The sequence below is a fragment of the Fundulus heteroclitus genome, chromosome 11, assembly GCF_011125445.2.
Source record: "Fundulus heteroclitus isolate FHET01 chromosome 11, MU-UCD_Fhet_4.1, whole genome shotgun sequence".
Lineage (NCBI taxonomy): Eukaryota > Metazoa > Chordata > Actinopteri > Cyprinodontiformes > Fundulidae > Fundulus > Fundulus heteroclitus.
The window spans coordinates 35,790,581-35,896,523 of NC_046371.1; the positions used below are offsets into that span (position 1 = coordinate 35,790,581).

Below are 105,943 nucleotides of genomic sequence, written 5' to 3' on the forward strand. Positions count from 1 at the left end.
AGTGATTTCTGAGGAAGGCCAAAGAGGAGAGAGTTGCAGTAATCCAGTCGGGAGATGACAAGGCTGTGCACAAGTATGGAGCAGTGTGTGTGGTAAGGGAGGGACGGAGGCGGTTGATGTTTCTTAAGTGGAAGTAGGCAAACTGGGTAATTTTATTGATATGGGATTGGAAAGATAGGGTGCTATCGAGGATGACACCCAGACTCTTAACCTGGGGGGAGGGGGAGATGGAGGAACTGTCAATAATAAGTGGGAAACTGTTGGTTTTGGAAAGAGATGATTTAGTGCCAATGAGGAGAACCTCAGTTTTACTACTGTTTAATTAAAGGAAGTTTTTGGTGAACCAGGCTTTTATTTCAGAGATGCAATCTGTGAGGAAGGTGGGTGGAAGAGATGAAGATGGTTGCGTGGTGAGGTAGAGCTGGGTGTCATCGGCATAGCAGTGGAAGTGGATGTTAAATCTGCGGAAGATATTGCCAAGGGGAAGGAGGTAGATGATGAAGAGGAGGGGCCCCAGGACAGAGCCCTGGGGCACACCTGAGGTGACAGGGGAGGAGGTGGATTTGAGGGTCTTCAGCTGAATGAACTGAGTGCGGCCATAGAAGTAGGAAATAAACCAGTCCAACGGAGTGTTAGTGATGCCAATGGAAGAAAGCCTTCTGAGGAGGGTGGTGTGACAGATGGTGTCAAAGGCTGCACTCAGGTCGAGGAGGAAGAGCATGGTGAGTAGTCCAGAATCAGATGCCAGGTCATTGGTGATTTTGATGAGTGCTGTTTCAGTGCTATGGAGTGGCCGGAAACCAGACTGGAACTCTTCACACAGGCTATTGGCAGATAGGTGAGAATGGAGCTGGGAGGCAACTGTTTTTTCGAGAATTTTGGAAATGAAGGGTAAATTGGAGATAGGACGGAGGTTGTTGAAGTTGATGGGGTCAGCACCAGGTTTTTTTTACAATCGGGGTGATGGCAGCATTTTGGGAGGTGTAGGGACAGTTCCAGTGGTGTGGGAGGTGCGGATGATAGCAGAAATGAGGGGGACCAGAGAGGGGAAACAGGTTTTGACAAGTTGTGCTGGGAAGGGGTCCAATTGACAGGTGGATGGTTTGGATTTCTGGATGAGCTCTGTGATTTCTGAGACAGTGGGAAAATGGAAGGAGGAGAATCGGTGTGCAGGTGGGGGGAGATCTGCTGAGGTGCTGAGATGAGGCGTTGATCCAAGTTTCAGGTGAATGTTCTTGATTTTTCCTGTGAAATATGACATGGTGGTGTCATTGCAGAAGGAAGTTGTGTAAAGGTGCGGGGGGAAAGAGTCCTGGGGTTTGGTAGTATTGTTGAGTATAGAGAAAAGTGACTTAGAGCTATGTTGATTGGCAGTGATTAAGCTGGAGTAGTTCTGTGATTTAGTGCTGGCAATGGAGTCCTTATAGTGAATGATGTGGTTATTGTACATTTCTTTGTGTATAGTGAGCGGTTTTTCCAGTAAATCTACAGTACTGCCAATTAACTGCTCTATACAGAACCCCCTAGATTTACAACTGCAATCAGGGAGTATTAAATATTTGGGTATAACTATGTCGTCTAAATTAACAGATTCACTAAAACTTAACCACATCCCTCTTTTAAAAAAGATAGAAGAGGATCTTGAAAGATGGAAATTGCTCCCAGTTTCACTTATGGGTAGGGTTGCTCCAATTAAAATTATGGTTTTACCCAGAATTAATTACTTATTCTCAATCCCCAATAAACCACCATTCAACTGGCTTAAATCTCTCGACTCCTCCATTTCTACATTTCTTTGGAAAGATAAACCCCCTCGTATTAGCTTATATACACTACAGAAGACCTACCTAACTTCCATCACTACTACTTAGCAAATAGGCTACCATACATCTTTAAATGGATAAAACATAATCCTTTAGATGAGCCCTGGCTAGACACAGAACAGAAAATATGTAATAATATCATTATTTAGATTTGCCGTTTATTGGCGCAAATAGAAAATGGCATACATGCTTTAAAAATATTAACACCAGCTCCTCTCTGACATCATGGTGGGAGTTTCTTAAAATGACAGAGTCATCTTGATAGACTAAATATATTATATGGTATTAATAAAAATCAATTCTTAGAATATCAACAAATTAAATCTAATATATATATATATATATATATATATATATATATATATATATATATATATATATATATTATAGATTTAATTAGTTGATATTCTGAGAATATATTCTAAGATTTTAAAAAACAAATAAATAAATACATAAATAAATTGGGGCTACCCACTGCGCAGTGGGTACCCTCTGTACACCAGTACAGAGGGCGCTGCGGTCTTTTTCATAATTTTTGTGTCTAATATGATAACATAAGAAATACCTTATTTTCCTACAATGGGGAAATTTGGGTGTGACAGTGGCAAAGACACAGAGTTACACATATAATTAATAGAAAAGAAAAGAGAAAGTAATCTTATCCAAAGTAAGTTCTAGAGTAAAAAAAAAGTTAAATAAATAGCAACGTAAATTTTGCACAGTTCTTGGCAATATGGCATACTTAATATTCAAGTTAAGGAGTTAAAAAACACAAAAGTCCAGCCTATTTACAGAACAAAATGAGATAATATGCTTGATAGTACAGCAGCATTTCAAAGTAGTAAGGCATGTGCAAGCATACCTTAGCATCGGACAGACTATGTAAATGATTTCTGATCAGATCAGAACCCGTGCAACCATAAGCATGTTGTAAACAGTTAGTGAGTCAGTGGTGGGCAGCAGAGATTATAAAGTCTAATAATAATTGATACAAGGGCGCTCTTGTAGTTTTATCTAAGGGTATTACATAATTAGAATCCCAAATATGATCATAAGTTCACCTGCCAGCATTCTTTTGTCTTCCTGTCACTCCCCTTCACCAGTCACCATCCAATCGGCTTCAGTTTACTCCCAAGCACTTCCCTGTTCCCGATTAGCTCCACCCATGTCAGTAATTAGTTTCACTCTATTCACCTGATCACCCCCTTACTTATACCTGCCTCTGCCCCCTGCAATCTGCCACATCATTGTTTGTTTCTGCCATGTCCATGGGTGAGTTTTGCCAGCATTCCCTGTACTGTGTTTTTCCTCCCTTATCAAATTGCCTGCTTTTTTGCCTTGGACTGTTTTTTACCACAAGCTTTGTTTTTGTCCTGCCCTTCATTTTTGCCTGCCTGTCTTGGTTTCTGCTCACATCTGTTTTTGGAAAAATAAACCTTCTTTAACCTAACCTCTGCTTGTCTGGTTGAATACTGGGTCCTCCTGTCTCTGGTTCGTGACACATAACCCATTTAGATTAATCAGAGGAGCTGGTATTGTAACATATGCACACCATGCATCTCAGATTTGGGCATAACAGTTCAGGTGATCAACTTTATTATTATTCAAGGTGTCTTTTAGATAAAGAAAATGTTTTGGTTTCAAATAGTAATAATTGTATCAAGAATAAAGAAGCTTTATTGTCATTATGTCTTACCATAGTAAAATTTTGAAGAGAAGACACTGGCTCAGAATGCACTTAAATACACATAACACGCAGAAACAAAAACACATAATGTTTCCATTTTTATTTCTTTAACTGTTGATTGAACTGGCTAAATATGTATAAATAAAAATACAATATAAGTTTTTGTCATTAAATCATTTTCATTGATATTACTTAATATATGCAAACAGTGAAAAGGTGAAGGAAACACATTTTTCTTTATTATTGCACACATAATTCTTCAAATTTGGAAAATGTGGCTGTGCTCGGTGGGGCTGTGGTTAGCGCGCATGACCTATGTAAGGAGGCCTTAGTCCTCGACACGGCTGACCCAGGTTCGACCCCAACCTGTGGTCCTTTTCCGCCTGTCTCTCCCCCTCTCTCATGCCCCCTATTCTGTCAGCCCACTGTACGGAAAGCCACTAGTGTCGTAAAAACCTCAACAACAACAAAAAATTTGGAAAACAAACATTTTATTTAACTAATCAAAAGCAAACAACAAAAAAGCAATTGAAATGTATAAACAATACAAATAATCTATACATTACAATAAAATATAAAGTTAGAATAATTTAATAAAATAATAAATTTTTAGCATAAAAACATGTTAAAATAATATAAAATCATATACTTTATTTACATAAAACTGTGTGACAATACTATGGTACAAATAGGATGCGTTTTAAATTATGGATGGAATTCTGATTGATTTGAACCTTCATTGTTATGGGTTTCTTTAAAAGCTCATCTAATAGTTGTTGCAGGGTAGGAAGTAATTGTTTCTCAGCACACGCAACATTCGTCCGGTCCTTGAGCTGAACTCATACATGTAGGGGCCGCTGTAGAGGTAAGTGAATCCTGTGGAGCATAGATATTAAATGTTAGTGCTACAACTTAAATTGGATTGGACAGAATGACTGCAGGTATTTAGTTGTTAGAAATATATGTTTAAATGCTAGTTACCTCTGTACTGTAAAGCTGCTGTCACCCTGCTGGTCATTCCAAAGAAGGTCTCATCCACTTGCTTGGGGAATCCTGTATCCATTGTCTTCTTGGTCTCATCATAGCTGAAAAGAAGGACATTTTTAAAAATGTGTGTTTCTTTTCAAATAGCCAAGAAACTATTAGCTTGGGTACAAAGGAGGAGAAGAGACTTCAGATGATTAAAACAAACTTTGGTCTCTATGCTGGACTGTACTTCAAATTCACACAATTCCTTTAAGGTTTTACTTGAACACACCTGTAGTAACTCCTGCCAACAAAAAAGAGAGTCTTGCTGGTCTCTGGATCATAGAGGGCGGCATCAACTTTCTTGATGTCCTTGGGCAAACCAAAGCTGGAAATTGATTTGGGATAGTCCTGAACAAGATCATAGCCGCTGAAAGCCCAAACTCTACGGCCTGTCAAAAAGTTAAAAGTAGTTATTCAGGTGAAACTATTTGGGCAACGCGTGAAAATGTAAGCAATTAACAACAGAAATTAAATACCTTTAAAGAGATAGACTCTGTCTGACTGTTGACTCTCATAAGCAGCATCAACACTAGCAGGGGCTTCAGGCCAGAAGTTTGCTATCAAAGTTTGCTGAGGTGTATAACTCTGAGGGAAGTTACGCCACAAGAAGCTGAGAAGAGACACAAAGAGAAACTTTGAGCAGATCTGGGAGCAGCTTTCATCCAAATAACCTCTTTTAATTTTTTTTTAGCTTTGAGTTAATAAAGCTTCTACCATACCTGTTCTTAAAGAATAGCATTTCTCCTCGTAGTGTGGCTACAGCATCCAAGACCAGAGAGAAATCACAGGCATCAGGAGTGGGTGGGGCAGTTGGTCCAGGAGGAACTTGTTTGTTTGGACCTAAAAAATAGATGGTGTATTACAGCCGAGTCACAGGAATCAATGACAGAGAGGTTCTTCAAAGATTTCAGTCTAGTGCTAGCTTGCTCTAAAAGACATTTCTTGGTACCAACCATAAAGTGACTGGATGCCTCTGACATCATCCTGCGGCAGAATGAACGTGTCTGGGTCTTGGTACGAGTACATAGGGTACATTAGAGCGCCAGGATCTTTGGAGTGGGACAATCCCAAAGAGTGGCCGAACTCATGGGCTGCAACCATAAAGAGGACGTAGCCTAAAGCAGGAAAAGGTAGATGAGTTACACCTCTTCCAGGTTCAATGAGGTCATAGTCAGTGCTGACAAAGTAGTGGCTGACTGAAGAACAAACATACCTGCCGTGGAGCGGAAGGTGAAGGTCTCGTCATCGTCAAAGTGAGCGTCACCTCCGATTCCGGGAGAAGGAGCAAAGGCGTGTGCAAGAGTGCCATCAGGGCCGTCAAAGGGGTAAAAATCACCATGCGCTGTTTGAAAGAGTATCATTCGTGTAAATCTAAGCAATCAAATAAAAACCTTTTTCAATAACACTCAGCACAAAAACGTTTTCTACTCACCCCTGCGGCCAAAGGAGATCATGATGTCTGCTGTGCCACTGTAAGTTCTTGTGAATGTGAGGGGAGTAACTTTGGCCCAAACCCCAAGAGCTTTCTCGATGGAATCATCCACCTCTGAAGTCGACATGTCAGGTGTGTAGTTCTCTATCCTGTAGAGAAATGATGAAAAGCCTGACCTTTAACCACACACAATGCCTGTAGCAGTAAACATCCCTAAACAGCTGCTCTCATGAGATCACTCACCTGTATGTGAGGTCGTTTTTCTCCCATTTCAGATTGTTTCCAAAAGTGGTGAATTGAGCGACGTCTACGTCTGGAACACCACAGCGCGGCTTCTTCATCATGGTCAAGGTATCTGCATCCAGGGTCCCCGTGATCTTAAGGCCAAAGAACTTTTGCATCTCCATCAGCTTCTTAGCCACTGAGCTGAAGCCCCTTCTGAGTGTTGGGCCACTCTCCTCTGTCAGGTTAAAAAAATTCTTCAGGTAGTGCTGGTGAAGAGAAAGAGAGTTATTTTTCTCACATGAACAACCTTAACCAGAAAGAGAGGCTTCTGTTCCGCTCTCCATTTGTTAGTGAAAGCATAACATACAGAATTAAAAGAGAAACTAAGTTTCCTTCTGTACATTCAACATGCATCTGTGTGGACACATGCCAGATCAAACCAAGTGCACATACCTCTGCAAACTGTTGATCCTGATCTGTAGGCTGCAGCACCGGCATGCAGAACGCTGCAGCCGAAAGGCTCAGGAGAAAACTCAGCGTGAATGTCTTCATGTCTCCTTCTCGATCTCAACTTGTGTCTCCCACCTGGAGGGAGCAGTTATATAGAGCCTGAACAGGGTGTGTTGAGCAATAACACAATTGACTGAGTGACTCGTGCTCCTTTTATGGGTAAGAGAGGAAGCTTCTTACTGATGGTTCCGGGGACACAAAATTTCCCCAAAACAAGATGCTGTAATCATGAGATACGTGTTGTAGTGTTATGTGGGAAGAGTCTTCCTGCTTCATAAAAAGCAACAGCTATAATATTTAGAACTGTTTTAGTGGTTCTTTTTTAAACAGGCTTTAAATGTATTTTATTTATATAGGACATTTAAAGACAACTGGAATGTTGACCAAACAGCTATACAGAGGTACAATAAACAACAGCCAGTTAAAAGTACAAAAAAAAAAAAAAAAAGCCCGCCTCCAAAAGTTGGAAACTGTCCAACGTGTAGAGGCAGATTACTCCACAATTTAGCGGCTACAATCTTTTAACGCTCAGTCATGTCTATGAGTCTGCATGGACCTTGGTGCAAGCAAAAGCAAGAGATAGCTCTAAGAGAGCTAGTATACTAAAGCATGATCAAATCATATTTATTTAGATTAAGTGGTATTTTGACATTAGAAAGAAAGACTAATGTGTACAAGAAAAAACATGTAAAAGACTTTAGCTCTTATGGCAGAAATGTTTAAATGAAAAAATGTGGATTGCAAGAAATGACCACCAGGTTTTATTATACTGAACCCCATGATCAGTGGGTGAATGGTCAGAGGGATTAGTCCTCACAAGTCCTTGATTTCTAGCCCATATCTTTATGGGTCTTTTCCGGATCCATCAAATACTCCCATGACCCCCTCAGCATTTGTTTATGCGTCATTTATTTCTTTAGCATAGAACCCTTCAATGACCATCCCTATTCAACAGTACAATAAAATTGCGTAAAATAAAATCAGTGCAATAAAATACTGTCTGCTTTCGTTTCTTTCTGACCGTGCTTCTCAGTAACCTTTCCTTTGTCTGTGTTATTTGTGTGCCCCCTGAATCTCTGGTTTCAGCTTGTCATTGTGTCTTTTCTCTTCATCTCAAAGATTTTTTTTTTTCTTTAAGAGGAGACATTTTTTTCCAGGACAGGCAAAGACTGAATGGTCATTTTCCTTGTAACCAAAACACACCTTAGTCACATAGGTAATATTGTCAAGATAATCCACTCAGACATTAAACAAACGATTGTGGTCTTTATGCTTTTAACTCAGACTCACAACAAGCTGTCTCCTGTGATTAACAATGTGGGAGAGATTTACAGCTTTCTGATCGGGGAAATATATGTTATTCATGCCGTGACAGAATCCTCACCAGTAATTAGTCACTGATAAACAGATGTATTTTTGCTGCTGTGACTGTTTTAGGTGGCGTACTCAGAGAAGAAACTGACAATAGTTGTGTTTTCAATGACCAACAAATTGCGCAAATTGTAATTGCGAAAATAAAATTGATTAATCGAAACACTGCAAGTGCAAAAATGTATTTTATCAAAATTAGCAGAATATAAACAACAATTTGAACACATTTGTAATGGAAACGCAACTATTGTCACATCTTTCTCTGCAATTTAGAATTAACCATGTTGGGTGCCTTCTCAAATCCTTTTTCTATGTGTCCCTTCTGGCAGTGTAGCATTAAGAATTGCTTTCTTAATGCCAAAGAGAGCCCACCAGATTTTACTTTCACAAGTGGAGCATTACTCCTTTCGCTATGGTGCTCTGCTTCAATTATATATGTATAAATCTTAATTAGATTATATTGTGGGACCATTTCATGTTCCATGGACACGGAAAGGGAAAGGTAGAAGACAAAAAGAAGAGATGAAATGCTAAAAGGGAGAAAAGGTAAAAACAATAGAGGAATGGAAAAGGAGATAACAAGATATCTACAAAGTCTGCTTCTACACCTGCAAAGAGAGATAAAAAAAGAAAAGCAAAACGATAAAGTATTACAGGTACAAACAACCAATGTCTTGATAACATTACTGAAAAATACACAGTACTATTTAATACGAGATGTATAAAGTTACAGCTAAGCTAATAGGGGTTTTCTGTCTAAAGGTGAGTCGGTAAGCACCTGAAGGTAATAAGTGCAATATTTACAAGTACAAACCCGATATTTAACCAACACAGTTACATTTTTTAAAAAAGGTTTATTGAAATGAGTAGTGGATGATGAGGCATGCAAGCAGGACCAGACGCTGGTTGTGACAGGCCAGACCAGTGAAGAAGTCAGGAGCTGATGAGAACAGGCAACGTTGACTGAGGAATCACCACAACGAGCAGAGCGAGTGGCTGGAACTCACAGGAAAACAGGCAACTTTAGACAGAAGAGTCCAGAGAGTCTTCTGTTGAAAGAGTGGCAGAGCACACAGGAACTGGTAGAGGCAGAGCACATCACAAAGGAGAAGATGAGCTCAGATTAGATGAGATCTTCTGGCAGGGATGAGTTGGCTGAGGCAGGTATATGTAGACAGGCGAGCCGAGTTCACTAATTAGTAGCAACAGGTGGAGCTGATCCAGAGCAGAGTGGTGGCTGGTCGGAGACTGAGGTAATTGGATGATGGCTTGGAGGTGAAGGCTGATAAAGAAAACTCCAGAAAAGTCAAAACCAAAACAAACAAAAACCAAAATCTTGACAGATAAGAATAAAATAAGACCTTTTTCCTGCATCTGGTAGATTCTGTTAGGTAGTTGTGAAATTATTTTGGTGTTATATTCTGTTAGATTACTTCCCATGTTTCCTCCTTCTTCTGCCCCCATTAATTACTCTCCTTTCGGAGCCATCTGCCCTCATTGATCTCAGCTACTTCCACCTCTTCCAACAAAGTTCCTTGTGTGTGTATTTTAAATATGTTTTTGTCCTCATCATCAGTCACATTGTCTTCGTTCAGTGAAAAGCCGCCAGCAGAGGGCAGTGTCAGTCTGCCAATAAAACCAGAGGCACTCTTGAATGTAACTGACAGACTCGCACTGTCTGTGAGCAGCAGGTGACGACAATGGCCCAGTACCAAGTTCCACCCACTGCTGGTTCTTCTGTTCTCATTTTGGATTCTCCCTCCGGCTACATGCCTACATTTTCAGTTCCTGTACTTCCCCAGTAACTTTAGATTTACCATTAACCTCCCTCATAACAGCACTGTGTGTCTGGGTCCTTCCACCACCACAAACGTGACACATTCAGTGGAATAATTATTTCTAAAAGTGACAGATGTGGATTTTGCTTAATCCAGTCTGTTAATAACCACATATAAATCCCTCTTACTCTATGCATATCTTAATGTGTTGCAAAGATGAAATAGAAAATTTTAGTTTACAAGCAAAGATGTGCTGACAACCAGATCCTACCGACTTCTTGCAACATAACTTTATTTGGTGGACCATTTTCTGTTCTTCTGTGCCCTTATATCAGCACCTACACATACACACTGTTCCAGGCATCTGCATTTGTTTTCCAATCTTTTCTCAATCTAAATAGCCACCAAAGTCTTTTCTTAGATAAAAGCAGTATGTTCATGGGGACAGAACAATTAATGTCACAGAGAAATGGGGTTAACCAACAAAAGGAAAGACAGGTTTTGATAATTGACTGATCAGTTTACCATGATAAGGATAGAAACTGGAATAAAGCGTAAGGGTGTCACATTTTCTTGGTTTGGCTAACAGAACAGTAAAACATGCTCATGCAACATTATTTATTGTTGGCTAAACAGACATTAGTTAACTGAAATTTAGAGTAATCAAATCAATTCTCAGTCCTGCTATGTCTCTATCCTAAACCTATAGCCATTTAACTTCTTTGCTAAATCTTGCTAGCAAAACAGGCAGAGTGGCAGCTCAGCTCTTCAGTCAGAAATATTGGCTCTTCCAGTAGACGTGACAGTCTAAAAAAACTACAGGATATATTTGCCAAGCTTGATCTGTCTTTAAACTCTGTTTCTTTGGCTGGATTTGGTAAACTTTCTGGGTTTCAGAAAGTTTACCAACTTTCAAAATATTCAGCATTCCACAAGGAAAGTTTTGCATTCTTCAGCTGCATAGAGCAGTAAACACTGAATTGAAGGATTTTTCAGTAATATAGGGTGTAAAAGGTGTGTTTTGAATTTAAATAACTGTAACAAGGCAAATAAAGAGGGATACTGACATATGCTGTCATGTTTTTGTGATGGAGTAACACAAACTTAAAGAATTAAACCCTGAGGACAAAAGGCTCAAGTTTTTAAACAGCATACAAAACAAATGCAGATTAGTTGTATAAGTAAGGAAAACATAAATGGAGGAAAGTAATTTTGTGTCCTGTGACACAAAATTCTCGACAGGCTTTAACAGCAAGCTTGGAGACTTGCATTTGTCTTAAATGATCAGAATAAGCATTTGAAAAAAGCATTTTCATTGGGGGAGGATGAGCTAAAGCTGGTCTGTGTTCAACTACTGTGTAACTTTTAACTATTTATCTCCAATCTTGGGTATGTGTGCATGTAGTGTTTGTGTGTAGAGGTGGTGAGTCTAAATAATACATTAGAAAAGTGGCCCACCAAATTAGGTAAAGAGTAGGATTTAAGTCAACATGTTATATGCATAGATTAGATTATAGATGTCTAGTCCTAAAAGTTAAAAACCTCTATAAAATTGTCCCTGTTCTTGTTGGCATCCTTTGGTTTTCTAAGGGAAGTACAGTTTGGACTCAGCGGTAGGACAATATTTGTATTTTATGTTGCACTAAGTGGATAGGATCTGGTTCTAAGCAAATCTTTGGTTGTAAACAAAAATATGTTATTACACCTAGGGAAACATTTCAGGATAAGTGTAGAATAAGAGGCCTTTCTGTGTGGTTATTAACAGGTTGGATTAAGCAAAATTAATTTGTCACTTTTTTAAAATAATTATTTTACTAAATTTGACATGTTTGTGGTGGTGGAAGGACCCAGACTCAGATGCAGTGTTGTGATGACGAAGTTTAATTATAAAAATAACCTGAAAATGTAGGCACTGAGAAACAGCAGAGCAGGAGGGAGAATCCAAAGTGAGAGCAGACGAACCAGCAGTGGGGGGAAGGAAACACCTTTGCATTGGCTCTTTGTTAACCACGTTTAAAATTTTCCCAATCACATCTTTATTGTTGCAAGTGTGGTGGATATTAATTGTTATCAAGAAGGAAAGTATACTACTCCTAGTAGTATTTATACAGAGGTAGGGTGGAGAGATGAGGTTGAAAACAGGTGAAAGTAATCAAGTGAACTTAAGAGCAGCTAAGATCAATGAGGGTAGATGGCTGGAGAAGAAGAGTAATTAACAGGCAGAACAGGGAGGAAACGCATTAGAGAAATCTAACAGAATGTAATAGTTCAGAAGCTGGTGTTTTGCCAGAAACCTGTTTGATTATGAGTATTATTATTAATTATAATTTGCTATTATAATTTTAATAATAGATCATTCAAACTCAAATGATAGCTTTAACAAATGTAATTCAAATGGTTGTGATCCAAGGGCTACAAGCCTGCAATGACTAACACTAACAATGCATTTATTAATTAGCTGTTATTAACTTATTTATGCTGGAAAAGGGTGATTTGATCAGTGTTGACCGATCAGACTTATCCAGCAAACGCTGATAACACAAATTATAACTGCAATTGGAGTTTAACCCTTGCTTTGTTATCACAAACCAATGAAAATGTCTCAGTTGATTTCAGTTGTTAACTCAAAAAGAGGTAATTCTGTACTCTTAGAAAACCATTAAACCTCTGGACCAGAATAAACACAACAATTACTATTCCACGCGTTGTTATTTATTAAACCAAAACAGTTCCCTGTTAAAGTAATTATTCTAATTCAATAAAGCTAGGAAACACTACTCACTACTAAAAATAAAAATGCAAAAGAAAATAAATGGAAATAAACAAGTCAAAATGGATTAAAATAAGAGGTAGCAATTCTTAATTCAACTCCCAGTTGTTTAAACATAACATTCAAGACGTCGGCACTTGACGCAGCAGTATTGAAAGACAAAATAGCTTTGAGAAACTAAATGGACACTTCTGTATTTCACAACAGAAGCAATTATGAGTATTTTGTGTGAGGAGGAGGTCCTAATGACATATTTAGGGCACACGCCTAGTGGAGGGCTCTCTTTGGGAGAAAGCGGGGTCCTTGATGATCACTGGGAGATAAGCGGCTCTCAGTCTCTCTGATCGAAGTGAATTCAAAGTACTTCTAAAGTCGACCTCCTGCATAGGCAAGCAGGCAAGTTTAATTCGGAAGTTCTCAGTCCAGCGAGAAATCGAAACACGTGCCACGTGGGGAATCCCAATGGGAGAGAAACAGCTGCATGTCTCCCCAGTTGGCGTGATGCCAATGAAGAAGAATGATTTGAGTACGCCAGGCGCCTTTATATCGTATCACAGCAACGTTATCTCGTTGCTAGGGCCGGTGGTTTCATTGACCGTGTTGCATGGTGGGAGTCGGTGGCCATTTTGACCATATTGCATGCTGGGAACTGAAGTCTGTCATGTCATAAAATGGCATAACACTGGAGACCCGATAAATCAGCCAACAACAGGAATGTTTTAAGAAGGTTTATTAAGATACTGGTGTAACTGGAACAGGAACTCACTGAAGTGTGCTCAGGAGCCACTGTAAGGAGCAGAAAACAGTTAGGGGCCGAGACACACTCAGTGTGATGTAACGTACACTGAATAAAAGCCACTAACCTTTTCAGAAGCCGGGAGGTTGCATTGGTTCTGGTCTGGTTACCCACTTCTGACCGGATGAGTGCGAGGCAGAAACAGAAGGGAAATCCATATTCCTGGCTTGGGTCATACATGATAGGGCAGATAGGTTGAGGTTTCCAAAGTGGCAGAGGCAGGAGGAGAATCCAGAATTAAGACTTGAGTCACACACAATAAGGCTCACGTCAGGCGGAGGTATACAAAAGGGCAGAGACAGATAGGCTTGTCTCTGCCCGGTTCAGGTTGTCGGTGTCCAGATAAAGAAGCTAACAGGAGATTCCGACAGGGGCAAGGCAAACTCCACAAAGCCAAAAACTGGTCAATGACAGGCAGGCAAACAAGCGCCGCTGTTACACGTTATGAGAGACAAGAATATAAAGTGGTTATCCCAGGTGCAGCAACTCCGCTTACAACTGTGGACAATTGGGACGTTGGAAAAACCACTTCCAATAGGAGCCTGATGCAACTGACAGGTGGGGGATTGGACCCTGGATCCAGAGGCCAACCTCGTTGGGAAGGGACCTGCCAAGGGGCGTGAGGCTTCACACACACACACACACACACACACACACACACACACACACACACACACACACACACACACACACACACACACACACACACACACACACACACACACACCGCTACACCTGTGTTTGAATGCTGAGATGGTTCCTGCTTCTACTGATCCACATAGTTTGCTCACAGAGGCCATCACACACTTAAAATGTGCCACAGCTGTTTCATCAGACACATGTCTCCACACAGAGACCCCTGCCTTTAAAAAATGCTAATGTTTGTTATAATGGTGATGGGCGAAGAAATTTCTTTTGATGTTGACTCGGGTGTAACTGACTCTGTTTTGCCTGCTAAAGGTATCAAGGAGCAGCACAAGCTCAGTGGTTGTTATGTTCATTCTGTCTCAGCTTCAGGTGAAACGGTTAAGGAAAGTTTTTCTGTTCCTTTAAATTGTTCCACTCCGCAGTGAGTGCAGCTGAAGCATTCTTTTTTGGTGTCTCCTTTGTGTCCTTTAAATCTTATGGGTAGAGATTTGATGTGCAGATTCAACATAACTATCACTTCAACCTCTGAAGGACTGACGGTTCACACTCAGGACTCTGACTATGACTTTACTGCAGTACATTGTGGTTCCAGATCAATCTTTATACAGATGCTTCTGGCTGGTTCTGTGCCTCAACATTTTGTCTCATTAGCAGTAAATACTGTGAAACCTGACAGTGACGTAATGACTCAGATGACTTACATTGCATTTCCCTTGTGTCTGATGGACCTGACTCTGACTTCCGGAACCGTTCTCATTTAATGATGATTTTTTAATCTGTGCAGAATCAGATCAATGCAGAACAGACACCTTAAAATTGCTTAAACATCTCTATGAAAAAGGCCACAAGGTCTCAAAATCTAAAATGCAGTTTGTGCAGGAGGAAGTCACATTGTTGGGCCTTGTTCTCTCACATAAAAGCAGAAAGTTGCCACTTCAGCGGATTGAAGCAGTTCTCAAAATCCCCAAACCAATCACAAAGAAACTAATGATGTCATTTCTGGGTGTGACAGGTTACTGCAGGGCTAATATTCCAAAATACTCCAAGCTTGAATCTCTGTTGGCTGCTTTAATTAACAGATGGGGACTGGCAGCTGCTGATAAAATTACACGGACTCGTGAGGCAGAATTAGTTTTCTCTGCTCTGATACCTGGCTTATTATCCCAGTAAACCCGATGCAGTGGCAGCTGGTTTACCTGGTTGTTTGTGTGCTATGGCTGCAGCTGAGAAATAGCAGTGTTAGTGTCACATGACATTGTTGACAACAACTTTGTGTTTCACATTCTGTTTCTATCATTCTCCTCGAACAAAGAGCAAGGTGGCTTAAATAGTCTTCAATCTTATTGGACATGCCTAATATCACAGTAAAACGACACGCTACTTTAAACCCAGCCACATTCTGCCTACAGAGGAGGATGGGGATAGTCATGACTGCACAGCTGTCTTAAATGTTGTTTGTACCCCTCGTCCTGACAAGGCACACCTTTGTCTAACGCTGATCTCATCTTGTATGTTGACGGCTCCTCCTCCCGTTCTGTTGCAGGTTTGAATCGAATCGGGTTTGCTGTGTGTTCTGACTCAGGTGTTTTGCGCTCAGGTCCTTTATCACACCACTACTTACAACAGTTGCTGATCCAGCAATCCAGCAGGAGGAAAAAAGATGGTGCTACTCGGACTTGTCTACCTGGTAGCCAAATGTCAACAGTAGAAGAAGAAAAAGGCGGAAGTGTCGATGCTCACTGTTAAACATGAGGCTCACTAGAACGAAACGCGCTGCCTTGGCAATTCTACGAGTTGCTCCTCCGTAGTTTGACTCCATGTCACACGTACCGCTGTCATGCTTATCTCCACTCCTATGTTTTCGTTGGAGAAGACGAAGAAAAATTTCCTTGTTTACGCATGCGCAGTGAGGGGGGTTGGGGGAAATCGGCTCGTAGACGGTGGTAACTCTGCTTCAACAGCAGGACATGCTCACGATCGCTCACGATCACCCACAAGGGCCTACTGAATTTCAAACATGTTTGATTTTCATCCGACCGTACGATTCCTTATCGGGAGGTGATCGTGAGAGGCGAATCACCCCTCGTTACCCCCTGTATACTACACAACACAGGACGCGCGATCAAGCTGAAACCCGGCCCAGTCCAAAAAAATTCTCGCACGACTGAAGAATCGGCCCGAAAAGGGCAAAAACTCGTACAGTGTACACCCGGCTTTAGGGATTGGTAAGGAGAATGACTGATACCACTATGCTGAAGATCAATACTGATGCAGACTTGCTTTCTGTTTATGCTGACCATGATCTGGAGAGGTATGATGTTTCTGCATTAAAAGATGGTGACAGTACTGATGAGGATGGATTTTACATTACAAGGGTGCTATAATGATGTAATAACTCTTAACCGATGGGGAATTATTACTGATGTTCAGCGTTCTAGAATTTTAAATGAAGTAAGATGTATGCTTTAACATTTTATCATTATTTCAGTTTTTTGCTTTGCCTATTGTGTACACAATTTCCTACACTGACTGTTATAGACTCAAGGTGTTTTGAAATTTTTCTTTATTGTGTTTTTTTTTTCATAATCAGAAGAAAGGATTGTTGATGAAAATGTAATTGATGTATGTAACTCTGATCATATCTTGTCCCACTTCGTGTCATGATTTGTCTTGGATGAACCCAGACACAGCTCCCACACACAGAGCAGGTTTTGAGAGTTTATTGCAAATAGTGGATAATGGATGACAAGACCCAGAGTCAGTTACCAGACGGAGTTGTAGGGTGCAGAAGCTGGCTGACAGGAACGGAGCGGGGAGAAATCCAGAGGAACCGGGGTGCTGCAGAACCAGGACAGTAGAGCAGAGGAGAACGGAGATGAAAGAGCAGAATCCAGCAGCACAGTAAACAGGTATTTAACAAAACAGACGAGGAGCAAGACGTGATAGACGAGGACTGGAATTGACAGGCTTGATGGTAGTGATGACTGAGGACAGGAGCGAACTGACTTGACAGGCATGGTGTTGGATTGACTGAAGACGAGCCGGCGACGACGAACAGACAAAGGGGAGCCTGGCAGGTGGTGTGAATCCTGACTAATTAGTGTCCAACAGGTGTAACTAGTTGCTGAAGGAGTGGAGGGTGAGCTGAGTGACAGGAGGAGGAATCAAAAAACAACAGAGAAAAGGCCAGACAAAGACCAAACCATGACACTTCCTATGTTAACCTAGAATGTAATAAAAGTGTAGTGTGCCCTTTTCCTCTCGCTCTGCGTTCCTGACTGCGTTGGGACAGAGACATTCAAACACTCTATGCCTTTGTATAAATTTGCAAAGACAAAGATGCATCTTTCCTTAATTAATGAGTAGTGTGTTTTCCTTCTTGAAAACAATTAATATCCACCACAAAATTTTAAATATGCTTAACACAGAGCCAATGGAAAACAAATGTAATGCTAAAATGTCCTTGAATTTAGATTTAGTATACCCTGCATAAATTCAGAATTAAAAAAATATCTAAATCATTGTTATATTATTGTATTTTACGTTGTTTAACCTGGCAAAATCCCATTGCGTTTAAAAAATGTGTTGTCATCAGAATATAGCCAATGCATTAAATTGTCAATTAGTAATTTAAAAAATTATGTATGGGTTTGAATTAATTTTTACAAGAAATCATCACAATTACAAAAATTTGACAGCCCTTGCAATGTTTTTTTTTTTTTTTTTTTTTTTGCTTCCCGAAAGAATCCATTCCACTTGATTTATAGGTGAATGCTTTTGGTCCCCAACTACCCCTGCCCTGCATGTTTTAGATGTGTCTTTTTTGCAGCACACCTGTTATACATGATTGTATGGCCTCCTCAGCAGCCATTCTGCAGACGCCTCTTAATCACCCATTCATTTAAGTCAGGTGTGTGTCCGCAAGGAGACACCTAAAACATGCAGGATAGGGGTACTTGAGGACCAAGGTTGGGAACTAATGGCTTGTACGTCTAAAAGTCCACTCTGTGTTTTCCTAGTTACCAGAAACACCTCACGCTGCTTTCTCCAAGCATAAATAAACTGGCAGATGGAAACTACACAAGGTAATGTCAGTCACACTGACATCTCACTATGTCTAGCGTTTGCTTTTTTTTTTTTTCTTCCAAGGCCTTAAACTGAACCCTGGGTCATGTTAATTGACTGCTTAACTAAACAAATACACATTAAGGAGGAATCTACTTAACATTAATTTACTTGTATAGATGACATGTTTGCAACCCCTGATCCCTCTCGAGACACAATATACATCAGAATATTCCCAACAAAGAAGCAAAAATACGTGAAAGTTTCCCAACAGGACAGCTGTTCTTCTCCAATGTCTGTGCAGTTGGCTTTAGGTTGTCACACATCCCGTAAAATATGGAATCGTCCTTCATTTGGTTAATGTTGGGTCCGTTTTGAAGCAATACAGGATTTGTTCCATATTTTGATAAATGTCAGATGAACATGTCTGTCACACACATATCAAAGTTTAGTCTAATATGAACAAAAAACACAGTAAATAAGGCCAGCAATATTATCGCGGCAGTATTTAAGCAGGATCAGTTCACCTACTCTGTTTTCACAGTTGCCCAGAGATGAGCACACACCTATTTGTCTCACTCCTTTCAGTTACAACCCGAAGCGAAAACCCTCGCAATGTAATGACTGAAGACGGTGAACCAGATATTCAGCCGGACACAGAGTTGCGTTTCTTTAAAAAGGTTTATTGTAAAGGATGAATAGTGGAGGGTACGGGAGACAAGCAGAACCAGAGATGAACAGATGAGTTATAGCAGATGGTGTAGACAGGCAGGGATGAGCAGGAGACCAGAGGATGCAGGTAGTGAGAGACCAGAACAGGCGATGTAGACCAGGGAACCACCAGAACGAGCAGAGCAAGCAGCTGGAACTCACGGGGAAACAGGCAGAACTGCAGCACGCAGACACAGGCAACTTTTAACTAAAGAGTCCAGCTGGCTGAGCACACAGGATCTGGTAGGGGCAGAGTACATCACACTGGACAAGAAGAGAAGTGATGAGAAGAGAAGAGACATTGTGGCTGGGATGAGTTGGCTGAGGCAGGTATCTATGGACAGGGAAACAGGTGAGCAGAGTTGGAAGTAATTACTGGCAGCAGGTGGAGCCCATGTGGGCTAATTGGCCGGAGGCTGAGCTGATAGGATAGTGGCTGATAGCTTAGAGGTGAAAGGCAAAATAAATAAAAACCCAAATCATGACACACAAAAATACAGATGGGTGTGAGAAGAGCTAAATCACTGACTGAAGAGCGTCAGTCAGGACAAAATTGGCATTTTAGCAGTCTATGAGCTCATTGGGTTCAGCTGAGATGCTATGTGGGGTTATAGCAGTTGTGAAGTGATCAGCTGTGACCTAGATATGGAGTCATGGCTTTTCTGAGTTTTGTTTGCTTTATGATTCAACTGCTTATAGTTTTAATAGTGTTTGTAGTGGTTTGTACGACCATTTAGCCAATATTCAGACATTTTTGTGGGTATGTCTGCTTTTTACTATAGAGACTTTACAGTAATTAAAAGAGATTATTTAAAAAAAAGTGAAATTCCTCTTCTTGCACTGAGGGTTGGTGCTATCCTAGTAGTTCGGTTGAACTGTACAGATGATTAAACTTCAGACGTGTGTCGGGGTAGTGGTGGAAGTTTTCAGAATGAAATATTTTGCAAAACTGAATGCTCTACTAAGTGCAGTTAAAACAATAACTTTGACAGAACAGTAAAGTCACCGTGAGCCGCACGCGATGGAGAGAAAAGCCGCATGCGGCTGGTCAACTGCACTTTAGCTACTCCTCCTCTACCTGATGTGTCACCCAAATTTCTAATGCTTCTGACGCCACTGATCTGTACCATCAGCTAATTGACAGGTAAATTAAAGCGCACACTGGCAGATTAAAGATAAGCAATTATAGTACAATTATTGTATGACCAAATCAAAGATGGATAATTTCCATAAAACATATTAACACTTGTACTATCAATGTTATCTGGTTTACTGTTTCACCAAACAGCGAAGTGGTATCTAAATTATATATATTTTCTATAGGAGGGTTGAAAGTATGGGGGGCCTACACTGACAGAATTAAAAATTAAAGTGGAAATATGTAAATTGCCCAATAAATAAACTAATACAAATATTCCAATTATTTTAAAAAGATTAGCAATAAATGAATGTAATATTATGATCCAACACATTTACTTCATCACATGCTTTATGATTTGATTGACCTTAATATAATTTTTTCTTCTATTAGTTTCCAACATATTGATTTATGTACTTTTCAATCACCAAGAGCAACTTTGTAGTAATGCTTTTATTGGGCCATTTATGTTTCTCCTTTTATTTTTAACTTTTTCAGTTTCAATCATCCACAGAATTGTCCCTAACTTTTTTGCACTAATCAACAAAATTATGGTTATCTTTCTCATTTGTAAAATTTCACACTTAATTATAACCATGTGGCAGCTGTTTTAAACATGTGTTCCAGGTGAAGAAATGTAAAGAAAGGTGAAGAAAGTAGTTGGTATCAAAAATATTGTGTATATATAGGAAATACACAAAAAGTACGTTTTTCATGATGTCATTTTATTTTTTCATACTTCTTGATTTATGCATACAGAGAAAAAGCCATGGAAATTGGACACACATTCAGGCAACAAACAATCTTAACATTTGATTTAATTAATCAAAAGTAAACAACAACAAAAATCTGAAATATATAGACAGTCCAAATAAGATATATAGATTACAAAGAAATTAATAATAAAACAATTTATAAATAACAATATGGCATGAAACAAATACCACATTAAAATTATATAAAAACATACGTTATGGAAGGGTCCATTATTTAGCTGAAACTGTATGACAATACAATGGCATAAATAGGTTCTAACATTATAAATTATGGATGGAATTCTGATTGATTTGAACCTTCATTGTTATAGGTTTCTTAAAAAGCTCATCTAATAGTTGTTGCAGGGTAGGAAGTAATTGTTTCTCAGCACACGCAACATTCGTCCGGTCCTTGAGCTGAACTCATACATGTAGGGGCCGCTGTAGAGGTAAGTGAATCCTGTGGAGCATAGATATTAAATGTTAGTGCTACAACTCGAAATGGATTGGACAGAATGACTGCAGGTATTTAGTTGTTAGAAATATATGTTTAAATGCTAGTTACCTCTGTACTGTAAAGCTGCTGTCACCCTGCTGGTCATTCCAAAGAAGGTCTCATCCACTTGCTTGGGGAATCCTGTATCCATTGTCTTCTTGGTCTCATCATAGCTGAAAGGAAGGACATTTTTAAAAATGTGTGTTTCTTTTCAAATAGCCAAGAAACTATTAGCTTGGGTACAAAGGAGGAGAAGAGACTCCAGATGATTAAAACAAACTTTGGTCTCTATGCTGGACTGTACTTCAAATTCACACAATTCCTTTAAGGTTTTACTTGAACACACCTGTAGTAACTCCTGCCAACAAAAAAGAGAGTCTTGCTGGTCTCTGGATCATAGAGGGCGGCATCAACTTTCTTGATGTCCTTGGGCAAACCAAAGCTGGAAATTGATTTGGGATAGTCCTGAACAAGATCATAGCCCCTGAAAGCCCAAACTGTACGATCTGTCAAAAAGTTAAAAGTAGTTATTCGGGTGAAACTATTTGGGCAACGCGTGAAAATGTAAGCAATTAACAACAGAAATGAAATACCTTTAAAGAGATAGACTCTGTCTGACTGTTGACTCTCATAAGCAGCATCAACACTAGCAGGGGCTTCAGGCCAGAAGTTTGCTATCAAAGTTTGCTGAGGTGTATAACTCTGAGGGAAGTTACGCCACAAGAAGCTGAGAAGAGACACAAAGAGAAACTTTGAGCAGATCTGGGAGCAGCTTTGATCCAAAGAACCTCTTTTAACTTGTTTTCACCTTTGAGTTAATAAAGCTTCTACCATACCTGCTCTTAAAGAATAGCATTTCTCCTCGTAGTGTGGCTACAGCATCCAAGACCAGAGAGGAATCACAGGCATCAGGAGTGGGTGGGGCAGTTGGTCCAGGAGGAATTTGTTTGTTTGGACCTAAAAAATAGATGGTGTATTACAGCCGAGTCACAGGAATCAATGACAGAGAGGTTCTTCAAATATTTCAGTCTAGTGCTAGCTTGCTCTAAAAGACATTTCTTGGTACCAACCATAAAGTGACTAGATGCCTCTGACATCATCCTGCGGCAGAATGAACGTGTCTGGGTCTTGGTACGAGTACATAGGGTACATTAGAGCGCCAGGATCTTTAGAGTGGGACAATCCCAAAGAGTGGCCGAACTCATGGGCTGCAACCATAAAGAGGACGTAGCCTAAAGCAGGAAAAGGTAGATGAGTTACACCTCTTCCAGGTTCAATGAGGTTATAGTCAGTGCTGACAAAGTAGTGGCTGACTGAAGAACAAACAAACCTGCCGTGGAGCGGAAGGTGAAGGTCTCGTCATCGTCAAAGTGAGCGTCACCTCCGATTCCGGGAGAAGGAGCAAAGGCGTGTGCAAGAGTGCCATCAGGGCCGTCAAAGGGGTAAAAATCACCATGCGCTGTTTGAAAGAGCATCATTCGTGTAAATCTAAGCAATCAAATAAAAACCTTTTTCAATAACAGCATAAAAACGTTTTCTGCTCACCCCTGCGGCCAAAGGAGATCATGATGTCTGCTGTGCCACTGTAAATTCTTGTGAATGTGAGGGGAGTAACTTTGGCCCAAACCCCAAGAGCTTTCTCGATGGAATCATCCACCTCTGCAGTCGACATGTCAGGTGTGTAGTTCTCAATCCTGTAGACAAATGATGAAAAGCCTGACCTTTAACCACACACAATGCTTGTAGCAGTAAACATCCCTAAACAGCTGCTCTCCTGAGATCACTCACCTGTATGTGAGGTCGTTTTTCTCCCATTTCAGATTGTTTCCAAAAGTGGTGAATTGAGCGACGTCTACGTCTGGAACACCACAGCGCGGCTTCTTCATCATGGTCAAGGTATCTGCATCCAGGGTCCCCGTGATCTTAAGGCCAAAGAACTTTTGCATCTCCATCAGCTTCTTAGCCACTGAGCTGAAGCCCCTTCTGAGTGTTGGGCCACTCTCCTCTGTCAGGTTAAAAAAATTCTTCAGGTAGTGCTGGTGAAGAGAAAGAGAGTTATTTTTTTCACTTGAACAACCTTAACCAGAAAGAGAGGCTTCTGTTCTGCTGTCCATGTGTTAGTGAAAGCATAACATACAGAATTAAAAGAGAAACTAAGTTTCCTTCTGTACATTGAGCATGCATCTGTGTGGACACATGCCAGATCAAACCAAGTGCACATACCTCTGCAAACTGTTGATCCTGATCTGTAGGCTGCAGCACCGGCATGCAGAACGCTGCAGCCGAAAGGCTCAGGAGAAAACTCAGCGTGAATGTCTTCATGTCTCCTTCTCGATCTCAACTTGTGTCTCCCACCTGGAGGGAGCAGTTATATAGAGCCTGAACAGGGTGTGTTGAGCAATAACACAATTGACTGAGTGACTCGTGCTCCTTTTATGGGTAAGAGAGGAAGCTTCTTACTGATGGTTCCGCGGACACAAAATTTCCCCAAAACAAGATGCTGTAATCATGAGATACGTGTTGTAGTGTTATGTGGGAAGAGTCTTCCTGCTTCATAAACAGCTATAATATTTAAAGCCTTTAAAAAAAAGAACCACTAACAAAACAGTTCTGAATTTATTTTATTTATGTAGGACATTTGAAGACAACTGTGGACCAAACGGCTATACAGAGGTACAATAAGCAACAGCAAGTTAAAAATAAACAATTAAAAGAAGACCCCCCACCCACCCTTCATATCTCTTGCTGGATTAAAAGCCAGTGAGTACAGATGAGTTTTTAAATTAGACCTTAAAACATTTGACAGTTGCAACCCTTTTGATGTGTAAGGACAGTTTATTCCACAATTTAGGGGCTGCAACCTTAAACCCGTGAGCCTTTTATAGGAGAGAAAGCTTTGCTTCAAATTGTTCTTCTGACACAAAATTTCCCCATAACAAGAACCTTTAATTATGATAAGTGGTTTGTATTGTTTCCCTGTACCACTGGAAGATTTTTCCAGGATTCCAAATAGAAACATCCATCCATCCATTTTCTGACCCGCTTAATCCCTCATGGGGTCGCGGGGGTTGCTGGCGCCTATCTCCAGCATTGCCTATCTCCTTGGTGGAAGAGCAGCAAATTTATTTCAAGTTGGCTGCATATGATGGATCTTGTCACCCTATCAGCCTGCCCAGCCACCCCACACAGAAAGACCATTATAGTTGCTTATGCCTGGTATCACTTGGTATTCTTTGTGGTTCAAAAAGGGCAATTCCAGTGGCATTCATCCCACACGGGTATTAGCTCTTGAATGCTGTGGTGAAATCCCTTCGATGTATGTTTTAAAGGAGAATTACTTTACTCTACTGTTTTTTTCCTCCTTGGATTATGGAGTTTTGTGAGTCAGTGGATGTTTTTATTGTTTAATCTCCCAAGACCTGAAATAACCTGAGCCTAGCGTGTTCATTCAGTATGAATGGAAAGTTACATTTAGTCAACACTTGCACAACACTGGAGGCTGAAAGCAATGATTCTGATGAGTCTCAGATAAATTGATCAACATTGATTGCAGATACTCAAGTGTAATAAACATTTGATATTAGGCTTCTCTATATTAAAGATAATGATCACAATATCACGGTTGTAGAGTCTAAATGTAGTTCTCTTTTTAATTTCTAGTATTGCTCACCTTCTGTACAATTGTTGCAAAATTAAATAAAACACAAAGGATAACAATGAGATAAAACTCAAACCACACATATATAATGTGTAAACCGCTTTGACAGACAGTACAAATCCCCCGTCTTACAACACTATTGCAGAATCAGGTAAGCCTTTTAAACCACTTCCCTTCTTTAGTTCCCTGAATTATGCACATTGTGGTTGCTGCTGGAGAGATCCAGTTTCATGTGAATATAGATGCTCAGTACTGTCATCATCAGGCCATTTCATCATCACAGTTTAGCATCATTACTTGTTTCCATCTCACAGTCCATCATGACATTAGAGTTGCTGACAGAGACGATGTGGTTCTGGACAAAGTCGTATTTATATTGCTTGTTTCCTCGGAAGAAATGCACAAATCCTGCAGGAAAACAATACGTGACAATGACTTTCAGACAGTGCTTTGTAAAATAATTAACTTTGTCCACATGTTGTCACATTACAACCATAACTCTCAATACATTTATTGAGGATTTCATGTCATAAGGCAAGATAGTTTGGTGCATAATCATGAAATGGAAGGAAACTGATGGATTCATGCTTTTCAAAATGTATTTGCAAAAATATCTGAGAATGGGCTGTGCATTTGTTTTCAACTTTCCTTACTGTGATATTGAATAAAATTATGTGAAACCAATTGCATTTAGAAGTGAAATGATTTGAGTATAAATCCTGGTGATTTGTGAAGATTAGAGAACATCAGTGAACAAACAGCTTTGTGAAGGAACATAGAAGTCAGGGTGAAAGCTGCGGAAAAGTTTAAAGCAGAGATAATTTGTAAAACAAGATCTTAAACATCTTACAGAGCTCTATTTATTCCATCAGCTAAACATGAAAAGACTCTGACACAGCTGCAAATCTTTCCAAAAATGTCCGTCTACCTAAACTGACATGTCAGGCAAGAGGAGTATTATTCAGTGCAACATTCAAGAAACCCATGGTAGCTCTGGGGGGGTTGCAAAGGTCCAGAGCTCAGAAAGGATAATGTGTTGATGGGATCATTCAATCATTCAAACATTTCACAAATGTGGCCCTACTGGAAGAGTGACAACAAGAAAGCATTTGTTAAAAGAAAGTCATTAAAACTCCCATCTGCAGTTTGCCACATCCATGTGGGGAACAGAGGAAACTAAAGGCTCATCGTAAGACCATACCTGACCTTGTTGGCCTACATGCAAATCTCTTAAGGGTGGCAGATACCTAAGACTGGTTATCAGCCTAAACACCATCCTCACCATGATACAAAGTGGTGGCATGATCATGCATTGGGGATGCTTTTCTTCAGCAGTAAAACGAAAGCAGGTTAAAGTTGTTGGGAAGATAAAAGCAGAATACAGAGCAATCCTGGAAGAAAAGCTGGAAGAGAAATGCAACTGGGATGGAGGTTCACCTTCCAACAGGACAACAACCCTAGAACTATAATTTAGATTAAAGCATTTTCATGCAGAATGACCTTGTTAAAGTTAAGCTAAAATCCAATTGAGAATCTGTGGCAATGCTTGAAAACATATGTTCACAATTCTCTCCATCCAGATTGACTGAGATTTAGAGGTAGAGCTTAAATGTTAATGATCTGAAGCTAACTTTGCCACCAGGATTTATTTATTTTGTACATTCTTCAGGCCTTTAAGCCATTCTTGAAAAAAACAGCGACATCGACTGACGATAACAGACATGAATTTGGATCTTGAAAAACAATTCAGATTCAAAACTGTAACATTTAGGCAAAGGTTATTGGGAAGTCAAAACTGTCTTTATTTACAGTGAAATGTGGATCATGATAACTTTTTCTCCCCGGGCCCCTCAAAAATTCTGTTTTTGCAGAATATATTATAGAAATTAATTAAATTGCATTTCTTATGTGTTTTGTCAGTACGGCAAAAAGAAAAAAATAACAACAAAATAAAAGAGAGATTATTTAACTACCATCATAGACGACAGCTGCGTCTATAGGGAAAGGAATTCCTGGCCATTGTTTCTCGATCAGAGCTGGTGATCCCTCCATCATGCCCAGCTGCTCATTGTACCTAAATGTAAAGCACAATCATGGGTGACAGATGTTTCTTGCTTTTAGGGTTCAGTGAATAACAAAATAATAGTCTGTGGACATGTCATTGCTTAATGCACATAAAGAAGCAGTGATAGAGACAGTGATCAAACTTCTGCTTTCACATGGGAAAATATTGTTTTTTTTTTTTTTATTTCATCAACTCTGAAAAGGATGTAGAGCATCTGCTCTATTCCGGTGTGATCAATAACACAGACTTTGTCATACTTCCAATGTATAGTGCAACCAAAAACCACATCTTTAGAAGATTTTGAAAGTTCAAGTAAAAAAAAAACATGCATTTTACAACAGACGTTTTACAACAGATATGTATTTATTTATATAAATACCCAAATCACTGGAAAAAAAGGGAGAAACTGACATGACCTACTTCCAACACTCATGGCCAGTAAAGAACACAGTATGGCGATGGCTCCTGAAGTGCAGAGCTGCATCCACTGACTTTATTCTGGAAGGGAAGCCCAGGTCTGAGATATTTCTGGGAAATCCTTCCTGTAGATTTAACTGCTGTAGTTTCCAGTACTGATCACCTGAAAGAAAAATACCTTTAGACTTTGAAACTTTTCAAAACCAACACAAATATTTAATGTGTGCTCATAGTTGAGCAGAGTCTTCCTTTTATAACTCCTGTGCAGCTTCTGTCTACAGTTCTCATTTCATTCGATATTACCTTTGAAAAATAGAACAACGTTCTTCTCCACATTCTCATACACAGCATCCAAGTGAGACGGTACAGAATCTGACCACAGGCTGCTGATGAGGGTTATGCGTGTTTCAACAAAATTGGGATGTTTGCGCCACATGAATCTGTAATCACAAATAGCCCTTAAACACATTAAAAATACATATATCTGTTCTATTATTTAATCTTCAGTAAAAAAAAAGAAAAGCTAACCCTTCATACTGAACAAATGTACGCACCTGTCTTTGAAAAACACCACCTCTTGTTGTAATTCAGTCACAGCATCAAAGGACAGATCAGGATCACATTTGTCAGGGGTTCTAGGTGGAGGCCTTTTTAGGAGTAGTGAAGGATAGTTGGAGTTTATACCTGAGACAACAGAAAAAAACAAAAAAAAAAAACCTTATAGAAACTGTACTGTATACCATGGGTTACCTCAAATGAAAGTAGGAAAGCAGTAAAAGTTGTCAGGCACAACTTCCAAATGCTTCTTCATAGAAAAAAAATATGAATAAGCTCCTCATCTAGTAATGATACGAGTTAAAAACTATTTGAGTATAATGTATTTGTTAAGTTCTGAAAATGTGTATGTATTGTTTTGTTTTCAGGCTGTGTCCTGGTCAAACATTTGAGCCTTACACATGTGCAGTGAAAATATTCAGAGAGCGTATGAATCTTTTTAACTCCTATCAATAACTATTGTGCAAAAAAAAGTGTGAGCTAGAAACTCTAGAGTTGAAAAATATTGCTGGCTGCTGTGATTTGGAGCATCAGACACTGCCAGGATGGATAATTTCATAGAAAAAGAAAATAGATAGATTTCATGATGTGTCTGATGCTGCTGTTATCACAACCCTTGTGTGTTAAAGCTATAGTTAGTAATCCTGTTCAGAACCACGTTTTGTTATACTGGGTATAAAATCATCCTTCCATCCTGAAGGTAGTTAATACATAATGTATTCACGAAAAGTAAGAAAATAATTCTCTGTGGTAGCTGCAGGCCATTCGGTCCGATATACTCAACCATCTCTGTCCCTCAAGTTCCGGGGGTATCAACTTATCCATTGGTTGTCCCACATGGCAATCATTCTGACGCGCTCACGTAATGCCAGTGTGCGTGCACATTCCTTCTGAGTTTCTACTTGCTGGCTACGCATGCGCACTTCCAGTGTTTAGATATCTGGTTAGCTTAGCTGCTAGTTTAGCTGTTCATTGTAGCTCCGGTGCTCTCACCGTAGACTTTGAACATGGCTCAGAGTGACAAGAAACGAACTGTGCTCATGTTTGTTAGAAGAAGAGGAAGGTCTCAGTAGAAAGAAATCCCTCCGAAGAGCGGAAGAGAAAAGTAAGACGATTTTGCGCATGCACAGTTGTTTAAGAGGGGAGTTGAGGAAACTTCCAGAAAAATCGGCGACCCTAGCTTTATAGGAGGCACGGCAAGGCAAGTTTATTTATATAGCACTTTTCAGAAACAAGATGATTCAAAGTGATGTACATGAACAGAAAAACATTACAGAGGGAAATATTACATAGCAAAAGGAAAAAAGATTGCATTAACAAAGGAATAAGCTAAGTAAATCCTTGACTAGTGTTCTTTCATACATTAACAAACATTGAGAAAGCAAAAAATCACAGCACTTGATTGTTTCTATTCGTAATAAAAATCCTTGGGGATTTTGGATCTAAAGTAATTTTGTCCAAATTTTCTATAGCTACAATTAGGATAGCTACTTTTGTTTCATTGTTTCACTGGAACAAGCTTCATCATTAAAAATTCAAAGCTTAATCGTTTCTATTCATACATTAACAAGGTACCTCAAAGCTACAATTCTAGCAATGCAAGACGCACAATTTTGGTGCTTAAAGAGAAGGCAGAGTGACACGACACCTGCGAAGGATGTGAAGCGACAGTTGTTGGAGTTGAAAAGGCTGAACTTTTGTCTCTTATAGCGCTGTGACAGCCAATCAGGAACGGGATGTGGCCTTGACATGTGGTAAAGGACTGTGGCAGAGACAAGGCTGTTGTCAAGGTGATAATGGCAGTCTGAGTTTTACAGAGACAAGTCCAGAAAGGAGCAAGCCTGGAGAAAAGTGAGTAAGGAGGCTGGAGAGACAGTTAAGTGAAAGAGTCAATAGTTAACAATATCCGATAGATAACCATTGTCCTGCAGGATTTCTGGCTTGTCGGCCGCTGTGCAGTTGCTCTCGCCTGCTGTGTGAACGGCCGCTGATAATGTCAGGCGAGCGACAAGCTAAAGTGGTGACATTTTGGCACAATTGTAAAACCACCTTTAGAAAAAATGTCACCAATAATAACAATGATAATAATATGGAAATAATAGGAATAGTAAAAGTCACACCAGCAATTAGATTAATAGTTCTTGTCTGATATTTCCTTCATAGCCATCTTTTTATACCAGGATTTAAACAGTTCCATGTTTGGACATTGCTTGATCTCCAGCTCCGACCGAATCTCCGATCCGAATCTCCAAAGTTTCACCCAACAGAAACCTTCTTGTGTTGTTCTGATGATTTGTGATTGATATTGATGTATACATGAAGGCCCCCTTTTTCCCTTTTTATTCCAGAATAGTTTTTGAATGTTGTTTGGTAATTGGCTATTTTTTGCTTTGTACATTATTAGTGCAGTTTGATGATCCACTATGTCTGTGAATATTAATAATTTTGACAGTTTAAATTGTGGTTTTGTGTGATCCAAGTATCCAGTCAGATTAGTGGCTGAAAAAGAGTCTAAGAGAGTGAAAAGATTTTGAATAAAAGCCACTAACCTTGTCAGAATCTGAACTCGGCTTGTGGTTTTGTGAAGCAGCTCCTTTCTCTCAGATAAACCAGTTGGTTGTGCTATAGCCTGGGAATTCATCAGAGGAGGCTGTGGCTTGAAACCCTGGATGGCATTCTTAAGAGGGGCTGAAGCTAGATCGCAGTCCGAGAAGTCAGAGATCAGCAGGAAAATTTAGGGCTTAGACAAGGCTTATAGAATGTGAGAGGATTTGTGGTTGCGATCCAGAATTAAAAAGCAGTGTAGAAGTCTGACAAGGGCAAGGCAGGGAAATCCAAAGAAAGTGGAAAAGGAAGACAGGCATAAAAAGACTGACTATGGCCTTTAAAAATCTGGAGCTGTCTGACAGTCTGCAGTGGGCTTATGAAGGGCAGGAAAGAGGTGTGTGAGATGCCTTTATTGCAGACGTGTACGTCCAGAGACTAATGCTCATTATGGTGAGAAGGGAAGGTGAAGCAGAATGCAGACAGCAGACAGACACAAATCATAACAGCTGCATTTTCCTTTGCATTCTAGTTTGTTTTTATATCTTTTTGACATCCCCTTGACTTAGTGTGTCCTTGTGTCATAGTATACGTTTTTGTGGTAACTAGTCTCCTTCTCTCAGTCTCCTGCTTACACTCTGCCTCACCTGCTCCTCATTATCTTCCGATTCTTACACCAGCTTCCAATGTCATTCTTCTCACCTCCCTCCGTATTCCAAATACCATGTTGTATCCTGCCATTATACTTCGATGTTCTCCACTACCCCGTTTCTCTGTTTTTGCTTCACCCCTTACAACCCCACAAGGAATCGGCGTGCTAGAAAACGGATGGATCGATGTTGCTCCCAAGTTCCTGTCTGCCATTTGGTCCTGCATATAACCCACCAGTTGTTATTGAATGTTTTTATTAGTCTGATCTAAAATTCTAATGTTAAATGTTGTGTTTTCATGAGCACACAATCTGGGTTAAGAAATCTGATTCTGATGTTTAGCCATTGATCACATGTTGCTGCAGCAAGCACACTGTATTTCCCAACGTAGCTGATAATGAAGGTGCTCGCTTTCACACACCTCATCAAAGAGGTACATGCAGTGTGGGAAAGTAGGCAAAGCTTGTGTACAACAAAAATGCTGTTGCACATTTTGAAAAATAGAAAAAGCAACTTCCTGCAAAACACTTTTATGCAAATTACAAGCCTGGAGGCATTTACGCAAGTTCTGTCAGGCAGTTACAAATGGGTGCCAGTAATGCAGACTTCATGGCTGTTGCATTGGGTTATGGGTCTACCACCCCCCCCACCCCCCCACCCCCCCCACCCCCCCACACACACACACACACACTCCACACACAAGAGCAAAACATCCCAACCTTTGCAAAAAGTTTGTCTATTGTCCTTATTTTTTGTGTGTGTGTTGTCATGATGTGTCCATGTAATGCTTTTGGCAGTTGTATTGCATCAGTCAATTGTGGTTTTGAGCGTATTTAAGGTGGGGGGGAGGAACAGGGAAGTGGGGTCTATATATATATATATATATATATATATATATATGTTTCCAGGCCAGCTGACAGGTTTGCTAGGGGCCCAGTCTTTTTGGGCCCCCCTCTACACATGCTGCCACCTCACACACACACACACACACACACACACACACACACACACACACACACACACACACACACACACACACACACACACACACACACACACACACACTCATACAAACACCAAAAAAAGTTAACTTAACTGTATACTTCATGCCCTGGAAATCTCTGTATTTTATTTTGGATATTTATTTTAACCCATCTATTGAATTTAGTGCACTAGTTGATCTTTTCTTCATAAGAGAACAGAAAGCACTGCAGCCAAAATATGGCCTTTTTTGACCTGCTGTATATTAGCCAGTCCTTAAGCTTGATGTATCATGAAACTGTTCACCTTTCGGGGTTTGTGATTTTAATTTTACTATTACAATTAAATAACAATAATAATCTTATGTTCATAGTGTTTTTTTCCAAATCCACCTCTTGGTGGCGCTTGATAGCGAAGCCGGTGAGGCTGCAGCGAGTTCGGCCTCCCCTGGGATTGCGCAATCCCATGTTAACTGCGCTGGCTTCCATTCTGTGATGCATCTTCCTGTCTCTAGATCATAAATTCAATTGCTCAAACAGTTATAACCTAATTTTCCACAATTGAAGGTGGGTTGAATTACGAATTGTGTTTTGGTCATGAAACTGTGTGCAGGTAACATGTTTTCTTGCTGCTGGGCGATCATAAATGGCAGAGAACTGGTTGTAGGTGAGGCTGGCAGTTCCTTGGCCTCTAGGCAGGGGGCGCTCAAGGGGCAGCGCTCGTAATCCCAAAACTGTAGAGTGACAGCAAGTTATGGATGTATTATTAGCGAGTTATGCTAAACAAGTAAAGCACTAAAAAGACTCTAAATATACAGCCGGAGCAGGACTGATGAAGGAAGGCTTTCCTCCCTGGCAGTGAGCTCCACTGAGACTGAGAGAGAGTTTTAAAACTGAAGAAGATAAAGAGAACTTTTACCGGAAAATTATGATAATTTTGTTCAGAAAGAGCGCCGCATGGACTTAAATTATAAGTAGAGGTAAGACAGCGACAATTATTCATGTTTAATTTTTGTGATAAAATGTGCGTAATGTGGGTTATAGTTTTAGAATGTGTTACAAATGCAGAAATCCATCATAACTCATAAACTGTTACCAATCAAATGACAAATGTTTTTTCATCAAAGAATCAATATTTTTCCATGTATCTTGGTGAATTTATTTGGCTCAATCAGTCTCCTTCAGCACTTTGCAACGAGTCTACTCTGTAGAGTGTATATATTTGTAAATCTGACTCTGATGACGTCAGTGCCTCACCAGCTATGAACCCTACCGCACGTAACTTCTATCTATCTATCTATCTATCTATCTATCTATCTATCTATCTATCTATCTATCTATCTATCTATCTATCTATCTATCTATCTATCTATCTATAAACAGAGTTTTAACTGTGAAGTGAATCATGAACTTGAAATAATGATCAGCTTGAGGATTTTATAGACATTTGATCAAATGTTGACCTTAAGATGTGGGATGCCGATAGAGCCAGAACAGATGATGCAATCAGACGGTCCAAATTGCTAGTTTATAGATGTGCTGTTATAACTTGTTGCAACTTTCTAGCATTAGATTTTCCCCTCACAGATTTGTTTGTCTGTCGGTTTAGCTGTACATTACATCGAATCAAGGTAGGAAATGTTTTCAGTGGTGTAATTTTTCAATAGCAACAACAAAACTTTTTTACAAGGGTGTGTGTACTTTTTACCTCCACATATACTGAGTGACACATAATACATTTTTGAACTTTACAACTAAAGCTTACATGTTTCCATGTACTTGAAGATGTATGCATTTGTTCCACCCTGAAAGGGGGCTTCCCACAATCCACAAAGTAAACGTGGGCCTTTCAACTGATTCTCACCATAAAGATGTTGGATTCTTCTCACATCGTCAAAGGAGAGCTGAAGTTCAAAACTGGGTACAAAGTTGTAAGCTGGGTACATGATAGCTCCGGGGTCAGATGAATGGGAGAGACCAAGAGCATGGCCAAATTCATGAGCTGCCACGACAGGCAGGCTGATACCTGAGGTGGGATGATGAGTCATACAGATTCAGAATTAGTATAAAACTTCACTGAAATTCAGTGTAATGTTGGGGTTTTGTTAGTCACATGTGAATAAGGCTTCTGCAACAATGCAGTGTGTTCATTTCCTTTTACATGCCATACCTGTAAAATTTAAACTCCAGTCCTCGGCAGTATCAAAGTGCACATCTCCCCCAATGCCTGAACCAGGTAAGTAGGCATGGGCTAGAATACCCCCTTTGCCATCAAAAGCAGCCCTGTCCCCATGGTCTGCAAGAAAACAGCACTGCCTTATCATCTCAGACACTTTAATTCACATTTCAGTATCTGGGGATGTCTCATCACAAAGTTCACCTCTGTTGACAAACGCAACAACAATGTCAGCCTCTCTTTGTTTGCGCTTGCGGAATTTAATCAGGGAAACACTGGACCACAGCATCAGCGCGCTCTTGATGACTTTATGAATCTTCATAGCTGGAAATGGAAGATTTTTTCTTGTAATCCTGCAGAGTGAATTACACAATTTAATTCAAATCACACAAAGTCATATGAAATAGTCCATATATTAATGTAACATAAAAAAAGATAAACATTCTTAAAGTCTGCCTTCACAGGCTTGACAAACCTCCATGTTACCAAGTGCATGAATAGATATAAGTGGACCTTGTTCTCAAGTTTCTCCTACATTAATGGTGTCCTTGTGTAGCAGCTGCAGCAGATTTATGCAAAAGCCAATAATTTGGGAATTTACTTTTAAACAGGTAACAAGCTTTCTTATTGATTGGTATGGATACTTTTTCAGTTGATTTGTGTACCCATTTCCTTTTGTGTGCCTGCCTTGCCTCTCTGTTGCGTATCACAATGCATGTCAGCACAAATGACATCACAACAATGACCAACAGTACTTCCCAATGTCTTTTAATGAGAGCCGCCCTTCCTGCATGTGTGACTTTTGGAAGCACGCACACATATGCAAAATCACACACTATTTCCTTATTGATAATAGAACACTTTTTTTTAAAATCTAAACGGTTAACGTGTGCTTTTGTAGCTCGCAGAGATCGGATGTTATTATTTAATTCTAATTATTATTATTTTTTATACTGGCTGAAATGGTTCTTCTATCCTGACAGTAGTCAACACATTATGTATTCAGAAAAAGCAGGTAAAAGAATTAGGTCTCTCTGGGAACTGCAGACCTGATAAAATTCTGACCAATCACTGCCATTCGCACCAAAGGGATTGGCAGAGTTTTGGTCCTAACTTCACCCCCCTTGTCCCTCAAGTTCCAGAGGTATTGCATTGTGTATTGGTTGGTCGTAACACCAGTGTGCGTGCATGTCCTGTCACGAACCAGAGACAGGAGGACCCAGTATTCAACCAGACAAGCAGAGGTTAGGTTAAAGAAGGTTTATTTTTCCAAAAACTGGTGAAGGGGAGTGACAGGAAGACAAAAGAATGCTGGCAGGTGAACTGAACTTAGACTGGTGACATAAATGGTCTGAGCAGGCCAGATAAACTTATAACCTAAAACAAAAACACTAAGACAGAACCAAAATTAGAAACTGAACTTAAGGCAGGAGAGTAAAGTAATTAATCAAATAACAAACAAAACACATAACCAAACCCAAATCATGACAGAGCCCCTCCCTCAAGGGCGGATTCCAGACGACCTTAATGAAAAGAAAGAAAACAGACTGGACCGGGCGGGTGGAGGGGGTTTCAGGACGGAGGGTCAGAATCAAACAAATGTCCAAACACAAACCAACCACAGGGCGAAAACAGAAACAATCAGAGAACAGAACAAAACAAGAGTCTGGTGGGCGTCCCGGAGGATGACCCAGGCGAGACAGGATGTCTGGTGGGCGTCCCGAAGGACGGCCCCGGCGTGTCGGGTTCTCCGGCGGACGTCTCGGAGCACGGCCCCGGCGTGTCGGGTTCTCCGGCGGACCTCCCAGAGAACGCCGGCGGAGCAGGGCTTTCGGAGGCCTTCGCCTGGAGAGGGAGAAAACAGACCCTGGCGTCGGACTAAACGCTAAGGACGACGCTGTACTAAAAGCTGGGAACGGCGCCGGACTACCGGCTACAGGGGGCGCCTGGCTACAGGCGACTGGTGCGGGAGCCTGGCTACAGGCTTCGGGCAGGGCCTGGCTACAGGCTTCGGGCAGGGCCTGGCTACAGGCTTCGGGCAGGGCCTGGCTACAGGCTTCGGGCAGGGCCTGGCTACAGGCTTCGGGCAGGGCCTGGCTACAGGCTTCGGGCAGGGCCTGGCTACAGGCTTCGGGCAGGGCCTGGTTACAGGCTTCGGGCAGGACCTGGCTACAGGCTTCGGGCAGGACCTGGCTACAGGCTTCGGGCAGGACCTGGCTACAGGCTTCGGGCAGGGCCTGACTACAGGCTACGGGCAACAGTGCTCTAAAGCTACGAGGAGCTGGCACTGGAGACAGTGCTCTAAAGCTACGAGGAGCTGGCACTGGAGACAGCGCGCTAAAGCTACGAGGAGCTGGCACTGGAGACAGCGCGCTAAAGCTACGAGGAGCTGGCACTGGAGACAGTGCGCTAAAGCTACGAGGAGCTGGCACTGGAGACAGTGCGCTAAAGCTACGAGGAGCTGGCACTGGAGACAGTGCTCTAAAGCTACGAGGAGCTGGCACTGGAGACAGTGCGCTAAAGCTACGAGGAGCTGGCACTGGAGACAGTGCGCTAAAGCTACGAGGAGCTGGCACTGGAGACAGTGCTCTAAAGCTATGAGGAGCTGGCACTGGAGACAGTGCGCTAAAGCTACGAGGAGCTGGCACTGGACACTCAGTCTTTAAGCTGCGGGGAGCAGGCACTGGGGCTGGGATTGAGGGCAGGTCCTCCAGGACCCCTTCTTGGGGCTTGTGAAGAGGCAGGTCCTCCTGGACCCCCTCATGGAGCTTGAGAAGAGGCAGGTCCTCCTGGACCCCCTCATGGAGCTTGAGAAGAGGCAGGTCCTCCTGGACCCCCTCATGGAGCTTGAGAAGAGGCAGGTCCTCCTGGACCCCCTCATGGAGCTCCGGTGAGTCAGAAACCCCAGGCTGAGATGGGACATCGGCGAAGGCCAGAGGTCTTGAAGCATGCACACCCACGCAGACTCGGGCCGTGGCGTGTGCAACAGGAACCTCTGTGCCCAATGCTCCGACATGCACCGTCTCCGCACAGGCAGCAGCAGTGCGCGCACCCACGCAGACCTGGGCCGTGGCGTGCGCGGCAGGAACCTCTGTGCCCGGCGGCGCAGCGTGCTCCACACCCACGCAGACTTGGGCCGTGGCGTGTGATGCAGCTGCTGGACTACTGCTGGGTGGCACAGGGGAAACCCGGCTGGGCGCTGCTAGGCGAAGTTGTGAGGCAGGGACCAGGCGGGGAATAGGCAGGGGATGAAGTCCTTCACGGAGGATGAACGGGATCTCCGCCCTGATCGCCTCCATGTCCAACCTCTCAGGCTTTCTGCTCAGCCTTCGAAGGAATTCCACCTGAGCAAAAACCCTCTCCCATAGAGCCTGATCCTCCTGTGGTCGGGTCATGGTGGGAAAAAAGAAAAAGAGGAGAGAAAAAAAAAAAAACCAACGTACTTGTCTGGCGATGGGTCCGGTTATGGCCACATCATTCTGTCACGAACCAGAGACAGGAGGACCCAGTATTCAACCAGACAAGCAGAGGTTAGGTTAAAGAAGGTTTATTTTTCCAAAAACAGATGTGAGCAGAAACCAAGACAGGCAGGCAAAAATGAAGGGCAGGACAAAAACAAAGCTTGTGGTAAAAAACAGTCCAAGGCAAAAAAGCAGGCAATTTGATAAGGGAGGAAAAACACAGTACAGGGAATGCTGGCAAAACTCACCCATGGACATGGCAGAAACAAACAATGATGTGGCAGATTGCAGGGGGCAGAGGCAGGTATAAGTAAGGGGGTGATCAGGTGAATGGAGTGAAACTAATTACTGACATGGGTGGAGCTAATCGGGAACAGGGAAGTGCTTGGGAGTAAACTGAAGCCGATTGGATGGTGACTGGTGAAGGGGAGTGACAGGAAGACAAAAGAATGCTGGCAGGTGAACTGAACTTAGACTGGTGACATAAATGGTCTGAGCAGGCCAGATAAACTTATAACCTAAAACAAAAACACTAAGACAGAACCAAAATTAGAAACTGAACTTAAGGCAGGAGAGTAAAGTAATTAATCAAATAACAAACAAAACACATAACCAAACCCAAATCATGACATGTCCCTTGTTATTTACGCTTGCTTGCTGCACATGCACACTTCTAGTGTTTATGTATCCAGTTTGCTTAGCGGTTAGCTTTGGTGTTAGGCATTCATTGTAGCTTCACTGCTCTCACCGTATACTTTGAACATGGCTGACAGTCGCAAGAAGAAAACCACATACAAGTTTAAGAGAAATAGTGGAAGGCCTGAGTAGAAAAAATAAGACCAGAGTGGATTTGGCAGATTTTTTCCACGCAATCCCTGTGAAGAGCGGAACAGCAGGTAAGAGGGTCTTTCACATTATTCAAAAAGGGACTTGGGGAACCCTCCGAAACAATTGCTGACTCTACCTTTAAGGTTTTTATAAAGTGGAACTCTAATGCTATTTCCTGTGAATTCCTTGTTATTTACCCCCACATTCCCCCAATTAACCCCTGTTCAGAGGCGCATCTGAGAACAATTCATTTTGGTGCTGTCCCTTTAAATCTAGAGGTACTTCACACCTCACCCGCTTCCAGGCCGCAGAGCGTTCCACTCCACCCTGTTTGGCCATTTTTGTGTAATGCTGGGGGGATAACGGATGACTTATCCACTTGTAGCTTCAGCAGCCTGGACTAATAAAATGGCTCAGAGAAATAAAAAAGGTGGATTCGCGAGACTGGTAAGCTGTAAGTCCATGATCTTGTTTAACAGTTCCGCAGCAAATACAGTTTGGTTTTTTTCCCCAAAAATCTTTTCCAAAAAATTACAGAAAATGGCTTGGAAAATATGACCCAAAAAGAATATAAAGATACTACGCAGCACATGGACAGACTAAATCCAACTTTCATGCATTTAAGTACACAACAAAATTTATTTGAGGACTAAAAAAATGGATTTTATACGATATGTCCGTTTAAAACCCTCTGATGCATGGATTCACCTCATGGATTGCTGCAAAGACATCCACAATGCAGATGCCTGTCCTCTGTGGCTCTTTCAGGAGGAGTGAATGCTGCTTTTCCTTAGATAGGAAACTTTTTTGACGAATTGGCACTATATATATATATATAACATAACATTTGAGTTTAATCTAACTGAGTTCTCAACCCCCAAAAGAGGGTTCCATTATAGTAGATCTTTATCAGACAATGCTGCATCAAACTTTAAAGAGTCTGTCCCCCTTTTCATATCGTCAGTATTGCCGAAATGTCCTGCAGATAGCAGCAACGTTGTTTCTTCCCATTCACAAATAGATGTCTTTGTTAACGGTATGACTTCGTCATTGCGTTCTGCATTAGACAATGTAGCTCCCATGAAAAAGAAGGTGATTATTCACAGGAAGCTGGCTCCTTGGTTTAATTCAGAGCTGTGTTCCTTGAAGCACAATGTTAGGAAATTGGAGAGAAAATGGTGCTCTACACACCAAGAGGAATCCTACTTAATCAGGAGGGACAGTCTATTGTTGTATAGAAAGACCCTTTGCAGAGTTAGAGCAGCATATCTTTCATCATTAATTGAGGAGAATAAAAATAAACCTAGATTTCGCTTCAGTACAGTTGCCAAACTTACTCAGGGTCATAGCTCCGTTGATCCATCCATTCCATTAGCTCTTAGCAGTAATGACTTTATGGGATTCTTCATAAATAAAATTGATTCCATTAAAAATTAAATAATTGGCATCCTCCCAAACATGATTACCTCGTCCTCAGTAAGTGAGGCAGCATTGGAGGAATCTTTAGAACCTGCGCGGTTTCTGAACTGTTTAGAAGCAGTAGAGCTTTCTGAGCTATCTAAAATTTTAGCTTCATCTAAACCTTCTACCTGTATGTTAGACCCAATCCCAACCAAGTTGTTGAAGGAGATATTCCCTTTGATCAGTGGCCCTATTTTGGACATGATTAATCTATCCTTGGTAAATGGATATGTACCACAGGCTTTTAAAGTAGCTGTTATTAAACCTTTACTCAAGAAACCATCTCTTGATCAAGATGAGTTAGTAAATTACAGACCTATATCTAATCTTCTTTTCTTATCTAAAATTCCTGGGAAAGTAGTTGCTAATCAACGTTGTGAACATTTACAAAGTAATGACCTACTTGAGGAGTTTCAGTCAGGCTTTAGAGCTCATCATAGCACTGAAACAGCTCTGGTGAAGGTCACTAATGATATTCTCATGGCCTCAGATAATGGACTTGTGTCTGTACTTGTCCTGTTAGATCTCAGTGCTGCATTTGACACAGTTGATCACAATATTCTCCTACAAAGACTTGAGCATACTGTAGGGATTAAGGGGAAAGCATTAGGCTGGTTTAAATCTTAGCTATCAGACAGATTCCATTTTGTTCATGTTAATAATGAATCTTCTTCAAACTCTAGGGTCACTTATGGAGTACCACAGGGTTCAGTCCTTGGACCAATTCTCTTTACTATATATATATGCTTCCGATTGGCAAAATTATCAGACAGCATGGGATTAATTTCCACTGTTATGCTGATGACACTTAGCTATATTTATCCATAAATCCTGATGAATCCAATCAATTACTTCAACTGCAGTCATGTATTGATGACATTAAAAAGTTGGATGACTTTAAATTTCCTGCATTTAAATTCTGACAAGACAGAAGTTGTAACTATGGACCAGAGTCCTCAAAAAATAAACTTCTTAATCAATCACTTAATCTGGATGGCATTAACTTTGCCTCTGGTAATAAAGTAAAAAATCTTGGTGTTATTTTTTACCAAGACATGTCATTTAAATCCTATATTAAACAGGTTTCCAGAGTTTCCTTTTTTCACCTCAGGAATATTGCCAAAATTAGAAATATTCTGTCCAGGGTTGATGCTGAAAAACTAGTCCATGCATTTGTTACTTCAAGGTTGGACTATTGTAACTCTTTACTATCAGGAAGTCCACAAAATGCAGTTCAAAGTCTTTAGCTAATCCAAAATGCTGCAGCAAGAGTTCTGATGAAAATCAACAAGAGGGATCATATTTCTCCAATTTTAGCTTCCCTTCATTGGCTTCCTGTTAAATCAATAACAGAATTTAAAATTCTTCTTCTAACATATAAAGCCCTTAATAATCAAGCTCCATCATATATCAGAGCTCTGATTACCCCGTATGTTCCTAACAGAGCACTTCGCTCTCAGACTGCAGGTCTGCTGGTGGTTCCTAGAGTCTCTAAAAGTAGAATGGGAGGCAGATCCTTTAGCTATCAGGCTCCACTCCTGTGGAACCAACTCCCAGTTTTGGTCCATAAGGCAGACACCCTTTCTACTTTTAAGACAAATCTTAAAACCTTCCTTTTTGTCAAAGCTTATAGTTAGAGTGGCTCATGTTACCCTGAGCTACCTCTATAGTTATGCTGCTATAGGCTTAGGCTGCTGGAGGACATCAGGGTCTATGTTTCTCACTCTACTGATTTCTACTCTTCTCCAGTCTACTGTTCTCCGGTTCTGCATTGCTTGTCATCATATCAGCTTTTAACTTTTTGCTCTCTCTTTTTTCTTCACAGTAGGTACACCTGGTCTGACGTCCTGTTAACTGTGACATCATCCAGAGAAGACGGATCACCCGCTATTACAATCTAATATAGAACAGATTACTGGATTAACGTGTGCTTCTGTGCTTTTTTGTCTCTCTTGTTGTGTCTCTGCTCTGTCTTCTGTAACCCCAGTCGGTCGAGGCAGATGACCGTTCATACTGAGCCCGGTTCTGCTGGAGGTTTTTCCTTCCCGTTAATGGGGAGTTTTTCTTTCCAATGTCGCTTCATGCTTGCTCAGTATGAGGGATTGCTGCAAAGCCATGTACAATGCAGACGACTCTCCCTGTAGCTCTACTCTTCTCCAGGAGTGAATGCTGCTTGTCGGGACTTTGATGCAATCAACTGGTTCCCTTATATAGGACATTTTCTGACCAATCTGTATAATCTGACCCAATCTGTATAATATGATTGAATTTGACTCTTTGTAAAGTGCCTTGAGATGACATGTTTCATGAAATGATGCTATATAAATAAAATTTAATTGAATATATAAATTTGAATTTAATTGAATTATGAAATCCTTAGGCAAGTGTTTTTATTCTTCTTATGGTATGATTTTTTCAGGAAGTTAAAGACATGTCCACCACAGTGGACTACATGTACACTCAATATAGCACGGTATAAACTTAATGGAAGAATAAAGGAAACTCAGTTTTATCATAAATCTAGGACCACTTATTCATGATATGTTTTGAAAAGCATTTGAACCTTTACACACGTTAACATTCTACAGCCCTATTGTTTAGCCCTAAAAAAACAGAAAAACAGCACTTGTAACTGTAAATCTCCCATGTCAACAGAGTTAGTGTATCAAAACATCTCTAAAGAGAACAAACATGTTTGTGAGTCATATTTATTTAAGAATGCAGGACAGGTAATACCATGTTATTACACTATCATTATGTTTTCAGAAACAAGAAGGGACAGTCGTTGCATCATTTAACATCTGCAACTCCAAAAAGTCTGTACCTCTCTAGACATTTTTTTTTCTATTGAACCAATCCTATTTTTAGGACCCTCTGCAATGCCAGGCTTTATTGAGAGGAATTGCAGGGGGTCAGTCTCGGGCATTCTTTGCAACTGATTTATTAATAAAGCAAACCAGCATCATGATAGATCTGCAACATTACCGGTAAATGGCGCCACATTTGTTCATCTGCTCATCACGCTGGTTTTGGGGCTATATTTAGCCTCAAAAAGGACCATCAAAACACCATCAGGATGGACGGTTGGTGTGTATAACCTTATTTTATCATGATCAAATGTTTTTTGTTATTATTTTTTAAGCATATAACATAGCATTATCACTTTTTACGTAATTGCTCGTAAGCTTTTGTCTCACGTGTAACTGAGTGTCCGATGTGTCCACCGAAATGTGTCCTCATAAGGCTCCACATCTGAGAGTCCACAGCGTGGCTTCTTCATCACAGTGAGAGTCTCCTCATTGAGTTCCCCATCTGGAGGCAAGCCAAAGAAACGCTGCATTTTCTTCACCTTATCACAGAGTCCAGTTGTCCAATTCAAATCTTCATTGGAGTCTACAGCCCTTTTTTGTCTGTCTGACTTGGCTTGGTAACCATAGAAGTGTTGCAGATATTCCTGTGGAAAACAACTCATATCAGGAATAATGTTTAATGAAGTTTACTCTGTTTTCCACCTGAGTGAAAACAGAGTAACCTTGCTGACCTTGCTTTGTACAACCAAAAATACACACACACACACACACACACACACACACACACACACACACACACACACACACACACACACACACACACACACACACACACACACACACTTTCCCATGTTTGTCTCCATCCATCTTTCTATTCACTTTCAACCTAACGTTTCAACCTGCGGATCAACTTCTTTGTCACTGTTGGCGACAAACATCTTCATGGCATGATGTCATCAAACCATTTTTAGTTTTATTTTCCATAAGACATAACATTTTGCATGAAGGTTAAAACAGTTCAATAGGGCATTCCTCAAATGACGACAAATTACTAAATTTAGAACAGTGCAGCACACATGCATTGCAGCCATCTTCTGGTAGCTGGTAACACTTTAATAGCTAATTTGTGTGAGTCGAATAGTGAACAGATTGGTCCTGAATATCTGCAAACAGACATATATGGCAACAAAACACCGCTGCGTTGATATCTGCTGGAGTGACTCTTGATATAATGATGGTGACTGTATGGAATGTTTTCTCATTGATTTTCCAAACCCCCGAAGGATTGCAGAGAAATGTCAGTGTTGGAGCTTGTAACCAAGAGGACTTTACTATGAAAACTGACCAAAGACAGCTCTCCACATTTTGTTGTTGGAAAGGAGCCAACACTTGAGTGTCCAGACCTAATACCAGAAACTGCAATGTCTGTGCAGGTAGGCTACGTTTATTTGGCTTTTTCTCAGCGGAATGAAAACATCATCTTACAAACCATGAGGGCTGTTTATGTGAGCTTCAGTATTGCATAGTCTGCTTATTGTAAGCAACTTTAGTCTTGTTTTTTCTCTAAAGTCACTTGCAACTTTTGTGAGTCGCTTTTTGTGTATGGGAAAGTGAGATGGGATCTAAGTGTCTGACTACAGCGAGATGATTGACTGTAACTTCAGAAAAGAAGATGTTTTTAAGTCTATATTTTTGCAGTAAGCCCTATAATAATTGAAAGCATAGGCCTGTATAAAATATCTATGTATTTTTTCGCAATATTAGTTGTGATCCTACACGGATTCAACAAGTTTCTTCCTCGTGCTTGATCTGTTGTGAAACTACTTTCTTTCGCTCAATTTAAGGCTTTCATTCAACCAACATTTAAGCTGGTCTACCCTGGGTTTCTTAATTAAAGCATGTTGAAATGAAGCCCCTGGGACGTTGTCATCCTCCAAAATGATTGGTATTGCGGTTGTTGCCATTATAGTTTTTACTCTGTTGTCCGACCATCCAGGAAACCCAGGCTGTCTCCGGGCAAATGTGACGTCATTTGAGGAATGACGTCCTATTGGTTTTGGTTTTTAACTGACTACAGCACTTTCTTCCTTATGTTGGTTGTCTTCCCAACAAATGGGTCATGTTATGGCTTTCATTTAACAATGTTTTTCTCCATGCCACTCTTCCATTTTGTCTACAGATTCTCTCACCTGAGCTGTGGATCTCTTCAGCTTATCCCAAGTGACTACATGGCTCTTTTCTGCTTCTCCTACTGATCCCAAGCTTGGCAAGAAGAGCATATATATATATATATATATATATATATATTATTTATTTTTTTAGGCTGATCTGGACTCATCAGACACTGCAAACTGATCAGAGACCCAACTGCAAATGTGTAAATTGTTCTCCAGTCTTATTTACAAAGCCAGCCCGGCCATGTATGTGCATGTGAACAGCTGCCTCTCAAAGCTTAGCCCCTCCCTCACCATAAAAGGATTTCTATGGGGTATTTACACGCAGATGACCAGGTCCCATTATTTCCACAAAAAACAATAGTCTTTAGTAGAGAAGTTGTCTGATAAGACAAGTAATAGACAAATGAGGATTAACATTGGCCTCGCATTTCCAAGGTGGAGAGCATTTGGAGAGCAGAAGCAGCTCCAGTTTTACTCTGAGCTATTTTTTCTCCTCCTGGACAGGTGAGTAACAACATGAAGTCAAATGTTTGGTTTCGTTGGTGTTAGAGTCTTGTTAGACTTGTGTGCTATAATGATTCAGTTCTGTGTAATGCTACAATTGTGGTATGTGGGTTAATTGTTGGAGTTTGACCAGCAATGGGCCAGGCGTAACTGTTTTGTGAGGCGAGTAGTTTTAGTGAGACTCTAAAAATGAGGATATAAAGGAGCCAGAAAGATAAACTTTTAATTCATCCTTTTAATAGCGTCCGAAAAGTTCTCTGTTGCTGATTATACATCGACTCGAAGTATTTTACTTTCATCAAGTATGGGTGAGTACCACTGGAGTCTCAGGCAAGATAAGTTAAGTGGGGCACAACAACTCAACACCTATTAGCAGCAACTAATTTTTCTGTGATGCATACAACCTGAATTTGATCATTGTTAAATTAAACACGTAAATTAGCATAAACCAACACACTAGAAAATCTATTTTATATAAGCTAAATGTAATCAAATTTTTATACATAACATTACAAATAAAGGCTCACTCAAACTGTTCATTTATTAAAGAGAAAAGATTCACATCGACCCTTTAATGAGCTAGCAAAGAAAATCAACATTATTCAATATCATATTATTCAAGATTAATATTTGCTTTTAGTTTACATTTTCCTATGTTTTATTCTATTTAAATTTTCCAACTTTAACCAAGTGGATACCCAATACAGATTACAATAAATGTGATCCCATGAAGAGTTATAGTAATTTCCAAAGTGACTAACTCTGACTTGAATTCAACTTGTACAACAGACAGGGTCAAAATGTTATCAATTTATACTCTTTCAGTCAAATTCACTTTGGAAAAAAAATCCTCTTCACACAATGATTCACATTTCATATATGGCAGTACAGGTGGCTTGCAACTTATTTATACATGTGTCTTCCTCAGAGATCACACATGTATTCACTGCACCAGAACACATGTTTCCACATGTGAATTAAGTTGTGGGCATTAACCTAAAACAGATTTTTTTTTTTTACATGAAATATCAAAGAATTTACTAGAAAGCTTTTCACTAAAGCCCCCTCTGAAAATAATAAAATATACTACAAAGAACGAAACTTGTGCTTTTTCTATAAACTGCTGATTTGTCTCAGTTCAAATATAATGTTTTTAGTTTACATTTTTCTATGTTTTATTCTATTTAAATGTTCCAACTTTTTATTCCAACTGTTTTTTACTTGCTTTTATTCAGTTTTTATTTTTCAATGTTTTTAACATGTAAAACACTTTGCATTGCCCTTGTACTGAAATGTGCAATACAAATAAATTTGCCTTGCCTAGATGGCCGCACACTGTCCAGCAGCACGTAAACATAATGTGTGCCTTTCCAATATGTTTATTGGACGTGCTTGGGGCCAAAGGATTTGGCACTGCAATTTCAGATGCTCATTATTTAAACAAACTTTGGTTGGCTGGCCCCAATATCAAGACGCCTCAAGAGGATTTAACCTACTCAGTTTGTCAGTTTTCTGGTAGATTTACATATAGAGACACAAATGTTTATACCAGAATTTTATTGCTAAAAATGCTATAAAGAACGATCCTGTCTCACTGATTATTGCGGACATAGAGCTCCACAGCAACATCTGGTGGGGCCTGGCCCCACTGGGCCCCAAATGCAGAGACCCCACAGGTGAGTACATTGGCCACCAAAATCTTATATGTTTTTGTATTTATATACAAAGCCTATATATTAAATGACAAATCTGCTTCGTTGTTTGGTGAAAAACCCCTAGTTTGCCTCCAATATTTAAATAAAACGGTCAACTTTATAAAGAGTATTTTTAAAAAGATGTTTTAATTTGCAGTTACCGATAGTGTTGCGCCAATGCCATTTTTTGGCCCCGATACGATACCCGATACCTGGCTGTGCAGTATTGGCCGATACCGATTCCATACCGATACCATCTGTTTGAAATTGATGTGTGTGTATATATGAAGAACTGCATACTACTTGGATGTAAAATAATTACCATCATGGCTTTGTCAAACTGCTACCTTTGTAAAGCAGGAAAAAGACTGATACAAGGTGAATCTAGTAGAACTAGTGAGTGCCGGGAGAGAGAAGGCTGCTTTCAAGTGACATACAAACATCAAAATGGTATCGATGCCCTAGTTGTTGGTACTCGCCGATACCAATACCACCATTTTAGTGTGGTATCGGGGACCCGGCCGATACTGGTATCGGTATCGGTGCAACACTTGTTTACCCTATTTTACTTTGACAAACTGGATGATGTCAGTGTTCTTTTTCCAGTTTGATAAGATTGCAATTGTGGTGCTTGACCTGGCTGGAGTCCGACAGACTGGAATAGAGCAGAAGATTGGACTTGTTCCGTATTTTGACGGTGAACGACGGAGAGCTTGTTCACCGACAGTGACATTCGTAGAAGTCACGGAGAATATGGCACCGTTCTCATTAATTAAAATAACAACATAGTTGTTCCGTTGGATGGACGTACACGTATGTGAACGTAATAGAGCGGTAACAGAGGATGTGGAATTTGGGTGTAAACATCCTAAGTTAGCTTAAGCATCCTTTTCCTGTGGCTGTCTGCCTTCAGATTCCCCGAACCATGAGGATTCACCCCACGTTTCATGTGTCCTGAGTCAAGTCCTTCATCCAGTCACAGGTTACCTCCACCTGTGTATGATTTCTGGAAACCGAACCTCTAGCCCATCCTCTGACAAGCCTGCTTGCCTAGCCCTCTGGTACCTCTGCCTGCTTCTGAACCATTGTGTATGGTAACACTTGAATAGCTAATTTGTGTGAGTCGAATAGTGAACAGATTGGTCCTGAATATCTGCAAACAAACATATGTGGCAACAAAACACCGCTACGTTGATATCTGCCGTATTACAGATTCCTCTTTTGACGCATCTCGGATCACAAGTAGCTTAAAGCATATCCCTCTGACACTGCTTGTCTACTGAAGGTTAAAGCAAGTGGAGCCCTTGGACCTACGGACCAGAAGCAGGGCAACCTCCCAGCTTCTGAGAAGAATAGTGGCTTTTATTCAGCGTTTATCATCTTTGACTAAGTTGGTCTCAGCCACTAATCCTATTCTATCTGTTATAGTGGTTCCTGAGTGTGTTACCTGCCATTCAACACCTTTGCTGACCCAGGTTCAGTTCCTGCTTGCAGTCCTTTGCCATATGTATTCCCCCTCTCTCTCAGCCCTCTTCCTGTCAGCATATATTCAGTAATAAGGACCACTAGTGTCATAAAAAAATCCTAAAAATATATAATTAAAAAATAGCATTAAATATATATTTTAAAATGTTAAAATAAAGAGCACTCCATTGTTTTATACTGTAAAATATACAGGTGGGTTTTTACTGTATTTTTTACTAAAAAATCTGGCAACCACAGCTACCAAAGTTTGGCATTTCTGTAAAAACAACAGTTTTCTTTACAGTGTAGTTCTAATGAGAATAACAATATACTAACCAATACTGAAGGATTCTGCTTTTTTAAATCATTACATTTTATATGAATTTAGTGCTCACACAAAACCTTTATGAATATCTTGCTTTTTAACTTTAAAATATTCAATTGTGGTAGAGTTAGCACCTTGGCAGACCAATTTAAATCTCCAGTTGACATTTAAATGTAAAACCGATTGCTCTAAATTGTGATTTTCTGTGTAAAACTACTTTTGCCTTCAACAACTGAGTGGGTGGCCACGTGTTTATTGCTAATTGTGAAGATAAGACTCATCTCCCACAGATGCTTCTTTTTTAATAAGAGATCCAAAGCATACTGAACATGGAGCCAGTTGGCAGCCATTTACAGAGAAGAACCTGTCTGTCTGTCTGTCTGTCTGTCTGTCTGTCTGTCTGTCTGTCTGTCTGTCTGTCTGTCTATCACCTGACCACATTTTGCTGCAGGTGACGCTTCACAAACAGATCGCACAGAGATAAATTAGTCATATAATTACCATTCCAAGAGAATGATATTGTTCTGTTTTACAACAAAACATGAAAGAGTGGAAGACCAAATCCCACTATTTGAAATGTTAGCAGGAGAAATGCAGCTTTAAGTCACTTAGAGGATTAACAGAAAGCACATTTTTCTGAGGGAAAATATTAAAGGAATGAACTATGGTTTAAGATATATTTACAAGAGTTTATGATCTGTTGTAATATTTTATTAATCTCCAGACTCCTGTAAAATAGAAGCTTTAGCCAGTGGGTGAAAAAATGAAAGCGACTTTGAGGGTCTTTGATGGAGAAGAAGCTCTTGTTGCAACAGCAAATAAACCAGGTATGAGTCATGAGGCTTTAAAGATGTCCATAAGTGACACCCAATAAAAACTGCATTGTCTTCAACACAGAAAGCTCAGACTGTCCATGTGAATTCAACAGATAAAGGTTAAATTACCTCTGCAAACTTCCGGTCAGCCTCAGATAGTCCGACATGAGGTTGTGAAGGTATGTCAGTGATGCGGAGGGGTGAAGCCACCACAGGACTCTGATGGAGCTTCATAATAGTCAGAAAAATGATGCAGAGCAGGTTCATGCTGAGAAGGTAGAAGCGTCACTGAGCGTGTCTGTCAAGGCTGTGCAGCTTACACACAGAGCTGAATGGAAAGAAGCCCAAACCACCTAATTATTATAGGTGAATGCTCCTGTCTCAACAAGAACAGCCTGTCTTTATGTACGTATCTTTAATGTGTCTTCAAAATAGACCTCCACCACCACCACCCCACCCCGCATTTATAGACCTTCCTTGGGAAAGAAATCAGATCCAATCGGGCTGATTCAGAGTAAAATGTATTTTATCAAAATTCCTGACTTCTTCTTCCTGCCCTTATCTCCACCAGCATTCATGGGAAGTCCAGAGCTGCCTTAACCTGCAGGGGGACACTTAAAGCAGAAAACATATGCTTACTGTATATTTGACTGAGAAAACAACAAGGATCCTGCAGAGATTATATTCCAAAGTCTACTGAGTGAATCTTTGTGAGATAATCTCCATCTGGTATTTGTGTCAAATAATTCTATCTGAAGAAAACAAATTAGAGGCTACAATAGGATGATTCTTACAGTAAAGCAGTCGTGGTCAAAGACGTTGGTTAAGAAATATGTTGTGCTTTGTGGATTTAACATTTTTTAAATTGTTTTTAATCTTTGTTATACAGAAAAACTATTGAAAAAGGTTTTGACGTTTTAAAAATGTTTACAAACAAAATTGATTTTCAAATTTATGCAATTCTTTCTAGGTTTTGAGGCGGACCCGAGTTCGATTTCTTTGGTCCACATCATAGCTTGTTTGCACATTCACACCTCCCCAAACAAACAGAACTTTCTGAGCAAACAAACCAGAGTCCGATTAAAGTGGACTACACAGGGTGGGTGTGAATGCACCCTCAGAAATGCTCGAGATCAGCTTCTGAACCCAAACCTGACTGTTGGATTGTCAGCAGGATTAAGATCCAAGCAGCCTTCCGCACACCAGGTCCTAAATGTCTATGTTCCACTCTCTGAGCCACTTTATCACGTTTGGCTTGAGACATGGTGCTCCATCATGTCAATACATACACTGAACTATGAACAAGCCTACTCCCATGGATGTGAGGCCACTTCACATATCGACTGTTTTAGGATGCACCACAGATCATGACACAAATCTTATCTTCTCTGGACAGAGCTTCCAACACACCAGGTAAAAGATTCCTCCAATAAGCTACTCCTTGTAATTACTGCAGAATTTCAGTCTGTCCCTGATGATCTTATCAGACCGCCTGCTGCCAGTGCTTAGCAAGCTTTGCATTGGTGGCTTTATTATGATGTTGTGCACTTCCTGAGGAGATGATCCCACTTTTTGATGGACCCTATTGGTCATACTCAACCCTTCCACATTACAACTGAATTTATTTTCTTGGAACTCCTAATGCTCCAGAAAACTTTTCCCATTCCTAGATATGAGGCCATTTTGACGAAAACTAATGATGGCTCCAAGCGTTGTTTTCTCTGCCATTGCTAACATAAAAAGATAAGGATTTCAAGCACATCTGCCCCTGTTTTATAGCAGTTACTCTGCAGATTAGATTATTAGAGGGATGTTCAAGTTTCACTTGTTCTGATAATAAAGTATGTGTTAGAAAAATGTAAATGTTATCATTTTATTTTCATTAAGTTACAGGCATTTGGTCTGTTTCAAGAGTTGGCTTGCAGGAATGTTCTGCTGTTTTAACTTCAAACACGGTGGATTGTTCTGCTAAATAAGGAAATGTCTTGCCTTATCCAGCTGTTGCAGGTGATTGATCACCACAAATAGACAACCCTGTATCTCCCATCCTCGTGTGAGACCAACATGTTGTAAATTCCAGACCATTTTTTAATAAAAGCAGAAAGACAGAGGTGGCCCAGGAGAGTTGGGATCAGGCTTTGATGGAGTTCAATTCTCCGCCTGGCTCCACTCTCCACTTCTGCAGAAAAGTAACTTGTGTTCTGTGTTGGTTTCTTTCTAGGACAATAAGGAGTTATTATCATAACTCTAACAGTATGTCTGGACTGACAGTAAGATCATTTTATGCCAAAGTAAAACAAATAAAATAAAAAAATACACAATCTGAAAGCAATGCAGAAGTAAACAAAGCTGCAATAAAATGAACATTTATGTCACATAACAAGCCTTAAATAACAGATATAGTTACCTTCATCAGCCCACTGCAGTTGTCTCAGCAAAGCGTCCGTGCAGGAATGTGTTTCCAACGATTAAACATGTGAAGGCTGATGTTTGACTGTCCAAGCCTAAAAACATGCCCATGTTAACGGTCATGAAAATTACCTGTCTTTCTTTCTTCTTTTCTTTGTTTTTCCACATTGCATTTTGATTGATGATAATTTGAAAGAAATGATGAAGACTTCTTAAAATTGGCCGTGCTGAAGAGGAAGTTGTGAAGTAAAAGCTGACAAGCTGATCTGACATTTGTGAGGTAAGGCAAACTTGTCAAAGCTGGCCAAGAGAGGAAGCCTCACTTTTAACATGTAGTTCTACATTATTAGCCATATGCTGCTTACCTCTTCATGCAAACGCTCCTAAAAGTCTGTTTAACTGCTTTGTTCCTGCTGAGTTGTTTTTGGTCTTTGTTTGGTTTATGCAATAACTGCAAAGTCAGCTGTGTAGTTTACATAAAAAGATGGTAGTGTAGTGCAGGCAGCTTGTGGTCACAATGTTTAGAGAGGAAACCGTCTCCTTATCAACTTTGCTTCCTACAGTGATGCCGCTTTGCTCTTTTCTAACGCGAGTAATCTGGGATTATTTTGGCCTAAAGTAGGTTTATATGTGGCAAATAAATCAAACGGTTAAAACCAATGCTGGAATGGGAATCATGTTCAGTCTGATAGTTAAATGGCTGAGACTGGACAACAAAGGTTTGCAGTCCCTACAGAGCAGTATTAAAACCTTCCTTTTGAACCATTCTTCACTTTAACACATTGACAAACTTGTGTTTTTAATAGGATTGCATGTGGTAGACCAACATCAAGTTCCTTACATCTGTGATGTGGAAGGAGGAGGGTAGAGTATAGTATATATACCCAGCTTTTTTGTTTCTGACCTCAGAGGTTTGTTGGAGAACATTGCTAGGTTGTAAATAGCATCCCAAACTTTGAAAATCCCACAGAGTACTGTTCAATTCATCATGGAAATGGGAAAAAAGCACAATTTAGACATGTCTGTCCACCTAAATTGGGGAAAGAGATCACTGCTCAAAGAAGCACCCAGAAGGTCTGTGATAAATTTGGGGGAGCTTCAAAGATCGAGAGTTCAGGATGAGCAGCCGAAGACAGAACAGGCATTAGTCGTGCACGCTACAACTCTGGGCTTTTGAGAAAAGTGGCAAGAGCAAGGTCATTGTTGAAAGAACATCATAACGAGTGACGTTAATGAGACCAAACAATTTTGCATACTTAAAAAAATATTGTGACGTGTGAAAAACTAACAACTTGAACAAACCGTCCACATGGTGAAACATGGCGGTGGCAGCATAATGTTGTGTAGCAGATCTGTGCCTTCCGCAGCATCAGCATCAAATCCTCTGGATCTTTCTGGCTCTATTTCTGATGAAACGGCTGAAAAAACTTTAACCTTTTACCCAATATTGGCTTTGATTAGAAACATTTCTGACCACAACAGTTTCCGTTATGATCCCAAATCATCCAGTGTTCTCTTAACAGACAAGGTCTTCAACAAATGATTTCAATATACACTGTAATTTCCCTCTGGGATTAAATATTTCTCATTCTGATTCACTTGTGAGGTGAAAACGTCTCCTCCTAGCAGTTTTAGGGCTGTTAGGGCCTCATGGCTGCATTTGTTTTCACTGTCAATGTTTGTGTCTTTGCTTTGCTCTGCAGTGAGAATCTGTGGGTGTTTTTTTTTTTCTCTGCAGAAACTAGCGGCCTGAGTTTGTGTGTCTGACATACAGAGTATCAGCTAGTGTGAGAGAGAAAAGAGAGGAAAAAAGTGTATACAAAGGACCTAAACTAAATATCTAGTTTCAACCATGTGTAATTTAAAACCATAAACAATGCAGTCTCAGGGCTGCAGTGAGGTTGAAACCCAGACAGGAAATATGTGTCTTGAGAAGAACACTTGTTGATACATTGCCTTTGCGTTACTTTTCAGCTTTTTCAGTAGCTGTCTGTAAATGCATTGAAACACAGACTCCAGTTCATGTTCTGAACTATAATCCAATTTGACTGGGTAAACATGATTTGAAGCTAACTCTTTATTACAACAACATAAAAACATTTAAAAGAAGAGTTTGACTAATGAAGAGTAGCATCTAAGGGTTTCCTTTTTTCTTTGTGGAAAAAAGGAAAGCCAAACAGTGGTATCACAGAGAAACATTGGGATGAAGAACTTCTTTAAAATAACCAGACTTTGATTTCCCAGCGGTGGAATGACTGCTTTAAATCCCAGTTTAACATCTAAAAAGTTGTTTCCAAAGACCACAGTGGCAAAACTCATAAACGCAACACTTGAGGCTATGAGTCAAACTCTGGGTTTGTTAAAGTGTGACGCAGGCAAACATTAGTGTAATGTAGTTTACGCATACACATAATGCAGTAACCACACAACACAATAGACTTTAAAAGTAACATCCAACACTGGATGTTTGAACAGTAAAAACTTATACAAACAAAAAGAAAAAAATTGCAAAACCTACAAATTGTAAAAAACAAATAATTGACATAGATCACCTGTCACAGCTGAGCTCCCACATTGACCCTCTTGGAAAAAAGTGCGTCAGCTGCAGGAAGGTGAACTACAGTTGAAACCCAGGGATTCCCAATGTGAATCATCCAACAGGTCTCACCCACATTAATCTAATTCCATGACTGAGACGCCACCTGCACAAACGCCATGGTTTTTATTCACGACCAGGTTGTTTTCAGCGACTGGCTCTGATTCTGAGTCAAGGGAAGTAGTCACCCGGGAAAGAAAAGCTTGCATCAGGACACATCCTGACTCTGACTCATCTAATCTTCCCCATGTCCCTACAGGCCAAAACTGAAGTGTGTGAGTGAGTGTGTGAGTGAGTGAGTACCATAAAACCATTATGTGAACAAAGCGCTGCTGTTTTGTAACATCTGGTTGTTGACTGAAAGCTACTCTAATGTTTTGTGCTAATATTCTCTAATGATATTTTTAAATGGTTGAGCACTGATAAGCTATGCTGTATTACTATACATTAATATTCAGTGTCATAATCATTTAATTTCATCTTAGTCTGGGAAACTACCTTCTCACCAGATGAATTCCATCAGATTTTGTTAATGTAAATGTCTCACATTAAAATGTATCAAAATTAAAATGATAACACCTCAAAGATTTTACTGACACCCCGGGAATCTTTAATAAATAATGTATTAAGCATTGGTATTTCCTTTACTACAAAAAGTAATATTTTCCAGTTATTTAAACAAATAGAAACACATAGAAAAACAAATACGTGGTTATTGGTCTCTCACAGCCTGTAATTCAGAGTTAGGTTGAGCTGAAGGGAATGTTTGGTGGAGGAAAAAAGGAGTGAGTAATTTAAAGTTTCCAAGCCCCCTCTCATCCTTCAGCTTCTCAACCAGAACTGCTATGCTCAAACAAATAAAGTGAGTCCCTACATTGTGAGTCATCACATTTCTCTGCTTTAGATTTCCTGAGAACCACCTTATCATGATTATTGGGTGTTTGTTTTGATTTTCTTGTTACCTGGATCATGTTTTCTTCAGTTATTTTTCCTTTAGTGTTTGTTAATATTAGTTATACTTCTGTGACGCGGTCATTCAATTATTTATTTAATAAGTTGTTGATTCTGTCTTGTTTATTTGGCTAGATTTCTTCCTGTCTTTGTTCCTGTCGATTATTCTCCCTCAGCTCCCTGCCTTCATTGTCTTCAGCCTTCAGATTGCTCACACCTGCTCTCCATGGCTTCTCTCCTCACTCCCTCTATATAAGCTACCTGGTTATCGCTTCTCATTTGCTGGTTCTTCTGTTATTCTTGCCATCAAACTTTCTGTTTCCTTTCTTTGAAATTCATCAGTTTTCATGTGTGGTTCAACGGTTCTATTATTCCACAAGATTCTAAAGAAAGCCTGATCCAAAAATAACAAAACCAGGGATCCTGATATTTTGACAGAGGGATTCAGACAATGACCTTTGAACATAAATCTTGGTGATTATATAAACATTCATGGTTTGAAGATTCAGAACAAAATCAGCATCAGATAAGAGGCCATTATGGCTAAAACTAAAGAGACCAGCAACAATGATTAAAGAGACAATAGAGGAAAGCAGTTATTGTGGATGCTCTTCTCACTACAAAGACAATGCATGTGATAAAGCAAATCTCAGGAATATATATTTTTTTACATGTATCTGTTTAGCAAAAGACAGACTTTAATGTGTCAGTGTGGTCTTTCCTGCTCTGTGATCTGTCAGTTATACACTGTATTCAGTTTCTGATTCAAACCCAGTGAGCTCATTTTGGGCATCATCCTCCATGATTGATACCTTTGAAAACTGGCGTGACGGTGGAAGGACATTCTTGTCTTAAAAAATGCAAAGGACAAAATAACACACTGACAACTTTTACATAATACAGCTTATGGCTAACACCCCTGGAGGAATGTGTTGCAGTGTGTGGTTGTTGTAATTTCTCTGTCTGAACATGTTCCTCTTAAGGTTTGTGGAGCATTGCCAGTAAAACCTGACTGTCTGTCTTTACTGAGCTCTCTGAATGTATGGACTCTTTTATGAGGGTCAGCTTTAGAGAGGAAAAAAGAAGAATCATGTGATGGAGCTGTCTGTAGTTTTATTCTGAAAACCACAATGTGAGGGTAAAATGTATTTTATATAACTTTAGTTGAACAAAAAAATTAAAATGAGTATGATTTCTCCTGTTTCACATCAGGATGGCATGCTCCCTTCCATTTTCTTTAAAAGGCCATTTTTTGGTTCAGAAATGATTTTCCAACCAAACTATCTGTGTTTCAGTTGCACTAAACACATGGGATTTGTTCAGGGACCTGTCCAGGGTGCACCCTGCCTCTTGCCTGATGACCACTGGAGTCCCCCACAGTGAACCTTCTTGAATAGTGGGCAAATACTCGGTTGGTTTTGCTGTTCTTTTTATATCCCTCTTTGCAGTTGTAGAAGCAGACTCAGAGGATGTTTTATTGCTCTCTTCCTTTTGGCTCCTCTTTTTCTTTCACCTTTTTTCCCTTTTAGCATTTTGTCTCATCTGTTTCTCTTCTTTTTTATCGTTTGCCATCCATTTTCTGTGTCCATTGAACATAGTCCCGGCATAAAATCTAATAAAGCTTTTTCATAGATAAATCAAGCGGAGCGCTATGGCGAAAGCAATAAGGCCCCACTGGAAAAAGTAAAATCTGTTGGGCTCCTTTTGGCATTGAGACAACAATTCTTAATGCTACATTGCCAAACAGTACACACACACACACACACACACACACACACACACACACACACACACACACACACACACACACACACACACACACACACACATAATAATCAGTCATCAAAAGTCATCAATGGTGCTACCCAACCCTTTGTTTTTTATTTTTTTATTCTAACTTCTTTTTCAATTTCTTCCAACCAAAGGTTTAATATCATTTACCTCTTGTCATAGTCATGGTTCTGTTTAGTTTAACTTTACGCTTATGAGGACTTTTTCTGGTCATTCGTTCACCATTTCAGCCACCAGCAGTTATCCTTCCAGCTCAGTCTGCCTCCAGCCACCACCCCACTCTAGATTATAGCCACCTGTTGCCACTAATTAGTCACTCGGCTCACCTGTTCACCAGCCTACTTATACCTGCCTCTGCCTACCCTTCTCTGCCAGAATGTCTCACTCACTTCTTCCTGCTCATCATCGCTCATGCTCTTCAGTGTGCTTCCTGTGAGATTTGCCTTTGCTTCACCTGCTCATGTTGCTCTGCCAGCTGGACTCTCCTGCTAAGGTCACCGGTGTCTGCGTGCTGCAGCTCAGCCTGTTTCCTGCTCTACTGGATGCTGTGTACATGCCAGCTGAACTCTCCTAGTTGAGATTGCCTGAGTCTCCATGCTGCTATGCTCCCTGTTCCTCCGTGAGTCTCAGCTGCTTGCTCACCCGTTCTGGTGGCTCTCCGGTCCACACGGCCTGCTGGTTCTGTCACCGTCTAAATCTCCTGGTTCTCTGCTCATCATGGTAAACCAGCCCTTTCTACCAGGATTCTCAAGACTGTCACTGTTTGCCTGTTTCATCTGCCATTATTCACCCCCTCAATAAACCCTTTGAAACCTGACTCTGTGTCTGTCTGAAAATCGGGTTCACCTGCATCAAAGCGCGACACCTCTGAAAACTATGAAGTGAGACGTATCTCAGAAGTGATCTTTAAGGCATGGGTGCCACCGGGTGGCCATACCCGCCCTCCCATGCCATGTCCTGGCCATCCCACTGGCCAGTGTAAATGGTTGGAACGTCAGTTTAGCATTTCATCCCATCATGCACAGCCAGCAAGACAGAGGCTCTTCCTGACCTTCTATCGCACTTTTATTTGTATCTGCCAGTATCTACTTTCCCCTAGTAACTGTTTTGTTTTCCAATAAATGAATAAATGTACACCTCCTTCCTAATATAATTGTGCAATAAAAAGGAATTGTTGTTCAATTCAAAATGTTAATTGTACTGTTATTGGCCTATGCACATTAAATCATCAGGAACATTAAAGATTAAAAAAAAAAAACACATTAAAAACCAAAAGATATTAGTAGGAGTTTACTTAAGTCTTTCTGATAGTTTTCTACATGCAGCTTTACTACAACAGTAAAATCCTGAAATTATAGCTTTTAGTTTCAATGCCATCCCAAGAGTTTAAGTGGCTCCATCTGTCCACCCTATGAAATATTTCTGGAGTCGCCACTGCTTTAAGGACGATACCTAAAAGGGTCTTTATCTGAATACAGCCTGGCTATCATTTGTGACGTTTAAAGCACTGAAGATCAAAATCCAAATAACATCCTATCAGTTTGTGGGTGTGTCCTGTTATGTGTTTATGGCTAATCTTTCTTGTTTAAGTTAGAAAAGGTGTCAATAATTGGAACTTGACAGAGCTCCACAAGTTGTAAAAAGTGAGCTGCATTCCATCCCCTGTAATTAAAGGCTGGTTGTTGGTCTTTACCACCTCAGTGTTGTTATGACCTGTTTGATGAATATTAAAGCTTTACTAGGTGTACGCATACATGCAGGAACTTGTGGAGAAGATATTGCAAATCTCTATTCCCTTCCATTCATCTCTGATAGTCTTCTCTTAACAACCTTTTCAACTGCTATGTGCTACAACCAAAATCTACCCATGATATGAGCTCAAGGTTTAACCGTGTCCCCGTTTTGGACTTCTACTTCCCACAAGTTCAGCGTACTATAGGTGCGACACACCTTAATCCTCAGGAAGCCTTTGGTCAGTGGATCAATGAAAGGAAGCAACATATCAAGAAAGTGAAGTTTGCTTTGCAAGGGAGTGACATGTTGAGCTGTATCCAACACAAACAAGTCGCCAGTTGACGCTGAAACATAGTTTCCCTGCTTCTGCCACTTTACAGTTTTCAGACTGCTTGAACTTTTTCACATTTTGTCACCAACACACTTTTATATTATTGGTATTTCTTAGATTTTCTTAAACAAAAGAGTATCTGAATTTTTGAAGTAAAAGGATACATGGTATCAATGCTTTTTTTTCTTTTTTTTTTACAAATATTGGTCTGTAAAGTGTAACATGCATTTAAGTTCAGCTCCCTTTACTCCAATACCCCTAAATTAAATCCCGTTTTGCCCAATATCCTGCAGAGGTTATCAGATTTGTAAAGAGAGTCTCACTTCTCAGATACTGCTGACAGGACACAGCAGATCTAAATTCTTTGGAAGAGTGACACGAAGAGAGCTATTGCGAGAGAAAGTCATGAGGAGACCTGTTTAGTTTGCTACAAGCCATTTAGAGGACACAGCAAACATGGACGGGCTTCTGTTCTGATGAGACCAACATCGAACTCTCTGGGCCACAAGGAAAACGGCGTGAGTGGCATAAAACTCACATAGCTCCTATACTATCACCCTGAACACAGCACAATGAAACATGGCTGTGTGGGGATGCTATTCTTTAGTAGGAACTGGGAGGATGGAGCTAAATACAAGGCAACCTCGGAAGAAAACCTGTGCGAGACCTCAGGCCTAAATCCATCATGTTCCCATGAAGTCCATATGAGCTGTTTTGCAAGCTAGAATGAGCAGAAATGTCAGTGTCCAAATGGTGAAGACATCCCAAAAACTGGCAGCTCAAGCTGCAATGGATGATTGCTCTACATTATATTGACAAAGGTGGCTGAATACAACAGCATGCCAGTTAATGTCTTTATTTGTAAATTACTCATTGTTTCCCTTCAGTCCCCAGTTACAGCAAGATGCTTAGCATGTTTTTGGCTGCCTCCCATCACTTTAAGTGCGGCGTTTTGAACAAATCGGCTCACGTATTTTTCTCTAAAATCCTCTAGATGTTTAGTAACCAACATTGCATGTTCTCTTGTTATGTGCCAAACAATCTTGAGTCACAGGATTTCATGAGTCTGACACAATTTCCTTTATTTGACAACACAAGACATCATCAAAGACTGATCAAAGTACAACAAAACAGTTGGCAGAGTTTGGTGTTCTGGCCATAAACATAGCAGTAGTGTTACATGATATTACCTTTATACAGGCTATGTGTACGTTTTTCCACACAATGTGACTGGAAGGCCAAAGGATCAGGCAGACTTTGCGTTAAAAGCTGCAGATGTTGGTCCTCCTGATGCACGAGTGGCTGATAATCAGGGGAAAGGTAAAACGCGAGAGGGAGAAGGAAACGTTTATCCCAGATATCAAGGCAACTCGGATTACACTGCAGTGACAACAATAAGGCACCCTCTTTGTGGACCGCTCAGTTCTGCTGATGAGCAGAGACTTCGAGATAACACAGAACAAAAATTCACACAATGACATCCGGAGGAGGCTAATACTTCTGTTTCGTATGTTGTGCTCATGAATGTTTGTAACACCGGGCTTTATACACTCCAAAACCTAAGCATAGGTGTGCATCATGAAAAACAAAGTGGCTGCGCAGTGTGCTGCCTCTGCACATGTTCCACAAGCAGCGCTTCCACACAAATGGAAACACATTTCCTAGTGGCTAAAGTGTGCATATTCCAGTCAGCTCAAGCTGCTGCAGCTGCCGATACGCTAACAAAACACAAAGAGCCCTTCATTTAACACAAAATCGGAAACATGAAAGATTCCAGCAGCTCTACAGAAGCTGAGTTCCAGACCACATGCTCCATTTACGCCATCCAGTGGTTGCATGGTGAACTACTCAGAGGCATACGTCTGTGCAGCTGAATCTGGATGAACTACTACGACGACTAAAAAGATAAAAGGGTAGAAATCAATAAATACGTGCTTTAAATAAAATGCAGCTGGCTCAAGGTTGTTCAAGTGTTGTGTTCATTCAGAGGTTAAAAGCACACCATCTCATCACATCAAAGCATAAAGAACATTTCGCGATGTCTGCTCAGTGGAGCTGGGTTTTCTGATCAAGGTCAACTCTCTCTAACGGAATGATTGCATTTTTATTTCAGTCAACCATCTCTGACTAGCTCACTTCTCAACACTTTTAGCTTAGTTGGTTTCAAGCCAGGTTCATCCGTGAGGCACAGTAACCATTCAGGGTACTGGTGGAAACTAAGCACGGGCCGGTGTTAGACGGTAGCACATCCTTGAGTAATAATACATAGTGGCTATACATTTTTAAAAATGCATAAGTTGATGTAATTGCTAATGGAAAATTAACTATTTTGCTTATAAAACGATGGAACTTATTTGTTATGACAGGGGATGCCTAATTTGACACCAGATATTCCGTTTTTAGACATTGCTATCTGGAGTCCCTGCAGAAACTCAGCTCCTGATACCTGTGGCTGGTTTGCAGTCTGAGTTTATGTCAGCTTCATCCCGAGGGAAACATTTGGCAACGTCTTGGTCTGTTTTGGCTTGGAGGAATTAGCCAGCCACGTTACAGTTTGTGCACATTGATCTGTGAATTAGATCTGGGTTCTCTCTTTGTATTAATGTTGACAGAGAAAGGCTGGGGGTGTGTCTGGGTCATGTGACCTGCTCTGCCTGATGACCATGTCGGTGACTGAGAGAAAGCTGCGCAGCGAATCACACCGGTTGTTCGTTTTTACAACGTTCAAAGCAAAGCGCTTCGGCTTATAATAATAAAAACAACCTTTTCTAGTAGTGTGGTCAGCTCATGATTAACTGGCACTGCTCTGAAATATGTTATGGGCCAAGCTATCAATGAGACATATCACATCTGAATTACATGCTAGAAACAAACGTCGTAGCGACGGCATCAGGGCATCACAGCAGCTTTCCAGACTAGATTAACCCACACTAGAGCAGCACACTAAGGCAGACCTGCACAATCTGAAGTTGGGATATGTGGCTATAAAAAAAATAAATAAAAAAAAAATAAGAAGGAATGCAGCACCATCATATAGAGTGTCACTGGCAATTTAAGTGTAATGCTGATTAAATATAGTGCTTTATTCACTGCACTAAACTAGTTATCAAGCACATACATGGAACTACTTTAATCAATAATAATGAAGTATAAGACTGGGACTCGGTAATCTACTGATCTGTGGTATTAAAAGAAGGGATTTGGTATTAGGAACAAGAAATCCTAATCAGAACATCCCAAATAAATACAATTGTAACAATGTTACTGTTGTAAATGTATGTAACTATATTCTATTATTTTTTATTCTACTTTGATCCATAGACGTGTAATTTATCCTTCTTGCGTTCTAGGTTAAAGTGTACGAGCCTTTTTCAGCCAGCCGACTGGCAGTGTGCAGCAATAGGTGTTAGAAATCTGACTGAGTCCAGCAGGTCGTCTACAGCAGAACCACAGTAAATCTGAGCGGTTTTATAAGCTCTACTTTTAAAAACTTGGTCTGTCTTGATATTGAAAACCGGCCCATGCCTAGTAGTTATTCTGGCTAAAGCACCACCCAGCTACAAGGCCATTCCAATTAAGTTGCTTCTTGATGAAAGATTTTCTCAGGAACAAGCCTGAGACTTGAGTTTAATCTCGGTGTACTTTGGAAAAATGAAAACATGTGTCAAATGCTACAATTCAGTGTTATAAGCTTTCATTAAATCATTTCTTCTTTACAGCAAAGTAAACCATTCATACATTTCACTCAGTGGATGACAACTTAACACAAACACGTGCAAATTTGGCAATAAAGTTCATTAGGATTGCTTTAAAAAGCATCAGAATTCCAGTTTTAGCATATCAGTTTGTGGAAACTTCAAGTAAAGATTAAGCCTTCAGTTAAGCAGATAAGGAAAGAGTTTCCTCATTACATAAAAACATTTTCTCTTCCAGTTTAAGTAGATTAATTTTTTTATTTTCCAGAACCACACAATAAACTGCTTTAGCTTTTGAGAAACTAAACTAAATAAGGGTCTTATCATATTTGAATAGGGACATGAATATATTTAGGCTCATTTGATTTAGATATTTCTGTGATTGGTCATAAAAAACATTTTTTTTTATTAATTACTATTGTTCTACCACTTTTCAAAGCAATCAAATGTCTATAACTACACTGAAAATGGTTTTGAAAAAAAAACTGCCCACTTAAAAATAACTTAACACACTAGTCTAATAAATTAAGATCAATGAAAAGAATCTTCAGTTTGATGAAATTTAATTCAGTGCTATACTGTACGTCATTTTCCCACAGCTAAGAACCACATGGTCCCTAAGTTGGTGCCGTGGGGTTCACCCGCCCCTTGACTGAGGGCCCAGTTCCCAGCAGTAACAAGGCAGCACTGGCAGGCCACTCTGCCAATAGTGCCTGATTTGGCAGTCACCATCCTTAGGCTGGTCCACATCTTCTCATTTCAGCTCATCCTTTGTGGTTCAATGTGCAACGTGGGCCAGACGCCACACAGAAACTGAGCGAAGGGAAGAGGCAGTAACAGGTTTCAAACTACAAACGCGTAATAATCTTTGAAAAAGGATAACCGATAAAAGTAACAATGCATACCTTAACCTTTGGTCTGTACTTGAGGTAGGTGGATCGTATCTGCAAGCTGGAGGGACGCAGGGATTTAAATGTAGGGTGAATGGACACGTGGCACTGTCGTAATGTGCTCCTCTGACACAGACAAAGGCTCTTACCTGAGGAGTATGTGTAAGTAGGAACCCAGACCCGTGAAGATGTGCCACCAGGCATGGAACTGTGTCACTACTCCAACACCAGGGGGCATCATTTGTCTACTGGCTCTGGGTTAGGAAAAGGAAAAAAGTGCTTTTAGGCCATAAAACTATATTTCATTTCCTACTTTTCACTACAAATGTTTCCAAAATTTGTTGAATCTGTTTTATTTATGCATTATTTTCAATGTTTACAACTCTTCAGTACTTTTATATAAAACAACAAAGAAAACATACTACAATGATTTAACATCCATAGTTTAAATAGAGTGATTTTTTTGGATTAAATATGAGCACCAAAATCTTTTATTTGTCTTTTTTACACATCTAAAAATGTCCACGCAAAACAATAAAATATCTTGCGCAGAGATTCTACTGGTAATACTGGATCAAAATGTATATTTATAAAAAACGACTTTTCATCCCTCTGACTTTAAAAGCACTGCTCACCTTAACGAGTCACAGAAGATGTTGTCGATGTTCCACAGCAGGAAGCCCAACAGAAAGACCCCTAAAGAGGTGTAACACAGCGCCCTGAGCCATGGGTACACCCTGGAAGAACAGACAGAGCCCCCTTCATCAGGATGACAATTTACCCAAGATGTTCAAGCCATTCCGTTGCTTACCATGTAACAATGAAGATGGAACGCATCACCAGGCAAGCTACCAGGACACCATACATGACCTGAAAAGGGGATACATATTTAGACCTAAAAGTCTCTGTGAACAACTATTTACGGCTGTTTAAAATCTTAGACCAAGTCCACTAAGAGCAGTCTGACCTCAAGGCTCTTAAGTCTTTTAAACTTGATACTGTAGTTGGTTTGGTTTGGTTTACTGAACCTGAGGTTTTACAGAAACATAACAAGCAAAAGGAAAAGCAAAACTATCAGCTGTTTCATTTCTGCTCACAGAAAAGACAGCCTGCAGACTAACTGATGGAGGTTCTGGACGTCAGAGAGACAACGGAGAGGTCAACAGATACCTGGAGGAATTGTTAATAAGTTTACAATCCTTGCAAACGTCCTGCTCCTTGGCTTTTTACCTACTTTTGTTGCAATTCAGTCTGTAATAAAAATGGTTTTCAGTCTTATTTTATGTAATGAATCTGCATGAAACAGTTGAAGTTGGCGAAGTGAATTGCATAAAATCAGAAACTGAAAATTGTCGTGTGCATATGTAGTCACCCCTGTTGCTCTAAAGACTAAAAAGTTCTGGTCAAAGGTTAGATAATTAAAGAAATGAAGTCCCCCTGTTTGCGATCTAAGTGTCACATGATCTGCCATTATAAACACACGTTTTCTGAAAGGCTCCTGAGGCGGCAGCACCGCTAAATGAGACATCACACCAGGAAGACCAAGGAGCTCTCCAGACAAGTCAGTTGGTGAGAAGAAGAAAAATATCTAAAAAGTATCAAAATCTTTGATGTTCCTCTGGAGGACCATCTAATCCATTATGTTCAGATGGAAAGCACATGATACCACAACAAACCTGCCAAGAGGACACCCACCAGAACTCAAAGACTGAGCCGGGACAACTGCACATCAACAGTATGTCGTGCAACTTGAAAAAGCAACATCAAAATGAACCAGGGGGACTCCCTGCTATCACTAGTCTGCTTTTCAAGGAATATTAGTTTTCCTTATTCAGTTAAACAACAGTGGATAAAGAGAGAGGAACCAAGCTAAAGGTTTGTCAGCAGTTTTCAAAATGTTTTTAATTACTAGAAATAACTTTGGGCTGAATGTAAACACCACTGCTACTAGAGGAAAATTAGCCTATCCCCCCATCTGAACATTTAAGGTGGATTCAGGGACAACTCTCCCACCAGACTGTGTATTCAAAGGGATTTAAACATGTTCATCATAAACCATCAGTGCAGTCAACTAAATAACAACCGTGACCATTTTCAGACAGCTTCATTACTGTATACTTTATGCAGAGATTGCTTAGGGTGCGTGGGTATGCGTATGGACCGCTTAGCGGCCAACGTCTACCAGTCTGACGATGCATGGTGTGTGGGCGGGCCCAGCGTTTACACAAGCTACACTTGACCTACAGCACACTGAGCGCTGATAGCAAACAGGGACTTGAATGAGGCAGATAAACATGACATAAAGCACTCCCTTACCTGGTGAAACACGGGCTCCTTCCACTGTAAATACACCTGAGCAAGATATAGAAAGAGTGACTTTCTGGTTCCTCTGTTTACAGTAAACAACTTTTACAGTAACTGCAGGCACTCACCAGCGTGACTGAGACACTGAAGATAAGCAACAGCACAATAGGAAATAAACTGATGCTGTTCTCTTGCTTGAAGCACTCGTATCTGGACAAAGGAAATACTTTTTTAGCTTAAGGAACAATACAGTAAGACAGGAAGATGCTAAATATAAGTGGCACATGAGCGCACACAGGGCTGGAAGGTTCCAGCTCCCTGCAGCGCTGAGGGATTCACTAGAGATGGGATGCAACAGTTCATTTTACAGCATAAGTCACAGTATATAGGTGCGGACAAATGTGCTGTCCACTCTGGAACAGACGTGGACTAAGCCTTGTCATTAGTAGGCAGCGGCAGCGGCATAATCTCACACTAAAGAACTGAGACAAATCCAAACTTTGATAGAGCACATTTATTCAACCAGGAAGATAAAAAATGCTGCTTTTATATAAAGGTAATCATTGATGGTATGTTTTTTGGTAAACCTTTTACAATAAATGTTACAAAGCATTTTTACCTTTTCTGTTCCTCGACATTTCCAGAAACGTCTAATGAGTAATTTATGATGTTTTCCTTTCCTTTTACATTCTATCACACAGTTTTTTTAATGCCAGGACATGTTTAGCTAAAACGGTGCAAATAAACTGAAAAGTGGTTGTTGTTGGCTCTTTCAGTAGGATAAGATCTGGCCAAAACAAGGCGGAAATGGTTGACCAGACACTAATCGGACCTTCTCCCAAGGCCATGCTGTGGAGGGAGCTGAAGGGAAGAGCGCAGGACAGGACGGTCCAGAGAGATTAAGAAAAGAGGAATAAATGTGCTCAAATTAAAGGCTGGGTCTTTCTAAAGCTTTCGGGCTGGGTTTATGCCACGGTAATGTGAAAAGAAGTCTTTTTGCTTATGTTTATCCAGGGGTGCCAACATGTGGCCCCATCTGTATACATTCACCTTAGTGATGGAGCTTTAAGAGAAAGAAAAAAAGGAAAATTGGAACTACTTACAAACAGTAGACAAAGACACATGTACTGTAAATCATCGGCAACTCGTCCAGCAGCTGCAAGACAGCAGAGAGAAAATGTCTGTTTATGCATAAATCCACGACTGCTCCGTCTAAAAGAAGATATCCATTTCTACTACGAACACAATGCTTGTTTCTGGATGCCGGGTAATTTTGATTTGCGTCCCACCTGCATCTCATAGAGCAGCGTCATGTGGAAGCACCAGGAACCCACGCCTACAGCTGGGTAACACAAACAGACACAGAAAGAGAGGGACAGAAGATTAAATGTTGGCTTACATCAGCAGAACAACTAAAAGCGCTGTCGGCTGTGACGGCCTTCAGCTTTACCTGAAAGTCCGAGAAAGGAGCAGATATAACGAAACTCCAGGCCATTCCGATACGTGTGGACGGCTCCGTATAAGGGAGGAAGAATCATAATCAGGTTGCTGACAGTGTTCCCTGTTCAAAAGGACAGAAGAGAAGAAGAAAAGTGGGTGGTGCTGACTTTAGATTTATCTAGTTAGGTTTCCCACCATGCTTAGGCCTGCGCTGGTCTCAGACTAAAACTGGCTGCATCTTTGCACTCTCTACCGAGTTACTGGGACATTCCAAGTTTTCCATGTTGAAGCGAATATAAATAAAGATACAACAAGATTAGAGTAGTATTGGAACCTTGATGCTTGGATGTTTCATGTTGTCACCTGATCCAAGTGCTGCTTTGTCATTTAGGGTGAGGTAAACTTTTAATGTGGCCAAACTGTTGCTTTAGAGTCGGCCTTTGCAACTGGATCCATGCTGGGAATGTTGGTGGATGTTTGCTGAGCTAACAGCTCCAAATAAACGAGTGGTTCACAAAGCTGCTATGAAGTCATGTGGGGGGGCAACAATAAGACAGAAGACAGAGGACTGGTTAAAGCCAAAGTGAACGATCAGGCGTATCAAGCAAAACAAGCTGTTCAGCCACAGCAGAGGCTAATAAAGGTAATATAACCTTGGACGTGTTGGCCTTCTGAGACTGAGCAGATAAAGCTTTTATGGCTCTGGAACAGGAATGCTACGTTATACACACACAATCAATCAGGACAACAGATTTGTCTATGTTTTAAAAAACCTTCAGCTTTCTTGCAGAAGGAACAGACTGCGGCCAGAAAGCGGCGCCTGTAGGCCTCTTGGTGCTTGTGACCGGGCCTCTGCTGCCAGCGCTGCCCGTTCACTGGGAACACAAATAGTTGCTGACTTGGCAGAGCGGTCACCTTCCTGGGTCAACTCAGGAGCGTTGCTTTTATTAGGCTTACTGCAGTCAGACAACAAGTCGTCAAACTTGCTCCATGGCACGTAGGACAACGTGGGGGTTTGCATCTGCAGCACACGAGGCTGGTGAGGCGCCCAGGATGGAACGTCCCGATTGATTCTGTCCTTCAGCTTATCTGCGGAGAGACGTTTCCACTTCTTATTGAAGGATAACTTCTAAATGGACCGCTGTTGGTGTCTGTGTGTTTATTGTGGCCAGAACCAAATGGCATTCAACTCTAACGCAGTCATCAGAGGCTCCACGTTCATTTGCCTGTCACCAATTCATGACCCATTTAACCATGTTGCCATTTCCTCCCTTCCTACTTCAGTTTTGTAGCCATTAAACACATGATGTCTTACCCACGTGCTTAGGTGCTACTAGCATGGCATATTAGTTACACATTTAATCATATCGTGACTTAGGGAGAAAAGAACAATCGCTGAAAAGGGGAAGTGGTTTGGGCTTAATCCAGACTTTGACTGGGCCATTCAGAGGAGGCCTTGCTGTTGTGCTCCAGATCATTGTCCTGCTGCATGACTAAGGTCTGCATAAACTCACAGTGGAAACTCTGATGGCAGAATTATTAGCTTCATCCTTCATGGGACGTTGAGCCGGTCCTAAAGCAGCAGAGCAGCCACAAACCAGCACATGTGACTGTTGATCTGATGGGGTTTGTCTGTAAAACAGACCACCTCTACCAGGACACAAACCAAACATTCCCCGTCTGTTTCACGCCAAAGAACTGTGGACCTCCTGAGACAAAAGCCTTGAGAATTATAAAGATGTTTGGGAAATGTGAGAGCAGCTTTTGTCTTCCCCTTCCCACGGTTGCCATTCCTGCTCCTCCTCTTAGCGTAGAATCATGAACCTAAACTGGGATTTAATGCAAAACAAGCTGTCGACATGTTTTGCATAAACCTATATTAGACAGATGAACTAGATGAACTGTTTGCATAAACGCCTGGCCATTACAAGAGTATTTATGCAATCATGATCAATTAAAATATAGAAACACACGGCCTGGATTGTTTTGAAGTTTTGAAATACCAAACCCGGCACATAATACTTTATACTACATACATAGCACTACTACATTCTGTATCTTCACATCTCATCCTCCCAGTGCGATCAACAGAACAACAATGTGGGCAAATGAAAACAACGTGACTTGGGTGGGAATCAAGTCTCTTTTTTTCAGGCTGATTCAGAGAGAGAGAAAAGAGTTTCTAGAAGGATGACGGCACATGTTGCAGGATTCAGCTCAGGGTGGCGGTTAGAGCGAGCCTGAATACGCTGCTAAATCCTGAAATCACATTCCTGCGCACAAGAAACAAGGTGACTATTTATGGGAGGAATACAACCACCTTGCAGCATGGAGCTCTTTGAACAAACCTAGAAAGGTAGCAATGGTGAAGTGGTGCAATGAGCTCTGTACCTCTTATGGAAGCGATCCGGCTCACAGGGATGATGCATCGTTTGACCATCAAACCTCTGTAGGATCAACAGGACCACTTCAACAGATCCATTATCTGCAGCGGTAGAAAAAGTCAAGGCGTTTCCGCGCACCCTTGTACGTGCCATTTAAAAAAGTTATGTACTCAGGCTACGGATAACAAATGCAAACACTAAGCGCGAGGCAGCGTGGCAGCGTGGGTGTGCTGTTCAAACAACTCAATGACAGGTGCAAATGTCTGAATGAGACGTGTCTCTCACATCAGCCGCCTCCAACCGAGCTGCGCCTGTGGGCCTTCGCTCCTAGAACAAGGCGGCGTTGCGGCCCCTGAAACCTGCATAGGGGCTTTGGCTGAAATGCCAAATCGTTCTCCTGCGGCTGAAAACAAGCTGCTTAGCGGGGCCCGGCTCTGTTATTTCTGTAAACACGCGCTTTAACTGTCGGCATCCAGCAGGTGTGTTGCTGGTGGTGCAGAAGTTTAGGAAAGTGACACGTCGTTATGCACCTAACACGCTTGGCTTGACGTCTCTTTCAACAAACTGTTGCTTCAGGCAGCTACAAACCAGTCTGGGTGGACAGATGTACGGTGTTGGCACATTTCAATTCTTTATCTCCATTTTCAGACTTTTAACATGCACTGATGATGTCTGAACAACCGCGAAGTAACAAACGGAGTCGTGATGTCGGCTCAGCCCTGCTGGGCCAAACCTTGCCCGAGCCTCTGGGACGTAAGAGTGAAGGTGCAGCTTTTGCCATATCGCTCCATCGTCCTGCTGATAACCGCTGAAATGGGCTGACATTGTTTACTCCTAAGATAATGATGCTCGAGGAACCAGTTTTTAATCGTTAGACAAAACAAAGAAGACTCCAGCAGCAGCCAAGGAACATCGTATCAGCTGTAAAGATTTGCCTGTGAATGGCTGCTGAGAACGAGAAGACAGCAGCTAACTTAGAACCCGAGGGAGGTGTAAACGTTGAGGAAAGGAGGGCAATGCTTTGGGGCCTGAAGAAACACCTGATAAGCACATCGCATTCAGCTCTGGAAGTGTGGCAGAAAGCTCAGGTCAAGTTATATCTTATACAACAAATGTGTTTCGGGCCATCCCTGCTAAGATTTTGGGCCATCCAAAACGGGAGCCGACAGCCTGGCCTTAGGTTGTACACGTGTTCTACCTCAAAGCTTATTTCTGCACTTTGATTAATCAAATATGTCAGTTTAACCCCACAATCAAAGAAACTAATGACAGTCCATCCTTTTCTAAGACGGCTTGATTTGATTCTTAATACAAAAACTATTTTTCTGTAATGGTTTCAAGTTGCTGTTTTTTTTATTTTTTTGTATCTCTGCCAATTGCGACATTGTCAGAATCCGGTTTTCTTTCTGTACAAATGGCATACAGTCATCCATTCAGTGTTTTACAGGACTGCTGCCCATCTCCAGCGGTCGTTGGGCAGGATGTGGGGTACACCCCGGACCGCTCGGCACAGGGCAAACAACCACGCACGAGCGACCTGGAGAGAACAAATCACCTAACAGGCATGTTTTGGGGCCGTGGGAGGAAGATGGAGTACCTGGCGGGAACCCACGCAGGCACAGGGAGAACACGCAAACCATTGCTGGGATTTGAACCCAGGACCTTCTTACTGAAAGGCAACAGTGTAGCACTGTCATTTAAAACCTTCAGTCTCGGCTTACATTGTTTTCCAAAGTAGCAATGCTTCACATGTTAAACTACTAAATCATTACTTTCTGTAATTAATTAATTACAACTAATGCATAACAGTCCCAGTCATAGCATTTAGTCATAAATTAAACAACAGTCAAATGTGATAATGATTTATGGACACTTTAAAAAGTCATTTATCCATAAATATTTTATTACAAAGAACCAGCATATACTCAGGGTGAAAAGAAATTACATCCTCTGTGCAAAGCCACCGTACGGATGTTACCACCTCATTATTTATGAAGCCCAAATGGAAAACAAATCTGTAGAAAAAAAACACATACAATTAAAATAAAAACGCTGTAAAAGCACATGAAACCTTAGAATCCCATGGAGTGTGTTTTCTTTTAACCCAAACCCAATAAGATGCCTTCAGTGGAGATTATATAATGCTAGGACCAAGCATGACCCCACAACCAGAGGTTACATGTATGAGCATTTTTTCCAATTACAAGACACATCACACAGAGCCACAGATCAGCTCTCCCAAGACCTAAGTACTAATCGTACATGCTACAAAAAGCTCCAATTAGACATTACATAAATTAAGAAAACTAAAGGGCATGAAGGGAAGTGAGAGGGGTGTACACTGCTGATTCGCCCAGGACTCCAGCTGCCTAAATCCACCTCTGGTTGAAATAAAAACAAAGCAGCTTAGACAACGAGTACCGCTAGTGGTTTCAGATTTTGCTTATGATAGCATTAGCCGACAGTCTTTGGTAACTAGTCGACTGAGAGCAGCTTCACGGCATTCCCAGAATATTTCTGTTTCCTTATCATGTTGCAGCTCTCGTAGCAGGTCAGGTGCCGCGGTCTAAGCTAACACCTAGCATCTGTACGGAGCCCAACCAGCGCGGCGCTTAAAGCGCACTGGACAATTGTTCCAGCCGTGGAGCCGTGCATGCCCCGTCCCACTGTTTACGTTAGAAAGGACGACCGGACGTGGACAACATGACGCTCTCGCCCTCCCCGAAAAGTCTCCAAAACGAAACCATTTGACTCGCGGCCGTTCGGTAAAAGGGACAGAACCGTCTCACTCACAGAACTCCGCGATATAGAAGGAGACGACATAGTTCTCCTCGCACCATTCCAGCGTTGAGGTCGGCCGCCCCCAATATCCCTGCCTGTCTATCGTGGGAGCCATGATGGAAGAGGAGGAAACGGAGAGCACTAACGGGTCTGTAGTCCCATCACAGCGCGAGCTCCGCTCTGCTCCACTCTGCTCTGCGCGCGAGCCCTCCTACTTGGGAGTGCTCGCGATGGAGCGGCAGATAAAAAGACTAAACTGCACCACTACAATACATAGACTCTAAAAGGCGTGTCCACAACGGTTTTCTTTGGTTCAAAAGACATATTAATTGATATTTTAAAACATATAATAAACAAACAGGGAAGGGCAGAGTCATATGTATTATTAATTTTGTTGTAATATAGTTATAACGCACAATAATAGATGAACAAAATAATGATCAAAATCTGTAGCTATACTGACACAGAAATTCTGGTATGAACGCAAAAAAAAGCCTGATACATACTTTTCATGGAGTTACGACTAGCCTACACCAGCCAGAAACAACACAGTTTCACTTTAAAGCATTATTACTACAGCAATGTTCTTTATCGTCATATATTTGGCTAGACAGAGCCCCCAATACACAGCAAAATTGGCTAATACAAAAAAACAGCAAAAATAACAGATCTAGAAGAGAAAAAATTGTGAATAAAAAGAGAAGAAAAAAGGAAGATAGACCCTTTTTAGATGTTTCTCCAGTGTTACAGTGAGCTCTGAGTAAAAACACGGCCATTACAGTTGACCTGGGGGGGTCTTAGAAACACCCACAGCTTAATATTTCATATTGTTTACAAAAAATATTTTGGATAATTATACTATTTAAAATTTACAGGTACTTGTGTTACTATTAAAAATGATCTTTTTATCTGACTTCAATTTTCATGTGATGTGTTGTGTACATAGCAATATCCTTTATGTTACTATATATACTGAAGCAGTCATGTTTACAGGGCCTTGAAACCCTTTCACGGGAACCTTTTCATATGTTGTCCCGTTCCAGTCACAAATGTCAATGTATTTTATGAAGGATGTTATGTGATGAGCCAAAACCAAGTACAGTGAATGATTATGAAAGGCAAAAAGTTATAGAATTTTAAATAAAGTAATATATGGTTTCCATTTGTATATACTCTCCCTTAGTCAGTATTTTGGAGAACTGAACTCTTGCTCATCTGGAATTGACAGAAAACAAGTCCATTTCTGTCTATTGTTTACTTTCACGTTTTCCCACAGACTCTCAACTAGGCTTGGGCCTGGACATTTAAACACATGAATACGCTTTGATCAAAACCATTGCATTGTAGCTCTGGCTTCATGTTAGGAAGGCTTGCCGACAGCATGATGCTGCCACCCTTACATTTCACATGGTGTACTTACAGGTTGATGTTCGCCACCACTTAGGGCTTTGTAGGAAGGCCCAAAAGTCCAGTTTGGGTCTCATTTAAGAGCACATTCTTCTATGTATGTCGTGGCTTGTGACCAACTATAAACATGACTTCTTACTTTTTTTTTCAACAATTACCTTTTTCTTGCTGCTCATCCACAAAGACCAGATTGGTTGAAGGCAGAACTGATATTTCTTCTCGCCTGGTCTGTCTTTTAAGGCAGACGACCATGGCTTGGTAAACTGGCAGCTGGGCTACACTCTTTCGATGTTTGGATTATGGATGGAACAGAGATCCATTAAAGGTTCAGAGTTCGAGATGTTGTTTTATAACCTAAAACTGCTTTAAAATTCTCCATAATTTTCTCTCTGACCTGTCTACTGTCTTCCAATGTATGTATGACTTTACAATAGTGTTTGTTCTCTAATCTTCTCTAACAAACCACTGAGGCCTTTGGAGAAAAGCTCGATTTGTTTTGAGATTAAATCAGACACAGGTGGACTCTATTTACTAGTCACCAAGGCAGTTCATTTCACGGGATCATAATAGTGCTATCAAAGTAAAGGGGGCTCAATTAAAATCCACACAGCATTTTCCAGCTTCTTATTTTTTTTGAAAAACATAAATGACACCAATACATTAGTTTACTTCCTCTCAATCATCCACTACTTTGTGGTGGTCATCTTTTTTTGTAATATAAAAACTGCAGCATTACTGGATTTATTATTTACTTCCAGATAAAATGTAGTTGATCCACATAGCCGCTAGGTAGCGTAAAAAGGTTAGAAAATATTCTAGAATGCACTCAAACATTGTTAATAATATGTACAGTGAGAGAAAAGAATAATTCCATTGAGAGAATAATAATATACTGTCACATTTTCTCACATTTTTATTTTAAAAGAAGGACGTTTATCACAGACCCTTGATATTTTAATGTAAAATTTCAAATATGCCCTTTAAGAATCAAGAATAATTAGGCATATTAGCTGTTTTGTGCAATTGCATTTGGAGTGCATGAAAAAGAAAAGAATATATTGAAACTGCATGTGCAAAGATTAGAAACAAAAATCTAAAGTCATCACGTCTTGAAAATTACAATTTGATGGGAGCTTTTCTTGAGGAATGTTTGCCTCAAGTCTTACAATTTTTCAAACAACAGACAAGAACAAATATTTTATGTGCACACGTAGCGATGCAAATAACCCATATTTTATCATGAAGTCATAACAGCATAGAAAAACATCCACAAATAACCGCAAAAATCTCAATTATAGTATTTTTATTTTCAAGCTCTGAATCTTTAATTTAACATATCCACCTATTTATTGTCTTATTATATCAGGTCAAAAACTCAACTAGAAAAATATTAAGTACAACTCCTGAATTCTATATTTTGGAATGCTTTAGGATTTTGTAAGAATATTACAAATATCCAGAACACACAGATTAAAACATTAGATTCAGTCATAATTCATCTTTTATTTTTTCCCCTTTGGGCCTGACCATCCGGCCGATGAACAGGACTGAGTTCGTCTTCTTGTCCTTGATGAGGAAAATGAAAGGGTGGTCAGCATAGAACAGCTTTGGGCTTTTGAGTTTCTCCGTGCCAAAGATGCTGGTGTCAATTTCATTTCCATGAGTGTCCCATTCCAAGGCAGCAGCATGGAGCACGCTGGACAGGTACAGATCCTTCTTCCCAGAGATGTTGGACAGATCAGCTTTGGATTTGTCCACGGCCTCAGTAAGGCCCATCTCCTGAAGGTGCTTCTAAAGAAGGAGCAGAAAGATCTGGTGTGATGAAACTGTTAGGTTGCTGAATCGTATCCAAATCAAGCCTCGTGAAGTGTGGGATGTCTTACCTGCAGGTTGTGACTAACTTCCATGCTGACTTTGGGCAGAGAAACAGCCACTGCCGTCTGCTTCATTTTGCCCATCCATGTGTCCAGCTGCGTTTTGTTAAGCATCTTCTCCAGTCTCTCCAGAGGCTCTACATGGTAGGGCATTATGAACACCACCGTGGACTTCTTCTGAGCCAAAGGCATGCTCAGAAGATACAGTTTATTGGTTGTGTCATCATAGAAGTCAAATAGACCTGAGGAAAAAAAAAACACATATGGAAGTATGGCATCTGTCCTTAAACTACACCCTGAGGAACCTTTTGAACTTTAAAGCACATTTCCATTTCTTTATTTTCTCTAGGAACACACATAGCAGCCATAAAACTAACACGCCAGATGCTCTCTTGCTGGAACCATTTAACTTCACAATGTGACACCAAAGGACTGGACTCATTTAGAATTAAACCAAATTAGATGTCCTCAGTCATCAATCGGCACAATATATAATAAACAAAACGCTACTTTGTAGCACAAAAGGTGATCGATACAGCTATTGTTTAGCAGCTGACTTCATAAACCTTTTCTTAAAAAAGGATGAAATAGTGGAAATTAACAGATATCTTTTTTTAGATGGAGAAAAAATATGGAATTATAAACCAAATAAGTCATGTTTTGATGTACCTCCTTTGACTTTTCTGACAGGTTGAACTCTCTGAAGACTTTTCCAATGAAAAACAGCATTCTTCATCAGTGAGGTTCCAACAGTATGCCATAGCAGCTGACAGATCAACTCAGGAGGATGGACATGAAATCTTTTAAAGGGCAGAGGTCACCCACCTGTACGGTGCATCATCTGTAGTGATACCGCGTGGCTGCTGGTCACCAGGAACCCTCGGTCGTCCACCATTTTGGGGTGAAACTTCTCATCCCAGTGAGCTGTGAGGAAATGCCAGTTTGATCATTTGGAGTTTTTTCAGATGTTAGAGTCAAATACCCCACAGAGACAAATTTACAGCCTTACGTTTGAAAAACATGGCGTTGATGATCATTGCTCCGTCTGTGTTTTCCACCTCCTTGGTGACCTCAGGCAGCTTGCCGCCGGTGGACTTGGCCGCCCACTCATTGATGGACTTAACGGCACTCTTTTTATCTCTGAAGTTGATCTTGGAATGATCGCATTTATAGTGCTTTTTGCTGCTTTTCACAAACTCATCCACAAAGGTGACAGAGCTGGGCCCGTACAGGCGGCTGCTAATCTTCCAGGTGACATTGCGAGCTTTTGGGTCGCTCACCTCAGTAAGGAGCTCTGCCAAACCAGAGTGCAGCTGCTCATCCTGAACCTTAGATGCATTCAGGATGGTCTTCACCTGCGAAGCGGTGGAGCCCTTTCCCCCGAGAGCCACCAGACCCAGGGAGGAGGCCACAACCACAGGGGAAATGAGGATGTTCTCTGCGCCTTTTTCCTTTGCCATGTTCTGGTAGAGGCTGAGAGCCAGGCTCGCGCTGTTGTCAGCGAAGATGGTAGCGTGGTTGCTGAGATCTTTATCTGCAGACGTGGCGGTGGCGGCTGAGCTTGATTTGGCCAGAAGGGACAGGGAGACCAGGAATGTTAGCCACATGGTTGTATTATTTAGCAGAAAACCTGGAAAATACATGAAGTCAATTATCAGTATAATGTAATGATTTGTAAGACAAAAACAATCTTTGTCACTTTTTGTTTCTTATTGTGTGTTTTTTCACTCACACAGGGTCAGAATTATACATACGCATGTAAATATACAAATAAACTATAAAGGTAGAAACAAAAGTTCTTCATTCTTAAACTCCCACTACTGTTTGGTAACTTATTTGTTAGCAAGTAGGACCTCGGTCAAACATTATTTCCCTGTTTGTGTTTTTGGCATAATTCTGCATGGATGATTGACTACTTGTCTAACTGTCACCCTCAGATGAAGGAACCACCACACTGCAGCCCTCTCCATCTACTCCCTAGCTGCCATCTTCAGACGTTCTCAAATGACTCTGCCATCACAGGTGAGGACAACTCAGAGTACAGACAGCTGTACCACCTCACTGACACCGACCAACATCCAGGTAACTGGCATTGAGATAGTGGACTCTTTTAAGTACATTGGTGTTCACCTGAACAATAAACTGCACTGGAGTGACAAAAAGGATGCCCTTTGCAGGAAGGGTCAGAGCAGACTCTACCTGCTAAGGCTGAGATTTTTCTGACTACTAAAGACCTTTTTGACTGCAGTGGCATCAGCCTTATTCTGTGGTGTGGTCTGTTGCAGCAGCTTATCTAAAGCTGAGAGGAAGGTAAGCTCATCTGGAAGGCCAACTCTGCTCTAAGATGCCCCCTTGTACCAGCACAGGTGGTGGCAGACAGATGGGCTCTGGCAAAACGTAACATCACTGCTGGACAATGTCTTCCACCCCATTCATGAAACTCTCTCAGTGCTGTAGAACTTTTCAGACTGCTGCATCCTAAATGCACGAAGGAGCGTCATCACGGCATCAGAAACACTGGGCCGGTGGTGATTTTGGGCCGGCCCGTTTTTTTTTTGTTCACTTTGTTTTTCATCCTGGTTATGATGCTTATTGGTACACAAAACTGTTAGATCGGCCTAACAGTCATGATTGATTCTGTGCTCTACTAATTACAGCAGCCAAGGGCCGATGCCCCCTCCCTCTTGGACCACGGTTGTCAAGGGACGGATAACGATAGAAAGTGGCAAAGTCAAAAAGGAGTCCCCGAAAAAATCGAGTTAAAAAGAGACAAGCCTTCCAGGCCTATAATTCTCCTATAGGCTAATGATCAAAATTATTTCATTAAAATTTGCTAACTAAAGCTTATTTTAATTTACTGTCATAAAGTACACAGTTGGGCTTTTAAAATCCAGCCAACTTGGGTAAGATGCGACTAATATTAGTATCGTTCAAAGGGTTTTAAAGCGCTGTTGAAGCAGAGTGGATATGGAGCTCATGCACATTATGAGGTTTGCACAGATTGCAGATCAAGTCTGCACTAGAGGGGCACTATGGTCGTTCTGGTGGAGTATATCATGAGTTGCAGAGTAGTGAAATGGTGAAACTCCTGCAGGTGGAGGGGAAAGGGCAACAGGAGGAGGAGAGACCCGCAGGGTCTGCTGGTGCTAGTGTGGGAAAATCTGAACTGCAGTCTACCTGGGTCAGACATAAATCCAGTTTTGATGTAGTTCATTTTTGTTGTGTTTGCTAATTTACAACACAGTCAGTAGTTAGATGATGGTCATTTAACAATTTAGTTTATGTCATGGTTTGCGGTTTTTGTTGAGGACCAACGGTGCAGAAGAAGCAGCGTGGAAGCATCGGAAGGCAGGTAAGTGATTTTAATCCAGAGGGAACATCAGGTGGGTTACAAAAGGCAAGCTACAGACTGGGACAGAATACCAACTAGAGATTTGAATTAAGAATACAAATCCAACTAGAGAAACAAACTAACTGACTAACTGAGAATGCTCACTGACTTGGATTGTTAACAGACTGAGGATCCAGCGAAGACTAAACAGAAACCCAGAACTTAAATACACAGATGATACTGTTGAACTAAACAGGACACAGGTGTGGGATAATCAAAGGTAACAGAAACGGCAGGAAGGCAATTTAGGAAGAGGCGTGAGAAACAGTAAATGAAAACATACACCATTACAGAAAATATGCACAATCCCAAGGATTAAACTCATAAACAAATAATCAGACATACCGAGGGATCGTGACAGTTTCTATGATGTTATACTAGTGATAGTGATTTTAGTGTCCCACTAACTTGCCTTTTTTGTTAGGTAGTTCGATATTTCAGTGTTTATTTTTTGATATAAGTGCACTATGGAGTACTTTTTTAACTCAGAAACAGCTAAAACTCAACAGAGCAAAAATATTCATGTAAAACTAAATGATTATTCATGATTAACCTTCTACACTTGCAGATATAGTTTAAATTGAATCAAATTAGGATTTGCCAGAAGATGTGACGCTGCTCATGAACATAAAAGCGTCATTTAGTGTTTTATATTTTATACATAACTGTCCTGTTTATTCTGGACAAGTTGTCTTTTTATCTTTTTCTGTCTTCCAAACATTCACCAGCAAACTCTTGTGGACTTTCATTACCTTTGTGGCCATTTTACCATTCAATTACTTTTTGGTAAAATGTTCTGTAGGCCCGTCGCTAATTTCTCAGCCTTGAGGTCGTAACAATGACATGCCATGACTATGGGCCACGCTGCTTATACTTGAAAACAGTAAAGCTAAATAGATTGTATTTGTTACTTTGTTTTATTTTCACCTGGTTTATGTTTGTTTTTATTGAACTGTAATTTGGCCATTATATTGCTGATTATTGTAATGCAGCATTTTTTCACTTTATTATCTGGGAACTCATCAAAACCTCAGACAACTGGTCTCAATCCTATTTCACCAAGTTGAACCACTAATCCAGGGGGAGCAGTGTACAAGAGTTGAGACAGAAGATTGCTTGTTAATAGCTCTTAATGCACAGGACACTAGGTGGAATAAACATGAGATTGAGGTATATTGTATACATAAACTGAGCTATGTAAGCTGTTTTCCTCCGGGCTTAACCTCTCACTGTCTTTTAAAGGAGGAATGCACACATTTTTTTAAAGCCTTCTGTGGGTTCCTCTGAGTCAGTGGTTCTCAAATGTTTTCTCTTGCAACCCCCTTTGAAGAAGGAAAAAGTTTCAGGACCCCCAGCCCAACAAAATGGGTCAAACTTTTAATTTTTATCATTCTCTGTTTTAATGTATTAAATCTGTCATTCTGAAGATTACCTAGAATCCGTTTTTACATTTATAACATATTTATGGGTTCAGCTATAACATATAACAATATTTTCTAACACCTAGAATGTTTCTACACTGCCACACTTTTTTTAACTATAATATTGACAACAGTATAAAAGGTTTTTAGCCCGACTTGTACCCACAATCAACTTTTAACAAGCTATGATCCTCATATGGCAAAAAATAGTATCAAGCCAATTAATATTAAAGACAAAATTCAATCACATTAAGTTTTGTTCTTTTTTTAGGAGCTTATTAATAGTATTCATCATACGACTGACCGCAGGTACAGACCAAACAGCAGAGGGTGCTGTTGTCACATTTAGAATGATTTAGAAGCCCTGTATTTAAAATCAGCACCTATTTGAGAAGCACTGCTCTAAGTTAATACTATATAAAATACATGATTCAACTATTTCCTAGAGCAAAGATGCCAGTACTGTGATAATCTGAACAAGTCTATCAAGTGTCATTGTTTCTCACTTTTCTGTCTCCTTTCACTTCTTAAATGTTTCCATGTTTGACGAAATATTCTGAGTTACTGTGCTGCATGTTGCTAGTGTGGAGGTTTAGAGTGGCTTTATATTGATGTGATGAGTCTATGAAATGTCAATCACTCACTAGCTGTCATTTATACATTTTAATATTCATCAACAATCATAATAGAGGCATAATAGGGTGATCATAATAGAGGCTTTGCCTCTATTTATCTATGCCCAAATTTCAGAAATCTATTATATGTTGTAGATTATTCAGGAGTTTAACTAGACCAAGCAGCCTTCTGGTTTCAGTCTTTTATACAATAACGGGACTGGAGGATGGTGTAGGCTTGAGTTCATTAAACAAGTAAATATACACCAATAAGACAGTGTGCACTGTCACAAGAAAGTTTGTTTCCATTAAAATTGGCTTCAACGTCTTTCCATCAATACCTGGTGGTCAAGTCTCTACTCAAAATGGCTGTGCCTATCTTTTGTCCCAGTCCAGCCCTGATCACAGCAGCTGTTAGACTTCATAACCATCACTGCTCCCAACACATTGAACAAGTTGTTTATATCCCTGCTTTTAATTGCGAAAGCAATTTTATTTTCTGTTTTTATGAACATATTTACGCTTTTTGGTCTCCCTACTCAGTTGCAAAATTAAATTTAATCTGAATATGCCATTCTTCCATTGTAAACTTCTTCTTAACTTGTTGCTAATACACCTGAATTTCCCCACACGGGGTCTGTAATTGATTATTCTAGTCTATTTTACCAAAGCTTAAAAACCTGACATGAACTGCGAACTACATGGAAAACCAATATGTATATCTTTTGAGTTTGCATGCAAAATTGTATAACCATTGTGAATTGAAGAAAATCCACAAAAGTTCAAACTTTGCAACCTATTATTATTTTTAAAATATTTTTTTGTTGGTATTGTTTTATCATTGAAGTTTGGGAAAAGAACAGTTGAAATACAGCTTTAGGAGTCAAGAATTATTAAGACATTCATGTCCATGATGAGTTTATAGATTGCTCAGCAGATTTGTGTCGAGAACACTTGAAGGCAACACTTGCACAGCCACACAGGCAGCTTTGGATGGAACCAGAACCCAGGTCAGCCTAATATGAGATGTTCATAACTAGGCCCAGCAAAAGATTTCTGGCATCAAATATCCTCTTCCAGTGGAATGAATGTGGTTGATTCTGATTGGTTCCTTCTTGTATGGGAATAGTGGCCACATGCTGTCACACGTGCTACAAAACTTTGTTCTGATCCACTTACAGAGAGCGTCTCTGAGCCTGAAGGAGAGTGCAGATCTGCTGTATGACAACAGCAATCTGCAATCTGTAGCTTCCCAGGCATGCTCTTACAGGCAGTTTTAAGCTTCACAACCAAAATAAAGAAAGATGAAGAGATCTCTGACTTCACCTGGATCAGTATATAGTCTGTCTAACTTTTAAGTTTTCTTATCTTGCTGTCCTTGGTGTCCCCTGATCCACAACTAGCTCTGTAGAACGCAGTAAGAAACAGCCCATCGTTCTGGGCCTAAAACTTAGTTTGAATGGATAACAAAGTTTTCTCATGTTAAGTATCACACATTTATGTCCAGATTAGAAATATGCATTTTAGTCATATTATGCATGGAAACCACTGTACAGACAGGTGTTTATGGAGTCAGAGAAAGAAGAACCAGCCTGTTTTCTACATTATATAAATGAGGTGAAAAGCAGCAGCCATCTCACATGACACCCCCCCCCCCATTCATTCTGACCTACAAACTTCAACATCCACTTCCTCCTATAACTCGAACAACTCAGCATGTTTGAAACACTATGCCTACATCCACAACACAAAGATTAATGTCAGAGCACAGATAGGCAGATTTGTTTTCTTATAACATGCCTGGACAGTAGTCCTCCAGGACTTATCCCACCCCCATACTTCCCATACTTACCTTATTAGGCCTTTGGAATAATTCAGCAAGATCGCTGTCTAGTTAGGTTCACATAGATCCAACAACACAGACCTGTTGAGTATGCAGTCAGAGTATCTGAGGGAAGATGATAAAAGTTTTGGAGAAGGCGCTACTATGCTGGAAGAGAACAAAAATCTCTGCCATGGGTTCCTATTTCCAGGCCGTCCCACCCAAATGGAGCAGTGGGAGTACCAAATACCCCCAGGTCCTAAAGCCTGGACCCAACGCTCGGAAGGACAATGAAAGAAAAGAAAAAAAAGGGGAAAAAAAAGCTCTTCAGTTTGTATGTTTACAAAAGTGCTTTTTAAAGTTGATGAAAAAAGTTACACAGTGATACAAGTACATTCCTACAAGGCATTCTGGGGTAAATGGTGCTATTCTGAAATAGCCCTTTTTAATCAACTTTATTACTGCCACATTCATTGCCTTGTATTGGCTATGCTGCTACCACAAACCCTCAAGTGTTTCATGGAGATTCTATGTGACCGACCAACATGTAGGGCCCATAACCCTGAAGTTAAAGGAAAATCACATGCAGTCTGCAAAAAATATTTCATGACTAGAAATCGGAAAAGAAAATGTTCTGTGTGTTCACTTTTCTCTGATCTCTCTAAATAAAATCCAATGCATCAAAATGGCTTCAGTAGTCACCTAAGTAGTATGTTTTGTTCACCTGTGTATGAGTTATTCTGAGTATAAATACAGCTGTTCTGTAAAGACTTGTAGGAGAACATCAGATAACAAACAGCTTGATGAAGGAATCCAGCATATAGGTTGAGGGGAATGTTGTGGAGAGGTTTAAAGCAAGGTTGGGTTCTATCCCATACTTTGAAAATCTCACAGAACTCTTTTTAACCCATTATCTGAAAATGGAAATGGCATAAACAGGGGGTAGTCGTGGGATCTATTTAAATATGAATCAAAGGCAGATCCTGATTTTAATGTCCTTCTTGAGGCTCCATATGTCAATCTGTGCCAATTTAAAATATTTCAGACTGTTAAAGAAGAAGATCAGTTATCCTCACAGCCTCTGCGTTTGGAGGGTGTGAAGGGCTAGGGTCAGCATTGTTGTAAATGTTAGTAAGGTAGAATCAAAGCACACCAACTTATTAAAGAATGCAGCAGTGACTCATTACTTCACTTCTGCAAAGTTTGGATACTGAAAGCATAAACAAGTTGGTTTTCTGTGGCTCCACTCTGCCCTTGTGTGTAACATCTTCATCACTGAGAACTTGGCAACGTAATTGAGAATGTGTTCAGGGAGCTAGGTGGATCTGAGCTTTAATTGATAAATCTGCATAATGCTGCTTTAAATTCTCTTTAAAAAACGTTAGCATGTTCTTTAAAAGATGTTCATCCCATTTAAGACATAAAAAGATAACATATGATTGCATTTAAAACAATATTCCTTTAGTGGCTGTAGATGGCTCCCTTTAAAATCCTATTCTCTTTCTATCCTCTCCCATCTAAAGGCTCTGCCAGCATCCTTATTGTCTGAAACTGTAACTTGAACTAAAAGTTCTCAATACATTTTTCACCAACTATCCTGCCTCCCATGTCACATCCTCCTAAGGGGTCACTTGAGAGTAGCTCATTGTTTGGAAGAGGATCAGACTGCAGGAAGTAGCAGAAGCAGCGGACGTGCATCCGGTGCGGAGCAAAGCTACCAACACTTTTGTTTGCCATTACAGCCCTAAAGCCATTTTTAGTGAATTTGGGCCAGATGGGGAAAGCAAACATGGCCAACCTGATCTGCATGAGAGATTCATTGGTCACAGAGAACATTTTGTTCATTTCATTTCAGTATTTTTCCAGTTTACACTAGTCTGAAGGCACCTTACAGGGTAAAACATGTCAATTCAGGAACAGGGCTTCTGAGTCTAGATTCATTTAGTTTACTCATAATTATTCTGATCACCACAGCCAGATTCAGCATATCATGCAATTACATTTATTTATTTTTTTCTTTTGTATTGGAAAACAAATTAAGTTATTCATTGTCACAACACTTTATCCCTTAGCAACATGTGGTGAAAGAGGAACGACTCCTGTTCAACAAGAAAAGCTAGCTGGTTATCGCCGCAATAATTACAAAATATGCCTAACTGGAGAGAACAGAGTGAAGTGAACTTAGGGAGGAAAGGTGGGCACTATGTGCTGTAGTTGCCTAAGCCTATAACATCATACGGATTGAGATGGCTACAATAGATGGCTAGAAAAAGACTCTAACTATAAGTGTGATCAAAACTTTATAATTTTAAGGCTTGTTCAAAGGGAACCAGGAGGCAGTAGATAGCAGATGGTTCAATGGGACAAGAGCCAGTTAGATGAACGCTCTGCCTCCCTTTCCACGGTTTGAAACCCAAGGAAGCATTGCTGTCTCTCTCCTGCTATATAGTCAGTATACATGGTGTGACTCAAAATATTTACTTGTTAATAACAATGAGGAAGCACACAGAGACAAAGCAAGAAGCCATTGTGATGTCACAACCTGAATGTGGGCATACATAAAACTAAATAGCTTTTAACTAATTTTAGAATAAAAATGTTTGCTCACCTGTAGTTAACTAAACAGCCCTGTCATAGCTTCTGCACAAAAGTATAGAATAATAAGGACATAGCATAGCTTTACTTCCTGCGAAGTATGAAAAAACATATCAATTCTTACTGGTTTGCAAAAACAAGTTTCCTAACTGATTGTATACTGGTTCTGGTATGGGAACATTACAAAAGATTATTGTTGTCGATCAGAACCAAAAACTACCTTAAGACTTATTGGTCCAGGTTCTAATTTAATCAGAGGGAACAGTTAATATACAATCTCAATGTGTCTTTAAAGCAAAGTAATTCTTTCATTATTTTGGATGTTTTTTATGTTATTGCCATTTTCCAGGTTGAGAGGGAGCCAGGGCAAAATGCTTTTCATTCCTAAGGAAGCTTGTGTCAGGGACTGTGAGGGAAATTGAACAGATGTGCTAAAAGCAGATTATATGAAATAATTTCAACTTGCATGTTTAAAACATTATGACTCAACATCTAGCGGGATAAACAGTTGGAACATTGAACTTAACCAGTTCAGTGTGGAGAGAAAGCTGCAAAAAGAAAATTGTTTGGAGACGAACTGAGCTGGATAACTCCAGAATGTCGTAATCTTGCATGTAGGAAAAGGACTAAAGCGCCAGCAAGAGCTCGGGAGCTGCATGGTAGAATGGATAAGACGTTTTATCAAGAATACCTATCAGAACTTAAGGCAGGCAGGCAAAAAAAGGATCAGATATAGCATAAAAGAGGACCTGACAATGAGAGTGAATGAACTGGCAAAAGAAATAGAGGAGGAGACAGAAGGGAAGGCAGGGAGAGCTATTGGCACAGATGAAAGGTGGGGAGAGAGAGAGAGAGAGAGACAGAGGGAGAGAGAGAGAGAGAGAGATAGAGAGAGAGAGGGAGAGAGAGAGAGAGAGAGAGAGAGACAGAGGGAGAGAGAGAGAGAGAGAGAGACCAAACAAGACTGGAAAACATCAAAGTGACTGGTAATTGTTAAAAATGTATTTATTTTTTCAATAATCTTACTGATAAAGGGGAGGTTTGAGATGGGGCTGTAGGTCTACAGTAGAAGTTTGTCAAATTGTTCTGTTTCAACAGTGGTTTGATGATTGCTATTTTTAGGTACTGGGGGAATGCGCTTGACAGAAGGGACGTGTTTATTATCTGAGTCAAATCAGATGTTATGACAGGCAACACTTTCTTAAAGAAAGCTGTAGGTGGAACAGCAAATAGCAAAACTTTCATTTTCATTTAGAACAGGAAAACCATTGTGTATTTAGAAGGAAGCTACAGCCCTAATCAGGCTCCACCTGATTGGATCATACTATATTTCTAGTAAGATCAACTGTGTAGACAGTGATGGTGCAGAAACAGTTGGCCTGTTTTTCAGTGAGTTCATATTAGAACATTACATTAAGCATGTGTTTATTTTTTTACTTGTCTTTTCGTGGATTACTACATACTTTTCCTCTTTTAATTGCACCAAGAACACAAATGAGCCTCAGGAGAATGTAAAAAAACTTTAGAATACATATATAGACAACCATGTTAAATTATCTCACAGACTAGATGACTTATTCCAGTAAATTGCAAAATTGTCAACTGGTCAATCAGTACAGGAGTGTTTCCCAGTGCTTGGAAAACTGTTGCATTAAGACCAACTTTTAAAGTAGGTAACCATTTAGATGAGTCCAATTACAGACCTATTAGTATTATCCTGGCAGTGACTAGGCTTATTGAAAAATTTAATTCTATAGAAAATACATTGCATCCCATGCAGTTTGGCTTTAGGAAAAACTATTCCACCGAGACCACAGATATTTTATTACTGGAAAACATCAGATCCAAACTTTATAAATGGGGTGTAGTGGGAGCTGTTTTCCTTGATTTAAAAAAAGCATTTGATTCTGTCAAACATGACATTCTAATCAATAAATGGTATACGTATAATTTTTCACCAATTGTAATCTAGTGGTTAAAATCATGCCTGGAAAATAGGAAGTAGTGTGTTGGGGTCAATAACACTACCTCTGACATAATAAATAACTATATGGGTATGTCACAAGGTTCAACAGTATGCCCCCTTTTACTTTCTATATCAATGATTTGCCAAATGTCTGTCCATTTGCAACATGTCAAATGTATGCAGATGACACAATTATCTATCTACACTTAAACACTAAAACTCAAGCTGCCATGGACCTATCGTCTGCAATGGCATCTGTACAAAGTTGGTTAAACCATTCATGTTTGCATACAGTTTGTATGTACATTAACAAGTCCCTGCAGCTCTCCCTGCAGCTCTCTACGGTCCCTGCCTGCCTGAAGTCCTCCATCATTGTGCCAGACCCTAAAAACCAACCATCACCTGCCTCAATGATTATCATTGTATCACTCTTACCCCTGTCATCATGAAGTGCTTGGAGAGGATCCTCCTGCAACACATCAAGCACACCATCCCTGCTGGTCTGTAAAGCCAGCAGTTCACCTACAGAGAGAATCGCTCCACAGAGGGCGCTGTCTCGTTAGCACTTCACTCAACTCTGACTCATCTGCAGCATCCCAACACCTATGTTAGGATGCTATTCATGGACAGCAATCTTACACAGTGGTGCACCAGCAACAACCTGATCCTGAACACCAGCAAGACCAAGGAGGTCATAGTGGACTACAGGGGGTCCAGGAGGACTGAACATGCTCCTCTCTGCATACAGGGGGAGGTGATGGAGCGTGTGGACAGCACTAAGTTATTTTCTTACTCAAGAAACTGAAAAGGTTTGGACTTTCCACTAAGCTGCTAAGAAACTACTGAGCACCCATAGAGAGTGTGTTAAGCATAACTGCTTGGTATGGGAGCTGCATAGTACAGGAGAGGAAAGATTTAGTACTGGTGGTGAGAACAGCACAGGGATTGTGGGATGACATCTGCAGGATTTGGACTCAATCTATGCAGAATGAGTCCAAAGAAGGGCCAGACATTTCTACACATCTCACACCCACTCAGGCAATGCACTGTATACCCTTCTCCAATCAGGTAAACACTTCAGAAGCATTAAATCAAAGACAAATAAACTTAGAAACAGCTTATTTCCAAGAGCTGTGAGGGTTAGGGTTAGAGACAGTGGTTCAACATTATTAAATGAAGTCTCTCCATCAATATGTTACAACCATATGTTACAATCCAACAAACGATAAATATGTTAAAGTCCATCATATGTTACAATCACTGTACTGCTATTGCCTATTTACACATTTCTCTCAGGAACAGTGGCATCTCTGGCATGATGAGTTAAGTGGGGCACAAAAAAACTAAATCCACATCAATCCATCAATAAGCTAGCAAGGATAACCAACACTAGATTAATATTTGCGTTTAGTTTACATGTTCCTATGTTTTGTTTTGTTTTTATTTTCCATTGTTTTAATCATGTAAAGCACTTTGCATTGACTTGTACTGAAATGTGCCCCATGGCTGTCTACTGAGAGTGTGCTGGGCAGCAATTTCAGATGTTCATTAAACAAACGTTGGTGGGCCGGCCCCAATATCAAGATGCTTCAAGAGGATTTCGCCTACTGAGCTTGTCAGTATATATATATATATATATATATATATATATATATATATATATATATATATATATATATATATATATATATATATATATATATAGACACATATTTTTATAATAGAACTTTATTGATAAGGGAATCTGTCTTTTTCACAATATTACTCTACAAAGAACGATCATGTCCCACTTATTATTGTGAACATAGAGCTCCACAGCGCCAACTGGTGGGGCCAAGTCCCACTGGCCCCAAATGCAGAGACGCCACAGCTCAGGAATATCTAATAGCAACACTGCTGTAAATAAAGCCTCAAATCATTGCACGAAAGTAACGTGTTACCTCATTCTTTGTGATTCATGAGGGACAACTAATCTCTGTAAAATGGCTCATACCACTTTCGAAGGGACTGATATACCAAAGCCCTCGGACTCTAACACAAACTTTCCTTTGTTTTTTTTTTGTTTTTTACCTTTTCCATCTTCTTTATCTTTGCACGATCTAATGTGAAATAAAAATATTTACACATTGTTTGTTGCATGTTGTTTGTTGTATGTACTCTAAGCCGGAATATCCTGAAAAGAATTTCACCACAGTAACGCGCTGTGACAATAAATAATCTTTGATTAGACTGACACCTAATGGACAGTAATCTAAGGAACATCTTATTTGTCTTCTGGTACTGTAGCATTACTTGGTTCTTTATATTACATGTTAAATGAGACTACAAAAAAGTGATAAGGTAAAGTATCATATTTGGCACATTGATTGTGTTTAATATTTAGATGTTAAACTTAAAAATACTGGTGTTTCTGCACTGTTTGTCCACTGTTTAACCTGATTTTTCTTTCTACCTGAGTATGCTGTATTATCACTAATTGAGCAATACTTACTCTGGTATTTATTTTAATTTGGCCTTTCTGATAAGTCATTCTCTGTTATTTTAGAACTAACATTAGATTAGATTAGATTTTTTTTTCAATACTATAAATTGTGTGTCACTTTGTCTGTGTCTTTGCCACTGTCACGCCCGAATTTCCCCATTATGGGACAATAAAGGAATTTCTATCTTATCTTAAATCATCTTGACCAATTGCCTCACTAGTCACATTGATGAAATACATTGTTGGCTGGAAATAGTTGTACATATTTACAAACAAATGTGTGAAGAAGTTCTTGTACAGCTCTTTAAATGCTAAAAATACTGAAAACAACTATTCTTTCCTGGAAAAAGTGTCTACCAAGTGTGTTAAAAAAGGTGCAAAAAAATACATTTCATCATAATTTCTAAGTTCTATTAAGATTTATTACCCATGTACTCAATGTTTCATATTCAAATCCTTTACAATATGGATGTATGTCATCATTGTAAATGTTATTACGTAACTAACTCAAAGATACATCTTTAAGCAATTGTTACTATATTGTCATACTAAGATCAGGTCAGTTCATGAGCCCTCGTGGAAACATGGATTTAGTCAAAGCAAAGGCTTCTCCACAGCAGTGGTGGCCTGGGAGTTCAAAATTGAAAGACCTCGCTGGGTTGTTTACCCAAACAGCTGGCTGTGCATATGAAATTTGTCATTTGAAACTGTGCAAAAACCATTTGGTTGCAGCCAATGCTCATATTTTTATAATTTATGAATCCATGATGCTTTGATATAATTCATAAATTTATTGATTAATTAGTTTGTGATTCAGTCAAATTTAGCATGTCAATAACGTGTTTTGTTTATTGTAGAGAACATATGCTGGAGCTTAAAGGATGGTTATTGTTGTGGTGACAGCAGTCTTGGTATAATTATTGTGGCCGAAGTGTTGGAGGTTAGAAGAGTCTGTGCAATGTCTGGCAGGAACATCTGACTTAAGAAAAACATGGAATGGAGTTAAATTAGTTTAACTAATTTAGAACAACATCTGGTTTGTTTTCAATCCATTCACAATGCAAATCCCGAGTTACACAAAACATTATTTGAGGAAATAACATTTTAAAGAATGATTTGCTCAGTAAAATAATTTACTTTAGGGACGCCCGATTTGATCAATGCGATTATACCTCCTGGAGGTGGGGGTCGCTGCAGCGATTGGTCGCTAAAATCGGTTACTCCTAAAGTTAACCAAAACGCCTTTAAATCGACATTAATATTCCATATTAATATGGGAATAAGGCTCATAGCACTATCGAATGACGGCGGAGCGAAACGAACAAGCGTTATGCTTTAAAACAAGCCCTTTTTGATAATGAGTGAGCTGGTTAACATAAACATTAATATACCATCAGTGTATGAAACCCCTGTGGAGATAATGTTTGCTATAACCATAAAAACACACTGGAATCACATTGGCAATGACATGGTAGCGAATGCTAGCAATTTCCCCCTTTTTCACTCCATTGAAGGGAGGGCAGATGAGTTTCAGAGAAGGTCCATTCTGTGCAGCTTTGTAGAATTCAATCTGACATCAATCATTTCATCATGGTTTTAATATGGCACAACACAGCCTATTTACATAACACACAAGAATAAAATATGCAGTGCGGATGATAGTGTAGCAGCATCTCTAAGTAGCTAAGGTGTGTGCAAGTTTACCTTAGAATGTGGGAGTCTGTGTAATAATTCATGATCAGATCAGAACCCATGCAACCACCAGATGTAAACAGCTGTTCAGTCTGTTGTGAGCAACAGAGGTTATAAAGTCTAACAGCAGCTGGGAGGAAGGACCTGTGGAAGTGCTGCTTTGAGCATCTAGGACGCAGCAGTTTGCCACTAAAAGAACTCTCCAGTTCTGCAACATCTCTGTGCATGGGGTGGGAGACATTGTCCATCAGTGACTTCTGAGTTATTTTAGTCTCCCACCACCTGCACTGGATCCAGGGGGCATCCCAGGATCCAGGTCCTCCCAATGAGCTTATCCAGTTGCTTTCTCTCAGCTACAGATAAGCTGCTGCTCCAATAAACAACACCATAGAAGATGATGATGCTACCACAGAGTCAAAGAAGGTTTTCAGGAGCGCCCCCTTGCACTGCAATTAACCTCAGCCTTCTCAGCACGTCAAGTATGCTCTGATCCTTCCTGTAATGAGCATCAGTGTTGTGATTCCAGTCCAGTTTATTGTTCAGGTGAACACCTAGGAGCAAAGAGTCCACTATCTCAACATCAGTTCCTTGGATGTTCATCTGTGTCAGTGAGGTTGGTCTGCATCTGCGAAAGTCCACCACCAGCTCTTTTGTTTTTTCCCTGCATTTAACCTGATGTGGTTCTAGTGGCACCAGTCTACAAAGCCCTGGATCCACTGTCTGTACTCTGATTTGTCTTCATCTGTGATGAGACCGACTATGGCAGAGTCATCAGGTGACCTGGGGAGCTGATGGAGAATTTTGCTGTGTAGAGGGTGAACAGAAATGTTACCAGCCCAGTTATCTGCGGTGTTCCCAAAACTTCAGTGAAGACCTCACCAAGGGGTAAAGATGGTTCAGCCACCCAAGGGTCTTCATCAGGAGTGACATTAGTGCTACCGGCCTGTAGCTGTTGAGGTCTTTGGAGTGTGCAGTCTTAAGCATTGGTACTACATAGGAGGTTTTCCACAGCTGTGGTACTGTCCCCTGCTTCAGACTAGTGTTGAAGATGTGCCCCATGAGGCCACACAGCTGATCCGCGGAGCACCTCAGTAGCTTGGAGCTGATGCCACGTGGACCTGCAGCCTTTGTCACTTTGGTCTTTTGCAATGTTCCTCAATTGGAGCATTGAGAAGGACAGAGGTGGAATGGGGCTCATTCGTGGAGTCATCTGAAGCAGAGAGGGTGAAGATGTGCAGTTATGTGTCGAAGAACAGACAGTCGTCCAGGATGAGGGTGCAGTATGTTAGGCTGAGTGGGAGGGGCTGGCTGGTCGAACTTCAGGAAGTGCTGATTCAGATACACCAGATACACCAATGTTTGAAATGAAAAAAATAACATTACAGCAAAAAACATTGATTGAAATATGCAACTATTTGATGTATGCATTACAGTTTTTATTGGTTGCTTTGACCTGTTTGAAGAAACTGGCAACCTCTCAGTTTTCATCATCACCATCTCTGCAGAGCAAAAGACACTTCTTGCAAATGAGTTAACCCATTTTCATTGGTTTGACTCATTTTCCCCGCTCTTTTGCAAAACAGTTAACGCAGATGTCATTCATGCAGTCCAAACTCCATTGCTTTAGCTGTGGTAGCAAAACAGAAACCATATTTTCCAAGCTCTTAGAAACTTCTTGATCAGAATGAAATCACTGAAGCACCTGATTGACACCTCTTTACACAATATTTCACTTTGCAGTCAGTTTGCAGGCTTTACGTAAAAGGTGCCATGTTGTGTATTGTTCTTTGCAAGCATGGATGGTCAAAGTAAGCCAGATGAGAGTCAGAGTGAGAGGTAGATGGGTCAGGGGAAGAAGTTTATGAGGAAGAGGAATCCATGTGTGAGGTGGTAGTGTAGCTGGAAGGGCTGAAGTTACAGATGAAATTTGGGCAACTATGATTGATCATGTGGTAAATCATGGCCTTTCACTTAGAGGGGCGGGACAAAGAGTCCAAACTTTTCTCAATAGAAACAAGGTTGGATCCATTGTAAGAGTTTTTCGACGGGACAGCAGGTATTGCTGCCATACAGTATATACATCTCTATCTATTCCTATAGAGGAAATCTTCAGTGCATGGCGATGGAAAGTATATGATCACCACACCTATGAGCAGATGCCCTTGCTCAATGCAATGACTGCTGCTGCACAAGATGTAGATGCAGAGGCATGTCAAGGATGGATCAGACATGCAAGAAGATTTTTCCCTAGGTGCAAGGGAAAATATTGAATATGACGTAGATGAGGCCATGTGGCCTATTCATCAGGACAGAATGGACTAGAAGGAACAAACAGCTCTAGCATTTTCTGTTGGAATCTTTCATTTTTTGGAATATTTCATTTGTTTATCTGTGAAAAAAAATGAAGAATCAATCAAATTTGCATCACAACATATTTGCTTCTGGATCCATTTTTTTTTTTTTTTTTTTGCAAAAAGGCAAATTTGATTACAAATGACACTGCCATGTAAGCTGCGTACAGTCTTTGGCTACAATGAACCAGCAATGCTGCACTGATTCACATTGAGTGTGGTATTTTGTATTTTGTTGCCCCTTGTGTGACAAATGATTGGAAGGGCTCAAACATTTGTGTGCAAGTTGTGTTGTTTGAGGGCAAAATGTGCTTTTGGATCATATGTTAAATGTTTTGGCAGAGTTGGAGCCTTTTGCAAACAAAATGTTTAATTTTGACCATTGGTGCCACTGTTTAGGCCTCTGCGTTAACTGTTTTGAAAAATGTGGGTTTTGAGTTGACTGCTGTGTCAAAGCAACCAATAAAAACTGTAACTGATGACATTTGCATTTTTACATAAAGTTTGGTTTTGAAGTCGGAACATGTGACAATCAAAGAACCAGGCTCAGGATAACATAACAGGACAAAAAAAATCCCAGATTCCTGCTTTATGTGTCTTTACAGTTTTTATAGGTTGCTTTGACGCAGCAGTCAACTCAAAACCCACATTTTTCAAAACAGTTAACGCAGAGACCTAAACAGTGGCACCACTGGTCAAAATGAAACATTTTGTTTGCAAAAGGCTCCAACTCTGCCAAAACATTTAAAATATGAACCAAAAGCAAATTTTGCCCTCTAACAACACAACTTGCACACAAATGTTTGAGCCCTTCCAATCATTCGTTACACAAGGGGCAACAAAATACAAAACACCACACTCAATGTGAATCAGTGCAGCATTGCTGGTTCATTGTAGCCAAAGACTGTATGCAGCTTACATGGCAGCGTGATTTGTAGTCAAATTTGCCTTTTTGCAAAAAATGGATCCAGAAGCAAACATTGTGATGCACATTTACAGTAATTGATTCGTCATTCTTTTTTTTTCCAGATAAACAAATGAAATATTCCAAAAAATGAAAGATTCCAACTGAAAATACTAGGGCTGTTTGTTCCTTCTGGTCCATTCTGTCCTGACGAATAGGCCACATGACCTCATCTACGTCATATTCAATATTTTCCCTTTCAATGCACCAAGGGAAAAATCTTCTTGCATGCCTGATCCATCCTTGACATGCCTCTGCATCTATTTCATGGGCAGCAGCAGTCATTGCATTGAGCAAGGGCATCTGCTCATAGGGGTGGTGATCATATACCTTCCATTTCCATGTACTGAATAATTTCTCTATAGGAAGAGATGTACATACTGTATAGAGCAATACTTGCTCTCCCATTGAAAAACTCTTACAATGGATGCAACCGTGTTTCTATTGAGAAAAGTTTGGACTCTTTGTTCCGCCCCTCTAAGTGAAAGGCCGTGGTTTACCACATGACCAATCACAGTTGCCTGAATATCATCTGTAACTTGAGCCCTTCCAGCTACACCTCCACCTCGTACACGGACTCCTCTTCCTCATAATCTTCTTTCCCTGACCCATCTACCTCTTACTCTGACTCTCATCTACCTTAGAACATCCATGCTTGCAAAGAACAACACACAACATGGCACCTTTTACGTAAAGCCTGCAAACTGACTGCAAATTGAAAAATTGTGTAAAGAGGTGTCAATCAGGTGCTTCAGTGATTTCATTCTGATCAAGAAGTGTCTAAGAGCTTGGAACATATAGTTTCTGTTTTGCTACCACAGCTAAAGCAATGGAGTTTGGACTGCTTGAATGACATCTGCGTTAACTGTTTTGCAAAAGGGCTGGGAAAATGAGTCAAACCAATGAGAATGGGTTAACTCATTTGCAAGAGGTGTCTTTTGCTCTGCAGAGATGGTGAAGCTGAAAACTGAGAGGTTGCCAGTTTCTTCAAACAGGTCAAAGCAACCAATAAAAACTGTAAATAGCAACATCCATGAAAACCTGATAAAGATTCACTGGGTGTGAAAATCACATTTTGTGAGATCTTCTACTTCACGTGTGTTTTTGAACAGCAGAAGCTCAATAGGGAAACTAGTTGACCTGCAATCACAAAATGTGGGACTGTTTGAATGTGGCTCCAGTGTAAAGCCCTCTGAGTATTTGGCAAGACTAGGGAAGCTAATGCAGTTTACTTCTTGTAGGCTCTACATAGTTTTGGATGTGTGTGTGTGTGTGTGTGTGTGTGTGTGTGTGTGTGTGTGTGTGTGTGTGTGTGTGTGTGTGCATTGTTCTGTTAAAACCTTACTCACTGTCTGTAATAGATGTTCTTATGCAATGCTCAACCAGACGCTGACACTCTGCAGCAGCTCATCGTCCCATGTACTGGCTTTGCTCTGCTGAACACCTCTGCTCCTGCTGGGACTCACACACAGCTTCTCTTTTCCTCATTTCAAGTGTGTATGTGCTCATCTATATGAGCACATACACATGCATATATGATATATAAAAACAATACACAATCCAATTTGTTTTTCTCCTGGTGAATGCTGACAAGGCAGGAAAGGACGGTGAGGGATGATCTGATTTTCTCTTACATTTAAAACCTGAATGATCTTGTTTGCTGTCCAAAAGCATCTTGGTTGACAACTAGGCACAAGGCCTTGCACTACTGTTCCAGATGTAATCTAGAACCTCTATGTGAACATGTAAATGGCTAAAACGTTCATGTTTTCATTTAAAAATATCAGTAACTTAAAATATTTTTTTCTAAGCTTTGGAAGCATGGATATATTTGTTTTTGGTGGAGGAAACCAGAGCACCTGGAGAAAACCCGTGCACCCTTGGGAACCGATGTACCTGCACCTAGAGAAGACTGGAGGCTGATGAACCATCCTGCATTCCTCCCTCTGAGCTGTTAGAGTGCTACTAACAAACCAAACTAATACCCTGTTACCTTGATAGAGGAGGTTAATCAGAATGAAAACATTTCTCATTTGTGTTGTGGAACTTGCAGTGACTGAAAATACCAGCAATAGCACAGTTCAGAGTCCAGACAAATTTACAGATTTAAAACCAACTTAAATTAAAATTTCATTTCAATTTAATTTGAGTAGATTTAAACGACTACTTCAGGAGGTAATTGTGTAAGTTTAACATCCAAAACACATGTAACTAATCAGTCCAACATCTTCTGACAAACACACACTTCCAAGGACAGTTTGAGGAGACCGATTAACCTAACAGTGATGTTTTTGGACTGTGGGAAGAAGCCGGAGTACCTGGAGAGAACCCACGCGTGTACAGGGAGAACATGCAAACTCCATGCAGAAAACCCCCAAGAATTGACCTGGGATTCAAACCCAGGATCATCCTACTACAGAGCAACAGTTCTACCAACTGAGCCACTGTGCAGCATTTCCTTTATCGACTAAATAAAAATACATATTTAGCTAATATGTGTTACTAAAATAAAGAAGCAAACTTGTTATAATTTTATATTACATTTTTAATTTGTTTGATTAAAATCTTAATGATTTCAATGATGACTCTTTTATCCCCTCCAAATTCCTTTTTTGAGTGTCTTTATTTAAAATAAATGGCTGGATGCAGCCAACCCTTTACCTGCTCCTGTTCTTTAACCGTGGAAGAGTGAAGCTTCACTGTGGAAGCAGTACAGTTTACACCACACTCTCCTTCCAGCCTCCAACAACCTCTCTGCAGGTGACCCACCCACCTGCTAAAGGCTGATGGCACCCACCACTGACACCCGGACATATTGAACAAAATCAAACAAGGTTTTTTTTTTAAACTATAGGTTTCACGTGACAAATTTGAATGAATGTTTTCAGTCTGATTCACCTCCACGTTTACTTATACTCGTCTCCATACTTACCTGTCTAAACTTACCACATCTTCACAGATAAACTGAACTTGTGTGCTATGTGTAATAGTTGTTATTGGGGGCACTTTTTAAAAAATGTTTTTTAAAAAGCCCAGAATCATTGTGGGAGCCAATCAGATTTTCCCTGGACTTCAAAACAGAGAGAGAGCGAGAGAGAGAGAGAGAGAGAGAGAGAGAGAGAGAGAGAGAAAGTGAGAAAGAGAGAAGTGAAAAAAGTGAGAAAGTGAGAGAGAGTGAGAAAATATGAATCTGAAGAGAAGAGCTGAGATGTGATTTCCGTTATTTCACCGAACGCAACGCCCTAGCCTGTGATGTCAATATGAAAGGATGGAGACGGTAGTCAAGTTTGGTCATTGGGGGCATCAGCAGCCCCGTCACCTCTGTTACATACATTTTGTTTTCTTCAAAGTTTCTGTTGAAGGCCTGAAAATGAGAGGAGCGTTGGACCTGATTCCATGTAAAATTCTGACTTGACCTGTGTTTTTTACAGCAAGAATAAAAGATGTAACTTAGAAAACATACCGCATCCAATGCAAAGAGGGAAGCAGGAGACTTTTCAGGTTTGAAGCTAGAAAAATAAAGCTCAACAGACAAATTGGGTATGCCAGAACTGATGAAAGAGAAGAAACGTAGCAGAACATGAGCGGGTCAATAAAATTTAAAACAGAGAATCTCCAAATGTTTGTAGGATTAGAGAGTTACCCAAAAACAGGAGGCATGTGATAAAGAACAAGTCAAAGTTCTTCCTGCCGAACTTTTTGGGGTATGGTCTATGTCTGGTGGTCCTTCTGTTTTCAAAGTGGAATGTTTCTTCTGCTGTCGTTTCTTTTTTCATTATAGGTTTTATCCACAAGTCACAGTATGGGATGCTCTCTGTGTCCGTGTCCAAGTCTGAGTTCTGGATAATCGCTGTGTCCTTTTCAAAGACCAAATCCATGTAAGGGATGGTGTCTGCTTTCGAGTATGTGTCTAAGTTGAAACATCCACGATTCCTTCGCTACCTAAAGACTCTGAATGACTGAAATAAAAAGGTGAGAATAGTTACATCGAAGACACCACAGATGTGTTAAAACATACATAAAGATGAACATATGTAACCTTATGGTTACATATGTTTACAGGTTAAATATATATATATTTAACTGGTCCGGCTTACTTATAAGAAGTCTCTTTGTATGAGATGGATGGAACTCCCTCTGAGTTGTAGTACCCTGATGATTGTAGTCGAGTGCTTCTTTTCAGCATGAGAGGTTCACTGTCAGATCATGTTTCTATACTATGCAACAGGTCACAAAAAGTTAGTCAGAAGGCGTTTCCCAGACAAACTATGAAACAAAAACTGTTCAGAAACATTATAGATAAATCCAACCCTTATTTAAGTATGATTTCTTTAAAAAAAAAAATCAAATATCTGGACGAAAGAAACCATTCTTTCAAATTTGTATCTCATAAAAAGAGACAATATAAACTCAGATGTTTTCCCTCTTTCCTTCAGAGTGTTTCAGAGGAGAGCCTCTATTCTAACACATCTAGAAACTGTGTAATCAACTGTTTACACGACAACTAATTTGGAAACAAATCTGATCCAACAAAGATCAGATGAGTGGTTCCACAAGGTTCCATGTTTGGGTATGGCTATGTACACCCACCACCACTTCAGTTTAAGCTCTGACTAGATTGAGCCGCCCCAAAGAAAAACCCCGCCTCTCTTTTAATATATAATAACATAAAATTTAAAGATCCTGAAATAAAAACTAAGTTGAAAAATAAAAGTCTCTGAAATACAGAAGGCAGCTTTAAATAAAAGTGTCATAAAATAAAATTTGATTATGAAAAAAATGATGACTAGCTGTTGAAATAAATAAGTCTATAAATACACAAAGAAGGCAATAAATCTTTAAATTAAATATACATGAATAAATCTTGACTTAAGTAAATGAAAAAATAAATAAGTTGTATTTTTCTTATATATATATATATATATATATATATATATATATATATATATATATATATATATATATATATATATATATATATATATATATATATATATATATATGTATATGTATATGTATTTCATTTTAATGAAAAGGTTCTCCATAGACCTCACCATGGTAGTACGTAGGGCTCAAAAACATTCTTGGTGGTTCCAAATGTACATACTTTAAACGACCACTAGAGGTCGACCAATACCCGTCTAAGAACATGAAATCAACGTCCATCTAGTTTTAGAATCTGTGCTGCAGGACAAAACGATGAAGTTAACCTAATCTTGGTGTGTTAGATGCTGTGTGATCTCTTATATTATTTGGTGAAATTAAAGAAGGTCCTTTGTTGGCTACTGAAAATCTCTTAGTTAAAGGACCTCCACTGCTTCTGCTAAATTGTTTGGGATTAAAGGGATCTGCCGTAATTATCCCAGGCCAACAGTTAATCTGTTACTGCTGAGCCGGGAATAGATAGTTTACAGGATGTTACTCATCTGCTCTACCTCTTTGCCTCTGCTCTACCTTATGACATTGAGATGGCTTTCTTCTAAAAAGTACAGAGGCGAAGTAAAGAGGAAGGTAGAGTACCGGCATGCTCTTGACTAAACATTTTGAAGGTTTTATTTCATTCTTATAGGCTCACAGACTATACTGTCAGCAATGTCAAAACAGACACATGTTGGGAAGATTCAAATCCAAATTGATTTACAAAGTTTTGACTTTATAAACCACAAACAGCTTTATTTGTCGAAATAAAATAATAATGAGATAATGGAGATCAGATGTTTTCCCCTCAGCTACCATCCTGCTCACTGTACATGGTGGCAAGAGAAAACCAGATCCTAGTCCACCATGGTCAGCAGTGGCTCATTGAAATGGGCCTTTGTCATGATACTTGAGGAAACATGTAGAAGTTACTCAGGTCAACCTTAAATATCAAAGTACAATTGAAAAATACAGTTAATTATACATTTATTTTAAAGGGATTATTCTGTCACCAGTGTTTTAGTTCAAAATGGTTAATTTAATGGTTAATTTGTTAATGTGGAATTGTTTGCCAAAAGGTACTCAAAAAACAGGTTGAATGTTTCCATGTTTTTTTTTTCAGTGTGCCACTGCAGTAAAATAGGAATTAATTTTGCCCCATAGCTATAATTGCTGCACAAATCTGTTGTATTTGCATTGAACTGACAGAATGTCCATGATCCATGCTGTGAGACATATGTGTCTCATAGTGGCAGTTCTAACAGGAATGGCATGCTGGGTTTGTCATGCAACACATCAGCACAATAAAAAATATCAATATGGTCATCATCTTTTGGTTTTCCATTCAGGGGTTGCCACTGTGAGTCATCTGTCTTCCTCTAACCTTGTCTTCTGCATATTATTTCTCTTGCACCAACTATCTTCCTGTCCTCTTTCGCTCCATCCACAGACCTCCCATTTGGTCTTCCTCTAGGCCTCCTGTCTCGTAGCTCGTCTCAAAATCCTTTTACCAATGTATTCACCATCTGTGCATGTCCAAACCATCTCAGTCTGGGTTCCCCTGCTATATCTTCAATACAGCTAACAAGAGCTGTACTCGTTCCTAATCCTATCCATGCTTGTCACTCCCAAAGAGAACCTTTATGTCTTCTCATTCACACACATGTATTCTGTCTTTTTATGGCTAGGCAAGGCAAATTTATTTGTATAGCACATTTCAGTAACAAGACAATTCTTGTAGCTCAACTAGTTAATATGTTTCAAAGTTTCAGACATCATTGACTACATTGCTCCAATTAAAGTGAAGGTTGTTTCTGAGAAGAAAAAATCTCTGTGGAGAAGTACTCCAGCAGTTAGAAATGAAAAAAGGGTTGAAAAGCTGGTACTGTGGAAGGACCACAGTACCGATATTATTGGACCTCAGTGCAGAATTCGATACTGTCGATCACTCCATTCTGTTAGAGCGCCTGAAAAAATGAATCGGCCTTTCTGGTAAAACACTCACCTGGTTTAAATCCTGCTTAAATGACATGGACTTTTTTTTTTGTCAGTAGGTAACTTTACACAAGAGGCGACAAAAATCACATGTGGGGTTCCCTAAGGGTCTATGCTTGGTTGCCTCCTATTCAATATCTACAAGCTCCCTCTAGCTCAGATCATAAAAAAACATCAGTTACCATAACAATGCAGACGACACACAGCTCTACATCACAATGTCACCAGAAAAACATCACATAATAAGATCAACAGCAGATGATCCAGAAAGCTGCTGCCTGTGTCCTCACTAAGACTAAGAAAGTAGAGAACATCGCCCCAGTTCTAAAGTCCCTCCTCTGGCTCCCTATATCTCAGAGAATAGACTTTAAAATACTTCTGTTAGTCTATAAATCCCTGAATGGCTTAGCACCTAAATACATCACAGACGTGTTATCACAGTGTATAAACCCTCCAGACCACTATGGTCTTCTGGCTCAAATCTACTCTGCATAGCCAGAACCAGAACAAGGAGAAGCAGCATCTAGTTCCTATGCTCTATCTATCTGGAACAAACTCCCAGAAGACTGTAAAAGTGCTGAAATCCTGAGTTCCCTTAAATCAAGGTTAAAAATATATTTATTTAGAGTTGCTGGTAAATGTTAATATCGAAGTTTATAGTCCAACTTGTCTTATACTGTATCTGACCTGCTGTTACTGTTCCAATGCAAGGTGCTTGTGTCTGTGATGTTTCCCTCTGTCTATGTCTCTGTAATGCTTTGCTTTCCTCTGTTTTGTCTTGTTCATGCACAGCACTTTGAATCGTCTTGTTACTAAAAAGTACTTTATAAATAAACTTACCTTGCCTTTCCTTCAAAGTGCTGCACATGAACAAAACATAAAACATGCAGAGGAAAACACATAGCAGTGGAATAGCAGCAGTAGGTCAAGATAAGTTGGACCACAAACTGAATCTAATGATGTTTTAGTGAACTACAACAGTTTAAATTGAACATAAATGTTCAAAGGCTACTCTAAACAAATAGAATATGTCTGTGGGTGTGTTTAGGGGGGGGGGGGGTTATGGGGGGGGGGGGGGTTGCAAGTGGGCGGAACGCTACATGGTGCAGATCAGAGGAGCTCAGCCCAATGACTGGGCAACATGGTGTGTGTCAAGATGACAACTGTTAGTGTTAGCTTACATTGAATGGGAGGTTTTCTCCCAGACAGTGCTTTACTGACTGCTTTATGTCGGCAAAAATCAAGGCATTAAAAGTAAACAACTGTCACTTAGCCTGGCGGGAGGGCGGCCATGGTGGCCCGTCAGGCTTATAATACAGTAAGGGAAATCACTGAGTTCCTTCAGATTACATTGTCTACATAAGATGTAATCCACCTGGGTGCCCCTACCTCCACTCTTGGAAGTCACTCTGTGTTCCTCCCTCTTCTGGAAGAAAGTATTAACTACAGTAATTACCATTGTCTTTGCAAAGTCTACCACCACTTGTTCTGCATTCCTGTTCTGCATACCAAACCAGCCCATCTCTTCCTCATCACCTCTGTTCCCAGCTCCAATTTTTAACCATTGAAATCTGCACCAATCACCACTCTCTCACCTCTTCAGGTATTCTACATCACCTCATCTAACTCACACCAAAAATGATCCTTCGCCTCTAACTCACATCCCACCTGTAGGGCATAGCCATTAACAACATTGAACAGCACACCTTCAATTTCTAGCTTCAGAATCATTACCATCTCTGACATTCTTTTTTACCATCAGAACATTTCTGACAAACTCCTCCTTCAAGATAATTGTTCCACTTTTTCTCTTCCTATCCACCCCATGCTATAGAACAGCTTGAACCCTGCTCCTGAGCCTCTAGCTTCGCTACCTTTCCACTTGGTCTCCTGAACACACACTATGTCCACCTACCTTTTCTGCATCGTGTCGGCCAACTCTCTTGTTGCATTCCAATCGCCTCGGAAAACGAAAACAGGAACTGGTAATGGGGTAAACCCGAGTAAAAAGTGTTCCGGTTAATATGTTCGGAAAAATCAAGATTACAAAATAAAAACAAACAAAAAGTTAGGATTTTAATACGGTGACAGCCAGGAAAAAAGGCTTTCAAAGCTTTGTACTGAGCACCTCTTATAAACGTCCTTTAAAGTTGTACTTTCCGCATGCAAACAGCGCTTATTATTTGGTCGGTTCAGCGGCTACATGTTAGCCTCGTGAGACCATCCTGATCTCGCGAGATTTCAAGGTTTCACTCGCAGATCAGTCTGGCTACTCTCCGTTAAAGAAAATTTGGAGCCGTTCACCAAACGAACGTCCAATCAGCGTTGGCTTTGAGGCGGGTTGAGGTGTGACGCAACGGGAAGCGCGTCAGTTCAGTCTAAAGAACATGGCGGCTTCAGGTGATGAAACTAGCGTTAGCGTGGCTATCGAGCAAGTTTTATCGGAATTACAGAGTATTTATTTGCTGAGCTAACGAGCCTTTACCTGCAGCAGCAAGAGCAGCTTGGCTTGTGGTTGTGTTTTTGTCGTCGCTCGTAACAGAGTGACGACGAATCTGATTGGTTCATTTGGCCCGTCTATCACCAACATAGGCCAATCAGCTAACCAGTATTTTCGCCCCTTCCCAAAGTTACTTCAACGGAAGGTTTCCAGATGGATATGCGGAGCAAATCTATCTGGCGGAGTCAGGTAAGCTACATGTAACATTGATTCTAAAAAATGTAAAATAAACATGTTTTCTCATAGCTCACTGTAATTGATGCGAGGAGCTGCAATGTTGGATCCAACAATCGGCCTTAAAACATTTCTCAGACTTTCTAAGGAGAAAGTCCACCCATGGCAGCCATTACAGTTGATTTTTCCAACTGGGTGCTGGGATTTCTGAGTTCCGACTGCAAATGGAACGCAACATTTTGCTTTTCCTGTCCTAGTCCCAACATTCAAAGTCTCTATTCTCAGTCCTAGACTCTTGCCTTTCCTCCCTCTCTCTGCCTATGGATACGCTATTCTCTTCTTGTACCTTTTTTTCTTTGCTGACCAACAGAAGTTCAAGTTCCACTGTTACGCTGTCGGTCACCATCATTAGTGTTGGTCATTGTTAACCTGGGCCTCGACCAATCATGTATAAAGATTATGTTATTGACTAGCATGGTAAATTTAGCAAAAGTTCTACACCAGAAGCCCTTCCTGGCACAATCATTTACATATCCAGGCTTTAGACTTTACTTTATTAAGTCCCTGAAGGGCAATTCGTTTCCAGCGAGTAATAGTAGTAGCAACCTTCACACAATCACACAATAGACAATGGGGCATTCCTCAAATGACGTC

The 105,943-nt window shown here is 40.3% G+C and overlaps 5 protein-coding genes across 6 annotated transcripts; all 5 read right to left on the reverse strand.

The window, feature by feature from the left end:
• Positions 1–4,179: 4,179 nt before the first annotated feature.
• On the reverse strand, positions 4,180–6,769 carry LOC118564606 (collagenase 3-like). Its single transcript, XM_036143458.1, has 10 exons — positions 6,650–6,769; positions 6,215–6,462; positions 5,972–6,120; positions 5,753–5,881; positions 5,493–5,654; positions 5,259–5,379; positions 5,016–5,149; positions 4,769–4,928; positions 4,492–4,595; positions 4,180–4,386 (listed from the first exon to the last, which is right to left on the reverse strand). The coding sequence occupies exons 1-10, from the start codon at positions 6,746–6,748 to the stop codon at positions 4,277–4,279; spliced, it is 1,416 nt and encodes a 471-aa protein (XP_035999351.1). The 5' UTR covers positions 6,749–6,769; the 3' UTR covers positions 4,180–4,276.
• A 14,309-nt stretch (positions 6,770–21,078) lies between these two features.
• On the reverse strand, positions 21,079–23,577 carry LOC105924047 (collagenase 3). Its single transcript, XM_036143459.1, is given in 10 exon segments — positions 21,079–21,198; positions 21,304–21,407; positions 21,581–21,740; positions 21,828–21,961; positions 22,071–22,191; positions 22,305–22,466; positions 22,565–22,693; positions 22,780–22,928; positions 23,023–23,270; positions 23,458–23,577. Coding segments are annotated over 10 exon segments (1,416 nt in total). The 5' UTR covers positions 23,557–23,577; the 3' UTR covers positions 21,079–21,088.
• A 1,345-nt stretch (positions 23,578–24,922) lies between these two features.
• On the reverse strand, positions 24,923–50,085 carry LOC105922163 (neutrophil collagenase). Its single transcript, XM_012858043.3, has 10 exons — positions 49,948–50,085; positions 43,227–43,483; positions 34,484–34,632; positions 34,274–34,399; positions 33,968–34,129; positions 27,929–28,058; positions 27,678–27,814; positions 27,378–27,537; positions 26,866–26,966; positions 24,923–25,300 (listed from the first exon to the last, which is right to left on the reverse strand). Exons 1-10 carry the CDS (start codon positions 50,083–50,085, stop codon positions 25,170–25,172), a joined length of 1,491 nt encoding a protein of 496 aa, XP_012713497.2. The 3' UTR covers positions 24,923–25,169.
• A 10,601-nt stretch (positions 50,086–60,686) lies between these two features.
• On the reverse strand, positions 60,687–73,368 carry acer3 (alkaline ceramidase 3). Its single transcript, XM_012858042.3, has 11 exons — positions 73,137–73,368; positions 67,970–68,080; positions 67,809–67,861; positions 67,623–67,675; positions 66,648–66,729; positions 66,532–66,567; positions 65,027–65,085; positions 64,851–64,952; positions 64,365–64,469; positions 64,231–64,276; positions 60,687–64,138 (listed from the first exon to the last, which is right to left on the reverse strand). Exons 1-11 carry the CDS (start codon positions 73,237–73,239, stop codon positions 64,085–64,087), a joined length of 804 nt encoding a protein of 267 aa, XP_012713496.1. The 5' UTR covers positions 73,240–73,368; the 3' UTR covers positions 60,687–64,084.
• A 2,053-nt stretch (positions 73,369–75,421) lies between these two features.
• serpinh1a (serpin peptidase inhibitor, clade H (heat shock protein 47), member 1a) lies at positions 75,422–83,884 on the reverse strand. 2 transcript variants are annotated; one of them, XM_012858041.3, is made up of 5 exons: positions 83,684–83,884; positions 77,415–78,035; positions 77,231–77,329; positions 76,415–76,647; positions 75,916–76,322 (listed from the first exon to the last, which is right to left on the reverse strand). In XM_012858041.3, the coding sequence occupies exons 2-5, from the start codon at positions 78,010–78,012 to the stop codon at positions 76,020–76,022; spliced, it is 1,233 nt and encodes a 410-aa protein (XP_012713495.2). In that variant the 5' UTR covers positions 78,013–78,035; positions 83,684–83,884; the 3' UTR covers positions 75,916–76,019. The 2 variants fall into 2 exon arrangements, with proteins under 2 accessions (XP_035999353.1, XP_012713495.2); XM_036143460.1 differs by lacking the exon at positions 83,684–83,884 and having other exon boundaries at positions 75,422–76,322; positions 77,415–78,012.
• Between the last annotated feature and the right edge of the window lie 22,059 nt (positions 83,885–105,943).

What these genes read in the sequence shown, in the direction of transcription:
- LOC105922163 (XM_012858043.3), bottom strand. Translation starts at nt 50,085, where the DNA reads ATGAACCTGCTCTGCATCATTTTTCTGACTATTATGAAGCTCCATCAG. An exon ending in AAGAATCCAACATCTTTATG is followed by an intron (nt 28,059 to 33,967) that starts GTGAGAATCAGT and finishes CTGTTGTCTCAG; the next exon opens with GTATAAACTCCAACTATCCT. An exon ending in GTGGTGTTTTTCAAAGACAG is followed by an intron (nt 27,815 to 27,928) that starts GTGCGTACATTT and finishes TTGTGATTACAG; the next exon opens with ATTCATGTGGCGCAAACATC.
- acer3 (XM_012858042.3), bottom strand. Translation starts at nt 73,239, where the DNA reads ATGGCTCCCACGATAGACAGGCAGGGATATTGGGGGCGGCCGACCTCA. An exon ending in CTCCTTTCTCGGACTTTCAG is followed by an intron (nt 67,862 to 67,969) that starts GTAAAGCTGAAG and finishes TGTGTTACCCAG; the next exon opens with CTGTAGGCGTGGGTTCCTGG. An exon ending in TCCATCTTCATTGTTACATG is followed by an intron (nt 64,953 to 65,026) that starts GTAAGCAACGGA and finishes CTGTTCTTCCAG; the next exon opens with GGTGTACCCATGGCTCAGGG.
- serpinh1a (XM_036143460.1), bottom strand. Translation starts at nt 78,012, where the DNA reads ATGTGGCTAACATTCCTGGTCTCCCTGTCCCTTCTGGCCAAATCAAGC. An exon ending in ACAGATGATGCACCGTACAG is followed by an intron (nt 76,648 to 77,230) that starts GTGGGTGACCTC and finishes TTTTTTCCTCAG; the next exon opens with GTCTATTTGACTTCTATGAT. An exon ending in AAGTTAGTCACAACCTGCAG is followed by an intron (nt 76,323 to 76,414) that starts GTAAGACATCCC and finishes CTCCTTCTTTAG; the next exon opens with AAGCACCTTCAGGAGATGGG.
- LOC118564606 (XM_036143458.1), bottom strand. Translation starts at nt 6,748, where the DNA reads ATGAAGACATTCACGCTGAGTTTTCTCCTGAGCCTTTCGGCTGCAGCG. An exon ending in AAAAACGACCTCACATACAG is followed by an intron (nt 6,121 to 6,214) that starts GTGAGTGATCTC and finishes ATTTCTCTACAG; the next exon opens with GATAGAGAACTACACACCTG. An exon ending in GATCTCCTTTGGCCGCAGGG is followed by an intron (nt 5,882 to 5,971) that starts GTGAGTAGAAAA and finishes TCTTTCAAACAG; the next exon opens with CGCATGGTGATTTTTACCCC.